At 46.1% G+C, this 121,354-nt stretch overlaps 4 protein-coding genes across 13 annotated transcripts; 2 read left to right on the top strand and 2 right to left on the bottom strand.

Annotated features, from left to right (window-relative positions):
* The first annotated feature begins 26,377 nt into the window (after positions 1-26,377).
* Positions 26,378-73,962, top strand: Pmfbp1 (polyamine modulated factor 1 binding protein 1). Of its 8 annotated transcripts, none has more exons than XM_034522595.2 (21): positions 26,388-26,573; positions 27,360-27,420; positions 32,368-32,523; positions 43,203-43,451; positions 46,302-46,523; positions 53,018-53,188; positions 53,750-53,860; positions 56,946-57,072; positions 57,158-57,315; positions 58,827-59,067; positions 61,281-61,470; positions 61,634-61,787; positions 62,658-62,825; positions 63,327-63,464; positions 67,539-67,703; positions 68,244-68,411; positions 68,727-68,894; positions 69,687-69,790; positions 70,246-70,320; positions 72,935-73,170; positions 73,687-73,962. In XM_034522595.2, exons 2-21 carry the CDS (start codon positions 27,370-27,372, stop codon positions 73,701-73,703), a joined length of 3,069 nt encoding a protein of 1,022 aa, XP_034378486.1. In that variant the 5' UTR covers positions 26,388-26,573; positions 27,360-27,369; the 3' UTR covers positions 73,704-73,962. The 8 variants fall into 8 exon arrangements, with proteins under 8 accessions (XP_076771971.1, XP_034378486.1, XP_076771965.1 ...); XM_076915850.1 differs by having other exon boundaries at positions 26,398-26,573; positions 27,360-27,504; positions 73,687-73,950; XM_076915852.1 differs by lacking the exon at positions 26,388-26,573 and adding an exon at positions 26,678-26,895 and having other exon boundaries at positions 73,687-73,950.
* A 5,271-nt stretch (positions 73,963-79,233) lies between these two features.
* Dhx38 (DEAH-box helicase 38) lies at positions 79,234-97,198 on the bottom strand. Of its 2 annotated transcripts, none has more exons than XM_034522747.2 (27): positions 97,054-97,198; positions 94,188-94,527; positions 93,686-93,873; positions 92,981-93,085; positions 92,144-92,291; positions 91,917-92,035; positions 91,689-91,765; positions 91,119-91,274; positions 90,523-90,684; positions 90,227-90,334; positions 89,774-89,886; positions 88,489-88,626; positions 87,946-88,132; positions 87,617-87,802; positions 87,244-87,384; positions 86,803-86,913; positions 86,595-86,711; positions 86,326-86,433; positions 85,844-85,956; positions 84,897-85,105; positions 84,650-84,804; positions 84,123-84,278; positions 83,891-84,025; positions 83,605-83,730; positions 82,998-83,093; positions 81,202-81,323; positions 79,234-79,715 (listed from the first exon to the last, which is right to left on the bottom strand). In XM_034522747.2, the coding sequence occupies exons 2-27, from the start codon at positions 94,508-94,510 to the stop codon at positions 79,631-79,633; spliced, it is 3,684 nt and encodes a 1,227-aa protein (XP_034378638.1). In that variant the 5' UTR covers positions 94,511-94,527; positions 97,054-97,198; the 3' UTR covers positions 79,234-79,630. The 2 variants fall into 2 exon arrangements, with proteins under 2 accessions (XP_034378638.1, XP_034378639.1); XM_034522748.2 differs by lacking the exon at positions 97,054-97,198 and adding an exon at positions 96,145-96,182 and having other exon boundaries at positions 79,536-79,715.
* Positions 97,199-97,430: 232 nt separating this feature from the next.
* Positions 97,431-107,693, top strand: Txnl4b (thioredoxin like 4B). Of its 2 annotated transcripts, XM_034522155.2 has the most exons (4): positions 97,432-97,591; positions 100,543-100,750; positions 102,927-103,078; positions 104,368-107,693. In XM_034522155.2, the coding sequence occupies exons 2-4, from the start codon at positions 100,619-100,621 to the stop codon at positions 104,531-104,533; spliced, it is 450 nt and encodes a 149-aa protein (XP_034378046.1). In that variant the 5' UTR covers positions 97,432-97,591; positions 100,543-100,618; the 3' UTR covers positions 104,534-107,693. The 2 variants fall into 2 exon arrangements, with proteins under 2 accessions (XP_076771984.1, XP_034378046.1); XM_076915869.1 differs by lacking the exon at positions 100,543-100,750 and having other exon boundaries at positions 97,431-97,591.
* LOC117723150 (haptoglobin) lies at positions 106,771-111,418 on the bottom strand. Its single transcript, XM_034522597.1, has 5 exons — positions 111,337-111,418; positions 109,770-109,852; positions 108,901-109,002; positions 108,467-108,541; positions 106,771-107,689 (listed from the first exon to the last, which is right to left on the bottom strand). Exons 1-5 carry the CDS (start codon positions 111,339-111,341, stop codon positions 106,911-106,913), a joined length of 1,044 nt encoding a protein of 347 aa, XP_034378488.1. The 5' UTR covers positions 111,342-111,418; the 3' UTR covers positions 106,771-106,910.
* Between the last annotated feature and the right edge of the window lie 9,936 nt (positions 111,419-121,354).

The following is a 121,354-nucleotide window of genomic DNA, read 5'->3' on the forward strand; positions in this document are numbered from 1 at the left end:
AAAAAAGGCAAAAGAGAAAAAGAAAGAAAGAAAGGAAAGGAAAGGAAAAAGCCACCCTCAGACTCTTGCAAGGATAAAAAACAAGTCACCTCTGATGCAGAATGATTCATCTGTAAACAAGAAGAGAGTGTTCTGTTTTCTCTGAGCTATTACCACCAAACAAAACATTTCCCATGGGGGTGGGCCAACTTTGTTGGGGAGAGGGCGAGTTAGCATCATACCTACCTAGGTCTGGTGTGCAGGTTTGCTGTCGAGCTGAGGCCGAACAACGGAGGCAGCCTGGAAAAGCCGCAGCCCTGGGTTTCCGCCCCGCTCTCAGAGACACATGGTTCTGATTTCGGCTGCCCACCAAGCCTCTGGATTTCATCTTACTCAGTGCTCAGCAGCAGAAGAGCTGCCGTAGAGAGATTTCTCATCATGGGTCAGTTCTGAGGGGGTCCCCCAAAGGTCCTCAAAGCTGACTCCAATAGAGGATGAGGCAGCCTGGGCCATAACATGGAAGACTGCTCTCTCATGGAAGCCATAACCCTGTTCCATAATGGTGCTTTGTGCGGCTTATAGTACTTCTACTGGGCACTTCCAAAAAGACCCCGGGGACAGCCCTTGCCCATCCCTACCCTATACTAACCTAGGAAGGCTTATACATGTCCACTGGCTTCCCCCTGGAGAAAAGCAAACCAAGGGTTAAACTAAACCTTTCCTAGGAGAGAAGTCATTATTTCCTGGCCAAGCAGTATGTGGGGATGGCTTGCTAACAAGGCCTCCTAGCTTTGTGTATGTTTTCCCCTTAGTCAGGCATATTAAATATGTTAATAAAAGATTCCCCAAAGCTTTCTCTATCAGAAGCTTCCAGGTGGCTGCAGTGACCCTAGGTTCCCAATTACCTGGTAAGGTCACCCCATGACTCACAGATGGAGCGTTTCCCCCCCCCCCCCCAACTCCACACTCTTTTTTTTTTTTTTTTTTTTTTTTTTTTTTTTTTTGCATGTGGCTTCTCCTAAGTCTGGTTACAATCACACGCAGCTCCATGGCCAGAACCTACTTTGTAGAGCGGGGCAGTGTCTCCCTCCTGCTCTTGCCTAGCTGTGAGAACCACAGGCTGCTAGTGTAAAATATAGATAGCTAGTGTACCTCAGATCCACAGCATCAGAATCTCCATCGGAGAGCACAAGCGCCCGCATTCTTAAAACCAACTGAATTTGGCAAGGGCTGCCTGTAGACCAGCAAGCAGGCTAATAATATAATGGCTGTGGGTATATAGGTGTGTGCGCACACACGTGTGCACAGGCACATACCTACTCAAGTGTCCAAGTGTGCCAAAGAACAATGGCAGGCATCTCAGTTGTTCTCCACACTATTTTTCGAGACAGAGTCTCTCAAGTAAACTGGAGCTCACCTATGTAAATAGGCTGACTGGGTAGCAGACTCCTGGGACCATGTTCTCTGTCTCTACCTCCCTGGTGTTGGAATTACAGACACACACCACCGTGCCTGATGTTTACAGATGCTGGGGATCCAATGCTTTCTTTCAAAAGGTATTATACTGGCATCCTAATGTCTCCCTATAAGATACTGAGCCAGAAGTCTTCTGGGGAATTCCTAACTGCTACTTATGAAGAGTGAGGGTAAAACAGACTAGAATACTAGTTAAAAAAAAAAAAAAAAAAAACATAAAGATCAGACTGGTAGCTATAGAGATTCCTTAATGGAAGCATGAATGAATTTGGCCCTGCTAATACAAACACATTTTCTATACCACCAAATAGTTATTTCCTGTATAAGAAAATAAATTCTTCTTAAAGCACAGATTCATCAATGTGTCAATGCAGCTGCTCTAAGCAAAGATTGTGCATGGATGGCTATCAACGATGGGCATGAGGTGAAGTGTAAGGTTAAAGTTTTAGTCCCACTCAGCAGCTTTTCTATGAGGAATTACAAGACAGGTGTTACGCTTACAGACTGCTGACTGCAAGTGTAAAGTAACTCGGCAGCATCAAAGATGCCAGAATAGAAGCCAGAAGCCTGGCCAGGGACCTTCCTGTTCTGTAGTCAGCAAGAGAAGATGGAGAGCAAAGTAGATGAGCAGTCCAGGTACCCTGTGCTCAGTCTCCATGACCCCCAGCACAAGTGATGCTTGAACATGCTTCTTCTGGACGGAGTCTAGAAAAGCCTGCGGTGTCAGTATCCCTTGGGTTGATCTTTCTCCCATATCTAGAAGCAAAGGGTAAGGATATTGTTGAACTTTCAATGTTCTGTCCATCCAGAAGTATAGGGTGAATGATAAACACTTAGAGAATCAGTTTCTAAGTCAATCCAAGGGTTCTCAAAAATTCTTTCTCCGGCTCTCTCTCCCCCTTTCTCTCCCCTCAGTCTGTTTGTCTGTCTCTCTCTCTCTCTCTGCCTCTGTCTCTCTCTTGTGTCTGTCTTTCTCTTACACACGCGCACGCGCGCGCACACACACACACACTTCTGTGAGCTCTAGAAAAGGAAGAGGTGGAGATTGATTTTGTATGTTCTTCTAGAGGCCTGAATCTTGTATCTGGAGATGAATAGGATTCTGGAATGGAGTACAGACTCAAGTCCACACCCAGCCAGAGAAAGGTAGAACCCCAAGCCACACCGGCTCTGACCAAGCCTAGCCCTGCTGCAGCCTTTGTGTGAGGCAGCAGCATCACCTAGTGATGCTCTGGTTTAAGTACACATTCCTTTCCTGGAAACTGTCTGATTTCATCCAACTGTAGTAAGATGAATTAGCCACCTTAATGAATGAGGGTGAGGTAAACATAATCCCAAACTGGAGGTGACCCCTAATTCCATTTTTATTCAGTCTGGAGTATATCCAGCGCCTACACAGCATTCGAGTTCTCCCTAAAGTAACGTGAAAGCACATGCAACCGGGCTTTGTGCCAGGCAGGACAGACGCGGAGGTAGAAGAGGGCTATCAAGGTTAAAAGGAGACCCGGCTCTGTCCATTCAGGTGCTTCAGGAAGGAAGATGCTGGAAAGACAACTGAAGGGTGAGGGATTTATCAAGAGATACAGCTCGGAGGGATGGGGCAGCGGGACGAGCCTTCATTTTGTTATGTGGGCCCAGCGTCTGTAAAAGGAGAGGGGGCACTTCAACTGCAGCACATTACAACAGGGAAGCACGGTGCAAAGCTGTCCCACAGAGGCACTTTGTATTGCCAGTGTGGGCCCTGGACCACCAGTGTATGGGTCCAACTTCTGCTTCAGCTCTGAAGACACTCCCGGCTGGGGGAGTCATTCCCAGCTAGGGTTGTCAGCTGACTGCAGCTTTGTGGCAGGTGCTCTCCTGACACCTGGAGAGCATGCCTTCATGGCTGGTGCACATTGAAGGGCAGCTGTCCTGAGGTCCCCAACGTCTATGCGCTGTCAACAGGGAAACAGTGGGTTGATGCATCTAAACTTGCTCCCTCGGTCACTGACTAAGAGGAATTCAACTTGTGATCTGCATTCTCTGACCTCACCCTCGGACAGGACGCAGTGTGCCTTTCACAACATGTTCCCAGCCCAGAAAACTAGGTTTAAGGTCAACAATCCGGACCACTAATTCACTTAACGGTAGAGGATCCATTTGGGTGTAAGAAAGTCTATATCCTGCCCCAGGCATGAGCAGTGACCTGGCCTGCATCCCGATTCCCTCCTGCCCGAAAGCGGTCTTTGATGCTGTTGACCAGGAGATGCGCTACCCAGGCGAATGCCCTGATCTCTGTATTGAGAACATGAAGGAACTCGCTCCAATTCTGGGGTTTTTTTCAGAAATCCAATTTGGGCGGAATTAAGAAGCCCAGAGAGCACGCCAGGCAAGGGCACAAAGTTTTCAAGTCACAGTTAAGCCTCAAAGCCAAAGACGCCTTGGATGAAAAATGCAAGGAGCAGCTTGACAAAGAATGCTGGAAAGATCTGAAGGTGGAAGAAAGGCCCACCACAGAAATAAAGGATGAGAGAGAGGGGGGAAGAAGGGAGAGTGAACACAGGCTTTTCTAAGGCTCATCAAGGAAAGAAAGAAAGAGAAGAGCAGGAAAAGAAGCCAAATGAGTTAACGCCATCAAGGAGGTTAGAGGCAGGGCCTGGGCTGGGGAGCGGGGGAAGCATTAGCTGGACCAATAAATAAAAGGGGGAGAGAAATTAATGATGACTGAGTGGCAGAGAGACTGCACTGCTCTTTTAAATTAGTCTTTAACAAGAAAAATAAAGGACAGGAGCACTGATAATTAGGAAGTAATGAAGATCTTTAAATATAGATGTTGAAATAAAACCAGGTAAGGGAATACTCGAAAACATGGCACAATATGTAAAACAGCGGGCCAGATAACGCACACTCCCCAGCCTTGAGGGAATCGGTTAATGAACTTGCAAAACTACTGGCCATTATTTTCAAGGGCTCCAAGAGACCTCAGACTATAAAATGAAAATATTTGGCCAGCTTTTTTTAACCAAATAAAAGAGAGACCTTGGTAATTACTATACCCGACACCATATACTGTCTCCCACTCGGGGACATTAGAATGACACACGGAATTAAAAATATTGAACCACCTGGCAGCACGGAGGTGGCAGTTAGCATGTGATGGTGATTGTATCCACACTCTTGGATACAATCAGGGGTAGCACAAATGCTTGGCTTTCCGTTCAATAGCAGGCTTTGGGGTGGCAGGGGGAGTGTCTGGGTATAATTCTTTTCTTTTCTTTTCTTTTCTTTTCTTTTTTTTAGGCTAATGTAAAGTTCTTATCCCCAGAGAACACAACAAAGAGTTAAAAAAAAAAAAAAGTCTTCATAATAGCTATCAATCTATGATTTCTTTCCTAAGATAGAGGAATAATGGAATATAGGCAATGTCAAAGCTCTCAACAACAGTGTTCTCATTAGTGCATATGAATTATGCAAATTAGCGGGTCTCCCTGTGACGTTTGCATGCACACCTGTAACGAGAGTTTATCTTATCACCTCTCTTGCTCCCTGCCCTGCATTAGGCCCCACCCTCCTCCTAAATGGTTCCCTTCAGCTTTTACGCCTTATTTAAAAAAAAATCTAGACCCTATACATGCAAGAAAAATGCTCAATATATGTCTTTCTGGGTCTGGCTTATTTCAGTTAACATGATGAGCTCATCCCAACTCATTTTCTGAAAACATGACTTTATTCTCCTTTATAGCTGAATGGTACTCTATGATACATACATACATACATACATACACACACACACACACACACCCATACCCATTGTCTTTATCAATTCATCCATTGGTGGTTGATCTGTCACCTGACCGGTGTGATTCATGTTTCGGTAACCATGAAGGAGCAGGTATTGCTGACTGGTATATTTAGGTATATACCCAGAAGTGGTATATCCAAACTTTTTAACCTTAGCAAATAGGGTGTAACAAGTTAATTCTTCATTTTATCAAACTAATAATCATCTAAAACTTTGTCACTGCTTATAAATCAGAAGTATTAACATCCATGACATTTCATAGACATACAGAAGTTACTTATAAAACTCAGATGGTCCTAAAATAGGATGAGCTGTGTCTGTGCTGCCTAATCGGTCTTCTCCACTCCTGTAGCACTCTCATCCTCTTGCATCTTTAATTGCAGTGAGTTAACCAATGACTTTTGAAAACGTGGATTATTTCTCTTTGAGTAACTTGCTCGCTGTTGTGTTTGAGTTCTGCTGTTAACATCCTTCCACAGACATCACTGTGCACTGATTCTGGTCTTCCCTCAGAATAAAAGTCCTCTAAAAGTCTGAAGTCTAGTTCTCAAAAATCCATGGTTTTTGAGCACTTTATCCACTAACCCATCTCCTCGGCCCCCAAGAATCATTTTCTCCAGGTAAATAGTAAACATAAAATTCTAGGGTGATTACCTCAAGGGGAGAGGCAGGGACTGGGGAAAAGAGGAAACACACTTAGATGCCACCGTATTGATGACATCTCTGCTCTCTGAGAGGTTGGCCTACTTCATATCTATGTTTATGCTAAAAGCATTTGAGCAACCCAACCCTGGATGGACTTCGGATTGACATGCTGTCGTTAGCAAGTCTCCATGTCTAAACACTTTGAACCGTCCTCCAATACCCCCAAAGTGCATAGACAGCAGGCAAAACCCTGAACCCCACTAGCAGGGTGTCAGCCACTGAGCACAGAACATGTCTCTCTTCCTACAGAATTCCCCTACACACACACACACACACACACACACACACACACACACACACGCACACGAAAAGTGGCCGTGCCTTAATCCTGCAAGTAAAGAATTCTTCTCCTCTGGAGAATCAGGAAAGGAAAGACATGAACTATGATGTCCAACAGACACAACTTCTGGAAGAATTCCTTAAGGCTCATGGCTATGACCTTACCCAGGCTACTGCCCAATTCTAAAAATAGCTCCCCAATTCTGGTAAACTATTAGAAGAAAATGGCCTATTTTTAAAATGAGAAAGTCCTAAACAGCTAAATCATTTTGCTTAAGCAATGAGCCAAGTCGCCTCTAATGAGGTTGTAGCATTACTGGAAATGAGAGATATATTTAAATACATAGTCCATGCATTACCCCCCAATAAATCACTTGAAAAATATTCTCATATGCACTAAATGTGGTTTTTTTTTAGTGGCATGTGCCTGACCTTTCTGGAGGAAGAAAGATAATGTTGGAACATTTTGAGAATAAACATTTATCCAAATTAGTAGTCAAAGACACTAGTAAAATTGTTTTACATTTTCTTAACACCCTTAACTATATCCTATGCCTCAGAAACCATTTATTTTTTTTTTCCCCAACTTTAATAAAACACAGAATACATCTGTAAAGTAGTGAATGTGAGACTGGAAACTTTCTGGACGGCCCAGTGAGAAATCCTATTACCTCACGGCCCCGGGCAGGATACATATATGTGTTCGCAACATTTCCTAAAATGACTTGCAGGCCAGAAAATTTTAGGCCCCTTTTTTTTTATGACTGCATCTCCAAGTGTTTTAAAATCAGTGCCATATTCTTTTCTATAATATTCACAATAAAAATGTAAATAAGACCAATTTATTCAACAAACCCTCAAAGAGTCTGTTCTCGCCTGGTGCTTTGCTTGGGATGGGCAGGATGGTCAGAGTCCCTATCCTCCTTGATGGCCCCATGTTAAATCTGTACCTTTGCATTGTGCACTCTGTGCACTCCGCTGCCTGGGAGAAGCTGTAATTGCCTTTTGCTCCCAAGGGTGCACAGGAGTGAGGAGGGGCCAGGTTTCCAGCCTCGGGAAGGAGGTGGGGAGGTGAGGGCTCCGTCTATAAAGCGAGTGCTGAGCTAGTCCGAGGATCTGAGTTGCTACATTAAAAATCTGGGGAGATGGCAACAGGAGGATTCCTAGGCTTGACCAGCATATCTCGGCCCTGGGTGGGAGACCTCATCGCAATAAACAAAGTAAACAGGGCCTTCAGAGGAACAATAGTTGAAGTTGTCCCCTTAATTCACACTCACACACACTTTCACATACACACACAAACTCATAGAAATACACAATCACACTCATACAGTCATACACACATACACACACACTCATATACTCATACGCACACACACACATACATTCATACATGTGTATGCAAACACACACACACACACACACACACACACACACACACACACACCCTAGAAGAACACACATACATTCCTTCTTCCAGAAACTACAGCTTCCCCCTGCCCCCACCCTGCAACCCCGACTCTCTCACTCTTGTTCTTGCTCTGGTCTTCTTCCATAGCTGTCACCCTGCTGCAGTTTTCCTTCAGTGAGTTCCTCAGCCCTCTCTGCCTGCTCCCCTTTCATCCCTACCCCTCCCCAGGATCAACACTCAGATTCCAAATCTGCCTCCTTGTGTCCCACCGCTCTGAGTTCTGGGGCTCTCCTCATGGGCTACATGTGCCTTTGGGCAGGCTTGTCCCTGTGCCAGGACAGTTTCTGATGTCCCATCTCATTCATGTCCTTTCTTCCATCTTTCTGAATCCTACCCATCCATATTCTAGAGACTTGTTCACAGGCAACACAGCATATGGTGACTAAATATGGACACCAGAGTGAGAGCCTAGGTCTGAGTTAATGAGCTGTGTGATCTAGGGCAAGTTTCCTGACCTCTCTGTACTTCACTTTTCTCTCCTAGAGAAAAAGATAGAAGTATCTGTCTGTAAAGGGGAGTGTACGTGCATATGTGTGTGCACGTGTGTCTGTGTGTGCAAGTGTGTGTGTGTTTATGTATGGCATGTGTGCAGATGTGTGCATGTGTGTATATGTGTGCATGTATGTATATGTGTATATGTGTGTGTGTGTGCATGTGGGTATGTGTATATGTATGTGTATGCATGTATATATGTGTATACATGTGCATGTGTGTATGTATATATGTATGTGTGCATGTGTGTATGTATGTATGCATGCCTCTGTGTGTGTGTGGGTGTGGGTGTGTGTGTATCTGTGTGTGCACGAATGCATGACAGAATCAGGTGTACCTCCTTAGGCACCATCCACCTGCTCCCTCAGTGGTGCACTGCTCACCAAGTAGGCCATGCTAGCTGGCAGTAAGTTCTATGGACTGAGCTGTCTCAGGCGCCCAACAGTTTTACAGTTTCTGGGGATCATACTCAGACCCTCATGCTTACACAGCAGGCATGTTAGTGGTAGCGTAGTCATCTCCCCAGCCCCTCTGAAGATTATTAAAGGAATTAATAAACCAATATTTGTGAAGTTCAGCCCTCATACTGTGTACTAAAAGAAAATAATCAACACTAAAAGTTGGGTTTTTTTTTACAGGCCCCAACTCTCCCCTGCCTGTTACATCACCGTGTCTTGTCACTTAAAGTGCCACTGTCTCCCCAAGACACTCTGATCCATTGTTCAGGAATCCTGTTCCAGTCATTTGTGCCCAGCTTAGCGCATGTTTGTTGAATGAGTGGGAGATCGTTAGGGGTGAATTTTCCATGGCAAATTAGAGATCGTGGGCCTCAATTTTCCTTGGGAGGTATTCTGGCCAGGAGTGAGGCTGGGGTTTTGTTAGGCAACAGCACTTTCCACACCCCTGATTTCTCCAGTTCTGTAAACTGATCAGGTGACAAGACCCCTCATCGTGCCAAGCCCAATTAATCCAAACCAGACTGGCTCACGCTGAACCCTTCTGTATCCCGTCAACGGCGCTTTCTTTCCCGTCCCTCATACCTGTTTCCTTCTCTGTGCGTAATGAGCTTCATATTTAAAACATGAAAAGCCAATAAAACACAAAAGCCACACATCAACAGTGCTTTGTTCAAGGGCGTCCTGTTTAATCAAGAGACTGTCTCGAGTAACACACTCAATTTACCTACCAGGTGCCAGGTGGCAACAGGCACGTCAGGGGGATGGGAGCCAGGTGACAACAGAGCTAGACAGCACGGGAGATGGAAAAGCTGTGCTCTCTGCCCCTGAGGACTCATAATGTCACAGATGCTTTAGGACACATCAGCCACCCAAGGCAAGCATCTTTAGAAATCAAAGCCACGCCCACCATCATTAATGGACCTGTACCTTTAATTAGCCCAGCAGAGCATGGAACTCAGGGAATTTTCTCACCTCCTTTGCTCCTTTCAACTAATATCTGAACACTTCATTTTCTCATAAGCGTTCACCACATAACAAGCACTAATGAAATGACCAACATTAACCCATTCATTGTTAGATTAAACAGAGTATGCCATTGGCTGATGACATTCTGTATGATTGGGGTTTGAAAATGGGTCCTAGCCCATGATGAAAACATTTGGTATCTGCCTAATGAGACCATTCTTGTGCCCACCAAAAAAAAAAAAAAAAAAAAGACATTATATTAAAATACTGCGTGCTAATGACAGCGTGTTTAGCACTTTCCACTTCTGGCTACATCTGTGGGTGAGGCAGGTTCCTCAATATTAAATGCTCCAGTCCAGGCCACATTCTTAGCGAGGTGTCTCATTGGCTACTCCCCAAATATAACTTAAATTGGCTTAAAATAGAACAATCACATGCTAACCCGGTAGCATTAGCAACTCTATTAACAGGCAATTTCACATCCACACCAGAGGGAGTACAAGGTAATTTGCTCATTATCAACACCCTCTGGCAGTGGAAGGAAATGACTGTTCATCAAAAAGTATTTTCCACCATAACAAGAGTGGCACCCACATGTAACCACCCCACGGTAACCAGCCCACTTGCCCTTCCTTTCCAGGACAAGATCCTTGGGAAGAGCTACAGGCAAAGACTTGCAAATACCAATGGGTTACTAGGATTGGGCTGCTTACCTACCCTGATCCAAAACCCTCTCTTACCCCATCTCACTTTTAACCTTTATGGTTACAAAGAAAAGTCTGACAAATTATCCTAAAGGTACAGGTGAATCCTAGGACCATAGGGATTGTTTAGAGCAAAATCTTTTCCAAGTCCCAGACACTTGACTGGTACCTCACACTGCCTTAAGCCAACAAGATGAAGGTAGGTAATTCCTGAAGACCACTGAAGAAGACCTGCTCTAAACACTCACCTGGTTTGTAAAGAAAATGGGCCATTCCAAAGGTGGCATAATCCCCCTTAAATCTCACTCACCTCCAGGCTTCATTTAGGAACTAACTCTTCAAATACTGAGTTTCTTTGTTTGCTTTGAGTGCTCAACAAACCTCTCTGTGGGATATGCTTACATATTTGGATTAAATATTGTACTATAACACTAGCAAAGAAATCAATTTCTTGGCTATTCTATCCAGTTGGCTCTTTTTCTTTAAGAAGAGTCATCTCCTAACTTCTGTGCAGGTGTCTAGGTCTCTCCGTTTTCTTCCTAGTTCTGGCTTCCTGTCTTTTATACATGGAGGTCAGGCTAATCTGACTGAAGCAGTTTTTTTTTTCTTATATGTATCTATATGTAATGTATGTAGGTGTGTGTGTGTATGTTTGTTTCTGTAGAGATGGATATGAGGAAGTGTGGTACAGTGTGTGTGTGTGTGTGTGTGTGTGTGTGTGTGTGTGTGTGTAGATGCTTGAGGTTTAAGTCTGCCTTGCTAACTCTTCACCTTGATCGATGAGGCAGAGTCTCTCAGTTATCTCTACCTTATTCATTGAGACAGGTCCCCCAGATGAACCCAAAGTCCACCCACAGTTAATGTACCTAGGCAGTTTGCTCTGAGGATCCTGTCTCTGTCTTTGGAGTGCTGGGATTACATGCAAGCCACCATGCCTACCTAGCATTTAGGTGGACTCTGGGGACCCACTCATATTTACATGGTAAATAAACCATCTCTTCAGCCTTGAAGCAAATTTTGATGTCACTCCTAGATTTATACACCTGTCAGTGGCCCCTACTGCCTCTAGACAAATTCTAGATTCCAAATCCTAGTTGGAAATTTTTATTTCTCCGCCATATCCTAGAATACAGCCCCGTCACCATTCATCAGAATCAAGAGCAAAATCAAAAGCAATCGTCTCCATAAAACCTGTCTTGATTTGTGATCCATGCCTCTGCACAGCAGTGGGTCTGCAAGTCCAAAGGGATTTAAGAGGGAGAGAGGCATCTCTTAGAACTTAAAATAAGAAAGATTGTTTGGGGAGAGCTTAACTCATGACAAAGTAACTCAAGGCCAGCAGACCCAGGATGGACTAGACTAAATAACATAGGAGAGAAAATCTTACGTTTTGTGATGTAGTGGAAAAATAGATTCATAGAGAGAAAGGTGCCCAGAGCCTCCTAGAGACATTCAGAAGAGAGAGCTTGGCCAATAGACTGAGAGTGTCAATCCCACTGCAAAGATCTGAGATACTTTCATGATTCTGTCTTAACTTGTTGCCATTCAAGTGGATTATTTCAGGGTCCTTTGCTTTGACACCTTACAGACTTCTTCAGTGTCCTATGTCAGTCTACCCATAAGAAAAGAATATACTGGTCATGGAGACTGAGCATCCCAGCCCCAGTGACAGTGACTTCCTTCTATAGCCATTAGTGTGCTGGTCTCCATTCTCTCCATCACTATGATTCGGCATCACTGCACGACAGGTAGTTGTCCATTAATTGGAGATAAGATGGCTAACAAGGAAAGCATGGCTCCTTGGTCTTCTTCTAGAGGATGATATGGATGTATATGCATGATTCTAATGCAGTATGATAACTGCTCTGGTCAAGGGATCAGGGAATAGGATGGAAGCATGTTCTCAGAGGAAGAACCCAGGTTCTGGAAACCAGAAAGGGCATTCCATAGTATTTACCTGAGTCCTGAGAGATCAACTGGGACCTTCAACACCAGCCTGAGGATGGTGGAAAGAGGGAGCAGGATAATACATGTGGCATAAGGAGCAGGGGGCAAAGGCAGGCTTCAGTAGAGCTATGGAAGAAAGAAGGTGGAGAAGATGGTCAGAAACATGGCCCAGATCAAAGAAGCCTTCTGAGACATTTGACCTAAGCTTTATAATGATATCAATAGAGAGTGATTGAAAGACTTTAAACAAGTCAATGACCAGATCATTTTGATCATTTCTGGAATGAGTATGGCATCTGGATGAGGGTAAACGAAGCAACAAAAAGCTTTACTTAGGAAGTGTGATGGGAAGAATCTTATAAATTATGGGTTAAAAGGGCAGAGAGAGAGAGAGAGAGAGAGAGAGAGAGAGAGAGAGAGAGAGAGAAAGAGAGAGAGAGAATATATCAAGATAGCACCAGATACTTGGACTTTAACAAATAAAGTAGGTGATGGTTCTTTTTACAGGGCAGCATAAGGCACATGGTTATATGTTAGATAAACAATCAGCAACAGAGGAGACGCTTTGGAATAGAGGATTACAGGTTCCCTGGTGGTGATGTTGAATTACAGAAACTGACAGGGTAGCACAACCACCTAGAAGGCAAAGCCATGCCAGAGGCTCTATATTGGAGCAATTCCGAATGGTAATTGATGTCAAGATGATAAAAAAGGGCCCTTAGATGTTACAGGATAAGAAAGAAGAGGACAGGCGAGAACCTTGGAGACCAGTTCAGGCAGAGGCAGGAGGAGTATGTGCCAAGGACTCTAAGGAGCAGCCACAAAAAAAAACCTGGAGGTAACCTGAGACAGAATCTCAGAATCCAAGGACAGAAAGAGGTTCTGGGAATGGGATGGGGCGGTATTCTAGAAGTAGCCTCTGGCATCAAGTTGATCAAACGCAGTAAGGCCCATTTACTCAGTGTTTACTATGCAAGAATAAAGACCTAAATGCTGGCCCCGGAACCCACATTTTAAAAAGTCAGGTATGGTGTGGTATGTGCTCATTATCCCAGCCCTAAGGATGCAGAGACAATCTGATCCCTGGTATTCCCTGGACGGACAGCAAGCCCCAGGCCAATGGGAACCTGCCTTAGAAACAAGGTGGTGGCTCCTGAGGAATGACAGCTAAGGTGGTCCTCTGCACATGTACATATAGGCACAGTGGGGGAAAGGGGGGGGAAGGAGGAGGAGGGGGAAGGAGGAGGAAAAGGAGGAGGAGAAGAAAAAGAAGAGGAGGAAGAAGAGGAGGAGGAGAAGAACAGCAACAACCACCAGAGAGAAGCTCTGAGTGAGGCTACCTACAGGAGGAATGTAGGGTTTTTTCCCCCTCTGAGTTGTGTTTATTGTTGTACATTTCCACTTCACTTGCTATGCACTGGGTTCTGGGAACTTATGACTTGCTGAATAAACTAATATTTAGTCTGTTTCCCTGATCTTTGTTTGTGATTTGGCTTGGTTTACTTTGATACAAGATCTTGCTGTAGCCACTGCGACACTAACCTCGCAATCTTGTTTCACACCCCCAGGGTTACCATACCCATCTACCTTCTCGTTTTCTATCTTTAGAAACAACCCCAAGGGAGAGATCCCTGGCTACACTGCCCAATGTCCCCACTTTAGAAGTAACTGTGTTGTCGATCCCTTTTCTTGGGGGTGCTTTGGATACACACCAGTACCCCTGGAGACCAAGTCTGTGACCTGAGGACTTGTACCAAGCAGAAAGTGAGTCTAAGCTTCGGTCTATAGCACAACTGGTGAGAAAAGTCCCTTTTCTTCGTGATTATAGACAAATAGTTAACTAACTCTATGCTAGTTTAGAACAAAAACTATATCAGCAAAACTAATAACATGCTGGCCTTGGGGTGGGAGGTGTCCTGGCGGGAAAGCACTTGCGGAGCATGTGTCTTAGCTAGGGTTTTACTGCTGTGAAGAGACACCATGACCACAGCAACTCTTATAAAGGAAAACATTTAATGGGGCTGGCTTACAGTTTGAGAGCTTTGTTATCTTCATGGTGGCAGGCAGGCAGACATGGTGCTGGAGAAGGAACTAAGAGTTCTACATCTTGATCAGCAGGCAACAAAAAGGACTGTCACACTGGGTGGAGCTTGAGCATAGGAGACCTCAAAGTCTGTCCTCATGGTGACACACTTCCTCCAAGGCCACACCTAGTCCAACAAGGTCATACCTCCTAATAGTGCCACTCCCTGTGAGTCTGTGGGGGTCAAATCCATTCAAGCCACCATATTATACATGAAGCCATGGGTTCAATGGCCATCACCACAGGAAAAAATAATCATAGATGCTATTTTGAAAACTAACACCTGTTGTGCTAGCTGTGTGTATACTTCAGCACTAGACCTGAACAGAATTTTGTTTCTAATATAGAAGCTGGCCCAGGGACCCTTGGTAAGAATAGCAAGTCTTCCATAATGAAGACTGTTGTTCATCTGTTGACAGTATCTACCATCCAGTTTTACAAATTGGAAGAGCTGTTTTTGTTGTTGTTGTTGTTGTTGTTGTTGTTGTATTTTGTTTTGTTTCACAAAAGAGGCTCAACTATGTGGCAGTCTTTGAATCTCTGGATTGGCTTTTCCAAGTGAAATTAAGGATTTGGGGGGGGGTGTTTTGTTTTTGTTTTTTTGTTTTGTTTTGTTGTTTTGGCATGGTTCGCCTCTGAAGTCTTCAGCTTCTCAGATGTCTAATGGTCAAGCCTCCAATCTATTGGCTCCCCAGTCTTGAAACTGAAAGACCAACTTTCGATCTCAGCCTAACTCATGTATCTGGGCACTCCATTATCTTTAGTTGGGGGGGAAAAAAGGTTCAATAAATTATAGAACTTTTCATAATGGAAAAAGGCTGCTCGTGGGTAAACCATTTGAGGAAAGTCAGAATTGAGCTTTGACCAAATTTCTCTCACACATGAATAATAGGATTTAAAAGAGGAGGAGAAACAGGCCCCGGAGGACAACTGTGATGACAAATGAGGAAACCAGGTATGTGAAAGGCATCATGGGTAAACCAGAAATGCAATACTCGGAGTCTGCTAGAGGAAACAGGTGGAAAGCAGACTGCTTCGTGGAAAGAACACATGTAGGACCATGGGGTGAAAAACAGGTAGCCAGGTACTTTAAATACACACTCAAGTTTTTAAAAGCAAGGGGCAGGAAGAAGAGGAAGTGTCCTGGGACGTGCTCCAGGATCCGCACTGTCACCCAGTGCCCAGGATGGCCGCTGATCCTTACAGCTCTTAAAGACATCTCACCCAAATGCTGCGATGCACGGGGGGGCTTTTCATTTTCTCCATTCATTTTGGGTACAGGAATTCCCTTTGAAGCCTTCCTTGTTATTGGATCCCTGCAAGCGCTGGGGGGTTTCATTGCTCGTCACCGTGTGTTGATGCGCTCTTGGTTACAAAGCTTGGACCGCCGCCGCCTTCAGTCAATCGCTTTAGCCGAAGGCCTCTGATTTGTTCACATTTACTACAACACATACAGAGGGCTGCAAGATTTTTTTTTTTAACTATTGATCTGGTGCTTTAAGAGGGGAAAAAATCTCCTTGGCTGTCTAAACACTATCGATCCCTGCTTGGGAGTCGCAGCAGAAGTGTAGAAAGGGCGTGGATGAATTGAAATTTCATTTCCGACAACTTGTTCCTGTTATTTTTACCCTTTTGGATGGGGAGAAACACGTTGCCGGAGCTTCAGTCAATGTGGTCGATAGCTCCACTGAGAAACTCAACACAGCTTCTGCCAGAGGTTTGGCAATGAGACGCGGTGTTGGATCTCAAACATGTGAAACTGAAGGATAATGGTAAAATGTGTTCAGTCTTAATACCAGACGCAAAGCTTGTGGCTCTGGGCTCTAAAGGACCCGCAGGAGCTCAGGCGCTGGAGAGAAGGATTCTGGTCACTAACACCACTAGCGTTCGTGAGGGGCCTCCGGTATGACTCTTACTGGCTTTCTATGGTAATCAAGGGAGACATCCCAGTTGAACCAGCTAAGTTTTAGGCTATATGTTGATTCCTTACAGGAGGTCACCCTGACATGTGTGGAAAGGTACCAGGGCAGAAACAGGTGCTGTGGGTCGGGCAGGAGGAGTTCGTGGATGCTGCCGGCATGCAAGAGTGCCTGTCTGCAGCAGGCAGCCCTCGAGAGGCACCACGGCCCCCTAAGCACACCAACCAGAAGGTGAGGTCTGTGCCAGCTGCACCAGCTTTGTTCTTTTATTAGCTGTTCAAAGAATCCAGGAGAGAACCAGGCTCCTGCTTTCTACTGGCAACATCTGGCATTTATGTAGCTCTGCACCTTTGATCTTTGCGGATCCCGAAGCCCTTCACAGTCCACTGCATTGCCAGTGGACACAGCAACCACTTGTTAGGAAACATGGCCAGATACCTCTCTTCACCGGGTTTCTATGTTGCAATATATACATGGTTCTTGGTTCTGGGAGGAAAGGTTCCATTGTGACTCTCAAACTCTCTCTCTCTCTCTCTCTCTCTCTCTCTCTCTCTCTCCCTCCCTCCCTCCCTCCCTTCCTCTCTCTCTCTCTCTCTCATCTATCTCTTTTTTCTCTCTCTGTCTCAGTTTGTTCAAAGCCTGCTTTTTTAAAGGCCAAATGTACTTCATAACCACTTCTTAATAAGCAGCACTTCGTTTTTATTTCCGATCCTTCCATGGGCTCATTTCCGTCCCCCAGCTCCAGCCCTCCCATTGCAGAGAAATATGAAAACTCTGTCCTCCCCTGGGAGCCAAGAATCTGCATTGCCGATGAGGTTGCAAATTCAGACACAATAAACAGAATTAAGAAAAACCGAGCTGGCATTTGACAGAAATTGTAAAATGACACTCAGAAATGTTGCTCCTGTGGAAATTACTGATATTAAAATATAAATCAGTGTCTTGTGCCTTCCCGTAGCACCAGGGGCCTCTATTAGGTTATGCAGTTTGATTGCTGAGCTGAACCTAAGAGACTTGGCAGTTCAGTTCGGTGTTGAAGTTATCGCAAAGTCTTTAACCCCTTTCCTGCCAGACAGCAGGCATCTAGGAGCGTGCCCGCTGGTGCTATCACAGCGGCCCCTGACAGTCCTCATCTTTTTCTCTGTGATGTTTAAAAACTAGGAGAAGATAGAGAAGGGCTGAGATAAGAAGAAAAAGGGAGAGGATTTGGAAAAATCCTTTCTACAGATAGAAATCTTGTATCATGCCAGGCTGAAGGCAGATAAGGCAAAGCAAGAGAAATTCTACCCTCCTGAAGGCAAGAAAGAAAGGAAAAAGAAAAGAAAAGAAAAAGCCCATTCAATTTTTAAAAATATAACACCAGTCACACATGTGTTTTTATCATCTGGTACCGTCCTGTAAGGTGACTATTACTGTTCCAGTGGTTTCCAAGTAAGAATGCTGAGACTTGAAAGAAGTTACTGTGACCACTGGCACATGAACTGGGTGAAGAGGTGATCCCCAACTCCAGGAAGAAGTGGGAGAAGGAGACAGGAAGTGCAGCCTGAGGCCAGAGTCTGCATGCTGTGGCCCTGGACATTACAGATATGCTGCAGAAATGAGAGAGTTTATTCTAGAGTTAATAGTCGGTATGAAAGGACTTCCACTGGTTGAAGTAGGAACAGGTGGGCAACACAATTAATATTCTAGACTACATCTCACCAGCTGGATATCCATGGGCTCATACCAATTCAAATAAACAATTAACCAGGGACAAGTAGCAGTCCTTCTTCCAGAAGCACCCCAATAAGTAAATATAAGAGGAACAAAGGAAATCAAAAATCTCTATTAGAATACCACAGTAATGGGGCTGGGCTGATAGCCAATGGGGAAAACACTTGCCAGCATCCACATAAAAGCCATGCAGGCATGCCAGTCTGCCGGTAATCCCTGCACTCCACAGACAGGAACAGGGGATCCATAGGACAAGTGCCTAATTGTTGAGCTTGGGCCTCAGGAAGACATCCTGCCTCAGTAGACAAGCATGGAGAGCCATCAGGGAAGATATTTAGCATCAGTCTCTGGCTTCCAATGGGCACCCACACCCATGTGCATCTCCACTCATGCGAACACACATGTGCATACAAAAAGTACAAAAAGACAAAAGGGAATAACACAGCACGCATATTTGCAAGAGAGATCTATCTTGCTTAAAAATAAATGGTAGGTAAAGTTGGAGGACAAGCAGAATATCTGTATCTCCCCAGATGTACATCCACTAAAATCAATTTACTGTAAATAAAACCAGAAGAACCGAGTGACCCAGGATTAAGATCACTGGGATGAAATGTATTAATGTCACGAGTACCTGATATGATCCACTAAAATGGCTTATGACACCCATGACCAAAATGTACAGCCTTGTCTAAGCATGGAGAAAATATGAGGAAAATCCAAGTTGAGCGTCATTCTATAAATTAACTGGCTAATAATCTTCGAAAGTATCTAGGTCATGAAAGAGTAAAGGCCTGTCAGATTAAAAGAATCCCAAGTCACTGTCTTTGCAGCTTTTCTGAAAATCTAAAATTATTTCAAAAGGGGTCTGTATGCTCCTGTCCCCTCACTAGAACGGACAGCTGTTACCTAGATAGATAGAAAACACATATTATTCACATTCACAGTAAAGCCAAGAGGTCATGTTCAAAGACATTCACATGCTGTGACCGGGAGAGGCTCACCTACCTGGCAAGGCCACTGTGAGAAGCAACTGTCTATGTCTAGAACAAGGTGTGGCACATAGAACCTTCCAGGACAACTATTACATATGACGGTGAGAAGGATGACTAGAATAGCCATTCAGTTGGTTTATGTTTAGGGGCAGAAATACGATTTTGGCAAGCATATAGAATGTATCTCATAAAGACAGACAAAAGGAGGAGGCAGGGCTTTCCCCCTCGCTGATCACGTGATCAGTGATTGGCAACAAAGACTGGCAGCATTATGTACTTCCAAAGAGGAAGGTTTGTCATGGGGCCTGAGATTAATGATGGCAGCAGTAGGAAGCCTGGGCCTGTAAGTCCCTTCCTCACCCAGTCCTCCTGCCGCATGCATCAAGAGGAGGGGGAGGAAGTCAAAGCAAGTCAAGTGAAAGAGGGAAGGGGACATTTAAAAATAAATGTCACTCCTAGTACGTTCTCCGTCCTCCCTCCAACTGATCCACCTGTTCCTGGACAGATCCCGGCCCCTGGCCACCCACAACATCTATTCTATTTCCCTTTCCTAGGGAGAGTCATGTGTCCCACCCTACCCCCAGCCCTTCTTGTTACTTAGTTTCTCTGGATCGACAAATTATAGCATAGTTATCCTTTGCTTACACTAATGTCTACTTATAAGCAAGTACATTCCATGTTTGTCTTTGTGAGTCTGGGTTACCTCACTCAGGATAATTTTTTTTCCAGTTCCACTCATTTGCCTGAAAAGTTCATGTTGTTAATTTTTTTTAACACCTGAGTAATGCTACTGTGTAAATGTATCGCATTTTCTTTACCCGTTCGTAAGTTGAGAGCCATCTAGGTTGTTTCCAGTTTCCAGTTATTATGAATAAGGCTGCTAGAAACATAGCTGAGCAAGTGTCCTTGTGGTATGGTAGAGCATCCTTTGGGATAGCTGGGTCTTGAGGTGGATTGATTCCCAATTTTCGGAGAAACCACCATATTGATTTCCCAAGTAGCTGTACAATCTTGTACTCCCACCAACAATAGAGGACCATTCCCTTGCTCCACATACTCGCCAGCCTAAGCTATCACTTGAGTTTTTTAATCTTAGCCATTCCTACAAGAATAAGATAGAATCTCGGAGTCATTTTGATTTGCATTTCCCTGATGGCTAAGGATGTTGAACATTTCTTTAAGTTTTTCTTGGCCATTTGAGAGTCCTCTGTTAAGAAGTCTCTGTTTAGATTTGGACCCCGTTTTTCAATTGGGTTATTTGGTTTGTTGATGTCTAGTTTCTTGAGTTCTTTAAATGTTTTGAAAATTAGCCCTCTGTCAGATGTGGGTTGGCAAAGATCTTTTCCCATTCTGTAGGCTGCCATTTTGTCCTACTGATGGTGTTCTTTGCCCTACAGAAGCTTTTCAGTTTCATGAGGGCATCTTTGGCATGAACTAGAAACCTAGAACAATGGAAACTTCCAGGAATCTATAATGGTTATCCTAGCTAAGACTCTGAGCAATGGAGGGTACCAAGCCCCCATTCTTCTGTAACCAGCAAGACACCAACCCAGCCACAAAACCTTCCACCTACAATTTTTCCTGCCTGCAAAATGGTACAGAAATTGTGGGATTGGCCAACCAATTGGTCCAGCTTGAGACCCATGCCACAAGAAGGAGTCCACCTTCAGGTACAGCCTGAAGGTACAGCCTGGAGGGCCAGTACCCAGAGGCTGGGTAGCTGAGAGACCTAGAATAGAACCAAACATGACTTGGGAAAAAAGTAATCAATGAAATGATTCTTAATGATATCCTACTGTACTCATAGATTGGTGCCTAGGTCAATTGTCATCAGAGATGCTTCCTCCAGCAACTGATGCAAACAGATGCAGAGACCCACAGTCAAACATTAGGCAGAGCCCGGGAATCCAGTGGAAGAGGGAGAGGAGGGATTGTAGGAACCAGAGGTGTCAAGGACTGTGGGTCTGTTGCTCATGCATGGGCATGGGTTCTGTTGGGCCGAGTTGTGGGTCCTGCATGTCTGCCATGGCTCAGGGAGGCAGAAGCGTGGGAATTTGACTGAGTTTACTCCACACAGCACCGGGTGGACATCAGGCTGTGAGAAGTCACAGAACTCCACTCCAGGCATGGGGAGATTTCGGTCTGAGACACCCCCCCAGGGGGCAGAGCTCTTGGGTTGGAGGTCTCCAGGCCAAGGGGGCTGGTGACTCGCTTAGCTGGGTCATGGATGTCTCAGCTAGCTTGCTTGAGTTGGTGGGCCTCCATGGTGGAACGTAGAGAAATCCTCTGGTGGGAGATTAGGCGGCAGCTCATTAGTTGAAGGCCCCCTCTGTGGTTCTCCACAGCAGCTCCCAAAGAAAAGCCCATGGTTTTAAAAGGTTTATTGTCATGGCAGAAAGTGGATGAAGCTGTATCCCCTGTCCTCAGGGTGGGTCTGAGGTTAAATATTTTTTTGCAAGGAGGAGGGTCTGGGAAGGAATGTTTAATTGGCTGCACCCTCTGGCCTTTAGGTATCTCATTAATATGCAGATCTCTTGAGGCTCTGTGACCTGTAGTCACACCCTCTACTTGTATTACCTGTGCTATGTGACCTAAGGCCACAAACCTTTCTTTGGGGGAGGGGGGGGGGTTGTAAATAAGTGAAAGGAGCCAGAGCCCATGAGCAAGGTTAAACACCTACTGTTCCATTAAGGTATTATCTGGGGTTCGAGGCCTGTGATAGACCAGGTACCCAGCTGCCTCTCACAGCCCACTACCCCACAAAGGACACCACAAGAAAACCCACAGGATCAACTAAACTAGGCTCATAAGGTACCACAAAGACTAAACTGACAACCAGGGAGCCTGCACAAGACTGACCTAGGCCCTCTGAACATATGTTACAGTTTTGTAGCTTGGTCTGCCTGTGGGACTCCTAACAGTGGGAGCAGGGGCTGTCTTACTCTTTTGCCTGCTTTTGGGGATCCTTTCCCTCATACTGGCTTGCCTCATCCAGCCTTAATACAAAGGGAGGTGCCTAGTCTTATTGTAATATGCCATGTTTGTTGATATCCATGGGAGGCCTGCCCTCTTCTGAAGACAAAGGGAAGAAGAGTGGATGGAGGAGGTGCACTTGGCTAGGGGGAGGGGCACTGGGGAGGAAGAAGAGAGAGACTGAAATGAAAAGAGGGTGGAGAATATTAAAAATTGTAGAAAAAGGAAAAAAACAAAAATGGCATGTACCGATGTCAAAGATTTGTCCGCAGTATACAAAATGTGCAGTCCTCTATGCATTCTAGAATTTGTTTTTATTTTAGGTGTATGAGTGTTTTGCCTACATGTTTATATGATTTTCACTATGTGTATCCAGTACAAGCAGGGGCCAGAAGAGAGCATCAGAACCCCTGGAGCTTGAGCTACTCTGTACATTCTGAGAACAGAACCCAGGTCCCCTACAGTGCTCTTAACAGCGGAGCAACTTCTCCAGCACCCAGCCCAGAATGCATGATAAAGCTAGTCATGGTGCTAGAACAGAATGGATTATTAGAGAAGTCGCTCCAAAAATGAACATAGACAAGGGTTATTGTGTCCATCCACATTAAATTCCATAGCATGGAACAGAAAAAGGAGAAGATAACAATTACTTAAATAAGACCAAAATTGCTTCTCTCTCTCTCTCCTCTCTCCTCTCCCCTCTCTCCCCTCTCTCCCCTCTCTCCCCTCTCTTCTCTCTTCTCTCTCTCTCTCTCTCGCTCTCTCTCTCTCTCTCTTCCCCATATCTCTCTCCCTGTCAGAGCTAGCATGGTCATTCCACATCATTAAGGACTTGAGCTTCATCTCCGTGAGCATCTCATGTTCCAAGTGGCTGCTGGTGAGCCAGGCACTGAGTCAGCATCCCAGGCGACTAGAAAGGCAGAAGAAACAGTTGTACACTACTTCCCTCATGACACTCACCTTTTGTTAGCCAAAAATTAAATGCTTAGCCATACCTGTGCAGGAGGCATGCTGGGAGGCATGGTTTTATAGTAAGTACATAGACATTTCAATAAAATTAGGGTTCTGTTACTGAGAGAGATAAGAGAGTGGATATTGCAACAGGTAATTAAAGCCTCTGTGAAATGTACCAAAAGAAATGGGAGGTTTTAACCCAGGACAGAGAGTCCTGACAAATCCTAGAACACTTGTCTTTACCTTCAGATGCCTCCTTTCTTCCTTCATCCCAAAGTTTTTCTGGAAAGAGTCACTGGGCTTCGGTACCAGAGTCCTCTGCCCTCACACCCAAGCAAAACTTACTTCTGCATCAACTGCTCCTGTAGCTCCACCCCTTCCCCATCAGACACGCCCTCCAAGACCAAGGATTTTCTCTTTTATTACTGGGTTTAAACCTAAAGAAATGAGGCTCTATATACTATGTCTCCTTCCATACATCCTGGGTAGAAAAAAAAATTATCTCACGAAGGGTATCTCAATTCATTCCTGATGGTCACATATTTTTAAAATCAAGAAAACTTTGAACATCCTATCATCAATTCGGAAACTAGTGTCTCTGAGATTCATACTTACTCCTTGTTGAGACACAGAAGGTCTAAAACCCAGTATGAGTAGTTAGAACTGTCTGTAGGTAAATCTAATTCTGATTAGCCCCTGACGCTTGTTTTCATTTTAAATGAAAAGGTCTCCTTCTCTGAAAAATCAGTAAATATATTTTATTTGGGGAAAAATAAGTCCTTGATCTAGTCTACTCAGGTCAAAGAGAAGGAGCCTGTGTGGTCCTGCAGACCTGTGATGCTGACACTCATAGGTAGAAGCTGGGTAATTCATTGTACATACACGGCCAGCCTGGCAGACGTAGGGAGTTCAAAGCCTGCCTGATATGCACTTCTGTGTCACTGAACTTGTTCATGTGTTCACCTTTCCCTTCCTCTTCCCAAAACTAAACAATGGCTAAGAAAAGCAATGGATGAGTTAGTCAGAACAAAGACAAGATTGGGTCCTAGCAAGAGACGTAAGCTGAGGCAAATATGGACAGAAACAATGGCTCCCAACAAAAGCTTAGCACAGTGATCTAAGTGAGTCTGGATCCTATACACCTTCAAGGCAAAACTCGGACTTTGAGTAGGGCAGTTATGAGAAGAGCTAAGCTCAGAATATGTGGGGTTGGGGGGTGTATGTATGTATATATGTATATATATGTAACATATATATATATATATATATATATATATATATATATATATATATATATATATATATATCAAATATTTATATATGTCAAAATCATAAAACAGGAGCCTCCAAGAGTGAGACGGTATTAAGTGACTCAAAGCCTGTAGGAAAGGAAGATACAATGGATGCAACGTGTTGCTCCAGATGAAGACAGGGCAGCACACTATAGCTAAGAGAGGCCCGTGGCCATGAACCAGAAGCCGCCACCCCCATGATTCCAGGACCCAAGAATTTTGGCACACTCTAAAGAGACTTTAAAAGTTTTAAAATAATATGATTTAATTTTTTTACCTGATAATAATGACAAAAATAATGACAAGTTATTCTTAAAAATAACTCAGACTAAGTTTCTGTTGTGTGGTGGAATGGAACTTGAGAGACTATGGAATAAAAATTAGATTTTTTTTTCTTCTCTACCTGAATTCATAGCTGACTCCCAAGTGGGAGAAAGTATTGTTTCTTGCATGCATAGATTAGTGCTCTGAGAAAGGGCTGATGGGGGAGCAAATATCTAAACTTATTTATTTTGTGTGTGCATGAAACTGTATGTGCATATATACACACATGCATGCCATGTAGGGGACACAGGACAACCTCTGTCTTTTGGTTAGGCTTTACCTTCTACTTGTTGAGACAGGGTTCTCTTGTTTCTCTTGTAGCATGTTCCAGGCTAGCTGCCCAAGAAGCTTCCAGCTGTCTTACCTAACCATAGGAGTCCTGGGATTACAGATGCATGCCCCTGTATCCAGCTGTTTTCTTTCTTAACATGGGTTCCAGGGACCAAACACCAGTCATCAGGTTTGCATGACAACTGCTTTTACCTGCTAGTCCATCTTCATGGGCCTCTAAGTTTTTATTTAGACTATGAATCATTTTTCCCTTGGGCACAGCTGTCACCAAGAAAAAACACATGAGAACAGATGCCAAGACTTTGAAATTGAGAAAATGGTTCCCTGGGCGAATGTAACAGATGAGGCATGAAGAAGCAATGGGCTCAAGAGAGATCCAGAGACAGACATGAAGCCAGGGGCTTGAGAAGAGATGGCATTGAAGAAGTCTTAGGTCTAAAAGAACAGTAACCAGGGATCTGGTAGACTCTCCTATTCCCTCTGGGATGAGTCTCCTTCTGCATAAAAGGTTTGTCAGACATTCTCCTGAAAGGGCGTTGTGAGGGTTCCAAATGATCACTTATGAAGTACGGAATCTCCCTCTATGCTGCCTGTCTTATCCACCTGGCAAACATTGCTGTCAAGTGCCTCTAAAATGTACCACACAACCCTTCCTTCCTCTCAACCGTAAGTACTTCCAAACTGCCCACCCCTTTATTACAAACGACTCATGGGAACCCCATGTCTTCCTTGTGGGACAAAATTCCATTGTTGTTTCCTCTGACCTTTTACTTGCTACAATCCACTATGTTTCGTGTGAATAACAAAACCGGCGCCTTCTAATTTCCCTTCGAAATGTTCTTTGAAACCAAGGCAATCTAGAAAATTATTTGTGTGGGTTTTCCTTTCTGCCTAATTTTAGATACAATTTTATTTGAGACTCATCTGCTGATGACCCCACGGACTTTCCTGTAGAGAAATATTATTCTCAAGAACACATTTTTTAGTGTGTGATACTCAGACCGAGTTTATAGTTCTTAACAAATAAAGGTGTTTATCACGATAGAACAGCAAGGTGAAGATGAGAGTTAGGACAGACCAGGCAGGTCACTTACTACAGCATCTTTATCTCCAGAGGCAAAGATGAGGATTCAGAGAGATGAGGCCTTCCGATGGAAAATGAGTCACATGGTTTTAATCTTTTTTTGGCTTGCCTAGTGTGGAAATTATTTGTGATGTTTGCTAATATCCCCTTTGGAGATCAAAGGAAGTTAGGTGTGGTTATGTAATTTGTTTGGACCAGTGAGCAGAAGTGAAGTGCTCCACTTCCACTTTATGAGCCAGTGTGTACTTCACCATGTTACCTGTCTGCCGTCATGGCAACAGACCACATACTAGATAATAGGGGTTCCACTAACTGAGGAAGATAAGGAGCCGAGTAAGGGCAATGTGGGGCAGAGTCACCACACAACTCACAAAGCACGCGTAGCCCGAGCGAAAAGCAACCCTTCTTGTTTTAAGCCGTTGAGAGTTGGGGACTGTTGGTGTGAAGTCACCCAACCTAGCCTTACCAGGTAAGATGGAGTGATGTCATCATTCCCATGATGCATCTCTGTGCACGAAGATGTAAGAGACCCAGAATGCAGAAAACCAGAATGCAGCTCCATAAAACATTCCAAGTTCCACACCTCATAGCCTTTCTTTCTTCTTGGCTTATATTGAGGATGGGGGATGTAGCTTATTACAAAGAATGAGTATTTGGTGGCTCCTCATTCTTGGAACCATTCTGCAGGTAAGTGCTTGTGGGAAACTCCCTCCAGCCCCATAGTTAAGAACATAATGAGTGAGATTATTTTAGGAAAGTCCAGTGCATTGTGACCTCAACCGCATCATCCTGTACTTACACACCAGTACATGTGTGGCCATCTTTGGTTTCACTGGAAGCTTTTTAATCGAGATAATTCTCAACACTTCACAAGATTTCTAACTTTATAATCCCTGCCATGGCAAGCTCTTCTTCAAAAACAAGTCCTATCACTGGACATTTTGTAGTTGTTGTAGGAAAATGAGTGGGCAAGCTTCATGGAGTAGTAAAAGGATCATTGTGACCTTGGGTAAGCTACTTAACCTCTCTGGGCCTAAGTTTCCTTCCTTCTCTAGGTGATGGGGATATTAGTATTTCTTGCTCCCCCAAACCCCCGAGTTACTATGGGAATAGATCACATACATCTTGTGTGGTCCATAAAACAACTAAGTCTTAACTATATCTGATCTACAGACATCTAGAAAGAAAGTTCAACTCAGCCCTTTTTCTTCCCTAGAACAGTGAATTCAGGAACTTTTTGGTCTACCACATAGTGGTTTTCTGGGAAAGATATAAAACTATGGACCTGCCTTCCTCACAAAGGTTTTAACCCACATGAAAATACCGATGGGTAGGAAAGTCAGGGTATTGTTAACAGTTTAGGAGATTTTTCCAACTCCCCTGCCGAGGGCATAGATCCAACTGGGGAAAAAATCCTTTAAAGGGCTAGACTCATTTATGCTTTTTCCATCTTAAACACTTGGACTTTTTCAGGTTTACAAAAATGCTAAAACTTAAAGGAGATTTGCGAACTGCCAAGGGACTGAAAGATGAGGTAAGGCTCCCATCTGCCTGCACACGTGAAGGTGAATCCTTGTGGAAGGGGATTGCTTCCAAGCTCCATGCTTCCAAATTCCAGGTATAAGCATCATGAAACACCATGGGGAGAGCAGACGTAAGAACATAGATTTAAGAGCCCCGGTTCGAGCCTCAGAAGCTCTGGGTCCAAATCTAACAGCAGAGTGACTTGGACCATGTTGCCCACTTTCCCTGAGCCTCCTCAGGAAGAGAAAGATGATGAGCATGTATTTCACTTGCTTGCTAGGTAGCTTACCAGGTGCTGTGTGCAAAAAGCACCTAATGGACATTATGTGTATATGTATATAATTTATTTAATGTGAGCACTCTGCTGCATATACATTTTCAAGCCAGAAGGGGGCATCAGATCTCCTTATAGATGGTTGTGAGCCACCATGTGGTTGCTGGGAATTGAACTCAGGACCTCTGGAAGAGCAGTCAGTGCTCTTAACCACTGAGCCATCTCTCTAGCCCCAGACATTTCCTCTTATTGCCAACATTTCACTTTATCTGGTAGGGATCTATGAAATGGAGTTTTCTGCTTTGTATAATAAAGTGCTGGCCAAATTCTGTGCATATATTCCTTCATTGTTCCCCATAGGATGGAAAAAGTCCATTGGGATAAATGTAAAGATGTCTCATGTGGCACGTGCTTCCGCCAAGAAGTAAGCTGCTTCTAAAACCAACATTTCTGCTGCTTTCCTGCCGTGTTACTACTGCCATATGGAACTTGCTGCTAGTTCTACTTGGGAACAAGGGCCTGGTATACATTTTTTAGGCTACTGGGTTGTTTTTTTTATTATTATTTATTTATTTAACATATGTCTTTGGAACACCTTCAATGTGCCAGGCACTGTTCTGAAGGTTCAAGAAGTAACCGACATAAAGACCCCTGTTCTCCTGGACCCTACCTTCTAGCAGAATAACCCCTCAGAACATAATAGGAGAGAACTACGAAGTGCCAACAAAAAACATCAACATTCCACAGGTAGCCAGTATCTACCACAGACCACGTGTGTCTTAAAGCACCTACTCATCCAGCATGCCAGTGTCACTGGATTCAGAACCATAACGTGTCCATAGTCTTTGTTATCTGAGTAGAGCTATTTCTAAAATTTGTGCCCACAGGGTAAAACCTTGAACAGCTCTCCATTCATTTCCACCTAAAGTAATGCAAAAACTGTAGCGTTTCTATCACAGTAAACCTGGGACTTCAGTCCCAAGTCAGCAAGATTGATGTTCGTGTTTGAGATTGCTATAGATAGCTGTAAACTCAATTATTGCAAGTAAAATGTAAAAAATTCCTAAAGCAACCTTAGCTTCTGATTCTGAAAAGTCATATTCCTATTTAGAGGGGCAAGGTGGAGATTAGAAAACTACTTCCACCATGAGGGTCCCCGATCTCAAACTCAGCTGAGGCTTGGCAGCCAGAGTCATAACCTCACCAGTCCAAGCTTTCTGCATCCTAAAACAACTCTCACCATGAACTGGTATCTGTCTGACGGCTGTAGTATTGGTGATGGTTAAAAGTGGTTTTTCATCATTTGTTGAAGATTGACCTTTGTCCTTGGACAAATAATTTCCCAGAGACAGTTAACTGATTTACCATTTGACTACAAAATTACCTTAGGAACTACAACTCCACAATTTTTCCAAGCCTTCTTCAAGTTCCTAAAGCCTGAGAATGCCGCCATTTTGAATCCTAGATGTTCTTAGCTCTCCAAGTGCTGCTGAGTCATGAGCTTAATTAAGTTTGACACAGCTCTCCCTGGGAATATACATGAAACTATTTGTCAGGGAAAAATATATGCTTGAAATATATGCTTGAGAAGGCATAATAATTAACCAAAAGCTCATTTAATCAATACAGAATCAACTGTCATTAAATAACTGAATTTCCAACAATTACCATGATCATGGAAGCAACTGCAGTATTAACACTCACTACTTTGCCTATAGGTGGGTAACTTGGCCAATGTCATGTAATTCTGTGCAGGTTTGAATCTTGAATCAGTAAAACTGGGTATCTGGATCCACAGTTTATGGAAATGAAACTTCACCTAGCTAGTTTGCTATTTCAGCCATCACTAACAACTTGAGATCCAGGATGCTATCAGATGGTACCCAAGGGCCAACATTAAAATCTTTGGTTCATCTCCTACCTCTAGTACTGGTTACAGAGCTATGATTGATGAAATGTCGGCTCAGATCTATACCTAATGCATATTGATACTCTGAAGGCTTCTGCCTGGAATTCATTCCCTGTAAAGTACATAGGATTATAAATAGTTCACAGCTAATGTCTTGAGCAAGGTATTAGAAAGAAATTAGATTTATTAGAACCCCATGAAAACTCACCTTTCTTGAGTTTCTGAGCACAGCTTCCTCTTACAAGTAACTGCATTAAAAATGGATGCTGGGGAGCTGCTCGCTGTTCCTCGTGTGCCTTCACTCTTGCTCTGATTCCTCGAAACTGTGATGATTTGCTGTTTAGGAATGAATGGTCACATTTTTATTTTAGAGGCAAATTTCACCTGACATCTAGCAAAACACATTTGTTATTCAAATGGTTTAGAGAACCTTCCACAGAAGATGATTTATCCCAGCCCTCTTGTTTTATGAATGAAGATGTTTCCTCAGAGACTCCAAGCTGTTCCTAAATATCTAAATTAGATGATGCTGAAGGCCCAGCCCTGAGGTCCTGATGGTAGAGGAGAATACGGTGACATTAGGCTCTCTATTCAGTGGGAGTCTGACCTGGAGAGAGAAAAAGATTTTCACTTTGGAGAGAGTTCATTCAACTGTTGACTTGGGGAAGGCCAAGCTGTGTCTCACTGGCTGTGTGATCGTGAGCCCTCAGCAGGCGTGGCTCCTTCAGAGCGACCAGAGAACATGGTCCTCAACTCAAGACAAGATCAGTATCGAGACTGTCATGCAGAACAATCTCAGACTCTCCTGTAAGACAAGCATGGCATTGTCGTCTACCTTACAGATCATACAAATGATTCTGTAGTGTCCTGAGCATGCACCTCCCCACCCCCACCCCACCCCCCGAGATTCCACAACCATCCCTCGGACTGCAACCATGAGAAAAGAAACTGAAAGCACTCCACAGTGAAGCAGCCGCTCCCTGTTGGGATCATGGATTTTGTTTTCAAGTTAGAAAACAGTGACTACATGCCAAGTTTTTTTTTTTTTTTTTTTTTTTTTTTTTTTTTTTTTTTTTTTTTTTTTTTTTTTTTAAACCACTCTACACGTATTCTCTTAAGAGAGTCCCCAGTAATTGTCTTAATGGTAATTACATGCTTGGGGCAGTTGACATCCACTGTTATTTTTCTGAAAGTGAGGAACAAGAGCTAAAAAGGAGGAGGGAGAGTTTTGAGATAATGAAATCCTTTTAATGACAGAGCCATGCCGTTAACCTAATTAAACTGTTAAGTGGGAAGAAGGGGAAAAAAAACCTGCAGGTATTAAATGGAAATGAATTGAATCAGCTGAGACAGCAGTGCTTCTGGGAACCATGTGGATTCCCGGTACTCTGACATTGTGGTTCCGGTTCCCACACCGTCCTCTGGCCCACCTTGGCCTGTTCAAGAGGTCTCTTAGATGGCGTGTCCATAGTAAATGCCTGATTTACTATGCCCACCTCAGGTCTCCAGTCCCCATGGGAATGTGTGTCATGTGGCTCGTGTATTTCAGAAGCCAAGTCAGTGGGATAGGTCAGCAGAACCCTGGTTTCTTGTTGAAAAGTAATGTGAGCCCTGGCTCTTCTAAGTTACGAAGCTTTGGAAAGGTGGCTCAGATCCCTGCCCGTTACTGTGTGTCCTTCCCTGGTTTCCTTTTAAAACAGTTGCTTTAAGGCCACTAAGGTCACTTCACCTCTGAAAACAGAAGGTTGGAAGTGCTTGGGAGCTCACGGGGCATGGTGCAGTGTTTGGCCAGTAACATCACTGGTATGGAGCTGGACCACTCAGCTTTCATTCCCACCAATCAAAATCAGCTCTGGGATGTAATTATACTCTGCCATCTCCAGTAGGATCAGGCTAACGTCGTTGTCATCCAGAGACCTTTGTGTGAGCCGGTGTGCTGGTTTGCCTGGGAGTTTTTCTCTTTCTTCCATCTTTCCCCAGGAATGTGACAGAGAGCAGCACAGAGCTAGGAAGGAAGCCCTGCAGAGCTTCCCAGAGTGCTTCCCCCACTAAATTCTTCTCACATTCTCACACCCGATGGAGAGCCCACACATCTGCCATTGCTTTGTAACCAATCCCTCCCCTCCCCACCCAAGTTGCTACTCTCCATACAATCTGTTTTGATCTCAGTCACTCCATTCTGACCCAGCGACAATTAGCTAACCCTTCTAACTCCTAATCAAAGACAAGGAGATCCTACTGATCAGGCCAGGGCTTTCTCTTTTGCTTCCATTGGTGAACGCCATTAAAGAAAAGCATTAGGTTTATAGGCAAGAGGGGGGTTGGTTAATAGCTAAAGAGACAGTTCAGAGATCTCAGAATCCCTCGTCAACTCTATCACTAATTCACTGTAGTCCTGACAAGTTCATTTGACATCTCGATATGTTTATTTCATCAGTGGCAGAACCATTAATATTTATAGACAGTTCTCTGGGTGCCTGGAATCATTCTAAGCACTGACTTCCTCGTGAAAAACAGGGGAATTGTCTGATGCACCCAGAGCAGTGTGGCAAAGATTAATTAATATAAATAAGTAATTGTCTGAATAATGCAAGGCTCTAAGACACCTCACAAATGGATCCTGTGTAAATGTTACCCAAGATGAGTAATAACAGCCCAGGCTCAATAAACAAATTTCCAGCAAATTCAGCTCCCTGTCAACCCGTTAAGTGAAGGAAAGCAAGCGTTTTCTCAATCGTTCATAATTGATGCTTTTTGTTTTTGTGGCTGCCTAGGCTGGGGAGAGAGACAGAGACGTCAGCAACCTGAACAGCAAGCTCTTGAGCCTGCAACTGGACATCAAGAATCTCCACGATGTCTGCAAGAGACAGGGGAAGACCTTGCAAGAGAACCAGCTCTGTGTGGAGGAAGCCATGCTGAAAACCAACCACGTAAGGCACTGGGCAGCATTGCCTGTCTCTGCTCCCTTGACCGCTGTCACTTCTGATGGGAATGAGGGGATGTTCCACTGTGAGCCACTCTAAGTACCAAGCATGCACCAAGAGAACCAAATGCACCACACATACTCTGGCATAGAAGAAACTAACTATTCCTATCTTTGGGATTTTTCAATTTAGCTATTTCTAATATTATCGAGATACTGAACATTATCCTTTTTCCTTATCTGGATTTAATTCATCCTGAAAATACTAGGATAGGTCTCAGACAATTGTCCACATATTAGCCATGGCAATGAGAGAGCCACTGCACCTGCTCTGAGGCATCTCTGTGTAAGAGGTGCTCCTAATGCCATAGCAGTCTGTGCCTTGCTGCTGTCCTTCTGGAGGCTGGAATCCAGTCATTCAATAGGCTAATGGGCCACAGAGTCCTCAACCAATAACAAACAGGGAGAAGCTGATCAAATAACCATATCCTTTTCCCCTTAGTCCAAGTTAACTCAAGGCTGGCTCTTAGCTCTCTCCCAGAATTCCTCAATGGGACTGAGCCCAGTGGACCAGTCTTAACCAGCTTGGTCTACATCTCTCCCTTCATTGTCTCAGTCCCTAACTTGTCTGGGTTTTCTATTAACAACACCTGCTTAAAGTACTTGGCACAGGGCCTGATTTCACAGCCCAAGCAAATTCACTCTCGGTAACCCTATTCGAGTGTGGAAAGGGCAGACTTCACAGCCTGGCTATTCTTTCTCAGGACTAACCAAGAAGTCTAGGCAGTTCACCAACTGAGCAATTTCACTTTGACCTTCGGTTCTCTTTCTCTTATGGATCTCTAAACCTGAAGTGTTTGCACCAGTCTTTAGATTTGTTGACACAAATCGGAGACCAGATGTGGTCGCTTTTTCTGTTTCTAAACTGGGTTGCATGTAAACGTGAAGAGGTTAGTGGTCGCACAGGCACTTGCTGGATCCCTGGGTTAGACGCTCAGCTTCTGTGGAGGTAGCCACATGTTCTGGTGCTTGAGGACCTGGGCTCTCCACCCTGTGTCTGTCAGTGCTCCCAGGACTCATCACTTGACAATAGAAGCCTCACATTATTCTTTGCAGCTGCCTAAATATCCTATCTATGAAACGATTTCACCTCACTTACTGGCCTTTCCACCCCTTCCTCAGGAAGTCACAAAGGGGGGGGGGGGCGAATTCACTGGTTTCCCTAAATCAGTCTCAGGAACATGATCATAATTTCTTTCTAAATATTAACCTAAATATTAACATTTTAGGATATTTCCACTAGAGCTATCACCCCAGTCAGAGAAAGCCATGTGGTTTATAAATGTATCTGGCAACTTAGAAGGAGAAAGGCATTAAATTGCATTTTATTATTCTAATTGCCTAGGAGAAGGTCTAACAGCTTGAGACAAGCTTTAAAACAAGCTCTCTTTTTTTTTTTCTCCTAGCACTTAGCCACAAAATTTAAATTGCAGACTATGCATACAAATACACAATTACACTCAGACCTCCACTCATCTCCTCAAAACCCCATTAAGACTTGCCTTCCATGGAAAACATACTATGTTGACAAAGGAGAAACACCAGGCTTTCTGGAATTTTGACTAATACTGATGAGAAGCTGGGGAAATAGGCAGGAGGTCATGATTGAGGACCACATTTAAGGAAGAAAAGTAAAATATTCTATCAGATGTTATGTGTAATAAAAGAAACAGGAGAGAGACAGGTGGTGGAAGAGAAAGTGCATGACCCTGTAAATCAAAGAATATAGACTCCAAAACCCAGAAACAAGCAGACTGTGTAACAAGAATACAGTTCTGGGGCTAGGGAGATGACTCAAACAATAAGAGCACACTGCTGTTGCAAAAGATCCAAACTGAAGTTGATTCCCGGTGCTAGGCAGCAAGCAACCTCTCAGAACTCCAGCTCCAGGGTGCCTGGCGCCCTCTTCTGACCTCCACGTATACCGAATTCATCCGCACAAACCCACACTCAGATACACAAATATACACAATTACAATTTAAAATAAAATTGTTTTAAGATAATGAATTATTTGAAAGTAGGATAGCCAGGGTGCAGAACTTATGGGCACTTCACCCTTTAGGTACCGTCCTTTGGGTACATGCCTGACGTTACTAAGACTGAGCCTTTTTTTCAATTCATACCTTACGCCCCATCAACCTAATCAAAGTGACTCAAAGTGAAAGAAAAGGAAGTAAAACAGAGGTATTAAAATATCATTATGATCGAAGATCGGTGTAGTCCGTACCTGAAATCCCAGAGCTAGGAAGCTTGAGGTAGGGGGATTACCAGCCTCAGACCGTCATGGCCTATGTAGCAAGTTATAGGCTAGCCTGTGTCACGCAGCAAGACTCATCTCTAAAATCAAGTCAGAAGCTGGAGAAATGACTCAGTAGGTAGAGTCTCTGATACACAAGCACACGAGCCTTAGTTTGAATCCTCAGAACTTATATAAAAAGTGGCAAATAAAAAGTACTCATAGAAAATGTTGTGGCAGTGCATGCCCCTATAATCTCAGCACCTGGGGAGCCCTGAGCCTTGCCAGCCAGCCAGCCAGTCAAGCTAAATAGGAAAGCTGCATGTTAGTGAAAGACCATTTCTTAAAACATAAGGTGGGCAGCGACTGAGGAAGATGCTTGACATCAACTGGTAGCCTCCACACAAATTCGCACAGACATGCATACTCGGAAACATACATGTCACACACGTACACACAAGCTGAGACCACATAAATAATAGTCAGAAAAAGAAGGCCCTTAATAGCAATTTACCCAGGTTTTATTCACAATGGGGAATGGGGGTCATGCCAATGTACCGGAACTTCTATTGTTGAACTAATTTTGAAGATGTATAGAGGGCACCATTTTTAGCATTAAAAGATATAAAAACAAACGTTATACTTTCAAGTGAAGCTAATTAGCTGAATATCTAAAGATTAGCAGAAGCCTGGTGAGCATTATCGTAAGATGTCATTTTGAATCATCGGCAATAAAGGCAATTTTAATAAATTTGCTCAATGCAATGTGTGGTCCTGAATTGGATCCTAGAATGGAAAATAAAAACTAATGGAAAAATACATGTAATTCAAAAAAAAAAAAAAAAAAAAAAAGCGGTATCTAGTTTCATTCCTAATACCCCACCAGCGTTGATTTCTTAGTTTGGTTGCATATGAAGTAGGACTGGGGAAGTGTAAAGGAGCATCCATGGGAAAATTGTTCTATGTTTGGAATCTGTCTGTGAATAGAAAATCATTCCAAATGGACTTTTAAAAAAAATGGATCCTAAGTCAGCAGAGGTCTGCTGAGAAGAATGTCTAAACCACAAACATTCATTTTAATAAAATGCCCGTCGCTTGTGCACACAGCTCTTCTGCGTTCAACAAGAAAAGTACACATAGTTTATAGATGACATAGGAAGTAACAGACAAGCTTTCACTACTGATAGAGAAGACGAACCTGGTACTCCAAGGGAATCGCTCACTCACCACTTCAAAGACTGGAAAAGAAGTTCATGGCACTGACTGGGGAAAAGACAGAGAAACTAAGTTCTTAAATGGATTTTTAAAAAAAGCATCAGGGACACAGTCGCCGGAACAATGCCAACCTTTGACAGCAGAGCGAGCATGCTGAAGAGAGAATAAAGGGTTAAAAGGTATTTTGAAAAACCAGCTCTAGGCAAATCAGCAGGGCCTGATGATGCTCTTCTAAGAGCGCTTAAGGAATTGGCAGGTGTTATTACATAGCTGCTAGTGATAATTTTCGAGAACTCGAGAGGATAAAGAAAGTCCCTGTAGACTGAAAAAAAAAAGGGCAAATGAAGTGCTCATCTTTTTAAAAAGGAAGAAAGGACAATCCTGATAATTATAGACCTGTCAGCTTCACTTCAGTATCAGGGAAAATATAGAACTTAGCATCAATCAATTAGCAGCGACTTCCAAAAGCACAACGTATTGGGTGGTAAGCAATGTGACTTTCCAAAAAAAAAAAAAAAAAGAATCATGCCAGGCCAATTAATTTCCTTCTGTGATCAAGTGGCCTCCTAGGCAAGGAAGGAGCTACAGCTGTAATCTCTTGGACCACAGTGGGGCTGAAAGGCTGACTAAATACGGAAATGGTCTCTCTGAGCAGCCAGAGATCTCCAGCTTTTCATGCAGCTGATACAAGGGTGTAAATCTAGCTGAGGAATCTGGTAGACCAGATGGCCTCAGGCATCACATCCAATGCTGGACAGTCACCTAAAGAGTTAGTATGACTTTTAGAAGAGCACTTCAAACTCACTTGTTTTTGGTTTTTTTTTTTCCCCAGATCTCAAATTAAAAGTCAAGGAAGACTGTAATATCTGTATCTTCACTAGGAAAAAGACCTCTTAAAAAGACTAGACTAGGGGATATGGTTCCATGAGTAAAATACAAGTGTGGGGACCTGAATTCATATCCCAGCACCCATGTTACAGCTGGGAGTGGTGGCACACATCAGCCTAACACCCACCCGGGTCAGGAGGAGATGGCAAATTCCTGGAACTCAGAGCTAGCTTAGTCAAAACGACAAGCTCCGAATCCAGTAAGAGATCTTGTTTCAGGACAGTTAACTGAGGAAGACGCCCAACGTCAACCTCTGGCCCCACATGTATGCACATCCCCATGTGCACGCACATACAATAAAAAGTGTACTAGTGACTTTCTAAGTCTGGCCTTTCGCACACACATAAGTAAAATATGAATTTAGCCTATCATGTATTATTTCACACGTATCGAGAGTTAAGAGTAAATTTTTAAATATGTAAGGACAAATTAGACATTTAGTAGGTCTGAACTAAATTTTAGACATCTCTCATAGTCTTTAAATTTTGGTTTCTCCAAACCCATAGGTATCTCTTACTGTACAAATGTCTAAAATTCCCATTTCATAAAATCCCAGCCTCTCTGTGGATTTAAGCAGTTCCTGGACCTTCCTCATCAGGAATATTAGTCCAGGTGCTATGTTTGCAATGGACGGCAAGGGCTCAAAACACCCCCATTATCTGGTTGGTCCAGTGCATTGCCTGAAACTAAAGTAAAATCCAGAAACCTTCCGTGTGACCTGCGGAGGAAGAGAAGTGACTCATTAGGATTGCTGCCAGAGTGTAGAGCTTCGCACACAGCACTCAAGAGAAGACATTCTATAGCCACAGGAAGCTTCACAGCCAACGAGCAATTCTGAATTCTGAAATACAGTTTTGCCTCTCTCAAAGAGTGTTTTTCTCATTCTTTGGGCCAAGGAAGAGCCAAGTGGAGACATAGGAAAACGGAGATGCAGTGAACAAATGTGCATTAGGAGATGGCGGCTGGTTTTCAGCTGGGGCCTCCATGTCCAGCAGTGGACAAGCAGATCCAAATCCGTTACATACTAGATCCAAGGTCCTAACCCTCGGCAATTGGTCTGCCTTCAAAATGCCAAGAGGGAGAAAAAAATAGAGCAAAAAATAACAGGGAACTTGGGGATATTTTCTTCACTGAAGCAACTCCCTCAAAATCAACACTCAAAATGTTCACACCTCCTTTTAACTCAGTCAACATTAAGTATTTAGTTGCAAGAACTACCCCCCCACCCACCCACCCACCCACCCACCCCCACCCCAGCATAGCTTCCAACGTCCCTCTAGCCATATAAAAAAAGAGGATTTGGGCTCCTGGAGACTTCCTTGTACATACATTTGTGTCCTGTGTGCAAAAGGTACGCACACAGAGATAGAGAGACAGACAGACACAGAGAGGCACATACACCCTTGTGCATGCAGATGCATGCCAAACTCTCTCTTCTCCAAGCCTCATTTACAGAGAAGCTGTGAGACCAGCATCATTCTTAGCTTGGGAAGATCGAGAACACTTCACAGTGTTTGATATGGCTATAGACAATTACAGCTACATGCTGTAAATACAAATTCCATCTTTGTTTGGCGAGAAGTCTCATCACATCTCTGCACCTGCATTCGTGAGTTTCTTGGTCTAAGTGCTCACCTCTTCTCAGCTGAATATTTCTGTGGTGATCCGTTTCTTGTTCATCTTCTCAACCCTGAAGCGTGTGGGTCAGCATCTGCCCTTCTGGTTCTGAGCTGGGCTGTTCCTTCCCTCTGCTACACCGCCCTTCTCACTTAAGTTTTCTTTCCTTAGGGTCTCAGCTAAGTTTCATTAAAACTCCATCCCTCCAGTGACTCCAGCTAACCCATTAAAATCACCCTGTCTTGGACGGCCATGATTCCTCCACAGTCTAACATCTTCTAACCCAGCAGGGAATTCTGCCGGCTCTGTTTCCAAAATGTATCTAGAATCCATCAACTTCTCCGCTCTTTGCTTTCCTCCAGTCGACTTTCAGCAGAATATGCCATGCATCCTTCGTAAACTCCACAAAAGATCGTGGAATTCCCTTCATAGTACTTTCTAGTGGACTGTCACCTCTTGAAAGAAGCTGGGGACTTCATAGTGGCCTCCTTACCCTACAGGACCTGGTGTCATTTTTCTCACCTCCCCTGGCACCACTTTCCTGTCTTTATGATCTCTGCTTCGAAACATGCACAATGGCTGGAGCTTCCCCGGACATCTCAGATCCCACCAGGCGGGTTTGCACCTTGTCTACAGACTTGCTGTTATCTGTCTCTGGAACATTCCAGCTACTTGAATCTATTGTTCTCATCTTGCCTCCTTCCTATGTGGACTCAACCCACCTTCTCTATAAACTTTTCCATACGAACTTTTATTCTGAAATGATAACCTACTCTACTCTGCCTGTCTCATCCCCCTATCTGCTTCACTCTGCTCTGTGGTACTTTTGCCTACAAAGCACACTACTGCTCTCTAGTTTCTCTCGTGTGCCTGTCTCTCTTGCACACATGTACATGTGTGTGTGTGTGTGTGTCATGCATGTATGTGTGAATGTAGCATGCATGTGTACATATATCTATATACATGTAGAGGCCACATGAGATGTCTTCCACTATTCCTATATGTCTTGAGTCTTCACTGAGTTCAGAGCGCAGTGATTGGGCAACCTGCCTATCCCCACCTGTCCCTACTCTCTCCCCACTAACCAATGCTATCACTACAAACCCTGGTGGCAATGCTTTGCCTTTTACCTGGCTTTCAGAGATTTGACCTCATGTCTTTATGCTGATACAGCAGGCACGTCACTGAGTCATCTCCACAGCCCACTCTCATAACTCTATAAGTATAGCACAACTGCTTATCAATGGCAGGATTTTTATCATTTATAAATTATTAAAGTTTAATAAAACGATAGAAATGTTCATTTTTTTAATGCCTTGAGCAGAGTCCAAGAGACTGGAAAAACAGTATAACTATTGTCATTGCTCTTGGCTCTGGAGGGAACCTGAAGGTAATACCTTATTGCCAAACGCATCACGTAGTACATGGGAGATGCTAGTGAGGGTTGTCACATCTTTTCTCTCCTCTTAAGCCAGCCGTTCTCCCTACAAAGTCCCAGACAAGCCTGGAAATAATTACAGAGACAAAGCCGTGGCTTGGAATGACACCACAGAGCTGCATCCCAGTGCTCTGTGACCCCCAGCCTTGGGCCCTGACTGAATTTGGACCAATCAAGGGCTGCCCTGATCTGCATGACAGACGTGTGACTAGAAGCTCATGCACAGTGGTTCATGTTAAGCTCCCATACACCAACCAATATGACTGCCCTCCTTTACATGCCACAAGCTACACATAAAGGAACTCTTCTGAGCATAGGAAGACATCCCTAGACTAGGCCGCATGTTATAGTCTACTACTGCTTTGCCCATCAGTCCTCATCCAGAGCACTCAATAAGCAAATGGTTTTCAAGGCCCTAGTGCTGACCATACCACATACCTTGAACACAGGACTTGGAGGAATTGAGCTGAAGCTAGCCCAGAAGCCTTCTGAAGACTGACTGGCATAGTACTGGGAGGTAATATGTGAGCTGCCAAGGGGAAAAAAAGCAATCAAAAGTCTTGGGAAACCTACAGACCACAACAATCATCAGCCTGGCAAGATATATTCAGCCGTACAATAGTGGCACCTTCATCTCATAGGTAACCAACAACTGCCTGATTAAACTGAAGGCTCACTCGCTAGATGACAGCTGTCTGATTAAACTGAAGACTTACCCAATAAGAGGAAATCTCATACCTGATTCTGCAAACCTAGACAGCTAACTACAACTAAATGTCCTAGACCCTAGAGAAAAGCCTACCCCTGCCATTCTCTAAACCAATATAATTCCTAACTGTATTCTAAAATATATCCTTATATCCACAAATCAGTGTAGCTCTCACCCCTCATCAGAGAACCTTCTTTTTGCAGCAGATAGAAACTATTACAGAGATCTACAACTTGGGCAAAATGTAGAGTACAAATGACCCGAGTCCTGGACCAGAGCAGAATTTGAATGGAAAAGGACCATCCTAATTCACATGACAGAGACTGTAGACTGCTCAACTCCAAGTGACAGATATTCACACTTCAATCCCAATATCTAAGGCTTAGGAAAAAAATCACAGAAGAGCTGGTGGGAAGATTGTAAGAGGCAGAAGACCAGGATAAGACTGGGAAGCTGTACCTGTGAGTCCTCAACCGCATGGATGCTTAAATAAGACCTGCATGAATGGCAGCACCAGTTCACATGGCAACATGGATGAGGGAAATCTCATAAGACCCTCCCCTAAATGAAAAGCTACAGGCAATCAGGGGCTGCTGAGGAAAAAGAGCAGTTGTCTCCATAGACAAAACCCTGTACAAGTTATTCAATCCCAAGTACTCAACCCCATAGTCAACACTAAATGGACCTAATAGGTCAGATGGATGGATAGTTAGGTAGGTAGGTAGATAATAGATAGATAGATAGATAGATAGATAGATAGATAATTAGATAGATATATACAGATGATTGATAAATGATATATTGAGAGATGATAGAATTCATAATAACTAAAGAGTAAGAGATTATGAATTTCAGAGGGAATACAGAGACACGGGAGGAACTGGAGGGGAAGATGAGGGATAGAAATTATGAAAATACAGTATTCATATATGAAAAGAGTAAAAATGAAAAAAAAAATTTCAAAACTCGCTTGAATGCTGTTTTCTTAAGTGTATTCTGTTAGAGTGACCAAGGCTATTGACTCAAGTTCTAGAGAGTTCAACAAAATTACTAAGTCCAGTCTTTCAATCCTTTTATCCAAATACATAGCCATAAATCTCTAACTTATGCTCTGTAGAAACAAGCATAGTCATCCCTCTGTGGGACTTTATAATGCAAGTAGAATGTAAGATGCACAGAAATAATTTCAGGCAAAAATAAGAAACCACATCAAGGAGTTGCCAGGTAGGTCTACGGTCCTGATTCAAAGGCAGGTTAGCAAGCCCAACAAGGAGAGAGGGCAGTGAACTGAGCCTTGAAGAATGAGTGGGAAGACAGAAGCTAAGGCCCACTGCCAGGCAACCTCCTCACCCTCCTCTCTTTCCCATGTCATTGTCATAACCGATGAGGATTAGAAAACAGAAGCACCAATGCAAAACTCTGATTTTCCTGAAAAAAAAAAAAAAAACAACTCAGGAAGTGTCTACCAGCAAGCCTGGGACAGAGGGGGTGCCCAGTGTGCAAAGTGAAGGATTCTGAAGCCTTTTTGGAAGACTGTGTACTGTCAGGGAGGGAGGGAAGAAGGGAGAGAATGAGAGAGAGAAAAAGAGAGAGAGAGAACACTAACATGCATTGCATGCTTGCGCGCGCGCACACACACACACACATGTGTGCACGCACACACACACACACATGCGTGCACGCACACACACACACACATGCGCGCGCGCACACATACACACACACACACACACACATGCGTGCACGCACACACACACACACACATGCGTGCACGCACACACACACACACACGCGTGCACGCACACACACACACATGCGTGCACGCACACACACCATGTACTAGACCACATCTTTCTTCAGGAGAGATTGTAGGTGCTCAGCTCTGAGCGCCGTCTCTACCTTCCACACTCCAGCTTCCAGAAGCCCCAGAACCCAGCAATTTCAGTGTTCTGTTACCTGGGTACTTGTAATAACTAAATTCAGCTCAAGAGCCATTGACCAAAAACTCCCTTCCTGCCAGGTCAAGCTTGTCATCTTTCTATGTATAGGTAACATGTATACACAGCATTAACCATGTCTCTCTAGATCATTTATATGTATTGGTTTTTTTTCTTCTGGATTGGGGATGCAGGGTAATGAGATGGCTCAGTGGGTAAAGGGTTGCAGTGAGGCTTGCCACCACTCTTGATGGCCTGCGTTGGGTGCCCAGGACTCAGATGGTGAGTGGAGAAAATCAATTCCCAAAAGTTGCCCTCTGACCTCCACATGTAGGCCACAGTAGGCACATACCCACCCACCCACCCAAATAAATAAATAAATAAATATAAATTTCAAAATTTTAAAAGAACTGTCTTTTCTTCAGATTCCTTCTTGCAGAGGAGGAACCGGAAGTGACAGAGTGCTCCGGGGATGTAGTGAAATGTTTAGAAATTTCTCTGTGGATGAAAAACCTTAAAGCCAAAGAGTGGCTGTGTTTTCTGTGGCCTTCTAACCTTCTTCTCTATATCCTGTCTGTGCTACAGAACAAGAAGCAAGCTCAGACGTTAGTATTCACGGACAAACAGATAGACTTCAGGTCCAATAAGCAGTATCATCTCAGGCAACTCCAGCAACTAAAGAAGAAGCTACTGACCCTTCAGCAGGAACTTGAGTTCCGAACTCAGGAGCTGCAGGCTTCCTACTGCTCTCTCCTGCAGTACCAGTCGATCCTAGAGAAGCAGACTTCCGACCTTCTTGTTCTCCACCATCACTGCAAACTTAAGGAAGACGAGGTATCACGAGATTAACCTCTGATGTGTCCCAGGTTGCCCTTGTACGTCCAGCACTCGGGCACTGCCTAATATATAGCAATCACTACATTTCAAAGGGAGGGCTTTGCACCACCTCGTGTGGGCTTAAGAGCCTTCCCTCTTTAGTTCATGACCGGTCTGAAGGTTAGCAAAGGGAAACGAAATGGACTGGCATGACTTGGTTGACATAAACAGCGGTAATATGTATGGGGTGTGGGGTATAGGCTTTGTGTACACACATGTGTGGCGTGAGAGGCCGTATTGTTATGGCTGTTAAAATATAAGAGACTCCAGGTCTCTCAGAGGAAAAAAAAAAAAAAAAAAGAAAAGAAAAGGACCCATTAAATCAAGTATTTTTAGGAAAGTCAGCTGCACAGATGGTAAGACGCCCAGCCCCTGGTCCAGCGCTGGTTCTAAGTAGTTACTGAGTGCCATTTTGTTTCTTCAGGCTGGAGTTTTAGAGCCTTAGAGACTTAGTGCATTCTGGACATTCACTTATATTGATGCTCCAGGGCAATATATTTTTTAAAAAAAGCAAAGAGCAGCATGCCTATGAAATCCCGAGTAAATTCCAAAGACCCACAGAACTGAGATGGGTTTAGCAAGAGGGACGCAGCCAGCCTTAGCACTGTGGTTCTGTGTAATAGGGCAAGCAGGACTCACGGGTGTGCCTTCCCCTGACAGTTACTTCTTTCAGGCTTAACAAAATCTCTGAGGAGTGTTTTAGACAGTGTTTTTGCTGAAAGACTAACTCCAGGGACTTTAAATCAGGCTGTAGAGGGAGTATAGAATATTCTTTAAAGGGCATAGTGTAGCCTAGAATGAGTTTGCTAGAAATGACTGGGAGGAGAAGGAAGAAAGGGGATCCCACAAAATGCCATTTGGGGAAAGTCTGTGAGCTTCAACTGTGGCTTAATAAAGCTCTTAAGTGTTCAGACTGGCTGTTCTCTACCCCCTAAGCCAGACTCAGGCTTGGATAAAGGAACCCCCGAGTTAGCTGGGATGCTACTTAACAACAAGGACCAGAAAGAGCTATTACCGATAGTCAGAGATGGGTGACCTGTTGCTGTTGTGACAACTGCACATATCACCACAGACCTGAAGTCTGTCTTTTAGCTCTGTCACCACATCCACCCAAGACATCTATTCCCTCAGTCACCTGAGGTGGCTGCCAGAGCTCTAGCAATCACATCCCTATTCCAAATAACCCAAGTGAAAGGGAAGATGGGAAGAAAATACACACCTTCCTCTTAAGGGCACTTGCCAAAAGTTACACACACATACACACACACACACACACACACACACACACACATACACACACACACACTCCACATGACTACAGCTAGTTTCTAAGAAGCCAAGAGATGTCATTTTTAAGGAGACATATTATGGCCCCCAGTCTAAATCAACTAAGTGCTCAACTGCTAGGGAGGAGGAGAGGATCTGGCACAGTGGTCACTGCCAGACCTCAATCTGAGAAAGCTCTGCAAAATTTATTCTAAATATTCCGCCAGCCTCTCTCTAATGCCATTGATACAGAAGCATCGCACCCACGTCCAAGGCTGGGTTCTGCCAACAGCAGACCCTAAGATGAGCATTTGAGCACAGTCATGTACTGAATCCAGGAAGTGATCCTAAGATGCATGAGGGGGTGCAAATCCCGAATGGAGTGGATTACTAGCTCTGGACAAATGAGGGTCCAAGCCCTGGGGAATCTCTGGAAGGTATTGTGGAACATTCCTCAGAGTGAACTTTCACTCCTGGGGGCACTCACTTACAAATGTGTCTCATCTTCTTTGTCTTTCCCCTCTAGTTGAAAGAGCAAGCAGCCAAGCATTCTTATACTTGGAATGGGCTGTGTGCAAAACACTAGTGAGTGCTGAGAGTTCACTGTCTACAGGGATCCTCGGACCAATGTAAACAGACACCAACAGAGCTATTTCTACATATACACTGCATATAGATGCATGTGTATGTGCATGCACGCTCATGGACGTGTTTAAAAATAACGCTATAGAAAAATGAACGGGACCAACTCTTCCTGCTATGATACATGACTATCAAATGCCCCTCTCCTTTTGCCCTAAGAGGTACCTTCAACTAAACGATCCTTTCCTGAGAGGAATCTCAGATGTGAAGCAGTTTGTTTGGCAAGCTTCATTAACGGGCCGATTTCTGTCGAGAGCTGGACAGTTTGAAGCAACGTGAAGCCTTCCGTGGCGACGCATCCCCTTGACTCTTTGAACGCATATAACATGGCATGCGGTTGGGCGCGCTCAACCACATACAATCATTTGCTAATTTAAAATCTAGTCCCCTCAACACCATGAGAGAGGTGAGGCTCTGTACGTACCTCACCCAGTGTGAGCATCCTAGAGATTCCTGTCAGTGGATGACAGATTAGAAAAAAAAAAATCATTTGCTTAAGAATCGCACAAATCTCAGAGGAACGTCAGATCATGGCCCCTCTCTATCTCTTGGGAATTTGCTCACGGGAAACTGTGTTCATGTGGGACTCCGTGCTTTCCAAATGAGATCCCTAGAGAGTGCCCAGGAAAGAAAGGGCATGGCCATTCCAAGGCCTTTCAGTAAAGGGAATGGCTCAGACCCTTTCCTGTTAAGCATCAGGTGTTTATTCAGAGAGAACAGGAGAAGATACTAAGTAGGACATCCTGTTCAATCGTTCACAGTCTGACACTGAACCGGGGCCCTTAGACCTGCACGGTACTTAAATGCTAGGCTTCTAGTTCAGACATGCGCAGTACTCGCCCTCATGGCCGTGCTGGCTGTTTGCATGGCTGCAGTGTGCTTCCCCTCCTACACTAACAGGTCAATCTCTACGAGGAGGAGATGGGAAATCATAGTAAGAGCACTGGGGAGAAACTCCAACTGGCTCAAGAGCAGCTTGCCTTGGCGGGGGACAAGATTCTCTCCCTAGAAAGGAGCCTAAACCTCTACAGGGACAAGTACCAGACTTCCCTGAGCAACATAGAGTTACTGGAGTGCCAAGTGAAGATGCTGGAGGGGGAGCTCAGCGGACTCATTGGTCAGGTAGGACCTAAGCCACACCCCTTAGCCGGGAGCTCCAGCAGGCCGACATTTCTCCTCTAAGGTCCTAGCCTCTTCCACCCAAGACTTGAACTTCCCGCCAAAGGAGTTCTTCCCGCCATCCAGTTTTGTAGCATTCAGATTTTTAACCAGGTGTTTGGGGGTGGGGAGAAGGGGAGAACAGCACTCAGAGTTTTTGCCTAGCATTCCCTGAAACCCTGGGTTCAATCTGTAGCACTACACAATGAGTTCAAGGCAGCTTCAAGACCATCCCATCTCAGAAACAGGGGTGAGTGAGAATGAGAGAGAGAGAGAGAAAGAAAAGAGAGAGTGATTATGGGAACTGCTACCTCAAAGGATGTGTGCATTCTGAGTGATTGCCGTGTAAACCAAAATGGTTCTACCATCCAGTACTTTTACCAGTAGTAAGTAAAAGAAGCTTTATATATTTTTCTGATCCTTCTAAGTTGTGTTAAACTGAAGAGTGGGGCAAGGAACTTTCAATGCAATCTTTATTTTTTATTTATTTATTTATTTTTGTTTAAATGCTAATAGAAGTCAGTTGGGTTCTCCAGGAAAAGGCCCAGGTAGATTTGCATGCAAGTGTTTGTAGACAGAGATCTTGGCCTTAGCCTGCAGGAGAAAGAGTTACACAAAGAGGGAAGCTGCCCCGCAGTCTCCCACGGGCCTTGGCCTACTCCAAAGAGAGACAGGGAGCAGTAGGAAGTCCCAGAGCTGGAGTTGAGGAAAAGGTCACCTTGCCACCTGCATGTTATCAACTACTGAGAGTCGGCTGCCCCTCTGTGACTTGGGCAAAGCAGTTTTCTTCAAGGGCCAGGAAAGGCCCTTACATGGCCTGCAGCTAACAGCAGCCCTTGCAACAGCCAGCCGAGAATCCCTAGGAAGCTTTTCACTACCAAAGGGATCTGGCTTCCTCTGAATTAGTAGTTTTAATCCTTTTATATTGACTTATGGGAGCTTCTTATTATCTATAATAAAAATTCTTCGCTATGTTGCAAGTATTCCCCAATGCCCATAGCATTTCACTTGGCTTTATTAAGGACATTTTTACCATGTGCTCGCTTTAAACATCTGTGGAGTTGAGCCCCCACCCCACCCCACCCCCGACATCCCTATAGATCCCAGGCTTTACATCTTGCTTCGGAAGGTCTCATCGATGCCCAAGATCATAAAAAGTTGTTTTTTTTTTTTTATTAGTTTTCTAAGTTTTTAATTTTATGTCTTTAGTTTTCAGTCCATATGTGCATAGGAAGTGAGACGTGGCTTTAATTTTACACTTATGTAAGTGACTCTCCTGGGGTCCCCCAACCATTCACTGAACATCCCAACCCCCACCCCCCACCCCCTAATTGAAGCATCCACTTGCAGGAGCCATGATGAGGTATACCAGGTTCTCAGGACTCTCTCTTATTTGCCTTCCTCCTGCCTGGGGCAGAGCTTCTGAGGGACTGTGACTGACAGCCTGTTGACAGTACCTTGTAGCCCCTCCTCCTTCACTGCGTACTTCAAACTTTTCTCAAGCACTTGGACTTCTTGATGAAATTCACACATATGCTGTCTAGTGTTCACATTATATATCACTGTGGGAGATTAGTGAGCCCTGGGAAGCATAATGTGTTATGATTTTATTCATTTGTTTTCATTAAGGGTTTACACTTTCCTTTATAGGCCTGGTTTTATGAATAGGAGGTTGGTTGGTTTGCTTGCTTGCTTGCTTGCTTGCTTGCTTGCTTGCTTGCTTGCTTGCTTGCTTGCTTGCTTTGAGATAGGGTCTCACTATGCAGTCCTGGCTAGCCTGGAATTTTCTATCTATAACAGGATGGTCTTGAGCTCACAGAGATCTTCCTGCCTCTGAGTGCTGACTGAATATGCTACATAGTGCTACTGTGTCCAGCCTGAAAAGGAACTTCTTTATATACTTAATCTTAAGAGTTATAGGGGCTGAAGAGGTGGGTTAGGAGCACTAATACCAGCTGCTCTTGCAGAGGACCCCGATTCAATTCCCTTCACCTGCACCTGTCTGTGACTCCATTTCTGAGGATCTGACGCCCTCTTTTGTCCTCATCAGGAACTGCATACAAAGGTGCACAGATACCCATGCAGGCTAAGCACACATACATACTTTAAAAAAAAAAAAAAAAAAAAAAAAAAAAAGAATGATTACTGGTGTACAGAAGAATTTATCTCTTACTATACACTTTACCAAGCTTGCTTGCTAGATTTGCAACTGAACATCATGAATTTTTTTTTCTAAACTTCCCTTTTATCTTCAAATTTTACTCAACCCAGGTGTGGTGGCACACTCCTTTAATCCAGCACTTTGAAGGCAGAAGCAGGTGTATCTCCTCTGTGAGTCAGAAGCCAGCCTGGTCTACATAGTAAATTCCAGGACAGCCAGGGCTATATAGTGAGACTGTCTCAAAAAGAGAGAGGAGGGAGGCGGGGCTTACGAGCTTTCGTTCAGTCTCATTGGACTGAGCCTCCTGTCAGAGCATCTTCCTTCCAGAGCTCACCACTAAGCACAATTCCGTTTCTTTGCTAGTAAGCTTTTCTCAAGTTGAAGGTATGACTGTTCATGTCACTGCCAGACATGGGGGCACATGCTTATAATCTCAACCCTGGAGAGGCTGGGGCAGGGAGACTGTAAATTCAAGGCTAGCCAGGGATACAAAGAAAATTTAAAGCCAGCTTTGGCTAGACCTGTCCTTTAACAAAATGGATAATATGTCCTCATGTTAATAAATTTCCATATATAGAATAATCCTGTTTGTAGGATAAATTCTACTTGATTGTGATGTCACTTTTAAAACGTTTTTTTTTTTAATTAAATTTAAAGAAGCAAGATTAGTTTGACAGTTTAAATGTCTATCTATCATTGTAACTATCTATCTGTCTACTTTTTTTTTTTTGGCTGGGAATTAAATCCAAGGCCTTGCACACAGGCAAAGCTCCCCACCTGAGCTACAACCCGGCCCCCATGCTCTTGTCTCTGACATCTGTGATCCTGAGATGAGTAACGAGCTTTCTGCACTTTTCTACGGCTTTAGAACAGTTCGCATCTCATAGGAAGTGGCTGTTTCTTTAAGATGACAAACAACTCCAGTGTTTGCTCATCCTTGTGCCTAGCTGGGTCTCTACCCAACCCACATTCTCAGACTTGCCTTTTTTTTTTTCTATAATAATTTCTTCTCAATTCTTTCAAAAATGGTTGGGAGTGGCAAGCTTTTTCAATATTTTCCTGTCTGTCCAAAGATTGTTTGAACATAATCTCGAATGCCAGTCAGCTGGATGTACAAACTGACCAAGTCGTCTTCCCTGGGGGGGGGGTGTCTCTTAAAGCCTTGCTGTGCCACTTTGTGCTGCTCAAGGACCAAAGCCCAGTAGGTGATGCCAATCTCGATCCTGTGTTTCAGAGGTCAGAGGTCATCTCTTTTCCCTGGTCCCGGGGGACAGGACAGACTAAAGACGTTTTCATCTAGTCTTTATCACACCTCTCAAGCTTAACTCTACCTTTCACCCAATGATCTATACTCAAGAGTTTTTCTTTTATGACTTAACTCAATTTCCATTTTTATTCTATAGTAGGGAGATGATATTAGAACCTATAGGTATTTTCTTGCTGTGTCTTCAGTTTCCTATCATGTTTTCCAACCCTTCGCCTCCTGTATGCTAAATTATTTACATGAGCATCATGTGTGATCAATTCTGGGTTTCCGGCTGACCTTTCTCCAGCTTGCTCAGGGGCAGCTTTCACGCCCAGTGAACACAAACTGTTTCTAACTTGGCCTGAAATTAGAGTGCTTTGGGAGTTAGGGAGACAAGGCCTGCCATCCACACTAGAACTCTGAGCTATTTTTAGCTATGTGCCTTGGTTTCCCCATTACTAGATGATTAGTGAACTTCATGCATGATTTCAGCTATATAAGGAAAATTTTGAGATATAGTGGAGCCAAGGAGGTAGCTCAGTGAGGAAAGCACCTGCCTTGCAAACACAAGGGCCTGAGTTCGAACCCTCAGATCCCATGTAAAAAGGCTGAGTGTGGTGGCACTTGCTTGCAATTCCAGCTTGGAAAATCAGAGACAGGAAGATCCCTGTGGCTCACTGACCAGCCACTCTAACCAATGAAGCCCTGTCTCAAAAGAGGCAGAAAGCATTTCTAAAGATGACCCCTCAAGTTTTCCTTTGGCCACCACACACACACTTGCATGCATGTTCACACACACACAAACATCCTGGCAAACAGTTCTATTGATGAGAGTCTCCAATGTTCTAGCCTTCTTGAAGGATAGTTATATAATATCTATTTCAGTTTGGGCCTCAGACTATAGTCCCAACTCTAGGAGTTTAGTCTATACACTTGCGAAAAGGTACTCAAAGATTGATGCACAAAAGTCTTCAGTTCAGCTTTGTTTTAGAAAAGAACTACAAATAGCCCATGTGCCCATCAACAAGAAACTGGCTAAATGCATTTTAAAGTGATTGAAAGACAGCACAGAATGGAAGCCCACGTACCATGAGTAAATCTCTAAGACATCTTAAGTTTCAAAATCCATTGCCATGTCTTACAAGTCCAACACAACCCGTTATTCTAGAGATTCATTTATAATGTCAGTGCAGGGATCAAAGTTCTAGGAGATGTGCACTTTTTGTCCTCTCTGAAAACTGGAGAGGGTACAGGGCTAGGAGGGGAAGCCAAAGAGAAATAAGAGAAATAAACACTTGCCGACAAGGTCTCAGTATAGAGAGAAGACAGACACAATGTTTATTTAATTTGAAAGTAATTTAAGAATAAGATAGGCTGGGCTACATAGATGGCTCGGTGGTTAAGAGCATTGACTGCTCTTCCAGAGGTCCTGAGTTTAATTCCCAGCAACCACATGGTGGCCCACAACCATCTGTAATGGAATCTGATGCCCTCTTCTGGTGTGTCTGAAGACAGCAACAGTGTACTCATATACATAAAATAAATAAATATTTTTAAAAGAAAAAAAGAATAAGATAGACTTGGAGGAGATGCCGTAGTAAAGTACTTAACCTGCAAGCATGCTGACTCAGGTTTGATTCCCAGGAATTGAGTAAAAAAGTCAACCTTGAAAGTATTCTTGTAATCTAGCATCCAAGAGAGAGAGAGAGAGACAGGAGAATTCCTGGGGCTTGCTGGCCAGCCAGCCCAGCCAAATCAGTGAGTTGCAGGTTCAGGAAAAAACTCTGTCTTAGAAAATAAGTCAGGGATTAATTGAGGAAGAAACCCAGTAGTGACCTCTGGTCCCCACATACATGAGCATACATATGCATATATCTGCATGCATGCACACATGCACACAGAGAGGGGGCGGAGAGAATACAACAGATCTACAAATAACGGTATGGAAATTATCCTCAGCAAATCGTCACGTGGGCACATCATTAAAACAGTGCACAGCAACACTCATCTGTAAAAGCTGGTTATCCAGATGTGCCTGGAACTTTAACTCACAGCTACCAAAAACATTGGTAACACAGGGTGTCAACAGGGGAGGAACCAGAGTCACAGAAGACATAGATGCATGTTCTTAAGGACCGCTGGGGACTTTCATCTTGAGTCTGCACTGGTTGATATTTTTCCTTTTGATAAGGACGTTCTTCTAACCAAAGATGAACATACACTTTTAGGACATGAGTCTACTTGTAACCAGAACTTTTATTATTCTGTAGTAATTGTCTCTGAGGTTTACTGCCTCAGTCTGCTAACCTAGGCCTAGTCCTGGAAGCTTCTAGCCTCCATACAATCTTATCTAGGCCTAGAATGTTTTCAGCCTCTGAGATTTGCTGCTGAATAAGTACCTAATTCCATACCTAATTCTTTCCGATCTCTGGCTGGTTCAACTCAGCTGATCTGGCTCAAACTCCTCTCCAAGCTGACTGATTCAACCTGGCTTTTTTCTCTCGGCCTCTCCTGAATTGCTCTGCTTGGCCTGATACTAACTTTGGAAATCTGTTCTGATTTTCTAGCTCCCTTCTCATTCTGTCGTCTCCTGTGTTTAGCTTGTTCTTGCTCTGCGATCTGTCTCTCTACAACTATCCTTGTAAAACTGCCTCTTCCCTTTCTCCCCGTCTCTGCACTGCCACTCAAGTAGCCTCCCTTTCCCCTCTCTTCATGTGAGAGTTGGGCACATCCTATTCATCTTTCTGATTCATCGATTTTTTCTGCCTGTCAATTAGACATCACTTTCAAGCACAGGCATTTCCTTCTACAAACTATACCTGCATTGTTTAGGATTAAGGGCTTGCCCTAAGGACCTGTCTGTATTCCAGCCAGAGGGATTAAAAGTGTGTGCTAAGGTGGAGCCACACTAGAAACAGGGGTTCTTTTCCCCATAAATAGCATAATCTTTGGGTTCACAGTGTGATCAAATACCCTGCAACATCTAGTAAGACTCGGAAGCTGGCTTAAAAATTCCAAACAAAGCCTGTTCGTTGTTTTTAAATGTCCCAGGACTCTGAGAACAAAGGTGACCACTCGAAGGTTCGCGTCTACACTTCTCCTTGCACGATTCAAGAGCATCAGGAGACCCTGAAGCGACTGTCTGAAGTCTGGCAAAAGGTTTCTGAGCAGGATGACCTAATCCAGGAGCTTCGGAATAAACTGGCCTGCAGCAACTCTTTGGTACAAGCCTCATTTTGCAATACCGCCCTAACCAGACTCCCCATAGAGCCTTGAGAAAGGGAGGAGGGGGCAGGGGGGAGTCACCTAATCTCTTTAGCCAAAACTCCTCAAATGTCACATAAATTTGACCCTGCCTCGTGATTATATATATATAATCATTTGGTGTGGCATTTGTCCTCAACCGTATTCAATTCAATATTCTAAAGAGATACAGCAAACACAAATTTCGTGTTCCTTAATTTTCCTTGAAGTATTTATACTTTCACCCACTCCACAAGAAACTTCCTTAGCAATCGCTCTTGTCCACTGGTAAATTAGACGCATTTCCCATAGCTTTCCCTAAGTCTTCCTCCTAAAGCAGACCTTATAAAACAAGGAAGCCCAGAAAGGATCCAAAGTGAGGCCACTGACAGTGTAATTCCCTCACTATCCCAAGCCCACAGGAAGGGCACTGTGAATTATATTACACCACAAATCTATGCTGCAGGGAGGAGCCCACTGCAAAGCCGAGTGTGTGTGTTACTGATCGCTCACCCTGACTGGCCTACGATCTCTTGCCAGGTTCTGGAGCGTGAGGAGGCTTTGATCAAATTACAAGCTGAATTTGCTTCCTACACAGCCACCCACAGGCACCCCCCTACCTCCTCAGAAGACTGTGAAGACATCACAAAGGTGGGGTTCCTTTGCTTCTCGGTGGAATTAGACTGAGGGAGATTGCTTCTGGGCTTCTCTGGTTGATTTTAACTTTGATAGTATGGTTTGTAAGTGTTCTGTATTTGTGTTATCTTGGCCAACCCTGCCAAAACAATACTATGGATAATGTACTCCAGCCCAAAGACTATGGCAACGGTAGGTAGACTGTAGAACTCACCCACCTTCTAATCTACTTCTAAGGTTACATCCCGGTATGATAGTATTCCTATTGGCTTGGCAGATTCAGACTCTACAAACATTCTGTCTAGAGATGGAAAGATGGAAAAAGTTATCAATACAAACCCATTAGTCTTTTCCTAAGTCTGTAACTTCAAAGCAGTATCAAAACTTGACCTAAGGAAGTGACCCAGCACTTAAGAGCTCTCAAGCTGCAAAGGACCCAAGTTTAGTTCCCAGCACCTGTATGAGATGGCTCATAACCTTCAGTAACTTCAACTGCAGGAGTGTAACCCCTACGGGCCCTGGTACCCACATGCACTTACCCACACACAAACTCACATGCACAAGCGTAAAATATTTTTAGAAGAGCTATCACACGTTGGTTCTAAATAATAAACAAGAAGTTAAGCCATGTGAACGAATCACAAGTTTTGATGAACCAGTAGTCAAAACATAGGAGGTGAGTTCTTGAGTCTGTCATGCCTAAACATGAGGTCTATGACAAAACTAGCTTGAAGAATATTGAGGAGAATTCATGCAAGCTTGTATGGGTCTGGATGGGGAAAGAGCACACAGTAAGAACAGAGAAGGGGCCAAGAAAGGAAACAACACACAAGCTCTCTGAGGGGTCCTCTAGTGGTTAGGCAGACTCTTCAAGACTTTCCAGTGCCAGAAGGTCAAATGGCTGTGGCACTGAGCTTTGAGGATCATCCCTGGAACAACGAACATCATCCCTATTTGTTTAAGTGGTGATGGTCACATCCAGACATATGACGCCATCTGTTGTGTGACAAGACTTTTCCTGGGGAGACACAACATCATCTCATCAATAGCCACTTTGAAATAATGCCTGCTGAAAGAGAGAGACAGAGACAGACAGAGTGGCAGAGAGAAAGAATAACTATGAATTGCTTTTCTCACTGCTGTGACCGAATACCTGGCAAGGCACACCTTAAGGGGAGAAAGGTTTATTTTTGGCCCACACTTTGAGGATGCAGCCATGTGTCCTCGTAGCAGTGAGTCCTGGTGGCAGGAGCATGGGGGTGGCTGGCCACATTTTATCCACAGTCAGGAAGCAGAGAGAGATGGATGTCGGCACTCAGCTTGCTCTCTCCTTTGCATTCACTCCAGGACCCCAGCCCAACATTCCCGGTGGGTCTGCCATCTTAACTGCACCTTTCTGAAAGCACTCTCATAGACATGCCCAGAGTCACTGGGTGACTTACCTGTGTTTCTCCCGCTGTTACCTCTGTCTATTTTTTTCAAGATTTTATTTATTTACTTTATGTATATGATGAGCACACTGTCGCTGTCTTCAGACACATCAGAAGAGGGGGTCGGATCTCATTCCAGATGGTTGTGAGCCACCATGTGGTTGCTGGGAATTGAACTCGGTACCTCTGGAAGAGCAGTCAGTGCTAAGCCATCTCTCCAGCCTCTGTCACCTCTGTCTTTATGCTGCAGCTCTCCCTACTGACTTAAAAATTACCTAACAATTCCCTCAGCACGCTGGCTGCCAGGCAGTCCGTTTCTGGCCTCAGCCTTATGCTCTGCCTCCTCAGCACGGGGAAGGCAATGCCTTCTTTGGGATATAAGGAAATATTTGAAGAATCTGCCCCCAGCACAATGGGATGGACCAGAGAGCTTCATCTCTTCCCATCCTTCCTCCACTGCTTCTATGCTGACCCCTCAATCTTCTTCTCAGGGCCTCCATCTAGGTCCTTCACCATGGCCCATCAGTCCTCTCCCATAGGTATTCCAGCATGTTCTCCCCAACCCTTCTCCAGTAAGTCCCTGTATAGAGATCCCCTTCCCAGTGAGGTCAACCCACCATCCTATTTACAAAGGTGGCACTCGCCCTTCCTATCACACCCTGTGCACACCACCATGTTCGTTCTGCTCTGTGGTATTTTCCATAGCCCTCACCGACCTCTGGTCAGCTCTGTAGGTCACTACTATCATCACTGTCTCTCACTGCTAAAGACCAGCTTCCCCGGGCAAGGATGTGTGTCTGTGTTCTATGCCCCACTCTCCCTGGTACCTAGCATGGTTCCTAGCTAGAAACTCCAGCTAGATATTGTTGCCAGGATGACACTCTGTGTGAGCATGGCAAGTCATCTTTTCTCTCTTAAAAATGAGTTATTTTAAATGTCTGTCAGATTGAGATGTAATTCCTAAAACACGTTGGTTGTTAGTATATGCACAAGATTAGGCAACAGTTACACTACTGTCCGAGTCTAGAAGATTTTCGTCACCCTGGAAGAACTCCAACCTCTCATTGTCCTCTTGATACTCTCTTCTCTGGTGTCTGTCCCCATGTGGTTGTACCATGGACATTTTGTCTTTAAGAAAGCAACCTTCCAATAGTTAAAGAGGCGGCTGAGTCAAAAGTGTTTGCTCATGCAAGCACAGGTGCCTGGCTTTGACACCAAGCACTCGTACAGAAAAACTGAATTATGAAGTCACGTGTCTGATCTCAGAGCTGAGGAAGCAAAGACAGATCCTGTAGCCAAGTGGGTGAGATTCAGTGAGAGACACTGTCTCAGAAATAAATAAATAAATAAATAAATAAATAAATAAATAAATGTGGAGAATGATTGAGGGAGACACTGGAAATCAACCTCTGGTGCCTGCGCACAAACACATGCATGCACACACTAAAAAAAAAATAGAAAATTTGGAAGGAAGGAAGGAAGGAAGGAAGGAAGGAAGGAAGGAAGGAAGGAAGGAAGGAAGGGAGGGAGAAAGGAAAGAAGGAAGAAAGGAAAGGGAGGGAGGGATGAAGGAAGGAAAGGAGAGAGGGATGAAGGGAGGGGAGGAGGGGGGAGAGGAGAGTTTGATTCCTTTGACCTCTCATCCTGATCTGCCTCTCTCCAACACTTAGATCCTAAAGCACCTGCAAGAACAGAAAGACAGCCAATGCCTGCACGTGGAGGAGTACCAGAACCTTGTGAAGGACCTGCGCACAGAGCTGGAAGCCGTGTCAGAGCAGAAGAAAAAGATCATGAAGGGTAAAACAGGACTGTGAGCCGTAGCTGGGGAGCTGGAAGGCACCCGGCCTCTGATGGGTAAGCAGTGTTGTCTTACCCACACTAGACATGATGAAGCTGGAACTAGACCTCCATGGGCTGCGGGAGGAGACATCATCGGTCATTGAGAAGAAAGACAAGGAGACTGTCTTCCTGCAGTACCGGCTGCAAGATCTGCAGCAACAGTACACAGAGTCACAGAAGCTGTCCCTAAAGAAGGACAAGGTGAGCTAGTCCTCCGTGGGTCCTGATTGGAACAGCCAAGGGGCAAGTGTGAAGCCAGTCTCGGCCAGGAGCTTCTCTGCCCCATGTGGCTACCATAGAGACTGAGGACTCTTCCAGCCAGGCATCACTCACAGAGCTTCTTTGGCATTTCTAATAGCAAGTGGGGATGGGGTGTGACGCTGGGCATGGTAGTGTGCATGCCTGCAGTCCCAGCATTTGGGAGGCTGGGGCAGGAAGATTGCAAGTTCAAAGCCAGCCTAGGCTCCATAATGATCCCCCGTGTCAAAAACAAATCCCATGCACGCACACATGAAAATTCACAATTGCCTTTTGCATATATATATAAGTCGGATATATGCAGTATATATGGTATATATATGGATATATATATATGGATATATATATATGGTATATGGTATGGTAGTGAGCGATGCTGTAGTCTATGAGGTCTATCGTTACTGTTGTAAACCTGTTCCTGGAAAAGCCGAGAACCAGTTGCCAAAAACGGGAAGATTTTGAAACCAGTACAAGCCTTGCTGGTCATCACAATCCAAACACTGTACTTTCCTCAACACTATGAAAAAATAATACAGCTATTTTTTTTTTCATTATTAAAACCTCTTGTGTTAAAATAAGGCTGAAACCCACCAGTCAAAATAGAAGCATCCAGAAAAGTGGAACATTAATAAATAAATAAATAAATAAATAAATAAAGACAGACAAGGAGTCTATAGGTGCATTCATTCAGCACTCTTGAGTGCTTACAATGTGCTAAACACGGATCTACACACTGGCACATACACCCCAAAACACGCTACCACCCCATCCTCACAGCACTCATACCATATGTTGCGCAGGGAGAGGGGTACCACCGAGTAACAAAATTAACATGGCAATCCTGAAAGAGCCACAGCAGAGACTGACAAATTCCTGAAATGGCTTGGTGGCTGTTGTATTGGGTTGTAATGGAGAACCTCTCTGATAAGGCAACACTGGGCAGAGATCAGAATGCAGGGACGGAACTACCAGGGCTGGTCCCATGGCGTAATGGCTAATACTCTGAGAGACAGCTGAAGGCGGGAATCTTAAGGAAGAACAGTCCAGACAGAGGGCACAGCAAGCACAAAGACCCTCCAGGTCCAAGAGGCTAGCTGAAGCTGAGATGGGCCTGGGTTCCTGGTTGCAAAGCCAGACAGGTAACCTAAGTAGGACCAAATCATGAGTCTTCTGGGATGTAGCTATAAACACTTGGGCCTTTTTCTAAGTAAGGATGGAGCCAGCAGAGAGTTTTGAACACAGGTAGCTCTGGCTAGCACTCTGAAATTTCACATCTGGCTGCTTCAGTAAAAATAGCCCGAGGGAACCCAAAATGGTAACAAGGGGCACCATTTCTTCTTGGGACATCCCAGCACTGCATGCAGGTGGCAAACATGAAGATTTCATATAACTTGTAATGGGACCAATGACTGGTACTTGGGCCTCTCCCAGTATCCCTTCTTTGTCATACTCAGTTGCTCCAAGACAAGGATGAGAAGCTGCAGGAGCTGGAGAAGAAACTGGCACAGGTGCAGAACATCGTCAAGGAGAAAGAGACGGAGATGGAGAAACTACAGTACACGACAAAAGAGCTGGATGCAAACCTCCAAGAAGTGAAGCAAAGCACATCCAAAGTAGACGTTGAGGCTCTGCGGTCCGAGATCCAGAAGCTGAAGGAGAGTCTTGAGGAGGCCAGAGAGCAGCTGAAGGTGTCAGGTGAGACCCAGGCTCACACTGCCCCATCACTCGTCCAACCCTCTCTCTCCACACCCCCAGGGCTTCATCTTGTGGCTCCCAGAAGTTCCCTCGACTCTCCCGAACTAGTCTCACCTCTAAACCCAGAACCCTTCTGAAGCCCCTGCTACAGCCTCCTGGTCCCACCATTTCCTCGGCCACCTCAGATGAATGAATGCCCCAGAGAGAACGGGGCTCTGCATTCGCTTCCTGACATAACATTCTGGCTCTGTGTTCACCACGCATCCTTTCTCTCGATCCCTCTCCCTCATTTTCAATCCTACCCACTCCTTTCAGCTTCCAAACACACTCTATTCTGTAGCATGTGCTCACCTCTGAGAAGACTGCTTTCTCCGCTCACCAATCTCTTCTCACCTTGGGTACAGTGTTTCTTCGGGATGATAACAATGTTTTCCGAGCGATTTTGGTTTTGGTTTGTTTTCATTTTTTTCAAGACAGAGTTTCTCTGTGCAACAGCCCTGCCTGTCCTGGAATTGTCTTTGAAGACCAGGCTGGCCTTGAACTCACTAAGATCTGCCTGCCTCTGCCTCCTGAGTGCTGGGATTAAAGGCGTGCTCCACCACACCTGGCGCAGGGACAATGTTCTTATCTTAATAGTTATACAACCTTGAGAGCACATAAAACTCACTGCATTAGGCACTCTAGGCACATTCAATGCTAGGTGAATTGGTTGTCATGTAAATAGAAGATCCAGAGCCTGACTCCTCTCTCTCCCTAGCTCTGCCCTGACAACGTTAGCCACCCACTCTCATCTCTTGGCTTTGAAGGTTTACCCCTCCTCAATCTGACACAGACCTCACACATATTTCCTTGTCTCCATGCCCTGACCAGAGTCCTCCATCCCGGCAGGCGCTGCCCCCACCCTCTCTGGATCCGCAGTCATTCTTTAACGAGACTTTGCAGAAATGATCAGAAACTTTGCAGCTGTGATCAGTCCTGCCTTGGAAGGACAGTATCTCCTTGGCACCTCATCGCCCCCTCAGCTGTAACAAACTGGAAAATAATCTCTTCTGTGCTTGGTTGTTTTTGTTTTTTTTTTTAATCTTCCTGACCCCCTTTTACAAAACGTATGATTCCTTCTTCAGTGACACTATCTTTCTTCCCAGTATCCCAGACCAGGACACTTCAAGAAAAGAATGGGAGGACTATGTTTAAACAAGAGTAGGGTGAGGAAACACACTCAACCTAAATAAATAAATAAATCCCCAATGACAGCTCAACCGGGCCTCTTCCCTCAGTGGAGGCAGGGGGATGGAAGGGTACTGCTGGAAGTTTTCTCCAATCTGATACATTCCTGTTTGTTTGTCTTTATCTATTTGAGACAGAGTCACGCTATGTGTCTTTGGCTGGTTTTGAATGCACTGTGTAGACCAGGTTGGTCCCCTAAAGCTCTTCCTGCCTCAGCCTTCAATTTGCACCACCATGCCCAACTTACACTGCGATTTTCCTAACGTGATCTTTCCCCTACACTGGATCTCTGGTTGCTGCTTCGAGTCTAAGCATTTCTCTCAGGCCGTCAATCTTCTGATCGCCCTCTGAGCTACCTTCTTGCTCAGCTGCAGCAGACCCATCCCTCCCGTTCTCCATGCCAGGTCAACTAATCCTCCCTCTCCCGTAAGCTCTTCACAGCACGGCCCGGCTCCTCTGTTCCAACAATCCTTTCCCTTAGGAGGAGGAATCAGCTTCTCTCCCTCCCCTCAAGTCCATCCCCAGCTGTCATGGCTGAGTCTATGGGCAGGGTGAGTTTAACATGGCAGAGTTCTCAGGCCAGGATGTATCTTGGTGGTAGAGCATGTGCTTTGCATGTGTTTCATCCCCAGCACCAAAAACCTAAATCAATAAATAACGTTTCTGTATTCTCTGTAACCGATGGGTAACCATAGTCCTCACCAGACCAAACTCCTTGAGGACTGGGATTTGTCCCTAATGACAGAATGAACTACACAGGAGATGCTGAACAGTTTCTAGCAATTCATTTTGTTTTAGTCAGGGAAGAATCCATGACTAAAGGGTAGTTGAAGACAGACAGTTTAGCAGAATTCCTGATGGCATCAGGCGAGGGGAATGAGGACGGGCCGAAAACGGAAGCATGTCACAGAATAAAAGTCTTTCATGAGTCCTGACAAGCATTCAACACGCTCCCTCTCACACGGAGCCCTCCTTGACTTCTTCAGATCAGAATCTAACCCAGTGTAAGGAGGAAGCACACCTATCTGCAAACAACCTAGAGGATGCTCACCGGAAAATCGAGAACTGCCTTCTCCAGGACAAGCGGAAGGATGATGTCATTAAGGATCTGCAGAATCAGGTGCAGAAGCTACAGAAGGAGTATTTGGAAACTGAAGAGGAACGAAAACACAACAGGTACCCGGACCCCAGCCCCAGCCCCGGCCCCAGTCTCTAGACCACAGGTTGGCAGCTGCCCAGAAGGAGGATAGTGAGATAGATGGTGGGCCCTAGGGTGGGACCGTCTCCACAGCCCATCTCCAAAGGCCCTGAAGCTCCTCCTATGATCGCCTTGCTGCAGGCAACAGTTGCAGGAATTGAACTCAGAACTCAGTGAAGGCCAGAGAAGGCTTTCGAATGCAGAGAAGGAAAAGTTGCTGCTTCAGAAGACACTGAACGAAGATGAACAGAAAATAAACGAGCTGCTTCATGGCTCCAAACTTTCTGAGCAGAAGGTGAGAGAGCAGGCAGGCAGCCTGTCCCGCCTGAGGCCACGTGGTTCAGTCTTTATAATGTTCCTGAGTCTGTGTTAGACTGCTACTTAGGAGCCAGTTCCCATGGCCAATAGTAAGTGTTTTCAAAGACTATGTTTAAAACTAACCAGAGGACAATGCAGATTGTCATACTGGTTACTTGGCTGTAATAAAACGGCATGACCAAGGAAACTGATTAAGGTTGCAGTGGGTTCAGGTCCATCATGGTGGGGGAGTGGGGGGATTGGTAAGACATGCTGGCTGGAACAGGATACATTGAGGTCTCAACATGAACCACAAGCACAAAGCAGAAATAGGACAAGGCCTTAAATTCTCAAAGCCCATTTTCAGTGACGTACTTCCTCCAGCAAGGCCACACCTCCTAACCTTCCCCTGAGAACAGTGCCAACAACTGGGGACCAGGTATTCAAATGAAGGAACCTATGACTGTCCTCACTCAAACCACCAGAGCTGGCTCATTCATCTGCTTGCTTGCAGTAGATACACACCCTCCTGACCTATATCCCGGCCTCTACAGCTATTCTGATGATCACAAGGCTGCCTTTGTCCATCAATTGAAAGTCTCTGATCCCCAGTGCACCCCTTTTGTTCTTCCTTTGCTTTTTATTCAAAAAAGTTTATATGGGAAGAGTTGTTAAATGGGCGACTGGACCCAAACATAAATTGGTTTAGTTGTTTACAGAGCATTAAAGCAAATGTTCCTACCACACCTTCTGAGGCCCCTCCTTTGTGTAGAACTGTCTGGATTTCTTTCCCCAAATATAATAGTATGGAACTGTCTCCCCACCCCCACCTCACCCCCACCCCACCCCCACCCCCGCACCCTTTCAGCAAAGGGAGCTAACAAACTCCATAAGGAAGCTAGAAGAGGAACTTCAGGAGATAAAGGGGCTCTTGGAGGAGAAACGAGAGCAGCTGAGGAAGAGCAAGGAACAGGAAAAGATACTGGAAGGAGAGATCGAGGCTTTGCGAAATGAAGCCAAAAGGAAAGAGAAGATGGTGAGAGACAGAGAGAGGACCTAGGAAGATCAGACCGTGGATGCACGGGGCCAAGAGGGTGGCAGACAGACAGCCGAGGAGTTCAGAGCTCTGCAGAGGATGCAGAGAAGGGGACCAGTTGAGAGGAGAGGAGAGCTGAGAAGCCACAGGACAGTGGAGGGAAGGGAAAGGGAAGAGCCACAGGGCAGAGGAGGGGAGGGAAGGGGAGGAGCCACAGGACAGAGGAGGGGAGGGAAAGGGAGGAGCCACAGGGCAGAGGAGGGGAGGGAAGGGGAAGAGCAACAGGACAGAGGAGGGGAGGGAAGGGGAGGAGCCACGGAGCAGAGGGGGGAGGGAAGGGGAGGAGCCACAGGGCAGAGGAGGGGAGGGAAGGGAAGGAGCCACAGGCCAGAGGAGGGGAGGGAAGGGGAGGAGCCACAGGGCAGAGGAGGGGAGGGAAGGAGTTTCAGATTAACCCCTGTCCGGGGATGGGGTGGGCTTCGCTATTTAATGGGAGAACAGGCAAAGGAACATTTGAGGAAGCTGGAAGAGGAGAAGGAGAACCTCCAGGCGGAATTGAACTCCTGTTCTTCACACCTGGACTCCTCGCTCAACAAATACAACAACTCCCAGAAAGTCATCCAAGAGCTCAACATGGAGGTGAGTAGAAGCAGCCCCAAAGAGGGGACCCTCCTCTCTCTGCCTTCACTGACTACAGGCACGGAGGCCCGGACAGCTCATCTCATGTCTTTTAACAGGTAAGGGAGGTGGCTATAGATCCTGGTATGGGGGGGTGAGGGGAGGGCTTCTTCCGTAATAGGTTTCTTTTCGTACTTGAGGAACCCCTGCCCCAAACTACCTGGAATTTTCCACCAAATCTTACAAGGTTACAAATTAAACAAAGAACTCTGAATTCGTTGTTTGGAGCCACTTGAGAAAGAACATTCTCAAACCTAATTGGAAAGCACCAAAAGGCGCTGGGCGAGGGCGTTTGATTCCGGCTCTCGTTTCGTTATGCAGATGAAAGGCATGAAGCTGTGACATCTTCTAGGAGCTGCTCTTGAATTTGCTCATTCTCTCATTCTCTTTATGACCTACCCTCCTCTGTCTGCTTCCCTCTTAACAGAGTAGACATTACCGTGATCCCCCATTTACAAAGGAAAGAAAGGCCAAATCCCAGGGCCACTAATTAGTAAGTAATGGGAGGTACCAGTGTTTGAACCTGGATCATCCAACTTTGACGCACGCCCTTTTTCTCCAGCACACACGGTGATGCTTTCCCCAGCGGAATATATTATACCTTTCTGGACAAGAAAAAAAAATACATAGTACTTAGAAGACCAGTCTCTTGAGCTACAAATGAAAACCCAGGCCTCCCTTAATCTTTCATAATACAAAAAGATCCAAAATCGCAGGACTACTCTAAGCTTAAATTGAACACTTCCCAATAGCACTTTGTGACCCACTGTGGTAACAAAAAAGTCACATGTCTGAGTGATGTCACCACCAGCCATATCTTGTCCCTGAGAACTGAGGAACTGACCTTGGACTTATAATTAATACTGATTTTGAGTTTACACAGTGTACAGCCCAGATATTCCTCCATATTTGCTACTCCAGAAGATAAGACTCCAGGAAGTAAGAGAACCAATATTGGAATCCCTTTGCTCCAAAACTAAAAGGGATCTGGTTGTTTTGTTCTGCTTTGCTTTGCTTGGTTTTGTTTTTAGTGCGTGAGCATTTTCAACTTTTTTTATGTTCAACTTTTGAAAAAGCATTTTGCATCGATGTGATAGATCCACCAAATCAGTAGCAGCCATTAGAGATGGGCTTAAGTTTGCTTAAGCCCATGCCATAGGAATACCTAAATATGTACCTCCTTTAATCAATATTCTATATCCTATTTGGAATTCTTGCTATTTGAAAAACAAGGAAATATGTATTAAGAACTTTTTCATTTACTTGACTGTCTCGTGTCCCTACTGTAGTTTATAATTTTTAATCTTGATGTAAAATCTCATTCATTTGTATATATTAATTCTACAAACATCTCAGTAAGCTCGCTTATAAGTTATAGTTGTCTTTCCATTTATTCTCACAAGGGTGTGCTTGCATACATGCATATACAGTGCTGTGGATCAAGCCCCGGGCCTTTTGTACACTAGGCCAATAAACTCATTTATTTTGAGGCAGGCTCTCACTAGCCCAGGTTGTCCCTCAAATTCGTGGTCCTCCCACCTCTACCTCCTGCGTGCTGGGATTAAAGGCATGCTCCACACTGTCCAGCCCATGGGTTATTTTTAGAAAGATAATTAAATCATTTGTGAACAACACAGTCCCCAAAATATTTCTTTGTGATATTTATCTTTGCTTTATTTGTCTTGCCTTATCACATTGGATGGTATCTTCAGTACGATGACTGGCTGCAGTTCTAGTAGGCACCTCGTTCTTCACTCTTAATGCCAGTGCACCCACTACAGTACAGTGTGCCCGATGGGCATGGTGCAACCGTTATCGACTACCTTCGGTTCCTCAGTTACTAAGAGGTTTGTCAGTACAGGTGTTGAATTCTGTCAAGTGCCTCCTTCTTACCGTCAAGATAACACCACCTTTCTCCTTAACTCAATACTCAAGCTGAAGTAATCATAGCAGTGGATCCTCTTTTGTGTTTCTAGTTTGACTCCTGTTGTGTGCATCACATGTCTCTCTTTTAATACATACTTAAAGTAATCTAAGAAATGAAATGAGGCCAGTGTAGTTAAGAAATTGTGAGCTGGCCGGGCAGTGGTGGCGCACGCCTTTAATCCCAGCACTTGGGAGGCAGAGGCAGGCGGATTTCTGAGTTCGAGGCCAGCCTGGTCTACCCTGTGGGTTCCGGGATAGCCAAGGCTATACAGAGAAACCCTATCTCAAAAAACAAAACAAAACAAAAAAAAAAAAAAAAAAAGAAAGAAAGAAAGAAAAGAAAAGAAATTGTGAGCTGTATTTTTAAAGACAATGGAAAGCCATTGAGGGGATTTCCTCAAAGGGACAAGACACCCAGAACTCTGACTAATGCATGGAAATGTGTTGGGGAAGAGGGAAGTGTAGCTATGAGGGAGACCTGTTAGGAGGATGTGGAGATCAGAGTCGTACTAGAGAAGACTGGCTGAGGGACAGACCATGGGGCAAAGCCTGGAATGGAGAATGGCCTAGTGGCTACTCATCCTTAAGGTCTCCCTTCTGCTTCCAGACTTAGAAACAGATCGCTGTCCCGGACTTAAAGTCTACAAGGAGAGAGGAGATGACTCACCATTCATGGTGATTCTCATCCATATGGTGTCGATACACTACAAAGCCTGTTTACACAGTGTCATCTCATTTGGTCATCCCAAACCACGTGGAAGACTTGATAGGTCCCCAGCCTGTGAAGAAAGGACTGGGGGCCTGAGAAATAAGCAACAGAACCTAGATCTCAACCCACGTTGTGTGATTCCCACATCTCAACTGCCTTTAACCACTCTCTGGTCTACTTGTTGCTAAGTTTAGGTCACAGAGTTGTTTTAAATATACTTCTGCCAAAGTTGTGTTTCCGTAAGACCCCCTTGCACTGAACAATATTTGAATCTCTAACTAGACAGTGTAACTTTTTTTTCTTTGAGACAGTGTTTCTCTGGGTAGCCCTGGCTGTCCTGGAACTCACTCTGTAGACCAGGCTGGCCTCGAACTCAGAAATCTGCCTGCCTCTGCCTCCCAAGTGCTAAGATTAAAGGCATGCACCACCACTGCCCGGTGACAGTGTAACTTTTCATTTGACCAAAAACTTGAGGTTTATTATACAACTATTACATGGCTATCTTGTGTTGGGCTCTGAGGAGGCAGAAATGACCAAAATACAAACAGGGCTGGGTAGGTGGAATGCTGTATCATATCTATGAGCTGGTATTGGGTTCTAGATCTGCGTGTGTGCTTGTGGAGACCAGAGGACAACTTTAGGTAATTCCTTATCTGTCATCTCTCTTTTTTTTTGTCTGAGACAAGGACTCATAGTGACCTGAAAATCATGGAATAGTCTAGTCTGCTTGACCTGTGAATCCCAAAGATTTACTTGTCTCAGTCTCCCCCAGGACTGGGATTAATTGTAAGAGCATACTGTCATACCCAGCATCTTACCCAGCATCTTTTTAAAAAAATTTTACATATATGTATGGTTTGTCTACGTGCATGTCTATGTACTACATGCATGCAATGCCTGCAGAGGCCAGAGAAGGCATCATATCCCCAGAACTGAAGTTACAGATGGTTGTAAGCCACCATGTGAGAGCCAGGAATTGAACTTGGGTCCTCACTTGGACCATCCCTCCAGCCCTGAGACCCATCTTTTTAAAACAGGTTCTATGAATCTAACTCAAGTCCTTGAAAGCACCGTATGGACTGAGCTATTACCCTAGCCCAGACAGACGACATCCTTGCATCTGTGAAACATATTTCATATATTTAGCAGGAGATATATATATATATATATATATATATATATATATATATATGCACGATATGGTAGCCATAAAGAGAAATGTAGCTGGGGAGATACAGGGCAGCTTAGAAGGAGCTCTGCACTTCGTGTTGGTGAGGTGGAGATGTAAGTATTGAATGTCAACAGCTGTGGCCGAGAGCCCAACTCTTGTCGACCTCCTACAGTCAAGCATCTGCGCATGCCAGGGGCAGCCTTGACAGTGATGTTCTTATTCCCTAAAGATAGCCCGCCAGAAAGACTCCATCATGATTCTGCAGACACAGCTGGATTCGGCTATACAGAAAGAGAAGAACTGCCTCCAGAACATGGTTAGTAAAGAAGCTTACGAAGATCTTGTGCGGAAGTCAGGCACTTGCCAGGACGACCTGACACAGGCCCTGGAGAAGGTGAGGCCACGCCTACTCTCTGCCAAGGAAGTAGTCAAAGAAATTCAGGAGCTATGAGTGGACAGGAGTCAATTTCTTATATGACTGACAGTCCTCAGTGCTTTTTAACCCTTGCCTGGACAGGGCTGCCTGCCCAATGAAGACCTACATTCTCTTAGTTTTATATGCGGTTGTCCTTGTATTTGTGCTAGGGTAGCAGAGATGGTAATATCTAACCAGACTTCCTGCTTACTGGGGATTCACAGACAGTGTTTTTCCCAAAGTCTGGATCGTTAGGGGAATCCTTGCCCCAGCTCTGATGGTCATGTCTATAGATCGGTGGATCAGAGTAGAAAAACCGGAAATGGAGTGAGGAGGGATGAAAGACTGGGAACGGAGGTGTAGAAAGCCAGCGCTATCCCTCCCCTTCCCTCGGGACCGCCTGCAACCTGACCATGGGCACCACCACAGAGAGGGCCTGGAACCTTCTATACTAAACACTCAGCAGAGAAGACCAAGGGCCCTGGAGGCCACTCTAATCCACTCTGTTTTTGCTGAAAGCTCACTCATGCAACCTCCGAGACAAAGAGCCTGCAGCGCAGCTTGCAACAGACCCAGGAGAGGAAAGCTCAGCTGGAAGATGAGATCGCGGCTTATGAGGAAAGGATGAAAAAGCTCAATATGGAATTAAAAAAACTGCAGAGCTTCCAACAGCAGAGTGAGCTAGAGGTGAGCGTCTGAGGTGGAGGGGTCGCTCAGGCTCCCTTCCTATTAGAGGTCCACAAGGTCACCTTTGGCAGGCAGAATTATTTAGCACTCAGCCATACCCTTTGGCTGCTGGGTTCACTCCACCTTCTCTGCTTCTGGAATGATGGGCAGGCAGGAAGATCAGAGCGAGGGCGCCCTCTGCTGGTCACTGGAAATAAAAGGCACACCGCCCACCCCACCCCACCCCAAACCATTCTTCCAAGGGTTAGAGAGGGAACTCTTCTCCTTGCCTGGACCTGCCCCTGCCCACTCCCCTCACTTTGCACTCCTGAACAGGTGCACAACTTTGACAAGAAACTGGAGGAGATGAGTAACCAGGTGTTGCAGTGGCAGAAGCAGCACCAGAGTGACCTTAAGATGCTGGCAGCTAAGGAGACACAGCTCCGGGAATTCCAGGAGGAAATGGCTGCCCTGAAAGAGAACCTTCTTGCAGATGAAAAGGAGGTGGGCACTGTTTGGATTCTGTCACTTCCTATCCACCCCTCCTGACTGGGCAGTTTTTGTAGATGCCAGGAACAAGGTACGCACACGCACACACACACACATATACACGCACGCACTCACGCACGCACGCACATGCATGCATACACTCATACACTTGTAAACACACATGTGCACATGTGTGCATACACACACACACAAACATACATGCATCATTCAGCAGGGAGCAGTCTGGATACTTCTGGGTCATCTCTAACCAAGACAAAGCCTTGTCCCCAGCAAAAGACATCAGTTTCCACTCCCACCCCCCAGTTTGCTGCCCTCTGAAAATGTCCTGCCAGATTTTGTCATCCAGGTGGTTAAGCAACTTTCTAGACAAGCCACACATCCAGGAACCAGAGCAGGGCCATTTATGGCAGGAAGTCTGGGGACATCTTAGGGTGACCACAGGGCCCTTGCTCAAATTAAACAGAAGCATCTCTTCTTCCTGGTTCTTTTCTTCCATTTGCTGTGATGTTGGCTCAGAACACTACTGTTTTAGAACAAGTCACTTCACTAACATTAGCCTGAGAATCTAATGAATCTATAAGTGTACATGTCTACCAGGAATGACACATCCTCAGAGGTGTCACCGCTATGAGGACCGCAGGTCCTGCGTGTGGCAACTCTGGCTTCAGGTTGGACAGCAGAGTTGATTTTTTTTTTCTTTTCTCAGAAAGGAGCATCCATATTTGGGGGAGGCGGGTAGCAGTTGGTGTTCTCATCCCTTATCTTGTTTTCTTCTCGTATGCAAAGCCAACCCCCCTGCCTTCAAAGCCAGCGCCCAAAGAGACCTATAGGCACCACCGGGAGAATGACCAGATCATAAACAACGTAGAACAGTGGGCAAAGGAGCAGAAGTAAGTATTGGAGACAGAAGTAGGGTGGGGCCCAAGGCCAGGAAGAACTGAGAGCCATAGTGACAAGTCAGTCACACATGTCTGCCCGAGAACTCACTCACACACAAGAACTGAGACTGAGACAAAGGGGTCTCATCCCTTCAGGCCATCTTGCAAAGCCTGCAACGTAGCAACAGCGTAGCCATCCGATCCATCCGATGCAGGGCCAGTTTCCATGAGGTACAAGCTTCCTCTTCCCAAGTTGGGAATCCTACCTCACCTGGAACCCACTCCCTTGCAGACTAATGCATCAGCTGAATGTGAGTCCTTAGTGACTGACAAGGCTCTCCCCTCCAGGGAAGAGGTGATTGAGGTGAGGGCCAAGGAAGCAGCAGAAACCTTGCCGGGAAGACCCAGTGCCCATCGGTCAGCGGATCTAGGGAAGAGTCATCCCTCCCCTGTGTGTGTTGTTACAGGCTTGCCAATGAGAAGTTGGGAAACAAACTACGAGAACAGGTGAAATACATTGCCAAGCTGACTGGCGAGAAGGAGTAAGTCCTCGTCCCCGGACGGTTGCCTCTTGGGAGCACCCCTGGTTGATTGACACTCTGTGTGGGGACCAGCCCCCAGGAAAAAAAAAAAAACAAAAAAAAACAAAGATCCCTATAGACCCTGAGAGCTGAAACAGTTCCTTTGTAACACTGGCATGTCACTTGACTACACTGGACCTTAATTCCCTCCCTCAATGGCACAATACAGTGAGGGACTGCCCACATTCCTCCACTCACCTCCTGTGGGTTTGAGAGGCTGAGGGCATTAAGAAAGAAATGAGCAGTGACAGACAGGCTATGTGTAGGGACTAAGAGATTGGAACAGGTCCATGAACGAAGGCACAAGGAAGCCATGGTTCTCTGGTGGAACAATTCAAGGCAGGAAATCCAGGTTGAAGGTTCCTCTGCTTTACCTGTCCCCAGGAAACCAAGGCCCTTGTACTTAGGGTTCTGCTCTCCCTGTGAGCCTGCTTCACTGCCTGGTCAATGGTTTGTCCACTGGAAATGAGTCATGTGGGTGTAGGGAGTTTGAGGACAGAGGTGAAGAACTATGTGTCTAAAAGTAGAATCTTGGAGGTGGTGAGGTTCAGGCGGTCACGTGGCCTAGGATAGGGATTCCCAGGCTTTTTCCAGAGAACATAGAGACTACCATGTTTGACATTCCTGGAAGGTCTGGAGAGGGTTTGCTTGTGGCAACGTTGGCCAAAGCAGCAGTTGTCTCAAGCTCCGTTGTGAAAGCTGAGAATGTCGGTGTCTCTGACACCTGGAACCAGTTTGTGGCTCCTGGGAGCAAGCTTCATCCTGGGCTTTTACCTTACATTGGATAATGGGTTGAAGGGGAGAACAGAACCACTGTGAATGGAGAGTAAGAAACCAAGGCCGGGTGTAGGGTGGGCTGTTTGGAATGTAGGAGACGCACATACACTGGTGGTAGAGAAGGGTCCATACTAACCCTGCCTGGGGACACATGGACTGGGGAGCTACAGAAGAGGAGGCCAGATTTTCAGAGAGCAAGTAGATGAAGCATGTGACCACAGACGAGGCTGAAGTTCCATCCTGTCATTTGATTGCTCTAAAAAGGACCATGACACTTTCCAAAGGAGGGAAACACATTGTATGAAAAGATTTAGCTAAAATAATAGTTGTCATAATCTCAAAAGCCCCTTTCCCAGTGACACAGGCCACCGTAAGTTCAAGGCCTGCCCTAGGTGATTGGTCTAGTTCAAGACAAGACTGGGCAATTTAGTAAGACCTCGTCTCAAAAATTAAAAATTAGAAAACAGCGCCGGGGATATAGTCTAGTGGTGGAACACTTGTATGGTTTGAGCAAGACCGCCAGCTCAATCTCTAGGACTGACAAAAACAAATCAGAATATAATAGATAACTCCAGGCTTTTTTAATATTTTACCAAGTTCCAGAAAGAGCCATTTTCACCATGAACTCATTCTTGAAATTCCTTGGTCTTATATTTGAAGGAAAGCCATTTTGTTGTTGTTGTTGTTGTTGTTGTTGATGATGATGATGATGATGATGATGATGATGATGATATAAGTCAACTAACATTTGTTATTCAGTTTGTGGGAAGCAGCGTTCTAAATGTTTTACCCACACTGACTTAATCTTTGAGAGACCTCATGAGCTGAGAATACAGGCACTCCTTGACTTAAGGTGGGGCTGTGTGGATAAACTCATTGTAAGTTGAAAATATTATTCATCTGAACACACATCTAATACCCACAATTTGCCACATGCGGCAGCTTAGACCCACAGTGGCCTGTAGAGCACTGGCTGTGGTTGCCTGCACGCTCCAGTTCATGGCCATTTCCCAGCGTCCCCTGAGAAACCTGGGCCACATCTTGCCAGTCTGAAAAAGGAGCACCCAAGTTCAGAGCACGCTTTCCTGATGCGTGTCACTTCCATGCTGTTTGTGAAGCCGAAAAATATTCTAAGTTGAAGCACTGAGCCTGGTTTGCTCATTTCGAAGAGGAAAGAAATGATCCCGAAGGCTGAATGTCTTCCCTCTGTCCCCATAGAGTCTTGTGTCATCCACTTCTCTCAAGAGTTGTTAGGAGAAACCCATAGGTTGATAATAGTTGTCATTTATTAAGCCATGGAGAAGACACTAAGTTATCTTTCCTTTGCCTTATATCCCTGTCTCTACCAATGCATCTGTAAAATGGGAAGAAAAAATTGGCCGTGTTCTCAACAGAGCCAGAAACCCTGTATTTTCTCCTCTTCAAAAAGGGGAGTAGAAAGATCTAGAATGTTGGCTTTGGATGAGAGAGCTTCCCAGACAAAGCTATGAACATCCAAAGTGACAAGTGTCCAGAGAAGCCTTCTGGTTCTTCTGTCCGATTTCCATCATTTGTCAAACTGAATCCTTCCAAAACAGGCTTAATTGTCCCCATCAAAATATAGATGAGAGGCCTGGAGTTGGCAGAGTGGTCCTCTGCCTAGGTCTTCCTCACTCTCAGGTCTAAGCTGCTTCTATGGGACACAGGGCATATGTAAGAACCCAGCTCTGCAAAGGTAGGCCCTCCTTCCCCCTCCCCTGTGACACCGGCTGGGTTCAAACAGGCGCCTGCCTTCCTCACCTCCCTCTCCTTCCCGCAGCCACCTCCACAATGTCATGGTCCATCTGCAGCAAGAGAACAAAAAGCTGAAGAATGAGATAGAAGAGAAAAAGAAGGCCGGCAACACGAGGATCTGTGCCAAGGTCCTAGGCCCATGCAAACTGGAGCCGGTCCAAAAGGGGAAGCTGTGCGGTGCCCTGGGCTGGAGAGGGATGTCCCAGGACTCATCACCAAAAATGGACCTCACCAAGTACATTGGGTTACCTCACTGCTCAGGTGCCTGCACCATAGCTTTTTACTACTGTAAGGTCTCCTTTCTTTGTCCCATGAACCAAACCGACAACAATGTGGCATTTTTTTTTTTTTTAAAGATAATTGGGTTAGAAGTCAAAAGAAAGAAGACAACAGGTTACTACAAACCTTTGGTCATGCACTTAGCTTGCCTCGGACCAGTGGTCAGTCCTCGCAACATCTGTAGTGTCCCTTAGATCTGAGAATGTTGGGGATACACAAGTACCTCGTATCTCAGACCTATCTTCTCCCCTGACTCAGTCCTATTGTGGGATGTAGGGAAAAGAGGGAAAGAAAAGACTTCTTCCTCCTGTTATGTGGCTGGAAACCTCCCAAGAGCATTCCAGCCCTCCACTCAGCCTGGGCTCTGCCCCTGGTTCATTCCATGACAGCCCAATGACCCTACAATGGGGGCTGCGTAGCCATGAGGCTGGTCCTAAAGGAGTTGTTCACTCAATTTCTCCTCAAATTAAAGCTTTCCTTTCTTCCCTGTTCCCCCAGGCTCCTCCTATTGCTAGAATCGGCTCTCCGGCCTAAGCATCACTTCCACATGCTTTCGGAGGACAGTGAGTTCCCACCCCTCTTTCTTGACCGGAACCAGCTCCTGCAGTCGTCCATCAAGGCCCCTGCCTAGTTTGCAAGACGTTAGTGCTTGACTGAGTTTTGTCTACTTCCCAAAGTGGAGTTTGTTAGTACCCCACTCTCCCCAGACTCTGGGCCCAGACTCTGAAATAAAGATACAAACAATAAAGCCTCCAAGAGCGCCTGGAGTCTCTGAGGTGTCTCCCCAGCAAGCCCACTCACTGCTGTGTTTTCCACATGTCAAAACATGTTGGTCTCTTTACTTCTGTAGGAGAAACCATGTTCCCAAAGTAAGCCACAAAGTTGCCTGGATTAGGTTTTAAACCAACAAGAAGAGTAGTATCTTTTTTTTCCCCTATGTCTCTGTCTGGAATTTTAAATAGAAAAAGGAAATCTAGAAACACTTTTCTTCGCCCCCCCCCCCCCCCCCAAAAAAAGAGAAACAGCTCTAGGACCCAAAAGAAAGTTCTAGAAATAAGTGATGTATTTTCCAAGTGGCGAAGGTAGAGCACACCATCTGTTTCCTCCCTGGCTGCCATATTACATTCCTCCTTTTAACAAGTTTACTTTTCTCCCCAGCCAGGGCAATACAAGTAAAATTCCATTATAACAAACTCCAAGGACAGCTAAACTATTTTATTGTGGCAGGATTTTGTTAAGCTGAGTACATGTCTGGAATTTATATTACCAGTCTATAGGAAATAGAGACAAATAGCTACCAGGGTAAAATAAGAAATGGAAGAGCTTGCATTTCTGAGAGGGTGGGAAGAGCGGAGGAAGAAGCCCATTGGTGGGCAATGACTCAAATACTCTCGCCTCCCTCCCCAGTCAAATCAAGGCCAAGAAAGCTCTGTTAATCATGGTTTCAACCTCACCAGGGTGCAGAAGGGCTCAGTTCCAGCAAGCAGAGAGACATGGGGTACTGAGAAGCTCTGGAAACTTCTCTCGTAGTGTTTGATGTCCATCTGCTTAAATGCCTCTAACTTTGTCTCCCCACTTGGCTTTAGAATAGCTTTTATTTCCTAGAGAAAAGTAGAAATACCTGAAAAAGAGGAACACCTGATGCCAGTGAGACCTACATCCTAGTCTTAGCTACAGCCCATTTATTCAAACACAAGTTCAATATCCTTGAAGTCCGCAGTCCAGTCTTCTAAAAAGGTAGGCTTATCTCCATAATTCACGAAGAGGTTTCATCCACACTAGCCAAAATTGCAACCTCCAGATACGGTGAATGAAACACAGTCGTCCAAAGCTCTCTTTCACTTTCTCTGGGGGTGATTATATTAGATCAAAGCAGGAGTGACTTATGGGAAATAAGGAGATGAAAATGTTCTACTATTTCACCCAGTCAGCTAGCTTCGAAAGCTCAAGCTGGAGGAAGACCAGGGTAGGCAGAGAGAATAGACTGTGAGAACACAGGGGAAAGAGGGAAAGCCGAGTGTGCCTTAGGAAGTAACCAAAGAAGCCAGTCTCTTCCAAGCTATTTAGTAGCTGATACTAAAAAGAAACAGTTGTGGCAACCCATCTTTACATTTTTAAAATTCAACAAAAATGGGGCTAGAAGGAAACTGCTTTTGCATGATAAAAAGCTCCATAAGACCCTGGGCAGTAGTTTGCGCTCACCAGGGAGGCAGTGGCAGGCAGATCTCTGAGTTCGAAGTCAGCCTGGTCTACAGAGCAAGTCCTAAGAGAACTAGAGCTACATGAAGAAACCCTGTCTTGAAAAACAAACAAAACCCCCAAATACTCCATATGAAAAGCCCACAGCTTCATGCTCAAAGCTAATAGACTACCTCTGAGATTAAGAACGAGACAAAGATGCCCACTTTTCCACTTTGGCCCCTGGTGTTTAACACAGTACCTGTAGGTGCAGCCAGAGTGCTTAGGCCTGGAGAAGAAATAAAAGATACCCAAACTGAAAAAGGAGGTCTGAGGAGATGGCTCAGCAGGTGTAGTGGTTTAAGTAAGAACTTCCCCCACAGGCTCGGATATTTAGACACTTGGCCTCTCATTGCTAGCACTGCTTGGGAAGGGTTTAGGAGACACAACCCCACTGGAGAAAGTCACGTGGAGTGGGCTTTGAAGATTAGTAACTTCATCCCACTTCCTGCTTGCATTTAAAGATATGGCCTCAGCTTCCTGCTCCTGCCACCATGCCTACCGCTTGCTGTATGCTTCCATTCCACTCTGAATGTCTCCTACCCCTCAAACTCTCTCTTCTTTAAGTTGCATTGGTCAGGGTATTTTTATCACAATAACAGAACAGTAACTGATATAATTGCAGGTTAAGGTGCTTGCTGACCAAACCTGGATACCTGAATCCAAGCCCAGGAACCCATGTAAAAATGCTGGATGTGGTGGCACACACCTGTGAGCCCAGCACTCCTATAAGATGGGAAACAGAGAAAGAATCACCAAGGACATTCATGGGCCACCCTGGCATATGCAGCAGGGCAAAACAAGAGAGACTCTGCCTTAGTAAGGTGACTAGGGAGAACAACTGATTAACTCTGCTCACAGATCATATTTTATATCTGTGCTGGGAAGGTAGCCGGTCAGTACCGTGCTTCCTGAGCAAGCACAAAGCCCTGGGGTCAACACCACTTAAACATGTATGGTAACCCACACCTGCAATCCCAGCACCCAAGAGGCAGAAGGAGAAAGATCAGGAACCCAAAGTCATCTTTAATTACATAGCAAGTCTCAGAACAGGCTGGGCCATACATGACCCTGTCTCAAAAAGGGAAAAAAAAAAAAATCCTATGCATTCTACACATAAAAAAGAAAACAACTGCTTTAATAAACCAATTCAATAAAGTAGCCAGATAAAAGGTAATAGATAACACTGTTACATTTTTATATACTAATAATCTAGAAAAGAAATTCCAGAAACAATCCCATTTATTACAACAATCAAATACATCAGGCATGGAGGTGCAGAACTGTAACCCTAACTAACATTCAGAAGGCTGAGGTAGGATCACAAGTTCAAGGCCAGGCTAAAAAACAAAACCAAAAAAAAAAAAAAAATTGAAATTTTGTGCTTCCAGAATGTTGTGCTAGCTAGTTCTTACGTTAACTTGATGCAGGCTACAGTCATTTCGGAAGAGGGACCCTCAGTTGAGAAAATACCCTACAGATTGGCCCGAGAGTAAGCCTGGGGGCATTTTCTTGATGATCTACCTGGTGGAGCCCACCCCTGGGCTGGTGGTCCTGGGTATATAAGAGAGCAGGCCAAGCAAGCCATGAGGAGCAAGCCAGTAAGCAGCACCCCTCCAGGGCCTCTGCATCAGCTCCTGCCTCCAGGTTCCTGCCCTGACTTCTCTGCATGGCAGACAGTTAAGCTGTAAGATGAAATAAACCTTTTGTTCCTCAAGTTGCTTTTGGTCATAGTGTTTTATCAGAGCAAAAGGAGCCCTATTAACGGAGTAAACAACTGATATAACTATAAACCAGACATAAATAGAAACACAGTCCATGTTCATGGGCTGGAAACCTTAGTATTGATCTACTGATACTACCCAAATGGATTTACAGATTTGGTACAACTTCTATCAAAATTTCGATGATGTCCTTTGCAGACATGGAAAAACCCATGCTAAAATTCACATATGATTTCAAGGGAACTCAATCATAAAAAGGAAGAATAAAGCTGAAGAACTCATGGTCTGATCTTAAAAATTGTTTTAAATGTTTCTCTTATGTGTATGAATACATTGCCACGTGTGTGTCTGCCAAAAGTGGTTGGGTGGGGGGTTGTTTACAAATGGTTGTGAGCAATCATGGGTGCTAGAGATCAAACCTGGGTCCTCTGCAAAAACAGCAAGTATGCTTCTCCCTTGAACCATCAAAGCTACTGTGGTCTTGTCATGAACAGTCCTATTGACAATGGAACTGTACAGAAAGCCCAGATAAAAACACCCTGCATATATGGCCACATGATTTTTGACAAGGGCAGCAAGACCATTCAATGGGGAAAGGGACAGTTTTCAACAATGGGTACTGGGAAAAGTGGTTATCAATATGCAGATGAGTGAAAGAGAGCCTTATTTAATAGCACATATAAAATCATGTCAACCACAAACGATAAACTCAGATAACTGAGAACAAAGCACCCGGCCCCAGGCAGGGCCATTTTATAGACTGCATAGACACCAGTGCCCCAGCTCCAGCAAGTCCAAAGCATTAGGCGCTCACTTCAGGCTTCTATGTCTAAACAGAGACCACAGAATGTTTTTAGAAATGTTTCTGCCCACTAGAAAGAGAATCGGCTATCACCAGAGGAAGCTGGGAAGAGCTGGTGGTAAGGCTGCCCTAAACAGAAAGTATCTGTAATCATACGAAAGCTTTGTTAGAGGCAGGTCCAGAGTAAATCTCAGGCAGGCACTTTAACACCAAGTCACTGCTGAGCAGACCCGTAGGAGCAGGAGGCTGTCCACGCATCTCGTGGCACCTGCGTCCTTAGCCAGATGTTCCTTACTTTTAAATGAAGTTGCAGCAGCCCCATAGCATGCGTACATCCCGTTTTTCTTATCCAGAGGAGCATGTAAAGAGGTTTCTGCCCATGGTCTCTGCTCGTTAGTTATAAACTGTCAATCAGAACCCCATTCTTTTCAGTCCACTGTATGCTAAGTCTGAACCTGTAAATGGGGCCCTACCCAGCCATCTTCTCTGGGTCATCTAGATACCCTCTCTTAGCCTTCTCACCCAGGGCCAAGATTAGGTTTCCAAACAAGCAGCTGGAAGTCTCTAGATAGCATGCATGTCTTAAAGAAGCTACCCCACTCCCTCCCACCCTGCAACGCCCCACCCCTGGGAAGGCTAAACCAGCCCCTGCTCCCCTCCCTCCCATTATATAAGTCACACGGCCTCACCATCGGCTCTCAGCCTCAGGAACAGCTGCTGTTCCCAGAGCGTGGCCTGTCCTGTGCTGGATGCCTTGAGCCATTCTCTCAAGTCTCTACACCTAAGCTGGGTCCCAGTCAAGGCTTCTCCCTAGGAATCCCTGCCTAGTGGCTAAGAAGGGGGCTCAGTCAGTGAAGAGCTTGCCACACAAGAATGAAGACCTGAGTTCAGATCTCCAGCACCCAGGAAAAAAGCCAGGCATGGTATCTTACACCTGTGCAGGAGGGGCAGACATAGCGGCTTGCTAGCCAGTCGAGCAAAATTGAATTCCAGGTTCAGTGAGAGAAACTATCTTAAAAAGTGAGGCAGAGCACAACTAAAGAAGACACCCACAATCACCCTCTGCCTCTTCCACAAGCCATTCGAGCGCGCACACACACACACACACAAAAGCACCCAACCATGTGCACACACACACACACACACTCATGCCCACATAAAAGCCACCCCGAGAGCTAGGGTTCTAGAAAGAGGTACCCAAGGACAAAAGAAGGGCCCTGCCTCTCCTGTCTCTACTGCACAGATGAGAGCTGTGAAAGAGAAAGGAGATTTAAAGTGCAATCACATTGTACAAATAATATATTTATTTCCAAACCCCATGTGATGACCAAATTACACGTTTCTCTGCCTCTATCTCAATTCTTTACACAAGGATTAAAAAGTTTCAGTCACAAGGAGGCACGTCTGCCAGGAGTCCTGGGGCCAGGTTAAGTGCACAGATGGTCCAGCCACCTCCTCTTCCTGCTCAAGCAGGCTTCTTATTCGCTCTGCACTAGGCTCCTGCTGGCCCTGCATCAGGACTGCCTCCTCCTGGGGCAGAGCCTGACTCAGCAGGAACTGCCCCAGCCTCGATGACCCAGAGATGAACACAAAGATGAAAGCCTTTGTCAGTGTCCTTAGGGACCCTATGCTGGAGAGCCGAGAACTGGCTGCCATCTTCCCCTGGAACAGCCTCCACTCACAGGCCAAAGCGGGCTGGTGTGCGGCGAGGCGTCATGGGCTCCCCCTGCTCTTTCCGTCCTGGAGTGTAGATCTTTGTGGACCTGGACACACAGAGACAAAGAGATAGGAAATCATGCTTCTCCCTGAGCTGGAACCAGCAGACCCAATGCACAGCAGCTTCGAGGCTGAAGGACCCCATCCGCAGCACACGCCTCCTCCCTTGTGAAGGACCCCATCCGCAGCACACACCACCGCCCTTGTGAAGGACCCCATCCGCAGCACACGCCTCCTCCCTTGTGAAGGACCCCATCCGCAGCACACGCCTCCTCCCTTGTGAAGGACCCCATCCGCAGCACACGCCACCTCCCTTGCTTCCCCACCTCCAAAGAGACTGGTAAAGGAAGTCATCCACTCTGACATCTCTTAAGGAACATTCAGAGTGGATGTTTAAACAACTCTTTTTGTGGCCTCTACATAATCAGGTCCCTACTTCAAATGTGTGACAAAGCACAGCACCTGCCTTTGTCCCCAGTTCCTGGAGGAATTAGCCAAATGATCAGGGCATCTCTGCTACTCAAAAAGAACACTCCTGGCAGCTCATGATCACCTTGAGTGAGTTGGAACTGGATGTCCTGGCCAAAGAGACTGGACACATGCTGAGAGCTCAGGTTCTGAGCCAGATGCTATCAGCCTAACCCATGGAGGGCAGGCTCAGGAAGAGGACCAGAGGCTGCATTCATCCACCAAGGCAATGACTCAACCGTCCACACCAATGCCATTGAACTCAGTTAAAAGCCTATGAGCAGCAAAGCTCACTGGAGCGTGCGTGACTGGCAAACCCTGTGAGTGTGCACTCTTACAAACCAATGTGCCGGGAATGGCCCAGGGACAAGGGAATCCTCCCACTTAGGATGCCTTCTACACACCTCTTCCTTTGGCTGATTCCAGTTCTTTTTCCATAATAAGAATTATCAATTGAACTCTGTCCTGGGTTCCTGAATCCTAACAGAAAGCACAGCAAGTCTGTGGGAATACCCAAATCTAAAGAGGAAACTTGCTGGTGGTGTGTGAAGTGAGGACAGTCCCACAGAGGACTGTGCCCTGTCACATTCGGCCTGACTTCCTGCTGTGCACGAGCACAGATGCAGAAGCCCAAGGCTCTCTTCTGTCTGGCATTATTTTTCCAACCCCCTTGCCTGACAATAAAGCTGCAAAACCCACACCAAGATTCAGCCCACTTCAGGCCCTGAATCTACAAGATGACCAAGAACTGCAGTGGACACCTTGCCTCCAAGTTGTCCAATGACCACCTCTACATGCGACCACCAGGCACAATGCCACCTCTGCACCACTCTCTGCTTTAAACTGACTTTTTTTTTTTTTTTTTTTTTTTTTTTTTGGTTTTTCGAGACAGGGTTTCTCTGTGTAGTCCTGGTTGTCCTGGAACTCACTCTGTAGACCAGGCTGGCCTCGAACTCAGAAATCCGCCTGCCTCTGCCTCCCAAGTGCTGGGATTAAAGGTGTGTGCCACCACTGCCTGGCTAAACTGACTTTTCTTACCCCTACTCAACACCTGCCTGGCCTCACCTGACACTGCCCAGTGGGCTGCGCTTCTCCTGCTCCTGCCGCCGGGCACGCAGCTGCTCCTCGGCTAGGGCCATCTCCTCTTCCATGGCAGAGGCCTCCTCTTTAGCCCGACGACGATTCTCCTAGAGAAAGGCGGATGGGACTGACTTCAGAGGCTCCACTTGTGCTTGGGACCAGCTCTAAGAACCCAGGCCTCTGTAGCTCTGTGTCCCAGCATCAAGGGCACCTTTCCTTGTGCAGCTCAGGAGAGTTTATAAAATATTCAAGATAGATACTGGATAAGCTGGTCTAAGCCAGTCACCCCTCAGCACTGAACACAAGTTGGTAAGTACTGACAGTCTGCATGCGTGTGCGTGTGTGTCTACATGCACACGAGTGGGTAGATGAGGCCAGGCACAAGCCCCAGGGGCAGGCTGGTTCTTCACCTTATTCCTTGAAACAGGGGCTCTCACTGAACCTGATGTTCACCTAGACTCACCTTCAGCTAGGCTGAAGGTCAGGCTTCCAGGACCCACCTGTGTCTGACCCCCAATAACGGGGTTACAGACATGCATGGTCATTCCCAGCTTTTTTATGTGGGTGCTGGGGATTTGAACTTCAGTCATTATGTTTACACAGCAAGTATGTTACCCACAGAGCCTCCGCAACCCCAAGAACTGTCAAGGCAACCTCAAGTCAAGGTTTCATGGTTTTCTCCTGGCCATGTTGGAGACTGAACACAGGCCAGTGGTTTACTACTGAGCCATAGCCACAGTCCAGGACACACGGGCTTCTAATCAAGTCACGACCACACCAGGAGGTACACAGAAATCACAAAGACACTGTGTTTGTCTCAGTGTGGACAGAAGTATGTGAAAAAGTGTGAACACAAAAGCAGAGCCACATTTCACACCCCTCAATGACAGCAAAGTGTCACTCATTAGTAGACGCCAAATCCCTAAGGTGGAGTCATGGGTGGAAGGAAGCACACAGAGGCGAGCCAACACCACCAGGACCACAATGCGTGTGAGCATCTGAGCATCGTCACAACTGCAGCATGTGCACGCATGCTCGCAGCACAGCTGAGCAGACCCACCCAGGACTTTAGTTACTCAAGTATACGTGACAGAGACGCAAGTTAGCCACTGCTAAAGGAAGTAGTCGGCCAAGTGTGTGCTGTGGAAGACTCTATGGGACAGATGACAATTGCTCCAATAAATCAATGTCGTAAAGACAGAAAGCAGGTCCTGTCCCGGAACAAAGGTATTAACACACACAGCCATCACGGTGACATCCCATCCTAAGTCAAGTAAATCAATTGTGAGATGTTATCTCAGAGATAAATGGGGAAACTCTGGATGAGAACTAGAGACGCGGGTGACACGGAAGATTAACTGTTAGGAGTGACACTGGCACAGAGGCCATGTTGTCTCGAAAGTCCTACCCATCATCAAGTACTTAAGGATAAAATAACGGTCTGGGGAGGCACACGTTAAAATGCTCTGGGAGGACAAGGGATGAGCAGGAAGTGGGTAAAAAGTAAATGAAAACGACTGATGTCAACTACAGAGGATAAGAGTTAGTTATTACAGTGGCTTCCTTAGAGTACAGTCTAGTTTATGAATAGTTGACGTTTTCAACTAACTTTAAAGAGTAAAAAAGGCCCAGCCAACCCAACCAGAGGAGCACAGGCCATCAGACAGTTTTTACATTTGGAGAGAGTGTGTAATCAGACGGTGACAAGCCTTACACAGCAGGTGAAATGGCAATCTTTCCCACAGGTACACAGTATCTCCCCAGAAGCCCCGGAGCCTTACCTGCCGAGACTTGCCTGCCTGTTTGACACTGTAGAACATGGGGCCCAGCTCTGCCAGCCACTCCCCATCCACAGCGGTCACACACTGCATGTACTCCTGTGGGCACAGAGGCAGAGGGAGAGGGAGAGGTCACTAGGGAGTTATGTCCTTCCCAGTGTGATGTCACGGTAAGGAGCCATATGAGAAGGGTCAAACTGTAAGGCTGGGAAATGTCACTAAGGGACACTAGAATTGTCATCCCTTCTCCACCCACATTCCCCTGTGTGAGTAACAACCCTCAGCATCTAACAGGAAAGCCCGCATGCTGGAAGCTCCTCTGAAGGCACTAGCAGGGGCTGCTCTTGCTGGCAGGCAGCAGGGGGCACTCCTCTGGCTGAGGCCACAGTCCTTTGTTGACTTGATAATTCCCAAAGGAACCTCTCCACCTCCCCCCACCCCCCTCCCCCCCCCACCCCCAACCCCCCCCCCCCCCCCCCCCCCCCCCCCGAGCTGAAAAGCAGCAAAGGCCCTGCAGTAAAAACTGGTGCCTCAAGCTGCCAGAGCTCTGCACAAGGCTCCGGCTAGGATATGTGTACCCCGTTATGTGAACTCCCAGGGCGAGACTCACCTTGGTGGTCATGACCAGCTCGTGATACACAATGTAGTCAGGGGTATAACCCATTCCGAAGAGGGAGCTGGTGGGGTGTAAGTGGCAGGGCATCCCTGTGCGGATGTTCACATACTCCCCAATCCCCTGGAGAAGAACACAGTAGACACATCACCAGTGTGGTCTTGACACACTCAGGGGAAGCCTAGATCTACAAAGCTGCCTGACAGAGCAGGCAGACCTAGAGAACTCTACACAGGCGTCAAGAAGAGAGAGGACAGGCCAAAGCTCTGTGGCTCGGGCTCACCTTGAGCTTGGCTGCCTGGTGGAAATAGGCCGCACAGATACATTTCCTGACAATGTCCCAGTCAGTGCCACACGAGGCCAGGCTCATCCGCTGCTGCACCATGATATCCTTGAGCTGGGCTCGTACCTCCCGAACCTAAAGATGACACAGGCAAGACAGGATGGAGCCCTCCTCCCCCCCTCTCCCACACCATCCCATCTCCAGAGCGCACCCCTCTGGGCTGCCACCCCACCTTCCGCATGGCCTTGGCATGGATGAAATGGTCATTGCACCAGATGGTGGAGTAATTGTTGTTCTTCCACTGCAGGTAGACATTCAGGTAGGTCAGGTGATCACTTTCAGGGACAGCAAACTTCTCCCGGATTTGATCGCTCTCCTCCTCTCTGCCCTAGGAAAAGAAACAGGAACTTTCAACATGGGAAGGCTGAACCCACAGGGCATATCCCAAGGAGTCTCACGCTATACCTGCCCACACATCAACATGCCTAACAACACATAATAAAAATCATTTATAACAAAATAAGCTAAAACATTAGGTCTCAAGCAGAACCATACTATAAGATCAAAGATGGTCTTGCAAATTTCCAAAACACTATGAGGACCACTGACCTAGCCTTCCCACCTCCCACTAACCAGCCTATGAGAAGTCAGCAAAGACAGACTCTCCACTCCATGCCCGTGACACAGAGGACAGACCCACCTCCCCACCAATGACCCCTCGAGCCGTCTTGGAGAGAGAAGCCAGCATTGCCTCCCTACCTTGGGCCTGTAGAAGATGGCAGGGACCGAGAGCATGGAGACGATGAGCAGGATCTCAGAGCTGCAGCCCATGTCACAAGACACGATGAGCATCTTGGAGAGAGCCGGGTCCAGTGGGAACTCCACCATCAGCCTCCCCGTGGAAGTGAGACCACCTGCATGGGAGAGCAAAGCCAAAACTGCAGAGAACAGTGGGCAGGGGGAAGAGTGTGCCAGTCACCTGAGCCCAGCAGGCCAGGCCACACACCCGTGTTATCCAGGGCCCCCAGGATCCAGAGCTGATACATGGAGTTGAGCATGTTATCCTCTGGCGGGGGGTCCATGAAGTGGAACTGCAGCAGGTCCTGCACCCCCAGCGACTTGAGCAGCAACACCACGTTGGCAAGGTTGGTCCTCTGGATCTCGGGCACAGTGGTGGTCAGGAGCTCATTCTTGTAAGCACTCTGCGTGTAGAGTCTGCCAGGGAGAAGCCAATGACTGGGCTGCGCCTGCCCTGTGCTGGCCTGCCAGCCTCTCGTGTGGATGAGCTACACTCAGGGACCACGCAGCAGAATGTCGGCAGAAATCACTCCAATCACACAAGTATGACCCCAACCAGCTGACAAAGCCTACGAGCAGGGAGGTGGCCCACCCACTTTTCTGCTTAGCCAGGGAGGCGACCCACCCAGTTAATCTGCCTGGCCCCTTTCCTCTAGCCCTGGCTCTTCTGTGGAGCCTCCTAGTGCCTGTGGAAGCCGAAGTGCCTGAGACTAGAATTACAGTAAGGTTTTACTGTCTAACATCTGCATCATCTCTGAATTTCTTTTTTTTTTTTTTTTTTTTTTTTTTTTTTTTTTTCCGGTTTTTCGAGACAGGGTTTCTCTGTTTAGCCTTGGCTGTCCTGGAACTCACTTGGTATCTCTGAATTTCTGATGAATGCATTCTTTTTTAAATCATAAAAACAGGAGAAAAATAATTGGGCAAGTAAAAAGCATCGCATTTTACTCAGGCCCACCCTGTGGAGCAAGGGCAGCCTGCCGTCCTCGCTGCTGTTTGCTGAGGTCCCTTCCTACAGAACTAACTGCCTAGAGCTCAGAGCTCCCCGAGGAGCTCCTTCCCCTCAGCAGCACCGACAAGCCCCCTCCCTGACCTGGGCTCTGGTCAGTAAGTAGTTCCTGCACTGCCCTAAGAGGCAGGCTAGCACAGGGCTCCTACCTGAAACACTGACCTGGGCCCGTCCGGCCAGCTCTCCCTGACCTCTGGTTGGCATTGGCCTGGCTAATGGGGTAAATCTGCAGAGCATCCATGCCGATCCTGGGGTTGAAGACCTAGTGGGGGACACAAACGAAGGATTAAGGATGGAGGGAGGAGAGAGGAAAGGAGTCTTGAGACAAAGGTGAACCCAGTTACTGTTCACCACAGAGGATGTGACTTAGCAATGTTGGTGACTGTCAACTTAGAGCCGGGAGACTCAAGAAAGCCTCAGTGGCCTCTCCATCAATACCAGCCCTGTGACCACTACAGGTACTTGAATCATCTATACCATCAAGCCACCACAGGGACAGGCTGAACCAGACAGTGGCAAGAGCAGACTGAATGTTAGCCTAAAGCCTCCGCCACTCCCGTGCACTGAGTGTCTCTGTGCTGGCTCACTTTGAGTGAAGTCTCAGAACCCTGACTCCTGTATCACCCCTCACCTTTAACTTGCAGTAGCCAGAGTCGATAACAAACATGATGCCATCAACAGTCAGAGACGTCTCAGCAATGTTGGTAGCAACAATACACTTCCGGACGCCATCTGGAGCCTAGGGCCAACCAGGAGATGCAAAGGGAAAGGTAAGTTGGGGAGGGAAAGACTGAACAGGCAAGAGAAAGCCCACCCGATGCCTGCTCTTCTAGGAAAGAAACATCCCCCCTCTTGCCCCTTTGAGGGACACCAAGAGACACACAGACCGAAGCATCGCACCTTCTGGAAAATTTTGGCCTGAAGGTCAGATGGCAGCTGGGAGTAGATGGGCAGCACAGCCAAGGCAGGCGCATTCTCCAGCTCCTCCAGGTGCTCCACGATCTGGTCAGACGTCACCTAGGCGCAGGAAGGAGTCATGAGACCCCAGAGCCCAAACCTTCACGTGGAGGGTTCACCCATCCACCCCAGTGGTGACCAAGGCACGCACCTCAATGTCTTCTTGGCCAGGCATGAAGATAAGGATGTCCCCAGGGGCCCCAGACAGGTGTACCTGCAAAGACTGCTTCACCGCGGCCTCCACGTAATCTTCCTGTGGGGTCTGAACACAGCAGAGGGCCGTGAAAAGGGAACATGGGCGCCGCCATTGGTCAGCAGCCCCAGGCGACACACAGCCTCGTCCTGTCTGAGCTGCAGCACTGGACTCATCGACGCTAACCTCAGGGTGGGCCCGACTGCTGAGGCCCCTACAATTAGAACTGGTATCCCAGACTCCTTACTTCAGAAATCTTTCCTCAGACACAGCTCTGTGTCCACCTGAGCTCTGGAGCTGCAGCTGCCCCATCTGCCTCACACCACTAAACCTTCGCCAACTCTGGACACCCTCCAGCTGACTTCACCAGAGACTGTCAAAGGACAGAGGCCTCTGTACCTTGCTGAAGAGGATGTCAACAGGGAAAGTCCGCCCAGGGATGTGGAAGATGGGTACATTCCCAAAGAAGGCAGCAAATTTTTCTGCATCCATAGTAGCTGATGTGACAATGAGCTTCAGGTCTGAGCGTCGAGCCACAACCTAAGAGAAGGGGACAACAGGGGCTCCTGTGGGCTTGGGACCTCAGTCTCAGCTCATCACCACAGACAGAGCAGACGCCAAAGCTGGCAGACTGGTAGCTTTGTCTGACTGAGCAATGGAACTACAGTCAGTGTGAAGACACCAGCAAGGCTGACTAGGTGACCTGGGAGCTGTCGAGGAAGAATAGCGCAGAGCCTCTAGCGGCACAAGAGATGGAACCCGCAGCCCTTACCTCCCGGAGCAGCCCAAAGAGCACGTCGGTGTTGAGGGAGCGCTCATGGGCCTCATCCATGATGATGGCGCTGTAGTGGTCCAGGTCAGCCTCCCGGAGGGACTCGCGGAGCAGGATCCCATCCGTCATGTATTTGATCAAGGTGTTTTCAGAAGTGCAGTCTTCAAAGCGAATGGCATAACCCACCTGGGAGTCAGAGACAGAGCTCAGAAAGTGGCTACTACTCACTGTTGGTCCCCGTAGACTGGGGTCAGGCTTAAGCAGACCACGGCCTCCTACACAAATGACAGAAGCAATCAGAAGAGGGCTCAGACCTCACACCCACTCACCTCTTCCCCGAGGTTTCCCCCCATCTCTTCACTGACTCTCTTGGCCACCGACATGGCAGCCACACGCCGGGGCTGGGTACACCCGATCATCCCATAGTCCGTGTAACCGTCTTCATGCAAGTACTGGGTCAGCTGAGTGGTCTTGCCACTCCCCGTCTCCCCGACCACGATCACAATGCTGTTGTCTCTACATGGAAGAGCAAGCAAGGTACTGAGCAGCCTGAGTGGAAAGCCAATCTTGAGACAACTCCCCAAGAAGCCATATAAGTCTTGCTGCCTCTGGCAAAGTCTAGCTCTCCAAGAAGCACACTTGACCAGAGAGGATTTCAGCAGAAACCACCATCTTATGGAGTTTCCACATGAAATGCCAGGGACACAGTCAAGGTGAGCCTGAACCCCGAAAGGAAGTGATGTCATCTTACTGCACGCAGCATGTACTCAGCCAACCCATGAGGGGAAAATGTATTTCCCTTCGCCATTAGCTGCAATGACAAACAGGAGACAGGGGACAGAGGGCACTGGGCCAGGGCCTGGAGACATTACCTGATGATGGTGAGAAGCTCCTGCTGTACGGCAAAGATGGGCAGGTACTGCCTCTGCTCCAGGATCGACTTCTTCTTTGCAAACTCACTGCTGGCCTCACTTTTCTCCTTCATGTGATCTGCAAACTTCTGCTCTGTCCTAGGAAACAGAGAGGCAGGCATGACCTCCCAGGCTGTCCCTCATGCTGAAGTTAGCTGCCCTTCTCCTTGCTCCCAAGAATGTGAACAACTGTGATAAGAAGCAGTCCAACCTCCTGGACACCATCTAAGACCGTATCTAAATAGACCTAAGGAGCAGATACCACAAAACTCCATCAGCCATAACAGGCAGTCTAGAGCCCTGATCAAACAGCTGCATAGGGATCAGACATCAGACTCTCAGGTGGGCAGACTGTCTATCCTAAACAAAGTGTGGCCAGAAGAGGGGCTGAAAGCAACCAGCAGGTCACCAATTTAGAAAGAAGAGCCCGGGCAATTTTAGTGCCAGACTTAAAGGGTTCAAACAGCCATAGGGGTCTCCCAAGCCCTAGCTACACAGTACAGGGCACAGATCAGAATTCCTCCCTCCCTCCCTCGATAGGGCTGCAGAGTGCAAAGGCCTCCTTGTCAGAGAACTATGAGAACAGCTCGCTGTATGTGCCTTGTTCTACGTAACAATCATGTATCAGTGTCCGATACATGCACACACATCCTAAGGACCCCCCCCCCCACCCGTCCTTCCCTCCCTCAGATCTGCCCCAAGCTCCTTAAAGTATTTATTTCTAATTTCACTAAGTGCCCCTGGTCATCTGACAACTAAACCTAAGGGACTAATTACCCAGAGACCAGCAAAGGCTGCCCAGCAATATCAACCTCATAGTTGGGACACTTTACACAGAGGTACTACGGAGAACAGTTCCATGGAACACATCACCAGAGGATGAGCAATGAGAGGGACATTTGAGTGTAGCACCTAGCCAATGCAGGGACTCTGGCAAGCTGTGACAGAACAGCTGCATCAGACCCCATGAACAGAGACGCTACCAAACTGCCTGTGAAGCCAGTCCTCCTGGCTGGACCAAGGAAAGAAACCCCGCCTGGACCACTGTTTCCTAGCTGGGTCCCCTGACACAAATTCCTTAACCTCCCTGAGCCTCAATCCACACAAGCATCACTGTATCAACGGTGGTGACAGTGGGGAAAGTTAAAGTCAGAAGACAAGACTCAGGAAGGCATCAGAACACAGCCAAGACTCCATCACAAGCCACGACCTCGGGAGCCAACTTGCCCCTGTCGAGGCTACGCACCTGTAGTCCACTTTCCCATCTTCTGTCATAGCTTTATCCGGTTCCTCTTCTTTTTTGACACCCATTATGTCTCCCAGTTTGGTCCCTGCCAGTTCCCAGTGTTTGTGCTGAGCCTGAAGATGTCAACAAGAGTTAAGTCACTCCATTCTCTGGCAAGATGGTAGGCTGTGGAGGCAATTCTGATGGAGGGCAGGCTTGATCCAGCAGACAGCAAATCCCCACAAGGTGCTGGCAGCACCAAGCCACACATCTCAAGCCTCGTGCCTCCAGCACACGACACCAGGCCCCATGCCTAACTAAGTAGAGTAAAACACAGTACTCTCCTTGGCTGCCTCTTGATCCACACAAGTATGTCCCCTGACTGCCAACAGGAGTCGCTGTATGCAGTATTGACATTTTCAACGGGAATGATGAGCCCCCCCAGAGCCTCAGCCCCCATGGCAGAACACCAACCTTTCTCCGTTCTTTCTGTTCCCTGTGCTTGCGGACCGTCTGGCTGCCTTTCCGAGCAATAATGGCCAGGTCTGAGGTGGCATCCTTCACTGGGATCACAGGCTCTGGCTGCAGGAAGTAGGGGAGGAAGATAAATTCCTCACTGGTCACTAAAGCCAACCAGAGGACCAGTTGTACATGGGCCCTAGTTAAAACAGGCACTACCCGCTAGCATCGACACGACTGTACCAATCCTCTCTTCATCCCTCCTCCTCCGCACTTTCTGGCCTCCAGGTCTCTGGCCACAGAGGCCTTACCTGCTTGGTGAAAACGATGCGTCCATCCAGAAAGGGAGGCACCAGGTTGTGCACCATCAGATGCACCTTGGCCGCATTGTCCTCTTCAAAGTCCTCGTCCACCTCCAGCCGATGCACCACCCCACTGGTGAGCATTCGGTTAGTCTCCCAACGCTCATTATCCTGTGGGGACACAAGGAGAGCCCCACTTAGCCTGCAGCTAAGAGGTGACCCTGAAAGGTCAACAAGCAAGTCCACAGAATCATAATGGAACTCTCACCCTGCAGCTCCTTAGACAGAAATCACGGAAGCTGAGGCCTGGCAGTACTTTGTCCCAAGAAGCAGCTGGGTACCAGCCCTACCCCACTGAGACACAAACCACACACCCAGGGCAGTATCACCATACCACTCCCCGACAGGACCCTCACAGAGTAGTACATGAGAGAGAAGCAGGAGCCAGGTTCCCTAAGCTACCCAAAGCTTCCCACTCACTCCTGTCCTGCAGAGGCATATGTGACCTGGTCCTGTCTGTAAACAGCCAGCTGTGTTGTGGCATCATGTGGCACACAGAGAGTCCTCCCACATGCCCCACCTCTGCTCTAAGCCTGCGGCCTCACCTCATTGATCTGCCTGCGCTGCGCTGAAATGCGCTTCTGTTTCTGTTTGTGCAGGTGCTGCTCCCGCCGCCTCACGTAGTCCTCAGAGGAGCAGGCCAGGGGGTTGTGGAACTCATCGTAGCCCTCGTCCATCATGTACCAGTCCCGGTCTGCTTGCTGCAGAGACAGGAAAAGCACGAGAAGAGAGGGCAGGTCACACCCACGGGGACATGCAGCCCAAAAGGAGCAAGACCTAGTAAGAGTCCAAGAGCTCCAGAAGAGCCCTCCTGATCAGTACAAGAGACTAGAGAAGGGCAGGAGACTTTACACACGGCCAGCCAGCAACCACACTTCTTACACGTTCCACACAGAGGCACACATAGTCAAGTCTGACTGGCTGCATCAATACAGAAGCTTCTGTCAAACCTGGATCTCTCAAAAGGTTCCAGGGCTCTGGACAGCATTAACCACCTTCCTCAAAGCCCAGCCCTGCTGGAGGGCCCCTCGAGCCCTCGGCTCTAACAACTTTCACCCACACCTATAGGGACAGCTGCCAGCTCCCGTCCACCCACTCAAAGATGTCGCCTTTACCCTCTGGTCATCCTCCCACTGCTGCCGCTCCTCCTCTGTGTCAAATGCAATCCCTTCTTCACCATCCTCACGTCTTCCTGAAGGAAAGCAGACGGCAGAGGTCAGGCCATCCTCCTCCAGGTGACCTCTGAGGACAACGGGAGCTGCACGGCTCCTTAAGGACAGCCTCTGCTCAGCCCCGCCTGGGCCAGCCAAACTGTCTTTCTACCTCCTGCCCCCAGGCCTTACCTCGGCCCCTGGACAGTCGTGGGGTGGACCCCAAGTGTCTTCTATCATCGGCCCACTCGTTGTACTTATAGGAGGGGGTCGGCAGAGGTGTGTCATCTGAGGACTTGCTCCTCACAGACCTAGGAACCATCAAGATCAGCTGTCACTGAGCTGAACTGTGTCCCCAGCTGCCAACAACACTCCCTGCCCACATCCCTCTCCTACTGGCTGTCTCATCCACCCATCACCTGTCTCGATCTCGAGTGGACGGCCGATGACTCCGCTCAGAGTCCCGATAGGAAGGTGTTGGGGAGGGCGTTTCCCACTGAGAGCGCTTTGAAGAGCCATAGCCACTGTCCTCCTCCTCCCAGGTGGACCTTGAAGGGGTGGCCGCATCTGGAGGCACAGAGACATCCACAGTAAACACCCAATGTCAATGAGACATGACTTTAGACAGTATATCTCTATGTAGCTGACACTGGCCTCAGATTTACAATTCTCCTGCCTCAGCTCCCAATGTGCTGGGATTACAGGTATAACCTACCATATCTACTTTCCCAGCTTATTCTTAATTACCTCTATTTATCTAACTCTGTGTGTGTGTGTGTGTGTGTGTGTGTGTGTGTGTGCATGCACATGCCACAGCATGTACGTGGAGGTCAGACGACAACTCTCAGGAGTTGGTTCTCCTTCCATCATGTGGATCCGGGGAAATCAACTCAGCTCAAGAGGCTCAGCAGCAGTGTCCTCAGCAGGTGAGCATTTGGACAGGCACAACTCACACCCGTTTCATGACCTTGTTCTTACTTGTTACAGATAAGACACGGCTAACGAAGTTTAAAGACACTGAATTTAATAGTCTGGCTTTCACTGTTTAAAACAACACTGAAAGAATCAATGTCTCTCTGCAACTTCTTCATCTTAAAACTAATAGTTCCCTTTCAATAAATCCTTGATCCACCACATCTTGGAATTAGGACTTTGACTCACGGTCCGTCAACACAGCTGACTAGCTCTCCCTCATTCTGCCTTTCAAGCACCTGAGCCCTTGGCAGCCGCCGCAGAGGACAGCTGAGAGACAATACCTTTCGGCCGGTGTCGAGGGCTTTCAGGTTCATTTCTTCGGCTGCTGCGCTCTGAACCTCCGTCTCGTTCTGATCTGCTGCTGTGCCTAGTTCTGTCCCGCTCATCTGTTGTAAGAGTCGCACAGGGCTTAAACCACGCCCTTGTGCCAACACACACCCCGTGTACTGGGCAGAAAGCACAAGCCTCCCCTCTCACAGTCGCCCATGATACATGGGCTGAGACTCACACACTCACACGTCAATGGACAGAAAGGGTAAAACTCACATGACAGCTACTTTCCAACAAGAACCAAAAGTGGACAGTTACATCCCTGCCATGGAGTTCTGTGTACAGCAGACCTGATTCTGAGCGAGGCCAATGCGGGACTCTCCCTCGATTTGTCCCACAACACTGTCCTCTCCCCTCATCAGAGCTATTGTAAACCCTGGTTTCCTCAATAGAGTAGCCATCCTTTCCTTAATCACCAATTTTCACAATAAAACAAGAACCACACACTCAGGCAAAGCAGCTGCACTTACAAGCGGGGTATCTTTCCTTAAACTTCTTCCTAATCCTAGTCTCAAAGGGTCAAAACCACGGGGCGCACACGATACAAACCAAATTGTCCAATTAATGAGTATCACTATAAAAGTTCTTGTGACAGGAAAGGAAAGGCTTGCTGGGTCAACGCTAATGGACCCCAGGAAGGGGGGCAGGCACACTACCTCTGTCTCTCTTGCGGTCATAGTCTCGATCCCGGGATTTCTCCTTCTTCCGATCCTTTTCCTCTTTAGATGAGGCATAGACTCCATGCTCCCTCCGATCCCGCTCTCTCTGCCTACTGCGTTCCCAAAACTCTTCACTCACACCCCCAGGGTGGGACGGGGTCTCTACCCGAGCAGATCGATAATGCCTGAAACAGGGAGATCAATGAAGAAAGGGCTCTCCGTGGAAGGAAACATCTCCCTCTACCTCTGGCCATGCCAACATGCAATATGTCCTCTCCACTGCATCTCCGTGGTGCTAAAGGCCTGGACATGGCTAGAACCCAAGCACTTAAACCCCATCATCCACTTCTTAGCTGCCTTCCTCACACATCTTCACCACTCCTACCTGCCACCAGTATTACGGAATCACAGTAAAATCATAAAGCTCTTAAATGTCCACAGGAACTGAGTTAATCTGGGTTAGTATTTTCTGGCCATCAATTTTACCCTCTTCCCTTACCTGTCTCTCCGACTACTTCGGCCAGCCTGCTCATCACCCTCCTCCTCGGCATCCTTCTGGTCATCCTTACTCTCCTCCCAGTCTTTGTAAGAAGAGATTCTGGACTTCTTCTTATCCTCCCCATCATCCTTCTCCTCTCGCTCCCTCCGTTTCAGGGAAGCCAGTAAGTCCAGTCCCAGCAATGAAGGGCGGGGAGCAGGGGCTTTGAAGACGTGCTGCTCACTGGCTGCACTTTTGGTCTTGCAAATAAGACCACCAACCTGAGAGTCCACATTAGTGCCTTCCAAGCGATGGATGGAGGCGTCCTCAACAGCGTCCTCCATCGCAGGCTCTTACTTCTCTGGAAGGAAGGCAAACAGTTAGAACTGGGCACAAGAAACCTCAGCTCTACTGTACCCCAGAATAACACGTACATTTAAGTGGCTGTCCTACCTCCTATACTGAGCCCAGAGAATCTTCTACTAGCTAATGTATGTGTACGTGTGTTGTCACGCAGGTGCACACAAAGCCAGAGGCCAACATCAGGTATTTTTCTTAGTTGCTCCCTTACTTACACAGAGTCTCTCACTAAATTGGGAACTAATCTGGCCAAGATGGCTAACCAGGAAGCTCCTGGGATCTTCTTGACTCTGCCTCTTTAGCACATACGCACCTCTACTCATGAATTCTCCATGGGTTCTGGGGATCTAAAAATCAGGTCCTTATGCTTGTAAGAAAGCACTTCACCAACTGAGCCATCTCTCCAGCCCCTCTTGCTACTTGTGAAGACTTTCTCACCAAATCACTGACAATCTCTAAAAGCTGGCCGGTTCCCACCCCAACATAACCAAAAGGCACACACACACACATACACACAGACCAAACACTAGGATCAAGAAAGTATCATCTAGATAAGAATAAACCAGCCGGGCAGTGGTGGCACACACCTTTAATCCCAGCACTTGGGAGGCAGAGGCAGGAGGATTTCTGAGTTCGAAGCCAGCCTGGTCTACAGAGTGAGTTCCAGGACAGCCAGAGCTACACAGAGAAAGCCTGTCTCGAAAAAACAAAAAAAAAAAAAACAAAAAAACAAAAAAACAAAAAAACAAAAAAAAAAAAAAAAACAAAAAAAAAAAGTATGTGGGGACTGGATTTAAGTCAGAAACCCTAATTAAAATCCAGGTTCTTGAGCTGGGCATGATATACACCTGTAGTCTTGAGCATGTGGGAGACAGAGGCTCCAGAGGATGGCAAGTGGGAAGCTAGCCTAGGCTACATAGTAAGTTTCAAACTAGCTAGGCTATTTAGTGAAGTATTTACTCATTCATATTCACTCTCTCTCCTTCTCTTGCTCTCTCACTCCCAGTTTGTTCCTAATTTATTCTCCTATAGTCTCACTCTTCTACAGAACACACTTTCTCCCACTTACAGGCCCAAATAATCACCTCTAGGAGTCCCCATTAGCTCCCCGACTCCAAACACCAATCAAACATGCTTGCCTTTTTCATATGAAATGCACATCCCCCTTCTCTAATGAGACATTAAAAAAAAGAAGAAAGAAAGAAACTCCAGGCTCTTGGCATTTTCCATTTCTGTAACAGTAAGCAGCTGCCTTGGTTAGCCATTAGTTCTCTCTGTGTGAAACAGAAATCACTTCTGCTTTACACAATCCACCGTGAGAATCAATAGTTGGTACACTGATGTGACTGTTGCACACTTGGTATTTTGCTCCTGTATCCTGACTAGTTAGTTCTCCTCCTGATTTTTTATAAGCATTCTCCTACCCACCGATCCCATTCCCTTTAAGTCACAAGCTCCACAGAGCAGAGAAGTTAGCACATGCTTTTACCATCCATATTCTACACACTTGTCAAATTCATCTTAACTTAACACTACCCACTCACAAGCATGAACCTATGCTGGACATGTAGTTAATAATTCTCACTCCAATTAAGTTGATAAAGCATGAGAACTATACCTTCGGAATACAGACTTCTTTTGCCGTGTTTTAATTAACATGCACAGCTCTACCAAGGGGTGCTGCAACACAATGTGGATGAAGAAGCAAGAGTTTCATTTGCAGTTTCATCAGGCAGAAGAGAAAAAGTGGCATCTGTATGCATATGAGGAAATCTTGACAGGAAGGCTGAGATACTCAGGCTCTCAGCAGTTACCTGAACAATGACGCATGTCCTAAAATGTCATTTGTACACAAGCAGAGTCTCCTAACTGCTATAGCCCAATAAGTGGCAAAATAAAGATCTGATTAAATATCACTTATTAAAAGGGAACAAGAAGTCAGACATTTCTCTGGACAGGAAGAAGGTATTCACAACACAGGACAAGGAAGAACTTAATTAGCTGCTCAAAAGAGCAAATAAAGAGTTCCATGGCTAGATTATGGAGAAAGATCAGTGGCAAAGAAGCCACAAGGGACTTCTCAGGTCAGCAACTGCTTACTGCATGTATCTTTAAGCCACTTACTATTCTCAACAATATCGAAAAAGGAAAAACAAACTTCCTACCCTCTTGGGGGTTAACATTCTACTTACAGATTACCCGTCAGATCTAGTGGAGACCATTCTATGAGAAAGGAGGAAAGGCACCAGGAGCCCTACCCAGGCTCTCCAAGTTCCCGGTAACAGGTTCGGGTACCGTCCTAAACAAGGAACAGGGAGGATCTCTGGATCTCCCAAACTCCGGGATGAGACCAGAATAAGGACAAAGTCCGGAGAAGGCTCAAGTGAATAGAGAAACTTGGGTAACAAGGACTAGAGAAACTCTGAAATCAGGGCCCAAACATAAGCCGCGAGCCGACACTGGCCGCCTGGAGCCGCCAAGGCTGCCGAAGGACGGATCTGGAAAGAGAAGGAGACACTCATCTCACCAAGCACGACTCTCGAGGCCTTCTGTCCCAGATCTAGGGACGCCAGCGCGGCCACCGCTCGATCAGATGGTCTCAAAAAGGCAAATTCCGCTGTTTGAAAGCGGCCATCGTTGTCCCATAATGCCCTGCGCAGGGCCCTCTAGCCGTCCAAAAATACCATCGAGAGCAGCCCAGAAATCGAAGTTTCCGGGACGCCAAAGCGCAACAACGAGAATAGGCCTTCCGAGCTTCAGTGTCTTCCTCTGGGCTCAGAGTCTCCTTGCGACCAATCGCGTTTGGCGTAAGAGTTAACACTCCGCCTCTAACCTGTGGGTGTGCATGGAAGGGCAAAACGAGGTCGGCCATATTTACTAAGGGCGAAAATGACATAACTTCCGGTCGGGCGGATGCAAAGTGGAAGGGAACTAAAATAACGTTGTCGACTTACCGGGCTAGTCACTGGGGCGTGCGGTGGCACGTTCATTTTCTGCGTCCGTGTTTCTCACTTCCGCTTGTGAGAATTTCAGGTTGGAGGAAGCATTTCTAAGCAACAGCGCAGGTTAGTTGGGGTTAAGGTCCTTTCCCGGGATGGCACTGAGGAAGCAGGCATTTGTACCTTACTATCCGGTGGAGGAGCCCGGGTTCCTGACAGGTGGTTTGAGGTGTCCTCCCTGGCACCTGTGAACCAGAAGTAACCCAACCGCCAGCATCTTGTCAAACACGCGCAGGATGTTTTTGTAGACGTCGGCCCTGACGTAAATTAAAGTCGTCTACCTAGCGCAGTGACATACCCCTGTAATCCCAGCAGTTATGAGGCTTAGGCATAAAGATTGCCACAAATCTGAGGCCACGTTGGGGTACTAAGCGAGACCTTTGGAAAAATAAGTTCATGTTTAAATATGCCCTTTGGGGTTATCTTGGGATGGTTATTTCCATTTTCCTATGAAAGTATTATACATCAAGTTTCTGCAACAAAGGAGAATCAGACTTTACATGCTGCTTCATAACCTTTTCTCAGTGGCTGTTGATAGATCGCAGGACTACTGTTATCAATGCCCTGTTGACAGACATTGAGGTTGTTGGCGTCTTTTGCCATGATAAATGTGTTGAACAGTCTGTGAGCATAAGTCTTTGTGTCTACGTTCATATTCTCAAAAGTAGAGCTGTTGTGTAAAAAGAGGAGGCCAGTTTTCTTTCCCAAGAGCTTTTGTCTCTGAATTCCAACAAACTAGGCATGCCTTTGCTCTCTCGCCATTCTGAGTGTTAATGTCTCATTTAATGTTTGTCGGCTTAATGTGTTTCTTAAATATGTCTTTTTAGCTTGCTGTTCTTTGTCTACTTGCAAAACTTGGCTTTCCAAATGTATTTAGTGTTAATATCATTTATGGTTCTCCGTTTATATCCTTCATGTGGACATAGTCTTGGATATGGTGTCAGTTTCCCACTCCTTCCATCATCTGTCCTATACCACAGGGACCCTCTCTGTTGACCACACACTCCCCCTTCCTCTTTTTATTAGTAGCACAGGATTTGTTTAATTTAATTCTAATGGTGAGACAGGTCCAAATTCTCTTTGTGCTTCTCTTTCATCAGTAATTTGTTCTGCACTCACAGTTGATGAAATCCCTCCTGGCAGTCAGCTATTTAAAGTGTGACCTATGGGCTGGAGAGATGGCTCAGAGGTTAAGATCACTGATTGCTCTTCCAGATGACCAGAGATTCAGTTCCCAGCACCCACGTGGCACCTCACATCTATCCGTAACTCCAGTCCCAGGGAATCTGACATATATGCAGGCAAGATATGCATGTCAGACTATTAAACTGTGGCCTCTAGCTGGAACAATTTCATTTCTTGTGTAAATTTTATTCATATCTTGTGTGTGCACCTGTGCGTACATTGTCATGTATATGCATTATATGTGCTTGTATGTGTGTACACCTGTCCATGCAGTTTTGTACATGAAGGGCAACCTCAGGTGTTATGCCTTGGATGCTATCCACTTTGGGTTTGGTGTTTGTTTGTTTTGTATTGTTTGAGACAAGGACTCGGGTTTCCCTGCAACTCACTGAATAGGCTAGGCTGACCAGCCATCAAATCCCAAGGATCTACCTGAGTGCACTGAGTTCATAAGGATACTCTCACTGCATGCCAGGCTTCTTTTGAGATGGATTGCGGGGATCAAACTGGGTCCTCACACTTGCCAGGCAAACACTTTACTAACTGAGCCATCTTCCCAGCCCTAATCTAGACCTTGAAGTATAATTTTTGAGGAAGGAGGTAAAAGGAAATCCCATTTCATAGCATTAACAAGCCTTGAAACTAAATTCAGAGTAACTAATAACCCAGTTGCGTCTTCTGTGGATGCTCTCAATAGTGAATCTTCAATCATGGGATTTTTCAAATAGGAACTATCTTGCCAAAAATTAGGAACTAGACTAGCAATTTTGTAGCATGAATTCCAGCCTTTGTCTTAAATCTTGAAGGGTAACAGAACAAACTAATCTATAGAGTGAGAAGCCCAGCACCAAAGGGAGACAGATGAGGCCCCTCTAACTCAGTATCTTCTGAGCCATTTATTTAATTGTGATTTTCACACACTCTTAGTTGGTCTGTTTGTCATGTGATTAAGTGCATCTAGGAAGACCCCTTAAGTCAGTACTTAAGAATATGCAAACATCCACCAATGAAGGGCCAATGAAATACAGTCTGCCTATGAAATAGTATACTGCTATAACAGAATCTGGAAGTCTTCTGTGTAGGGATATGGGAAGCTCACTAAACATTAGATTTAAAGCAATGCAAAGTGCAGAAAGGTGAGTGAATCTTGTACCCACCTCTGCTACCCCACCCTCCAGCCACTCTTCCTCCTACTCTAGACTGCTGAGGTCAAGTTTGTCTGCCTCAGCACTTCCCATAAGTTTTGGTTCCATTTGCAGTCTGGCCGTGCTGGGAGGCAGAGCCACATTCTTTAACTGCAGGCCAACCTCCCTTTGTGCAGACGCCTGCCTTTCTACTCAGCTGTCCATGGCTCCACCAGGCCTATTGGGTGGGAACAGCACACTGAAGTTTAAAACTTTGCCTTGTCTTCCTACTCTGGTTTTTTATTAAAGATTTGTTTGTTTGTTTGTTTGTTTGTTTGTTTAATATGAGTACAGTGTAACTGTCTTCAGACACACCAGAAAAGGGCATCAGATCCCATTACAGATGATTGTGAGCCACCATGTGGTTGCTGGGAATTGAACTCAGGACGTCTGGAAGAACAGTCAGTGCTCTTAACCGCTGAGCCATCTCTCCAGCCCTCCTACTCTATTCTAATTCAAATCTTTAACTTCACTTAGAAATTCATGAGAAATTACTGTGAGAAGTTACCTAGTGTGTCAGGATGGACCCAAGGATGACAAGCAAGGGGGTGTGGCATCTTCACAAAATGGGCTTCCTGAAAGGTTTCTTTTTAAATAACCTCAGTGTCTGGTCAATGCTAAATGGTGTTGTTTTGTTCTTTCTGTTAGGACTCCCACACTTCGTCTAAGCAGCCTTTAGACACTGCAGAATTGATAGTACAAACTAGCACTGGACTTTTTCAAGATGAGCTTCCTCTTGCCCAAACTGACCAGCAAGAAAGAAGTAGACCAGGCGATCAAAAGCACTGCGGAGAAGGTGTTGGTTCTCAGGTTTGGGAGGGATGAGGACCCCGTCTGTCTGCAGCTGGATGACATTGTGAGTTTTAAAGAAGCCGCCTTAGTTAGAAGTTCATCTGTAGCAGTGAGCACCCTGAAAAGGAACAGGCTTACTGTAGATCATTACACTGTCTGTAAGAGCCAATCCAGTCCCGGTCCCGATCTGAGGCCCAAATGGACGGTGACATCCGTCCTGACGCCCTCCCCTCTAGCACCTGTCAAATCTCACTTCCCTGAGCAGGCGTGGAAAGAGCAGGAAATGCCAGCACAGCAACAGTCACATGGTGAAGCGCAGAGAGTTCTGGAGAGGGCCGGGGGAAAGGCCTCCAAGGTATACACAGACCTGAACTGTTCCCCTGGCTGCCAGGACGCTCCTGTTTGCAGCTCCTAGGATGTGCCGTGTGGAGAAATCAAGCTTCAGGGCATGTGTGCACAGCCAGTAAAGGGGAAATTGTGATGAGTTACTGTGTGTTTCTGTTCACCATGGAGACTAAACTAAGCTCTTGCATCTCTTTCTGCCCATCTCCATCACAGTCAGCTGTGGGGACCAAATGTAAGAACAGTCATTATGTAACATAAGATCAATGTGTGGAGCTGGTGAGGTGGCTCGGCAGGTGAAGTGCCTCCTGCATGGGACTTCTAACCTCAGTCAGTCTATGGAACCCAAAGTGGAGGAGGAACCCAAACCCTGAAAGTTGTCCTCTGACCTTCATGCACACCCGCACTTACACCAGTCAGTAAGTAGGAGTGATCAGAAACCCATACTTTTAACTATGAAAAAGAGTACACATTCTAGGCTGAAAGGGTAGCTCAGTGGTAGAACAGTTTCTCTTATATATGAGACCCTGAGTTCAACGCTCAAGGTCATCAAGAAAATTAGATTGATTGACTCTGAAACCCTGAAACCACACTTCCAAAGTTCAAATCCCAGCCCCGCTGCTTAGGAGTTGTGTGTCCTGGAACAAGTAACTCCCTCCTGTGCCTCAGCTTTGTCATCTGCAAAATGGGGGTGCTAAGCACTGATAAGTTAAATGGTTATAGGTTAGGTGGTTTAACAAGTGTAGAGCACTGAGGACAGTGAGCTGGTGGAGGGGCACCAGGCTCTCCTCTGATTTTCATTTCTAAGAGGAGAGAGCCTGGGGAGTGCCGACATCCTAAGTCGTTGGGGTGGGTTGTCAGGATCTGTAGTTTCTGTGTTAAAGTACTGAGCATTGAGACTAGACCTCCTGCTTTACCACTGAGCTGTGTGCCCAGCTCACTCCAAATGAGTAGAGATTCTTTTTTTTTCTCTCCGCCCCCCTTGGATATAATCAAGCACAAGCCCATGAGATAGCTCAGCAAGTCAGGTCTCTAGCTGCTAAGGAAAGCCCTGTCCTCAGCAAGCTGTCCTCTGGCTCCTGCACATGCACTGTGGCACACACACCCATCCTACCTCCCAACCCTCTGCACACACATTAAATAATAAAACTTAAAAAAAAAAAAAAAACTTAATTTCAAAAAGAAACATCACCAAAAGAAAAGAAGAAAAATCTTTTCCCCAACATGTCTTAGTTTTATATTTCCACTGCTGTGAAGAGACACCATAACCAAGGCAACTTATACCAGAACAGTTTATTTGGGGCTTACAGTTTAACAGGGCTAGAACCCATGGCCATCATTGCAGGGGCCATGGCAGCAGGCAGGCTGGCAGGCATGGGGCTGGAGTAGCTGAGAGCTCACATATTGACACAAACAACAGAGAAAGCTAACCGGGAATGGATGGGCATCTGCAACCTCACAGCCTGCCCACAGTGACACATGTCTTCCAACAAAGCCACACCTCCTAACCCCTCTCAAGCAGTTCCACCAGCTGGAGACCCAAGTAGTTAAATGTGTGAGCCTCTGGGGGGCCACTCTCATTCAAACAACCACACAGTGCCTTCTGACTGTATCACCAATGATCCAGCCTCTGAACATTAATGCTGTGTCTAGCTGGGCATAATGTACACGTGTAATCCCTGCACTTGGAAGGCAGACAGGCAGACCTTCAAGCCAGCCTGGTCTACATAGCTAGTTCCAGAATAGTGTCTTAAGAGGAATTTTCAAATGGGAAAATTTCCTCAAACAAAATTCTTCATAGTAAGCTTCATGTACAGTATTACAGTATGTTTCACTAAAGAAGCATTAATGCAACTGACATAGTATAGCATAACCTCCATCCATCTTGTCATTCACAGCTTTCAAAGACATCAGCTGACTTGAGTAAAATGGCTACTATTTACCTGGTGGATGTGGACCACACTCCAGTCTATACACAGTATTTTGACATCAGTTATATTCCCTCTACTGTATTTTTCTTCAATGGGCAGCACATGAAAGTGGATTACGGGTGAGTTAAGTTGGCTATATATTCTGGAAAGTTGGTTTTGTCAAGCCAGGTTTGTGACTGTTGTGTCCTTATTTGATGATCTTTATTTTTTATGGGAAACTTTAATGCAAAATGAGAGTGTTTTAAGTGTGACTGAAAGATTTCAATTTTCAGCTTAAATATGAAAAAAGTATAGCTTTTAAAGGACTGACTAACCAACCTTAAGAATAGAAAATATGGAATAGCTATATTAGCTGAACATAAAATATAAAACAACCAAAAATCAGTTCCAACAAAATACCTAGTATTTGGGGGTGGTTTTTGTCATTTACAGAAGATGCATTCCTGCCAGGGAGACACATTTCTCTGTTGCCAAGTCTTCTGTCCCTTGGAGAATTTTGATGTCATTCTCCAGGTGTGCCTGTAAAAATAAGTCACATGGTGTCTTCTGTGATGTCCTCCTCTCCATTCTGTTCACACTGCAATATGAGTACCGTTGGTCATATCCAGGATTGTGGTTCCTTTTCCTTTGGGGAAGATGTTTTTCCTTTGGGGAAGAGTTTAACACTGTTGGTTTAGAACTGTGTCTCCTCCCAGGCCTCGGTTACTGTGTTAGCTTATTACAGCCTTCCTGCATGGAATTCAGGATGCAGTAACAAACACCTTTAAAGTGCCTAATCTTTTAACCCAGTGATTATGTTTCCAGGGGTTTAATAGTATCTTGATGATGCATACTTTACAACTCTGAGGCAGATACTAGTTATAAAATCATATAACTAGTTTGTGATGTGATTCTTATTATCTTAAAAAAAAAAAAAAAAAGAAACCACACACACAACTAGAAGGGTATGCATCAAAAGGTGACTTCTGGCCTCACAGCTGATTTTGTTTCTCTTTTTAAATCTCTACAACCAATGTACTTGATGTTTAAAATAACTCATAAGGTTGTTTATTAATATCCACAACTCAGAAGGCTGGCAATGAGAACTTGAGAGGCTGTGGTGAGCTAATGGACTTCTTTCAGAGACACTAAGCAGACTCTGCCCACCCCAGCACTCAGGGAGCTCCACCTGATAGTGGTGTGGGAAGCCATGGAAAGGCAGGCTCCTTCCCACACCCAGACTTCCATGTAGGGGCTCAAAGCTCCGGATGAAGTCCTGTGTCCCAGACCTGCGGAAAAGGCAGTGGTCAGGCCATATAGAGAGAGCCTCTAAGACAAGGAGGAAGGGAGAGCCCACTGCTTGCTACTGACCCTGCAGGCTTTCCGCACTGGAAAGATCTGACCACAGTTATTTTCCTCTGTGCTGCAGGTCTCCGGATCACACTAAATTCGTAGGAAGCTTCAAAACCAAACAAGACTTCATAGATTTGATTGAAGTCATCTACCGGGGAGCAATGAGGGGAAAACTTATTGTCCAGAGTCCTATTGATCCCAAGAACATACCCAAATATGACCTCCTCTATCAAGACATTTAACACACTCACTGCTGTTGGAGATGAGAGTCGCAGAGGTTGAAACAGAACCTGAACCCAGAGGGCCTGTGGTCTGAAATCCCTCAGAGACATGTTCACTGCCTGAGCAAAGAGGTTTGGGGTGTCTGTAATCAACAGCCCCTTTGCAGAAGCCCCGGCACTGCACGAATCGAGATGCCTGAGTGTCCATTCCCTGAGAGTCTCAGAGCAGTGAGGCGAATATCTTTGTGGTGTTTGTAACTTCCCTTTATCTTGACTTAACCCTTAAGGTCAAGCATCCTCCTAGACACTGTGAGGACAGCTTGATTAGCCATGTCTGAGCGTGCACACACACTTGTCCCCATGCCACCATTCACTTGCCCCGTTTGCTCCCTCCTATCCCAGCTTCTCTTGAACTAACAATTAGACACAGGTGAGTTCATTTGTTTCCTCACAGACTGAAAGCAGTACCCGGTCCACAGATCTATAGCTGGCAGGCCATTGATTGCCATGAGAAAATGTGGCTCTTCACCATCCAGCACAGTTTGAGCTAAACAACAGGTTAACTGCTCTTGGGAAGTGAGGGACAGAGCTCCCCAGAAAACAGTGCCACCACCCCATATTTCAAGGTCTCAAGACCAAAAGGATATCAGATTGTTAGGGGGAAATGCCTTGAGGGGTTTGCAATTCCAAGGGCTTTTGAAGAATGTGACCCAACCTCAGGAAACTTGTGTTTTCTTAAGCCTTATGGTAGTGGTTGTCCTTGTCACTCTGGAATGAGAGTAGGTATAGAGCTGGAGGGCTATGGCCAGGCAGCTTGTGACCTGCTGGGCAGCAAGGGACTTGTCAACAGAGGCCTACATGTGTGGGAGGTAGCACTGTCACCGTGGGGCTAACACTCACATCAGCTACTTCTAAGCTTGTCCTTTAGGGAAAAGTGAAACAGGACCTGGTTCTGACAGATGGGGCACAGAAAGAAGGCTGCCTGGGTCTTCTGTGTCCTCTGCCTAAAGCTGAGAGATGCTTCAGGGATGGGGAAAGAGCCTTTTCCCACCACCTCCTTAGGATGCATGGGGCTATGGCAGCCACCCTGGACACGCAGAAGAAAAATTCGAAATCTAAGAGTCAGATCCCTAATGTTACTGAAGTTCTAGGTGAAGGATGAACTTTTTTGCACATCCCTATGATGGAATAAAAGGTCTTTGTCCAACTCACTGTCCGCCTGGTCTTCTGTCTGTCAGCCTAAGCACTCAAATGCAAGCAAGATCTCAGGACTTGCACAGGGAAATACTACCAGCTTCCTCCTGAGGGGTAGGTAAGGACAGGTGGGAGGGGCTCTGTAGTCTAAATTCATGTTCTAGATGCTATCTTGCTTACTTTCCCTTCCACAGGTATTTATTAAGCATGTGTTATATACCCTGGTCAGTGCTAGAAACCATGCAACTATGCTCCGTGCCAGAGAGAGGTCTCCGAGGGGAGAAGAGGAGGTCCTTGTACAGAAACAGACCAGCACTGCCGGGGAGGGGAGCCGAGTAATGGAGGGAGGGCCTGAAGGTCTCTTATTTTTCTATAGTAATGGCCTGCCACCTGCTGTCAGGTGCTGTGTGAGTATGTGGCTATGCTGTTTCAGTTTCTGGCTGGTTCTGGATGTAGGTCCTTGTCTCCCATGATCCCATAGCTCTACCCTGGGGAGATACCAGTGACTCAGAAGGTGGAGTTATCTTGGAGGTAGAAGGGCATGCGGCTTGCCTATAACCCCAGAACAGGGTGAGATTCTCCACTGTGGAAGAAGAGCCACTGAAGGAGAGGCCCAACTCTGCCAAGTCTTGGAGCATTCCAGCCATGGGACTCTGCAGTCTCTAGTGTTCATCCCTGATGGAGAAGGTCTGGGGACAGGCAATGAGCACCTGTAGCTTGCCTGCCTGTGCCTGTTTGGGTTTCTGGTGCATTGGCAAATGGAAGCACAAACAGAGCCTCTGTCACAACTCTCGTTGTCCCACTCTGAGCTCGTACTCCTCAAAGGCTTTCCTCACCCACTCCAGAGAGGTGACATACTGTGAGGAAAGCCAGAGTTTGCATTCAGGCAGACCCAGGATAAACCAAGGGACACAGTGATCTCCCAGAGACCTGTGTGGGCAGTCTATAACACTCTAGGGACTTCCTGGTATGTCAGGATGTCCCCATTTTTCTAGTAGACCATCTTCTCAGCTGCCCAGCACTGGAAATGAGAATAAAAGCTACCGGGTACGAAGAGCCCAGAGATGGGTCCAAAGCTCGTTTTTTATTATTGACTGAGCAATGCAGGGCAGCACCCCTAAGATTACAGCCCAGCCCTTCTGCTTCCCCTCCTCCATAGCTCCCAGCCTGCCCTGCTGTGTGCAGCCTTCGAGTCAGCCCTGAACTAGTTCTTGGCCATGGTTTCCTGGACCCAGTCCTTCAGGTCGGCCATCCTCACATACACACCATACTCGGCTACAGCACAGCTCTTGTCAAAGCTCAGGATCCCAGCTGCGTACCAGGTGTCCTGTTCCATGTCATGAACGGCAAAGGCACTGCCAGCATCCCCGTAGCAGGTGTCTTCCTGGTACTTGGTAAGGCCAGCACAGAAGGTATGCTCATTCAAGATAGGCTGTACCCCAACAGGACTCGTATCGGCTTTCTTCTCAGGTACTGTACTATTCTCATAGTGTAACACACACTTGTCCTGGTCAGCCACGGGCAGCATGACATACTTGAGACGCTCAGTAAATCTAAAGTTGGCATTCCGCCCCCAGCCGGACACATAGCCTATGCGGCCTGGTGCTACATAGTCTTTGGAAGGCAGGCAGATAGGCATCACTTTCTCGGTGACAAGCACCTTCTGCTTGAGTTTGATCAGCCCAATATCCACCACCGAGTATTTGGGGTGGAGAACCACCTTCTCAATCTCCACCGGCTGGTTTTTTCCCACATAGAGTTTTAAGGTAGGGGCAATGTCCTTGGCCGATGCAGTCTCACTGTGATTTAGGAAGAGGTTTTTGGCCGTGGTCAGCAGCCACTGGTCACTGATCAGTGTGGCCCCTGTGGTGAGTCCATGGCGGGAGATCATCTTGGCCTGCCAAGGAAAGCTGCCTTTGGCATCCATTGAACCACCGATGATGCGCTGCACCTGGTCCACAGGATGCTTGGGCTTCCCACACACTGCGGAGGGAGAGAGGAAGGATGTGAGTCCAGAGCAGGGCCCACCTGCAGAGCCCTGGACGCATCAGCCACTGCTGCTTCTGCACCCAACAGAATGTGAACACTGCCCTTGCCATCTGTTCCCCACATTTCTGGTATTTACACATTAAGTGTCTAAGACAGAGTTTTTAAAAAACCCTGGCTGATAAGCTACTATATAAATATATGTACCTACATACATATGTAAACGTTGTCACGCACACACACACACACACATACACATTCCACAATTCTCTGAAAGTCAATGAAAGGGCTGGAAGCTGTGTGCATTTCATTCTTAGACAAAGATGGCCCTGCAGCAGCAGTGGCGGGAACACAGATTTTACGGACAATGAAGTCAACCCAAAACAGGTAACTAAAACTGACAGCTGAAGTTGGGCAAAATCTTGGTCCAGGCACAAGAGAGGAGAGCTATAGAATATGGGAGTCCCAGTTGTCACCAGATCCTGCCTTCGCCCTTGTGGGTTCAGCTTATGTTATTTCCTCCCTGGCCTGGTCCTTCCTGAGGTGTGTCCTCTTTACCTTGGACCAAGGCTCTGTAAGCAGGTGTTCTGGATGGAGGGCATCTCCATGGGAAGCAGCTGATTCAGCCAAGCCCTTAGCCTAAATGAGCATGGTGCTGAGCTTTCTGGGAGTGATTTTGTCCCTCCTTTGGCAGATGTGGTTCTCTCTGACCCAGGCCACACAAGAGGAGCATGGCCACATTTTAACCCCATGCTCTAAGAACTCAGCACCCACCTGCCTCACATTCGGGGAGTTTCTCTCCAGCCGCTGTGTTCACCCATTGCTTCTCACTGTTTAAGGAGTACACTCCTGAAACAAAAGGAGATGAGCTCAGGGAAAATGAATCTGGCCTGGGGATTAAAGAGTTGGACAGAAAGAAGTTAGAAACTGTGAGGAATGTAGGCTGCACAGTGTCATAGGTAAAGACTACACTCCCAGGCAACAGGGACCATGGAACTGTAGCCCCTTAACAGAACAAAACGGGAAGCTGAGACAAGTTAGTTTGGTGGAAGGACCGCCACAGAAGACAGGAACTTTATTCGAATCTTATTCCCCTGGTTCCAGGCAGTAGTCGAGAAGTTTCTGGCCAGGTACCCCAGCCCCATCCATCATGGGAACATCCAACAGGGCCAGGGGTGTGGATGGAGGAATGCTCATCCCGGCCTTACCATCTCCTTCGGTCCGTAGTCTGTAGAACTGTCGGCAGCGATAGCGAACCAAGTGCTCCACATAGCCGTTTGCAATCTCTGGAGGCTTTGGGCAGCTGTCATCTGCCAAGAAAAAGAGGCCAGAGAAAGGCTGTGGATGCATGTGGGGAGCCGACAGAAGGCGGCTGTCATCCTTGCAGCCATCTTGAGCCATATACCCTGATACCCTGACAAGAGACTTGTTTTCAACAGCCTATAGCAGCTGAGCACACTGATAACATCTTGTTTTATATACCCAGGATCTCCCCTTGGGTGTGTGTGACTTAAAGGTGTATGACTTAAGAAGTGAGACTTATAAAAGGCGAGAGGCAGACAGAAGAGAGAACTGGAAACTTGGAACTTGGAGGCACTAGGGAGTAGGAACTAGGGACTAGGAACTGGAGACTTGGGACCTGGACTAGGAACAAGAAACTTGGAAAGAGAGAGGAAGAGAGACGAGAATAAACAGGACTGAATCACACTCTGTCTGGTCTCCATTCTTTGTGTCTGCCCTCACTCTTTCTCTTGCTGAACCCTGACCCAAGGACCGGAGCAGCAGTGCGGGCTCTGACAATTTAGCCCCCAAAGCTTGGGGCAGTGCGGGTTCCAGCATTTGGCAGAGCGGTCCTGGACAGATGCACAGATGGCTCCCTGTGAAAAGTCAGCAGAGACGGAGCGGCCCTGAACACCAGACTTCCTCGCACCCGAGTAGAAGCTGAGGAAGGGAGGCCCCGAAGATCTAGGTGAGAAGAGGATCTGTGTCTTCCTTAATACAGTGTGGGACTGATGTGGCCAGCCTGGGGCTCAACTGAGATGTCGTGGACAGCTCCTGGGGAACCCCAGAGACTCACCTTCAATGTCCATGGCATCATTGCCCAACTCCACGGCAAAAAGCTGACCCCAGAGGAGGAGAGTGACAACAGCTCCCAGGGCTCTGTAGAGAAGTGGCAAGAAGGAGTGGAGTTGGTCTCCTTGCACGTGTGCATGTACACAACATAACACACACACACACACACACACACACACACACACACACACACAACCTTCCATTAAGCAGATAGTAAAGGAAGAGAATGAGATGCTAGGACCAAAGAACTGCTTCCTACCCACCCCACCCAGGCTTCAGCAAATTCCAGATGCATAACAAGCCCGGTGTCACTGGGGATTTTGTAGAAGCTTAGCAAGGGGCCACGGTGACAGAGGAAGAAAAGCACCACCTGTGTAGTAGCATATGCATCATCCCAGCACTTTGAGGCAGAGGCAGGAGGATCGACGCTTTAGCCAGTGCTACATAACAAGTGCCTGTTTCAGAAACACCTGAGAGGTGGGAGGTGGGAACAGAGTCGAGAGGAGCGGAGGCACGGAGTGAAGTGAGCCTCTCGCTCTAACGGTGATCCACAATGCCCAGCAAGGGGAAGCCTGTGCCACACGCCCATTAAGTACCAGGCTATGAAGACACTGTTAGGACCGTGTAGCTAACTTGATGGCTATAGTTGATTTTGCTATTCTCACTTTTGGAAATGTTCTGTAATAAAAAGGTTGTTTTAATGTATAATTTGTCATTGTTGTTGCTCTTAAGACATAGTCCCATTCTTTGCCCAGGCTTGTCACAAACTCCTGAAGTACCAGACTCACCCTGCCTCAGCTTCTAGAATCCCTGGGTGTGCGCCATCACATGGACTTATATGCTTTTGAAGGGCTGTATATCAATTCCAAGAATGCCAGAAGTTACCTGGGGAAAACTGGCTTCCTAACAGCACGACTGTGTCCATCATTGGTACACAGACTACACTTAAACAGTAACCAATTCCCTGCAAATGCTGCCCAGTCAGGAAGTTCCTTTGGACACTATGCTTCTAGACTTTTTGCAACCTTCAAAGTCTTTATATTTTGATTTTTAAAAAGTGGGTGCCTTGATGGTGTCACTAAAATGTGTGACTATTGTCTTTTTTTCCGTTAAAAGCAGGTTTGTTAATAGCACAGTCAGCGCTCCAGGAAGCTGCTGCACGCCTGGTAAAAACAAAGCCTTTTCATCTCCATGGGAAAGGTCTTCGTTAGAGATAGATAGTCCATCTCTCATGGATACAGGAGGAAAGGGTTTAATCACTAGCCCTTGGGTCACTGAGGGTCGAGGCGCACCCTACCTTTGACATTTCAGCATGAGGTCGTCACCTACAAAATTCACACTCAAACTGCACAGTCAAGTTACAAAACAAAAATCTCCCTACGCTTTAGGTAAGCTTACAGTTCCGTATCGCGATGCATTCACAGCTATCCTCAGCTGCATGTGGCCTGCAGGCTGTGGGCTTAACTCTCACAGAACATTAGCCCGGTTCCTGCATCCCATTTTCTCACATCTCCCAGAGATGCTACACTGCGTGCTCATAGAGGGAAGGGAAGTGTGGACTGTGGACTCACCTCATCGTGAACCTCTCTTGCCTCTCTCTGGAAGGTCTGTGCCGTGCTGACTCCTGCCGAGCCTTTTATGCTTCAGGGTTTTACCCCCACCTCCTCCTCTTCTATTTCTGTGTTTGCACAATGTCGGCCTTGCTAAGGTCAGTGCCTGTTCCAGTAACCAAACCACAAAGCAAACCCCTGTCAAAAGCTGAGCTCTTGCTTCACACTTGGCTCTCCAAGTGGTGTTATTTTACAAGTCATGAAGAAATCTAGCAACCTCATGACCCCTCCCACCCAACACAGTGGTGGATAACCCCCAGAGGGTAGGATGGGGAACAGGGGCAGTTAATCTGACACTTAATTGGGAGAGGTTGTTGGTTAGACCTTTTTGATTATTTTATTATTTCAAAGCCCCTTTAGACATCCTTGTGACCCATCCAGCCTTAGCTGAAACTATAAAGACAGTATTTCCTTTTTTCAACCGTACTACCTAAGTATCACCATCTCCTGAGTGTGGAAAGCTCTGGAACTCGCAACCAGCAAACTGAGTTTATTGGGTCTTGGTCTAATGCTCTTCTTTAATCTCAGAGTGACTAAAGCTATAGTGTAGACTGACATGGGACCTTTGTGCTGGCTCTTTTCTCTGGAATTTTCAGGGCTGAGAAAGGTTTTTTTCTGGAATCGTTTCAAATCCAGTGTAGACATTCCTGCAATCTCATTCAGAGAGCAGTCAACAGAAATTGGTTCCATTTCACAGTCGCACCCCACCTGTGAGGACATCTTCCTGTTGCTAAAAGTGTTCCAACTTGAAATCAGTGAAATGAGCCTGCCGTGTTTCCTCTGATTGTTCTTAGTGGAAAATCACTCCACACAGCTAGTGTAGACACAGAGCAGACTCAATGGCAGGACTCTCTGTAGCTTCACAGTCCAGTGGCTAATCCAAATGGGCAGCTGAGAAAAATCGGTGTTTCAGCCAAATACCTGTTCTAGTATGCTGTTCACTCAAATGTAGCAACTCAATGTAAACGACTTCACTCATTTTTTTAAAATGTTTTTAAATTAGATCACATCACAGAATTACTCCAAATCAACTGGGAAGATCCCAGATCCCTATCAGTAGGAGACTGGGGTCACTCGATGGGACATTGTACGGCCATGCAGACTCTCAGACCAGGGATGATCTTACAATTCTGAAAAGAAAGGACAAAGTAGCAGAGGAGTACAGGGAGAAGTACCCTGCTCTTACAGAGCTCCAAGCCAAGCATAGTTTGTTAAAGGACACCCAAATCACAAACAACATCAAGACAATGAAAAGACAGGGCTGGAGCTATGGTTCGGTGGATAATAGCACTTGCTGTTCCTCCAAAGGACCTGAGTTCAGTTCCCAGAATCAGGAATCACAGCTTACAAGCAGCTTGTGATTCCAGCTCATCTGAGAATCCATCCAGTGCCTCTGATAGACACACACACACCTACATGTCATATAGAAACAATAAAAGTTTAAAAGAAAATCCAAAATCCACAGAAAAGAAGAAAATGTTTGCAGATGCTCTATCTGATAAAGGCTTAATATCCAAAATATGTGAAGGTCTCCTACAGCAAAGTAACAAAAACAAATAACACAGTTAAAACATGGGCAAAAGATCACAGCATTTGGGAGCCTGGCTGGACCAAAAAAAAAAAAAAAAAGGCAAAAAATATAAAGAATTTGAACAGATAATCCTTTAAAAGACACATATGGCCAAAGAGCACATGGAAAGATGCTCAGGTAGATTAAAGTCACATAACATCTCCCTCTGGTGAACACACACACTTACACAAGACACATGTGTGTGCATGCACGTGCACACCTGTACACAAATACACTCACATGCATGCACAAATGCTCACACTCATATATGTACACACACATATGACACATGTTCACACACATACATATGTGTACACGACTGTACACATAGAAAAAATCAAAGAAGAAAATTTACTCAGGATCATTGAAAAAAATCTCCTTAGCAAAACGCTATAATCACATTTACTAAAAATGGCTGTAAATTATGGGTGTTGGAGGCACGAGCCTGTTGGGAGGCCAGCTCCTAGCAGAAAGCAGCTATCATCTTTGCAGCCATCTCGGGCCTTATATTTGAAGGTTGATACTTTTCCACCCTGAAAAGGGACTTGCATGATGCCTACAACAGCTGAGCATACTCTGACTTGTTGTTTAGTGTCCCCAGCTGTAAAGCACACATGGTAAAGTGTCTCCAGCTGTACTCACCTGCTTGTGCTTATATACCCATGATTTTCTTTCAATAAACAAGACTTGATCATTCACTCTGTCTTGGCTCCACTCTTCATGTCTCCTACCCCTCCATCCCCACTCTCTCCCTTGCAGACCCTGTTGACTGACCCGCAGACCAGGTCATCTGGCGCCTAATGTGGGGCATCGAGAATGAGAGACCCCATGAAGGACATTACTGGAAGAAGGGTCAACCAAAAATTCAAAAGGGAAACAAAGGTGATCACCACTGAAACCTGCCACGCTGAGACCAGGTAAGTCATAGTAACAAAAATGGGGCAAGAAATAAGTCCACATGAATTATATGTGGCCACGTGTGTCAATTGTCTGTTTTTGTTTCATTGTTTGAATGATTGTTGTTCTGTGTTTCATGTTTGAAAGAAAAAGAAACACATAAAGGAGTTACAAGACAATTTTTCCCTTAAACAACAAATAGAGTTAGAGGAAGAATATCAAGACTTAATTAATCAGTTACAAAACTTAAAGACAGGAAAGACATCTCATGAGGGTAAGGCCACTCTCGAAAATCCACTGGGTCCTCGAGTTCCTCAACATGGAGTCCAAAGATGGTCCCTGCCCTCTGGCTTTAGTTCAGCCACAGATCACCCAGAGGAGGGAGAGGCTGAGACTTTCCCTGTATCAGAGACCATAGACACTCAAGGGGTTGCTTGGAGACATCACACAGGGTTTAATTTTCAAATCATTAAAGAATTTAAAAATGCAGTGTCACAATATGGTGCCACTGCTCCTTTTACTCTTGCAATCTTAGAATCTGCCACAGAGGAGTGGCTGGCTCCTGGGGATTGGAATACTCCAGTTCTTAGCAATGGTGACCATCTTATTTGGAAATCAGTATCATAAGAATTATAAAGAGACGGCTAGGAGAAATGTTCAGGCAGGCAATGGTTGGTCCTTTGATGCCTTAGTAGGAGAAGGGCAATTTGCTTCTAGTGGTAACCAGATGCAATATGACCCAGGCTTATTTACTCAAATTCAAAATGCAGCCATGAAGGCTTGGCATAAACTCCCAGTAAAGGGAGACCCTGGTTCATCCTTGACAGCAATCAGACAAGGGCCTGATGAATGATTTTCTGATTTTGTTCATCAATTAATGACAACAGCAGGTAAGGCAGAGGCAGGTGTAGATTATGTGAAACAGTTGCATATGAAAATGCCAGTCGGTGGTGGCGTACGCCTTTAATCCCAACATTTGGGAGGCAGAGGCAGGCGGATTTCTGAGTTCGAGGCCAGCTTGGTCTACAGAGTAAGTTCCAGGACAACCAGGGCTGCACAGAGAAACCCTGTCTCGAAAAACAAAAAACAAAAAAACAAAACAAACAAACAAAAAAACAAAAAAAAAGAAAGAAAGAAAGAAAGAAAGAAAGGAAGGAAGAAAGAAAGGAAGAAAGAAAGAAAGAAAGAAAGGAAATGCCAGTCATGCCTGCCAAGCAGCCATTAGACCCTACAGGAAGAAGACAGACCCTACTGGGTACATCAGACTCTGTTCTGACATAGGGCCCTGCTACCAACAGGGCTTAGCTATGGCTAATAGTTGCCATGCAAGAACAATCAGTAAGATTTTTTTTTTTTTTTTTTTTTTTTTTTTTTGGCAAGTAAAAAACAAAAAGGCCTGTTTTAAGTGTGGCAAGCCTGGACACTTTGCAAAAGACTGCAAGGCAAGAAACAAGTCAACCCAGAGACAGCCCAGAAAACAGCCTGAGCTATGCCCACATTGCAAATGTGGAAAGCAAGGTAAATTCAAGACAAATACACAAGAAAACACCCTTTCCTATAATCGGGGAAACAGGAACAGGAGCCACCCCCAGGCTCTGAACCAACACAAGCCAAAACAGGGTTATGGGGCGGTCAATTTCATACCAGCAAACTACAACAACCCTTTTCAGAATTTAGTCAAGCAACACCAGGACAGAATTTTGCAACAGTCCCCTGGAAAGACGCATTAACCAGAACCTGGAATGGGCCAGACCCAGTGCTTATCTGGGGAAGAGATTCTGTCTGCATATATTCCCAAATAGCAGATGCCGCATGCTGGCTGCCAGAGAGACTGATTCCAGGGAGAAGCCCTGAGAACCTTATTTTTATTTTGCAGGAAACATGAAGATCCTTCACAATTGCCTTCAAACTGGAACAGATCAACCAGCATATGCCATATTACCTGACTTGGAAAATTATCAATGCTGAAGGAGACATGATCACCAGTACCTCCAGGGTGGCTCTATTGGACTTTTGGTTCCCTGACTTATGATTTAGTGGGGTACATTGTTTAGACCCAGGAGAGAACCCATTACCACAGTTATTATAGCTGTCTTTGGGGGTTTGGGATTGACTGGGGCAGGGATGGGAATTTCCTCGCTTGTTTTATAAGATCAAAGCTATGATCAGCTCTGCATTTCTATAGATTTAGATTTAGAAAGAATGGAATCTGCTATATCGCATTTGTAAAATTCATTATCCTCCTTATCTGAAGTAGTGCTACAGAATAGAAGAGGCTTAGACTTTTTATTTCTCCAACAGGGAGGTTTGTGTGCTGCCCTTAAAAAAGTGTTGCTTTTATACCGACCATTCAGGCATTGTTAATTCTCCTGTCTCTTGTGCCCATATTGTTCAGCAAACTGATGGCTTCTGTACAACAACGGGTAGATGCTATTCAAATCAAATCCACGCAGGTCCATTATTACAGGCTGGAAGTAGGTGACTCTAAAACCTCTGTCATCGAGACTGACAAGGATTAGCCCGTAATTTATGTGCTAAGCCAGATAGTCAATGACGAGTAAAAGAACACCTCAAGACCCCTGCCCCTAACTTTGAGGCCTCACCAACCTAAGACAGGAGCTCAACCAAATGACTGTTGAGTATTCAAAGATGGGAAAAGGAGGCTAGGGTCTTCTGTTCCAACCTAAGACAGGCACAGTTTCTGTAAGTTTGCCTAGCCTTCCCTTTTGAAAAAAATTGAAAAGGTGGACCTGTTGGGAGACAACTCCTAGCAGAAAGCGGCTATCATCTTTGCAGCCATCTCGGGCCTTATATTTGAAGGTTGATACTTTTCCACCCTGACAGGAGGCTTGTTTTTCTAGCATGATGCCTACAACAGCTGAGGACATTCTGACTTGTTGTTTAGTGTCCCCAGCTACACCCCCCTGCTTGTGCTTATATACCCATGATTTTCTTTCAATGAGACTTGATCAGACACTCTGTCTTGGCTCCATTCTTTGTGTCTCTTGCCCCTCCATCCCCACTCTTTCTCTTGCTGACCCTGTTGACTGACCTGTAGGCCGGGTCATGAGCCACCACACCTGTTTTAATTACTCAGTTTCAGTATTACTTGGTTTTTATTTCATTTTGCTTTGTTAGGTTTTTGGAGGGGATGTTGTGGTCATGTGTGTTAAATTTGATTTCATTTATTATGTGTGGAGGTGAGGTAGGGAAGTATGTACATGTGTGTACACACCTATGCCACAGTGCACATGTGGCAACTGCAGTTGTGAGCATGCACAGGTGCACGTGCACGCATGCGCGCACACACACACACACACACACACACACACACTCTTGTGGTGCACCACATACATGCAAGCATACATGCTGTAAAAGATTAAGATCTTGTACTAGTTTTGATAAGATGAACTTCAAACTTAAAAGTAGTAGTACACATAAGAATTTGGACTTTTGTTTGTTTGTTTGTTTGTTTGTTTGTTTGTTTGTTTTTTGAGACAGGGTTTCTCTGTGTAGTCCTGGCTGTCCTGGAACTCACTCTGTAGACCAGGCTGGCCTCGAACTCAGAAATCCACCTGCCTCTGCCTCCCAAGTGCTGGGATTAAAGGTGTGCGCCACCACTGCCCGGCCTGAATTTGGACTTTTAATATAACTTATTATTTTTTTAATATTTGAAAGAATTCTTTTTGAGACAGGGTCTCACGCCAAAAAAGCCTGGAACTCACAGAGAGCCATCCACCTGCCTCTGCCTTCCAAGTGCTGGAACTAAAGGTGTGTATCACCACATCTGGCAACATTTAAAATACTTGTCTTCCACTAGCTTTTTGTGGTGTGTTCCTACATAACTTTTCTGTTGGTCACCATCATGATTTCAAGTGATGTTTCTTCACTTTTCACAGTCTGGGTTTGTGCATTCATCTCTTCTCAGATAACACAAAGACCTCACAGCAAAGGCTTTCTCTCTCCCTACCTTCCTTCCTTGGGTTATTTCTGTATCTCCCATCTCAATGCTGTCATTGATGAACACTTTCCAGCTGCACACTTGGATCCCAATGTTGTAGTCTGAATAAGAAATGTCCCCCATAGTCTCATGTATTTGAACACTTGTCTCCCAGGTGGTACTGCTTTGAGGGGGGCATTGTAGAATCTTAGAGATACAGCCTTGCTAGAGTAAGTATATCACTGGGGATGGGCCTCGTGGGCTTAAAGACTTGCCCTACTTCCTGTGTGTTGTAGAAATATGCTCAGCCAGCTTCCTGCTCCCTCCAGCTGCTGCTGAGTCTTCCTTACCATCATGTAACCTGTCTGGAACCATGAGCCCAAACAAACTTTTTTTTTGTTGAAGTTGCGTCTGTCATGGTGTTTTATCACAGTAAAAGAAACATAACTAATATAGAAGTTGACATCAAGGTTGGGGTCTTCAGTCAAAGGAAAAAGAAGCCATGAACTTGTAAGATAGCAACAGATGGGGGCACACGGGAGGGGTTGAAGGCAAAGGGTGTAATTGTAGTATAATCACACAAAAAAATTAAAGTTGAAAAAAAAAAAGATTGAGGTTGTTGCTCTGAGGAATGTGACCATGTTGGGTTTTTGGAGGAATGTGGAAGAGTTTGGAACTTTGGGCTAGAAAAGCCGTTGAATGCTATAAGCATCTGTTGATGGGCCATTCTATGAGGAGCCTGGAAGTCAGTAGTGCTGAGAGTGATGTAGATACTGAAGGCCTAGCTCATGAGGTTGCAGATGGAAGCAAGGACTTGATTAGCAGCTGGGCTAGAGGCCATTGCTGTGATATGTTTGCAAAGAACCTGACTTCCTTCTGCCAAAGTCCTGGGAACTTGCTTGAAGCTAAATTTAAAGGTAACTGGCTAGCTGGGTGTGGTGGCACATGCTTTTAATCCCTTCACTCAGAAGGCAGAGGTAGGTGGATGATCTCTGTGAGTTCTAAACCAACCTGGTCTATGTAGAGAGTACCAGGACTTGCAGGCAGTTTTTAGAGTTATATTAACACTCTCTTGCCTTTGACTTTTAACCTGTTTCTTACGGGAGAAGGCAGACTTTAATGAAAATTGTGACGGAATTCCCCTTTTCCCATCTCTGCTGGTCTGTCCTTGCTGGGAGGGGTTGGCTTGAGGGCTGTGTGTAGTTTGGCAGCCAACATCTTGGAAATTCCTCACTTATGCAATGTTTGGGTTGATGATTTTTGGGGAGGAGGTTAATATTTTGGAGAAGTTTTTCTAAAAGCTTGCAAACATTGGCAAGTTTGTCTGCCAGCGGCCTGGGTTTTTGGGAACAGAATGGCAGGCAGTTGGAAGCCTGGCTGGGAAGCAGAGCCTGTGTTCCCAGCTGGGTATGCTGCGAGGCCCCTGGAGCTAATTGCAGTGTTCTAGAAAGGGGTGTCATAACAGGAGTGCCTGTTTAATTTGTTTATCGAGACAGGTTGCAGTTTTGAGCAACATGCTCTGGGTTCCCACACTCCTCTTTTGATCCTGCTGGAGAGAGGTGTGTACCCCAGGAAAACATGGGGTTCTCGGCCCGTGCTGCACGTAAACATGTTGGCATTCGCTTATTCTCTGCACTCAGTGTCTCCAGCATTGCCAGCACACAACTCAGATCTGTTTGCTGAACTACATGGAGGGTAAATAGAACCTCTGCCCTCCAAGTTTGCGGAGAGAGCAGAAATTATGCAAAGCATGACCAAGTGCTCCCTGCTCTCGACGTACACAACTGAAGGGCTTGTCCTTCCAGAACCACCCTACCAAGGCCCTTACAGAAAAGGCAGTCATCTCACAGAAAGGACAGGCCACATGTGAGAGTCCTTACCCTGGGTCAGGCACTTTTCTGCATGGATTCTGAACATCTACTGATTGGATTCTTCAACATCACTAAAGCATGTGGTCCTATCATCATTTAACAAGTCTGTCTTTACAACTGAGACACTGGACTAGAAATTTGTTCAAAATCACAAAGTTAGTAAGAAATAGTAAGCAGAGAGACAGGTCCGAGACATAGGCCAAGCCTACGATCACCCAGAGGTCCTGACCTATATGCCGACCTTCTCTGGATTAGGGGTCTGTCACACTACTGCCTCTAGTCCCCACCACAGTCACCTCTAAGAGTCATCAGACAACAAAACCTTTAATCCTAGGTTAGGGCATTGTTTACCCAGAACACTGGCCAGGCTGATGTCATCTCTCAGGAGCTATGAGGGGTCTTGAGGAGATCTGTATATCAGATTAAAACTGTGAATGTGACAGGGACACGCAGCAAAGTAGAAAGAAGGTCCCCAAAGCTGGGGAAGCCAGTGCTTTTCAGAAAGTGAGGCTGCCCCAGCTGGGGCTTCTTATACCAGGCCTGCGGGGACATCCAAGGACACTGTGGCAGAAAGGCCATGAGATGCTAGCACAGAACATGCAGACCATGGCTGAGAAGTACAGTATTAGGCAATAGCTCAAGGAAATGGCATCACTGCATTCAGGCAACAGACTTTCTGAGTACCAACCAGATCCTGGGAGGAGCCACCCAGCCCAATCCCTCGACAGATATCTCTAGCAGGGGTGGAATTAAAATAGAATTGAACTTTTGAACAGTCAGTCCAAGGAGTCAGATACCTGGCAATCCAGAAGTGGCTTCCCTCCCACTGCAGAGCTCAGGCTTCTGCTCCTGCCATGGGGTATAATCCAAAGGGTTCGTTGCTTCCACCCACCCACCCCCTCCTATTCATGTGTGGCTTCCCAGAGACTAAGAAGAGCAAAGCCTGGTTATCTCCATCCCCAACATGGACCAGGGCACTGTTCGATGACTGTCTGAGGCAGGAAGAGCCAGTTCTGATCCTTTCAACAGTTTTGCTCTTGGACCCAAGCCAACAGGTTGACAGGACCACAGGTGAAGCAGCCACTCAGCCCTCTGTCCCCTTTTGAATTTCCTGTAAGGTACACTCCAGCTGGGTTTTTCCACACCCACAACCCCCCTCCTGGTCATCTGAGGAACATAAGTAGCTAAGTCCTCCCCCCTCCCCCCACACACACTGCTGAAGGTTCAGCTCTCCTGAGAACTAACCCTGGAGTCAGTTCCCAGGTCCTTTCCAACCCTGCTGAAAGGTTGCTTTTGTGTGTCATTTCCCGGCCTTTCACAACCCAGCTGGGTGTCAAGTCAGGTCACTCCCACTAGGCTCCTGCACAGACACCTCCCAGCCATGTCTCCTGGTGGCTAGGTGCACTGGCTTTATTTCCCACTGATCTAGCCACAAGGTTCATACAGGAATGCCATCTGCCTGCCAAGACTCACTCGACACAATGGAAGTCAAGACTAGGCTGTCAGTGATCCCTTGGCTTCCACTGAATACTCTGGTACACTGACCAAGATCCATACCTGGAGGAAAAGGAGCCTAAAGTACCTCTCAGCAGAAAGCAAATAACATCTCTTCCAGGCTGATGCACGATCATGAAAGACCTCAACCCTTCTCCTAACTAACTGGGGTTAAGTCTGGCTGTGTATAAAAGAAAATGGTCTCAC

This window comes from Arvicanthis niloticus, chromosome 18 (assembly GCF_011762505.2).
Source record: "Arvicanthis niloticus isolate mArvNil1 chromosome 18, mArvNil1.pat.X, whole genome shotgun sequence".
NCBI lineage: Eukaryota > Metazoa > Chordata > Mammalia > Rodentia > Muridae > Arvicanthis > Arvicanthis niloticus.

What these genes read in the sequence shown, in the direction of transcription:
- Dhx38 (XM_034522747.2), bottom strand. Translation starts at nt 94,510, where the DNA reads ATGGAGGACGCTGTTGAGGACGCCTCCATCCATCGCTTGGAAGGCACT. An exon ending in TTGACATCCTCTTCAGCAAG is followed by an intron (nt 86,914 to 87,243) that starts GTACAGAGGCCT and finishes TGCTGTGTTCAG; the next exon opens with ACCCCACAGGAAGATTACGT. An exon ending in CTGGCCAAGAAGACATTGAG is followed by an intron (nt 86,712 to 86,802) that starts GTGCGTGCCTTG and finishes TCCTGCGCCTAG; the next exon opens with GTGACGTCTGACCAGATCGT.
- Pmfbp1 (XM_076915850.1), top strand. Translation starts at nt 27,370, where the DNA reads ATGCTAAAACTTAAAGGAGATTTGCGAACTGCCAAGGGACTGAAAGAT. An exon ending in TCAGCGGACTCATTGGTCAG is followed by an intron (nt 46,524 to 53,017) that starts GTAGGACCTAAG and finishes TAAATGTCCCAG; the next exon opens with GACTCTGAGAACAAAGGTGA. An exon ending in AGAGCAGCTGAAGGTGTCAG is followed by an intron (nt 59,068 to 61,280) that starts GTGAGACCCAGG and finishes TGACTTCTTCAG; the next exon opens with ATCAGAATCTAACCCAGTGT.
- LOC117723150 (XM_034522597.1), bottom strand. An exon ending in TGATGCCATGGACATTGAAG is followed by an intron (nt 109,003 to 109,769) that starts GTGAGTCTCTGG and finishes TTTTCTTGGCAG; the next exon opens with ATGACAGCTGCCCAAAGCCT. An exon ending in ACTCCCCGAATGTGAGGCAG is followed by an intron (nt 107,690 to 108,466) that starts GTGGGTGCTGAG and finishes CTCCCTCCGCAG; the next exon opens with TGTGTGGGAAGCCCAAGCAT.
- Txnl4b (XM_034522155.2), top strand. Translation starts at nt 100,619, where the DNA reads ATGAGCTTCCTCTTGCCCAAACTGACCAGCAAGAAAGAAGTAGACCAG. An exon ending in GTCTGCAGCTGGATGACATT is followed by an intron (nt 100,751 to 102,926) that starts GTGAGTTTTAAA and finishes TGTCATTCACAG; the next exon opens with CTTTCAAAGACATCAGCTGA. An exon ending in CACATGAAAGTGGATTACGG is followed by an intron (nt 103,079 to 104,367) that starts GTGAGTTAAGTT and finishes TCTGTGCTGCAG; the next exon opens with GTCTCCGGATCACACTAAAT.